A 144,179-nucleotide genomic window follows, 5' to 3' on the forward strand; every position below is an offset into this window, starting at 1 on the left:
TAATCAGTAGCTTAGAAGTATATGTGATGTCCTCATTCACAATAGAGTTTCCTTCTTTTAAAATTAGGATTTTCATGTCCCTTCTATCTAAAAAAACATGGTATGAAGTAGGAGAGATATATGGATTTACCTATCATTGGTAATCATTATTCCTTTGGTAGATATGGATGTGTCTACATGTTTAAAATAGGGTAGGTTGCAAGTGTCACCTTCATTTGTTTAGATAGGGGCTTTATAGAATGCTCTCACTAAAACATTAGTGTTGCAGAAGACTGCTTATTTCTGTTCACAAATGGCATCTTAAAGGACTTTCCTTATTTCAAAATATGGCCCACACACTTTCTAAGTGGTTCAGGGAAAAAATAAGAGCTCCTGTGCCCTCCATATAAAGAGCAATGTGGAAATGCTTCACCTTTTGATAGTTTTGCCATGATTTCATCAGTGTTGGTATCTTGTCATGATTCTTCTAGATTAGGAGCAAGAGTGACAGAAGGGTCATATTCTGTGGAGAATACAGAGAATGGCTCGGTATCAGCCTTCATAAGGTATGTTTTAAATGTTGTATTTCATATACAGTATAAAGCTAACTTAACATGTTTTTAAAGGGACACTTCATTGCCAATTTTGTTTCTTTCTCATGGTATCCTTTATTGAAGGAGCAGCAATGCACAACTGGGAGCTATCTGAACACATCAGTAAGCCAATGACAAGAGGCATATATGTCCAGCCACAAATCAGCAGCTAGCCCCACCTCCTGATCCTTCCTAGGTGTACTTTTGAACAAACAATACCAAGAGAACAAAGCAAATTAGATAATAGAAGTAAAATGGAAAGTTGTTTAAATTTGTATACAATATAATGAAGGAAAAATGTTGTGTTTCATGTCCCTCTGATGCAGATAGACAGTAGCTGATGTATAACTATTGCCAGAGCACTTGCTCTTGTAAGCTGAAAAAAGGTTGAGGTATAATATTTTCCTTTTTTACATAGCTGTTCAGGTGATATTTTTTTGTCAGTTTTATTACAGTTATGCTACATAAATTAAAATTGATATGAGTATTCTATCCCTTTACATAAACCTTATATTAGTCATATTATCTTTCTTCCTTATAATTTCCTATTTAATATTGCATCTATTTAAAGGTCCAATTTATGACTATCCAGAAAAACAAGGAACCAGGTTAGGAATACATCCGCCTGTTTTTGTGGGCACCAATGCAGTATCTGCTGTTGTTAAAGTAATTACCTGTCTAATCCCCCCCCCCCACCAGTGGCAGAGATGTTAGGAAGCAGTGGTCTTATGATTCCTGCTTCTTAACTTGATGTTGTAGACGCCACAAAGGCTCAGACGCTGCATAATATGCATATATTATGTGCATAATTAATAACAACTTTTAAATATTTTAAATATATTTTAATTGAAAGGGGATATGTTACAATGTGTATATGATTACTAGGTATCCAATGGCTTTCTTTAAAGCAAATATATATATATATATATATATATATATATATATATATATATATATATATATATATATATATATATATATATATATATATAAGTAGCACAGTCAGATGCACTCTCAGGTCTTTTCAATTGATTCTTTAAAGGAACGTTTTCGGGGTTCACAACCCCTTCAGCAGCATGCTGATGAAGGGGTTGTGAACCCCCAAAACGTTCCATTAAAGAATCAATTGAAAAGACCTGAGAGTGCATCTGACTGTGTTACTTATATTGCTTATATTTGCTCCCAGGCGGTTGCCTCTTGGTGGGCTGAGCTGGAAATTGCTTGAATATATATATATATATACATATATATATATATATTATATATATATATTAGAGAGAGAGATCATTCTAACAATGTTATTAGTTCACAGGAATCCGTTTCATCATGTCTGAAAAAGGTAGGCTTATTTAGCTAAGGAAATTCATTTTCCTTGGGTAGAACAAAGAAAACAGAGTACATTGTTTTTTTTAATGTTCTATAGCGTTAATTCTCAACCTGTGTTGGGACACCCTGGAATGTCAAAGGCTCCAGCTGAGGTTGTCACTGAGAATAATAGACTTGAATCTCACCCAATAAACTCCACAGAGATTTTATGTGCAATGAAGTATTCTGTCTAGATTTTTTGATGTATCTTTCTTTGAGCATAAATTGTTGTAATCTTGAAACTTTTACTGACAGCTTCCTCTACCAGCCTCAGTAAATCCTCAATTTCCTTGCCCAGTGAACATCTTGTGACAGAATCCAATGAAGTGAAAGTAATGTCTGCACCAATATAAAGGTCTAGATGTATCCTTATAAGGTTAAATTTAATTAGGTAGTTAATTGATATATAAGCAATTTGTTTTAAAGTCTCTGTTTTAATCATTGATGTAATCAAACTCAATTATGTCTAAAATGCATGAGCATTAACAGATGTTTGCTTATATTAAAAAAAGTGTTTAGCTTATTTTTCCTTAAGCCTTTTTTATGCCTCTTAAAGTAGATATCAATAGTCTCAAAGCCATTTTCCTCATTGACGTTCACTTTGTAATCAACCCATAACTTACAAAGCCCGAGGTAAATTACATGCTCATAAGCTGCTGAGCAAGGGCAATGAGATACCATGTTCATTGCTTCTCTTAGAGCCCAACAAAAAGCTGTCGGAATTAAAAAAACAAAAACATTTTAAATGTTATTTAAAAAACATAAACATGGGAATTTTGGTCAAGCAGAATTCAATTCTCAACATTATGAGAATAACACAAATACCATATATACATGAATGTCTAGAAATAAAATGGTTTAGAACAGTTCTTAAATGTAGCTTGTTGTGTTATTAACTAGTTATATAAAACAGTTTGTTTCTCTCTTAATTGTGCCTTCCTTTAAGGGATAGGTTTTTTTAAAAACTAATTTCCCATAGGCTTTTGTCTAATGAAGTATTTTTGTATGCCTGCTCAGTTTTACTACTTTTATATACTGTTTAAGCTGTTTATGATTTGCCGTTGCAGTTATTTTAAATATTTATGCATGTTTCATTTTCTCTGTCTTTATAATATAATTTTTTGCAGTGTTCAGCAACTTAAATCCAAAGAGACTGAGGGAGCCAACTGAGAAGTATATTTCCACACTATAGTAATCTATTATTTATCATGAGTTTATTAAATCTTTTTCATTTTTTTGAATTAGTAATAATATTGCTGGACAATGTGTAACAGACCAGAATAGTTTTTATGTATACAGTTTTTAAAATGTATTTAAGTACATGTATTTAAATATCAATTTCAAGCAACCAATTAAAATCAAACCTTAGTCAAGTTAATTCTTAAAATATTTCTATTATTTGCACAGTAAACCCTAACGTAACCTCAAGTTGTGTATTTACCAATTATGGGTTATATTACAATTGGAGTGCAAAATTATTAGTGCTATTATTTGGCTAGATTACGAGTTTTGCGTTATGAGTGAAAAAGCCTCATAACGCTGCTTTTTCATTACCGCTGCTATTACGAGACTTGTCAGAATATTTGTACCGCACACTTTTTTGGCCGTAATGCAACGTAACTACCGCACCTTTCAAAAAGTCCTTTTTCGATGGGACTTCCATAGCGCCGGTATTACGAGTTTTTCCTGGGAGGCCAAAAAGTGAGCGGTACAGCCTATACTAACAAGATTCATACCGCCATCTAAAGTCAGTAGTTATGAATTTTACGTTACAAATCTGTAGCATAAAACACATAACTAAAGTGTTACAAAGTACACTAACACCCATAAACTGCCTATTAACCCCTAAACCGAGGTCCTCCCGCATCGCAAACACTATAATAAAAATATTATCCTCTAATCTGCCGCTCCATACATCGCCGCCACTATAATAAACATTTTAACCCCAAAACTGCCACACTCCCGCATCGCAAACACTAGTTAAATATTATTAACCCCTAATCTGCTGCCCCTAAATCACCACCACCACTATACTAAAGTTATTAACCCCTAATCCTAAACCTAACCCTAAGTCTAACCCAAACACCCATAACTTTAATATAATTAAAATAAATCTAAATAAAAATTACTATCATTAACTAAATAATTCATATTTAAAACTAAATACTTACATATAAAATAAACCCTAAGCTAGCTACAATTTAACTAATAGTTACATTGTAGCTATCTTAGGTTATATTTTTATTTCACAGCTAAGTTTGTATTTATTTTAACTAGGTAGACTAGTTAGTAAATAGTTATTAACTAGTTACTAACTATCTAGTTAAAATAAATACAAATTTACCTGTAAAATAAAACCTAACCTGTCTTACACTAACACATAACATAACACTACAATTAAATAAAATACATTAATTAAAAACAATTAACTAAATTACAAAAAAATATACTAAATTACACAAAATAAAAAATAAATGATCAAATATTTAAACTAATTACACCTAATCTTATAGCCTTATCAAAATAAAAAAGCCCCCCCCCAATAAAAAAAAAATCCTAGCCTAAACTAAACTGCCAATATCCTTTAAAAGGGCCTTTTGCGGGGCATTGCCCCTAAGAAATTAGGTCTTTTACCTGTAAAAAAATATACAAACAACCCTGCAACAGTAAACCCACCACCCACACAACCAAACCTCCTAAATAAAATACTATTTAAATAAACCTAAGTTCCCCATTGCCTTGAAAAGGGCATTTGACTAGGCATTGCCCTTAAAAGGGCATTTAGCTCTTTTTCTGTGCCCAAAACCCTAATCTAAAAATAAAACCCACCCAATAAACCTTTAACAAAACCAAAAAGTCCTCAACGAAGCCGGGAGAAGTCTTCATCCAAGTGAGTAGAAGTCTTCAACGAAGCCGGGAGAAGTCTTCATACAAGTGGCAAGAAGTAGTCCTCCAGGTGGGCAGAAGTCTTCATCCAGACGGCATCTTCTATCTGCATCCTTCTGATGTGGAGCGGCTCCATCTTCAAGACAACCGGCACGGAGCATCCTCTTCATACGGTCCCAGCCGTACACTGAAGGTTCCTTAAAATGAAGTCATCCAAGATGGCATTCCTTGAATTCCGATTGGCTGATAGAATTCTATCAGCCAATCAGAATTAAAGGTGAAAAAATCCTATTGGCTGATGCAATCAGCCAATAGGATTGAGCTTTAATCCTATTGGCTGATCCAGTCAGCCAATAGGATTGAGCTCACATTCTATTGGCTGTTCCAATCAGCCAATAGAATGCAAGCTCAATCCTATTGGCTGATTGGATCAGCAATAGGATTGAAGCTCAATTTTGTATAAGCCAATAGGATTTTTTGACCTTTAATTCCGATGCATCAGCCAATCGGAATTCAAGGGATGCCATCTTGGATGATGTCATTTAATGGAACCTTCGGTGTATGGCTGGGACCGTATGAAGAGGATGCTCCACGGCGGATATCTTGAAGATGGAGCCGCTCCGCGTTGGAAGGATGAAGATAGAAGAAGATGCCGTCTGGATGAAGACTTCTGCCCGCTTGGATGAAGACTTCTCTCGGCTTGATGAGGATGGATGTCTGGTCTTCAAAAACTGTAAGTGGATCTTTGGGGGTTAGTGCTAGGTTTTTTTTAAGGGTTTATTGGGTGGGTTTTATTTTTAGATTAGGGTTTTGGGCACAGAAAATGAGCTAAATGCCCTTTTAAAGGCAATTCCCGTCCAAATACCCTTTTCAGGGCAATGGGGAGCTTAGGTATTTTTAGATAGGATTTTATTTGGGGGGTTTGGTTGTGTGGGTGGTGGGTTTTACTGTTGGGGCGTTTGTTTGTATTTCTTTTAACAGGTAAAATAGCTTATTTCTTTGGGACAATTCCCCGCAAAAGGTCGTTATAAGGGCTATTAGCAGTTTGGTTTAGGCTAGGGTTTTTTATTTTGGGGGGCTATTAGATTAGGTGTAATTAGTTTAAATATTTGATCATTTCTTTTTTATTTTGTGTAATGTAGTGTTTATTTTTTTGTAATTTAGTTAATTTTATTTAATTAATGTAATTTATTTAATTGTAGTGTAATGTTAGGTGTTAGTGTAACTCAGGTTAGGTTTTATTTTACAGGTAAATTTGTATTTATATTAACTAGATAGTTAGTAAATAGTTAATGCCTATTTACTAACTAGTCTACCTAGTTAAAATAAATACAAACTTAACTGTGAAATAAAAATAAAACCTAAGATAGCTACAATGTAACTATTAGTTATATTGTAGCTAGCTTAGGGTTTATCTTATATGTTAGTTTTTAGTTTTAAATAGGTATTAGTTAGATAATGATAGTAAATTTTATTTAGATTTATTTTAATTATATTAAAGTTAGGTTTAGGCTTAGACTTAGGGTTAGGTTTAGGGGTTAATATATTTATTTAGTGTTAGTGATGTGGGAGGCCAGAGGTTTAGGGGATAATAACTTTAGTATAGTGGCGGCTGCGACGTTGGGGGCAGCATATTAGTGGTTAATAAATGTATGTAGGTTGCAGCGACAATGGGGTCGGCAGATTAGGAGTTTATAAGTGTAGGTAGGTGGCTGCAACATTGGGGATGGCAGATTAGGGGTTAATAGGTATAATGTAGGTGTCGGCAATGTTGGGAGCAGCAGATTAGGGGTGTTTAGACTCAGGGTTTATGTTAGGGTGTTAGGTGTAAACATAACTTTTCTTTCCCCTTAGGAATCAATGGGGCTGCGTTATGGAGCTTTACGCTCCATTATTGCAGGTGTTAGGCTTTTTTTTTAGCCGGCTCTCCCCATTGATGTCTATGGGGAAATCATGCACAGGCACGAAAAACCAGCTCAAAGCAGCGCTGGTATTTGTGTGCGGTATGGAGCTCAACGCTGCCATATTGCCTGCTAATGCCGGGTTTTTAGCAGCGCTAATAAAGGTTAGCGGTTGAAATAACTTGCAAATTAGTACAGAGCCGCTTATAACGCAAAACTCGTAATCTGTCACACACTCTCACAGAGACATCCACAGAAAATGCACAGACATGCACACACACCATCATAGAGACATCCACAGAAAACACAGACATACATACACCCACCCACCCTCACTGAGAAATCCACAGAAAACACACAAAGACATACACACCCATCCTCACAGAGGCATCCAGAGAAAATACACAAAGACATACATACACACACACTCACAGAGACATTCATAGAAAAAGCACAGACATACGCACACACCCTCACAGACATCCACAGAAAATGCACAAAGACATACACACCCACCCTCACAGAAAGACCCACAGAAAAAAAAATACATACACACTCATAGAGACACAAACAAAAGCACCAAGACATAAACACAGACACCCACAGAAACACTCACAGGAGGTAACATTTCTGCACACATTGCAGAAATTAAGAGATCACTTTTTAAAGAATCATATTTGTAAATGTGCAAACAAAAATAATTCTGTGAATTAAAAATTGTACATTAATGATCTGGGTAGATGACTAGATGAAGAAAATTAGTTTTGAAAGGTTGACATATGTTTAGTTTTTTCCCCATTTTCCCCAAACAAGAGCACCACTTCAAATATGATGTAAAAATGTTCCCATCTGTCATCTGTACTTATGGATTTTGAAAATGCTGAACTCTATATGGTGTTGTTGGAACCATAAGCTGTGGTACTCAGTCTCATACTATTAGATCTGGTTAAATGCAGGATTTAGGCTTGTTTGTATGTATTTCAAAATTAAATCAGCTGTAGTGTAAACTGAACAGTGTTAAGTTAACCTGTCTCATTTCAAACGCTGAGCAATCTTAGTCTGAGAATATAACATTGTATGCAGATGTAAATATCTTGGATAAAATGCCTCCTTGCATCTGGAAAGTCCTTGCATAAATGGGCAGTAAACTGGAATGTAATTAAAATATATATATTAATAAAAATAAAAACTCATATCTGCCAAAAGGGCACCTACCATTTGTGTATTGAGAAGGAAACATTTATGCATGGTTTTATATATAGAATTTCTACAGCATTGTCAAATAATCATAAATACACTGCTGCATATTGCTAAAAAAAAGTGTTTTATGGACCCCTGGCCCCACCCTACAACTACTACCACACTGAAGTTATAATCCCAAATTGCACAAAGAAATAAAAAAACATTTACTAAGTAAGTCCTACCTCCTCTGCAAATGAAAGTGATCTGCCGTCTGACTCAGGCACACACTGTACAAACTTAAGTGCTAAGTCTGTTTCACACTGTGCATAGTGGTTTAGTGCACACTCAGAAATCCTCTCAAATGCTAATGCTTTACTCCTTATAATAACATTTCCCATGCTCAAAAGCACTCTGCTGTAGTACCCTCTGGTGGCTGCCAAAGTTAAATATATATATATATATATATTATTTTTTTTAAATAATAGTTGTTCTTGCCTCATGGTCCCCCCTGGCCCATTGGGCCCCTGATAGGAGTCACTCCTGTCATCCCCTGATGGTGGCCCTGCCCACACTCCCCTAAACATACACACACATATACACCTTTAAGCCCATCCCAGCCCAAACCCTTGTCATATACCATATCCGTTTAAATCACTATTAAAGCATTTATTAAGTTTTAATATGTATAAATATGAGTTAATTACTCTATTTGAATATATTATGTATATTTTGTTATGCACACTTTAATACATGTCTCCAAAGCAGAAAATTTCCCATTGCTATTATATATTTAGTGCAACCCTTGTAATATTAGAAATAATAGAACACACAGAAGTATTCATTCAATGTATAGGGGCGCTAAAATATCTCAGCTAAGTTAAGATTCTCTGGTAACCTTTTTATACCATCCATATTGTGCACTATTCATAGCACAGGGTCAGACTTAGGATAACACACTCTGCTCTATCCATTGTGCTACGCTTGTAACCTAGCCCAATGTGTTTTATTTAAAAGGACATAAAATTTGAAATTTAAATCCTTAGAAAATGCTTATTTATGAAATTTAAATCCTTAGAAAATGCTTATTTATGAGTAGCAATGAACTTTGCAGTGCATTTTTATTATATATACATTTCCATAATCCAATCATTTTAGTTTTTTCCACTACTACCTACAGAAAGATTGAAGTGTATTCTGCCATACTCAGATCCTTGCCCCTGTAGCATTCTACAAAGTAAGTGCTTGACCTGCAAAGTTATACTTTTGTATTTGTCATAATTAAGCCACAGCAGAGAAGATTAACCCAACAATGGCTTAGATTACAAGTGGAGTGACAAATTGTAATCGCTCATAAACTAACTGTCCTCAAGGAAAAACTGGTATTACAAGTTGAAAGTAAAAATTTGGAGCATGAGCGAAAGACTCAGGAGCGCTAACATCTGGACTGGATATCACGACTAAGCTAACTCTTCTATTGGGTGCACTAAATTAAGCCTTCTCATTTTATCGCTCTCACACTGTCCGAAGCTGTACTAGACCAACTTTGATATATATATAGTTTACTTCTGAATTACAGAAGGATGTTATTAACTTTCTTGACATCTCCTTAGAGGGGACTAGAGATGGGAAGGGAAAATTATCAGTAACATCTACAGGAAACCATCAGCAGGCAATACACTTCTGCATGCCAATAGTTGTCACCCTCGTCATGTCCCCTTTGCAGTAGCAAAGAGTCAGTTTGTTAAGGTCAAGCATAACTGTACCCTTGAGAAAACATTCCAGGAACAATCTATAGAGCTCAGTAATAGATTGAAAAAAAGGGGATACTAAAATCAAGTTATCCTTAAAGCCGAGAGACAAGTACAAAGTATCAATACAACTGATCTGGTTCATGACCGTTCAAAAGCACTACCCAACTCTAACACAAGTTTTCAAGGTGTAACTTTTGTTACAGAATTTAGTACTCAGTATGCAGAGATCTGCAAGATTGTTAAAAAGCATTTTAATTTTCTATCGGCAGATGATAAACTTGAAAAATGTGTTAATGAGGGTTACGCTATTCTTAGAGGAGGACAAGAACATTGGCTAATGTCTTGTCATCCTCTTCTTTACCAGCGCTGAACAAACCGATCAGCTCTTGGCTTACACAAAAGTGCCTCTATAAATGCAGACAAGTGTCGGGTGTGTGAGTATATCACAGTGTCTAATATGTTTAAATCTGAAATCACTGGGGAGATCTTCCCCATTATTAGTTGTCTGAAGGTCACTTTGACTTATGTTATCTTCCTACTCACCTGTACACTTTGTCACCTACAATATGTAGGCCTCACTACAAATGAGATCAAGGTTCGCATCCGAAACCATTTATCTTCAATACAAGCAGGAGAAGTCAGTACCCCTTTGGTTAGACATTTTGCTCGTTGTCATAATAAAAATGTCAATAGTCTGAGATGGTAGGCTATAGAAAGGGTAACATGTCCCCCGAGAGGAGGTGATCGTGAGAGGTTGCTGTGGAAGAGGGAGATGTATTGGATCTTTAAGCTTCAGACAAGGGTTCTGACCGTTCTGAATTCCAAATATGATTTAATTAACTTTTGGAAGTAGTGTAGCTGTCCTGTTCTGTGCATCTCCCTTTTCCGCAGCATACTGATCTTTATGGTCTTTATGATCTACATGATTGTTATGTACTTATCCATATACATATGCTATTTTGTATGTCCTTTAAAAGGGCCTAAGATGCCATGTTATTTAATTTTTTCTTAATCATTCTATACCTGCAGATTTGCATATTCTACTATGATTTTGTTTAAGATTAAGATTTATTCTGATTATTATCTTATCTTTTCAAATATTTAATTTATACTACTTGTATACTGTACTATTATTTTTGTGAGAAAATGTAGTAGCCTGCTTCATGTTGCTTTGTATAGTAGGTAGTGATCTTGGGAGAGAGAAGTGTAATCATAATGAATTACATGCATGTAAGGTGTCTGAATTACATAGATATTCAATTTTACTCCAAAGAGCGTATGTACATATATATATATCCATCTATGCCTTGTGTCCCCATATATACACATATATATGTCCCTGATTTAAGGCTCAATAGGATGTAATTTATAAGGTCTTAAGTTTACCTAATGGGGCATATGTATCAAGCTCCGTATGGAGCTTGATGTCCTGTGTTTCTGGTGAGCCTGCAGGCTCGCCAGAAACAGCAGTTATGAAGTACCGGTCACAAAGACCGCTATAGACTAAAACATGATAAAAATCCAGGTTGTCTCAGGGGTACTATTTTGGAGCATGTGGTGGTTGGAAAAAGAGGGGGTGATAGGGAAACTCTATTGAGACAGAGGGAAAACTTCTGGATTCATGCTTTTAATACGAGAACCCCTGCAGGGCTGAATATAGATATTGATATTGCAGCCTTTTTATAACACTGCTCCTATCCCCCTTATGTAGGGAATTAGTAAGATAGAAATAGTGTAAAATAACATACAAATACATAGACATTGAAATACTGGACTATAACAAAATTAAAGTCTATTCTGGCTTTGGAGCCCTATTTATTTTTAATGTGGGCAGGATGTCTTTGGAACTTTATGTGTATTCGAGTGTGGACATATTTTTAATATTGATCATATAAATCAGTTGGTATATATCACTATATATTTATATTTTTATGAATTTTAGGTGTTCCAATATATACACACATATTTTAATAGTAGTGCATTGATATTGAATATTCTTCTTTTCTTTTCCCTTTATCCTATATTATCTGGTAATATATCTCCTTATCAATTTTAAGCTTTTTAGGTTATATTGCTTTTATTTATGGGTGTATAGATTTGAGAATATATATATATATATATATATATATATATATATATATATATATATATATATATATATATATATATATACATACTTTTAGGAGAGTATAATGAGACCTATTGTTCTCGTTTTATTATGTATTATATATATATATATTTATTTTATTATTTGTGTCTAATGATGTCCCCAATAGAGGGGCTTTTTATGTTGAAATAGGTTTTAACTTATATTTTACATATTATCAAATAACAAATTTTCTAAGATGTATATATGAAAATTTTTATGCAATGTTAGCAATTTATTTTGTTCAGTCCTCGGTCTGACACGCAAGATCATATAGCCTCCTATTTGAATAATGGATGCTCGTGGATTACTAGAGGTTCCTATGACAACCGTCTGTGTAACAAGCTGAGCCTTTGAAGTTAGGTAGCGACGTTTTGCGCTTCACGGAAACAGGAAATACTATCTGCGTGTCAGACCGATGAACGTTTTAATGCATGTAGCATGAATTACAATATGGGCTATATAAGGTGAGTTAAGATTTTTGCTTATTACCTCTGATGAAGAAGGGAAATACTGTTTTAACCCTTTCGAAACGAGTAAGGAATATTTTAAGATAGACTGTATCTTCCTGTGTATACTGGATCGAGTGGTGCTTCTAGTTCCCTGGATTGAGCTGGATATACTCGGGTTCAGTAGTTGATCTATTTTGGATGCTGTGGATCATTTTTAACATGCTGTATTCATACCTCATGTGTTGAGGACTCTAAATGTGAGTGGAAATTTGTATGTTGTGCTTTTAAACTTTATCATTAAATGGTATCACACTATGCTCTGTTTTTCTGGCTTTTTCCATTTATATGGTCACCGGAGTTGAGAGTCTCCTGCCTACATATAAAAAAGCATTGGACCTTGGAGTATCCACACGGAGCTTGGTTATAATATCTGTGACAAGATTCTGCATATGACCAGAGATCTACTACACACCTGATCCATACTACAGGAGGCGCAGAACCCATTTGTGAATTCTGCTACATCCTTACCTCATTTGATTGAGGGTTTTAGAAGTAAGTGCACATCCATTAGGGGAGACAGCGATGAAGAACTGCTGAATTTTTTCCATTGTTTATATATATATATATATATATATATATATGTAATCACATATATATACATTTATTCTGACTTTAAATCATCTGGAACTGTGACACTTACTTGTTATTTGATTTATTTTAACCTCCTTAACCTTATTTTTCTCTTATATTTTGTGCTATTAATCTTCTCTTTCTTTTTTACTGTAGTGCTTAGAGTTACATTATTGGGGAAAAAATATATATTTTTCTCCTTTTTGGCAACTTTTAATGATATATGATTTTATATTGTATTGATGTATATATACTAGCTGATTTCTTGCGCCATCTCATATTCTTTGTTGTATTTGTTGTGTGTTGGAAGTGTTAAGGGACGCTTCTTTCTATCTGGGACCAGGCCGCTAGGTACCCTCAGCTAGTGCCAAGTATATAGGGGTCCTGCAGTAATTTCAGGGCGGTATTACATCTGTATAATTGCGCCATAGGGTGAATTGGGGACCTTTGTTCTCAACTCATATCTCTTTTTGTTTTATATATATATATATATATATATATATATATATATATGTATATATTTATATTTATTTATTTAGGGCTAGATTAGGAGTGGAGTGGTATGTTACGTTCCCGCTCATGCGTTAATTGCACTAGAAGTAAGCATTTACTACAGTTAAAAATAAAAAAGTTTTCGTATAAGAGAGCTATCCAGACACGCGCATAAAGCAGAATTTAGAATATTGTGCCCGCATTAATGTATTCCCTGATAGAGGTCAATGGAGCAAGAAAAGTGGAGAAAAAACACCTTAGTTGTGTGCAAACCTGATCGCATATTCTCAAGTGTGCTAACCCAACATGAAAATATGAATATTTCACATTCCAATGTTCTTCACATAGAAGAATATGTTCTATATATTTATAAACACATGGAACATATTCTGCTATGTGCAGGACAGTAAATATACACTATAACACTTTATTAAATATGAATATTGCATAAATATGCTTTTACATGTTTTCCTCTACTTGACTGCAAAGGGATCCAATGTACTTATATATATGTCTATATATGTATACATATGTATTTATGTGTTTATATGTGTATATATGTCTGTAAAAACATACACACACATATAAAAACATAAATACCTATGTACACACATATGAACATATATATAAGTGTATATATATATATATATATATATATATATATATATATAAGAACTATAAATATGCACTCGCTGGATTTAAAGCACAGCACTCTTTATTTAAGTTGTGATGTGTCGTGGCATTCACCCCTTCCTCAGACCACGTGAGGAAGGAGTGAATGCCCCGAAACGTCACAACTTAAATAAAGAGTGCTGTGCTTTAAATCCAGCGAGTGCATATTTATAGTGCTTTATTTGATGATTTATGCACCCTGGTCTTGGGACTTTGGCGAGTGAGAGTGCTTATATATATATATATATATATATATATATATATATATATATATATATATATATATATATATATATATATATATATATATATATATATTAATTGTATTGCTATGACACAGAAAAGTGGAGAAAAAAAGCCAAATCTGACAGATTCCACTCAAAACTCCAAAAATGGACTGCACAAAATTATTGGCACCTTCTCAAAATTATTCAAAATTATTCAAATGCATACACCTCAAAATTGTAAGAAATAATTTCATTCCAAGTTTGTGATGCCCCTGTAATTTGTAATTAAACTCACCTGTATCAATTAACAGGTGTTGACAATATAGAAATCTCACCTGCAACCAGTTAAAATTGTGAAAAATTGACTCCTTAACCTTTCTGTTGTGTGTCTCTGTGTGCCACACTGCGCATGGAGAAGAGAAAGAGCAGCAAATAATTGTCTGCAGATTTGAGAATTTTTTTTTAGAAAAGCATGGACAATCTCTAGGTTTCAAGTCCATTTCCAGAGATCTTAATGTTCCTGTATCCACTGTGCGCTACATTGTCAAGAAGTTTACAGCCCATGGCACTGTAGCTAATCTCCCTGGATGTGGACGAAAGAGAAAATTGATCAAAGATTGCAACAAAGGATTGTTCGAATGGTGGATAAAGAACCTCGATCAACTTCCATACAAATTCAAGTTGACCTCCAGGCACAGAGTTCAAATGTGTCAGCTCACACTATATGTAACTATATGAATGAAAAGGGACGCTATTGTAGCAGACCCAGGAGGACCCCACTGCTGACACAAAAGCATAAAAAAGCCAGACTGCAGTTTGCCAAAACATACCTTAGGAAGCCAAAATCCTTTTGGAAGAATGTGCTGTGGACAGACGAAGCAAAATTACAGCTTTTTGGAAAAGCCCATCATTCTACTGTTTTCAGAAAACAAAATGAGATGTTTAAAGTAAAGAATACAGTCCCTAAAGTCAAACATGGTGGAGGTTCACTGATGTTTCAGGGTTGCTTTGCTGCTTCAGGCACTGGATGTCTTGACTGTGTGCATGGCATTATGAAATCTGAAAACTACCAAATAATTCTGTTGTGCAATGTAGGGCCCAGTGTCAGAAAGTTGGGTCTCCGTCAGGTGTCATGGGTCTTACAGCAGGACAATAACCCAAAGCACACGTCAAAAAGCACCCAGAAATGGTTTAAGACAAAGCAATGGAGAGAACTGAACTGGCCAGCAATGAGTTCAGATCTCAATCTCATAGAGCACCTGTGGAGAGATCTCAAAACAGCATTTGGGAAAAGAGTGGTCCAAAATTCCAGTAGAAAAGGTTTAAGAAACTCATTGATGGTTACACAAAGTAATTGATTTCAGTTATGTTTTCCAAGTGGTGTGCTACCAAATATTAAATTGAGGGTGCCAATAATTTTGTCCAGTCCCTTTTTGGAGTTTTGTATGGAATATGTCAGATTTGGCTTTTTTTCTCTCCACTTTTTTATGTCATACCATTAAAAAAAAAACAACAACAATTTTCTGGGCTAAGTGGTGCATTATCTGACAGAAATGCAGGGGTGCCAATATTTTTCGCCATGACTGTATATATCAAAACATCAACCAATCAGACATTTACTTTTTGCATATAATTAAAGGTCTATTGCGTAGCATTGCGCATGCGCAATTTGATTTTATTCTGTAGCGCGTGCGTGATTGATCCTTCTGAATCCAAACTGACTAATATTCCAGAACCGATCTGAAGGGATTGACATATTCAATGATGTTGTGGTATATTGCGCATGCGCATATCGGTTAACGCTCGCCATCTTGGAACCTGGGTTCTCAGCACAGATTGGAAAAACGATAACAGCTAGCAACGGATTAGGTTTGGAAAGGATAAAAAATTTTGGGGCAAATATCTGATAAACGATAAGTATTTGAAACATGAAGGGCATTATAAATGTATTTATTTAGGTACTTATTATTATTGTATGATACATTTTTTAGACTACAGTGTCCCTTTAAGTAGATAAAAACATGTAAAAATATATCTATGCAATATTTATTTTTAATAAAGTGCTAAACTGTTTATTTACTGTAAATATTTCACATTCCAATGTTCTGAACATAGCAGACTATGTTATATGTACTATGTATATATATATTGTACCATATATATATATATATATATATATATATATATATATATATATATATATATATATAAATATGTATTTATGAATAAGCAGAGAAACATTGGAATGTAAAATATTCATATTTTTATGTCGGGTTAGTGCCCTTGAGAATATGGTATCAGGTTTGGGTGCAAGTAGGGTGTTTAGTTTTCCCCCCACTTTTTTGGCTCCATTAACTTCTATGGGGGAGTATGTTATTGCGTGCATGATATTATAAGTTCAAATTTTTACGCATGCCGGGTTAGCAAAAACTGTTTACTTTTATACTGTAATACATGAACTACCCGACATGCTCGAGCAGAAGCATTAAATAACGTTCCACCTTAAATCTGGCCCTTTGTTAGGTGGGATTTCAATGTGCAGACAAAAATGTTTAATACAGAAAATATTCCTAAAGGAGCAAATACCTATAGGTATTAAACTATGTAGCTTGTATAAGAAGTCAATGTAAACACATCAAGCATCACAGGCACTCCCCCCTGACATGATCCCATCATTGAAATCCCATGATCGCATGAAAAACCGCATGATTTTAATTTTTACTTATTTGTTAACAGAACTTTGTTCCGTTGTAGACAAAATAGGTCAGGGCGGAAAGGGATTAAGACATGACATTAGTGTGTTTTTTCTATGCCCAAAAGCGATGCTATTTGTAAAAGGTCTTGAAAAAGTGTGGAAAAAAAACCTGAGGACAGTTTTGTGGTTTCTGAAGACCTGTAAGAGTAGCTGCAATGTTTTTACCAGAGCTTTTCATTTTGGTTAGCATTTCCAACATTAATGTGTTTATTGCTTCAGTAAAAGGATTAAAAATTGAGATTTTATACGAGTGTGAGGTGGCAATATTTTTTTATGCGTGACTTGTAATACGGGTTGCAGAGGTAAAGTATTGCAAACTGTGTTTTGCAACTTGTAATCTTGGCTTTAATGTGTAAATTTAGCACACGTTTCAGAGAGATAAGAGAAGATTGATTATTTAAAAGTATCTAAGCAGTTAAAATAAATTATACTCTAAACAAAGAACAGCTACAAGAGTGCAGCAAGGCTTGTTGAAAGCTTCAAGTAAAAGCTGAACAAGTTGCTCAATATTTTGTTTTCTACCATTCTCCATAGATTTGCAATGAGGTAAAACCGAGGGAATATAAGATGACCTTGAATTCATCTGTAGGCTGGAGGATCCCTAAAAAGGAAACATAATAGAGAATACAGCATTTGCACTTTGTTAGATAAGATATATTGTATATAGTGCTCTGAAGATGTTTTCTGTCTTAATTTGTGCATGTGCACATTATTTTAGAGATCATTATGGTTTGATTGGTAACATTTAAATTTGGTGAGGAAGTTTCAAGCTAGCTCGTAAGGACATATAAGCCATAAAGAAAATATTTAGCATAATAAAAGAGACAAAGGTGTTAACCTAATAAACAAAATTTCCTCCCAATGGTAGATTTAACTCTCCAAAATAAGAGAGTGTATAACCCTCCATCTGTTTTTTTATGGGCTATATTATAAGTAGGGCAGTAGCTTGTGCTCCCACTCACGTGTTAACTTTGCTAAACGGAGACTTTTTGCGCATGTCAGGAAGCTTGTGTATTTCACACGAACGCTAAACCAGCACACGCAAAAAGCTAAGCTTTGAATATCGCAGCCACCAGCAGAGCAACTGAATGGTTGCATATTTCCAGATCTCCGGCTCTGAATATTTTAAACAATCTTACGACAACAATAAAAATGACCTAGACCTTCCAATATCAAGGGGCCACTTGATTAAGATTAATCAGCATTGTGAAAATACTCATTTCTGCCGTTGATGTACTAGATTTAGTTTTAAACCCTCGTGGGTTTACGATCGTCATGGAGAATACTCAACAGATGCTACTTGAAATTGGCAGACTCCTAACTTCATACTAATCTACATTCACCATTTATCTGAACAAAGCTCTTGGGCTTGGTGATGATGTTAGGACCTCATCATTACCTAACTCCAGCAGATGTGAATGGTATCAATGGTGACGATATGGGATCCCAGCATCGACTATATAATACTGATACCGTAAAGGCTGGAGGTGTGATATACTATGAAACCGAGGGGAGTGATGACAAGCTTCCATCAAGGAGTATCAATAATAGGGGCCTAGCTTGAGAGTATCCTATCCGAGTGGATCAATTTGGAAAGCTTGGAGGCCTTGGTTTCCAGACACCCTTAAAGAGGACAAATGCTACCAGTATTCTCCAGCAGCTCAGCGATTACAGTACTTTCCTTGTGGGACTAGGAACAGTGTTAGCACCGATACGAATCTCCTTTAAGTGGAGACAATCGACCGGACAGTTATGGAACATACACTCACTCTCTAGATCTGGTATAGGTTAAGATTTTAATGAAGAATTCACACACGGAATATTCAAGCTGTTTAGTATTTATTCAAATATACACATTTTCCTATGTTAATTTTGTGGGTTTGGAAAGCAAGTTTAAGCAGATATATTAGTTTGAATACTTAGGGCCGACAACACTTATATAGTGGTCCCGAACTGTTCGCCCGTGAACGGTTCACAGCGAACATAGCTTGTTCGCGTTCATGTTTGTGGGCGAACACATGGCGATGTTCGATCCGCCCCTATGTGTCATCATTGAGGAAACTTTGACCCTTTATGTCACAGCCGTCTGACACATTAGAGCCAATCAACATCAGACACTCCCTCACAGACACTCCCAGCTACTCGGAATCCACCATTTTAGACTCATAACGACCTTGCTTTCTTAATGAGAGGACGTGTTGTGTTTTTGCTCCTGACATTAATAGGAAAAACATAGCTAGGCTAGTGTATTTACAGTCCAGAAGGACTCCACTCATCTCTGCTGCAAGCACAGCACCCCAAAAAGCCCTTTTAGGGCTATATTTCATGTCGTTTTTTTTTTTTTCGTTTTTTTTTATTAGCATTTGCCTGGCTTTCAGGCTGTGTGTTTAAGGCTCACAGCATATGCTGTGATTACTGCCACCACTGATATCTCCCTAACAACATTAGTTTAAATTTAACTAAACAAAAAATTTAATTATTTTGCTAGTGTAATTTTTTTTCATTTTCTATCAGGTCTGTGTCACACAGCATATACTCTGGTTCATTGCTCTGTGCCAGCCACCAGTGTTAATATCCGTTTATAACATTATTTTAAATTTAAAAAAAAAAAAAAAAAATATTTTGCTAGTGTAATCTAAATACATTTACTATCAGGCCTGTGACTGTCAGGCTCACTCAGCATTAATATACCTCATTTTTTTCAGTCTTTTGGTTAATTGGTCTGTGCCAGGCAGCCACCCAGCACTCATATCTTCTTCACCTTAATTTAAATTTAAAAAAAAAAAGTTTAAATTTGTTTGATAGTGTAATCTAATATAATTTTCTATCAGGCCTGTGTGTTTTGCTTACATGCAGAGCCTACTGTGTTTACTTGCTGCCCTCCCTAGTCTATGAGCCACGACTCATATGTGTTTAACCTTTTTTTAATTCCCCCCCCCCCAAAAAATAATTTAAATCATTTTTCTAGTGTAATCTAATAGTATTTTCTATCAGGCATGTGTGTATCTGACTTACAGAGCCTACTGTTTTTAATAGCTGCCCTTCCAAGGCTATCAGCCACGACTCATATGTATGTGCTTAACCTTTTTCTTTAAATTCCCAAAAAAAAGTCTTTAAATCATTATGCTAGTGTAATATAATTTTATTTTCTATCAGGCCTGTGTCTAACTGTCTATCTGACTTACACAGCATACCGTTGTAAATTGCTGCCCTACGTAGCAGCCAGCCAGTGCGACCACTCATATGTGCATTGCACTTCTTAACATAATTTTAATATTAAAATCTAAAATTTTTAAATATTTTGCTAGTGTAATCTAACTGAATTTTCTATCAGGCCTGTGTTTTTGACACTTACATAGCATACTGTGTTAAATTTCTGCCCTACCTACCATCCACGACTCATATCTCCCAGCATGTGTGCCAGGCCCAACTAGCCAATTAGTGGCACCAATTATAATTCTTGTAACAGTATATAAAAAAATAAAAATCATAATTTTTTGGACTGCAAATATTCAGTCTCCTAGTGCCATTGAATTGCATTGACCTCCTGCATGCCAGCCTTTTGTGCCAGGCCGTCTAGCCAACTATTTACACCAATTATAATTGTTGTCACAGACAGTATAGTTACTAATTAAAATTAAAAAAAAAAATTGATTGTTGATCTTAATCCTCAGTTTGCTCGTGCCCTAGAATTGCACTTTTCTACTGCCTTCCAAGCCTGTGTGCCAGGCCTACTTGAAAAATATTTACACCAATCATAATTAAAATTTTTGGTAATAGTTGTTGTGAATCCTCAGTTTGCTGGTGCCATTGAATTGCACTTTCCTCCTGCCTTGCAGCCTGCTGTGTGCCAGGCCCACCTAGCCAATTATTACCAGCAATCATATTTCTTTTAACATTATTGCAAAAATTGTCAATCATCACTGTTTTGACTGTCAGTATTCAGTCTCCTAGTGTCCTTGAATTGCATTTACCTCCTGCCTGCCTTTTTGTGCCAGACTGTCTTGCCAACTATTTACACCAATCATAATTGTTGTCACAGTATAGTTACTAATTAAAATTAAAAAATTCTTGATTGTTAATCTTAATCCTCAGTTTGCTTGTGCCCTAGAATTGCACTTTTCTACTGCCTTCCAAGCCTGTGTGACTGGCCTACTTGAAAAATATTTACACCAATCATATTTGTTGTCACATTATTCTTAATAATTAAAAATTTAAATTTTTGGTAATAGTTGTTCTGAATCCTCAGTTTGCTGGTGCCATTGAATTGCACTTTCCTCCTGCCTTGCAGCCTGCTGTGTGCCAGGCCCACCTAGCCAATTATTGCCAGCAATCGTATTTCTTTTAACAGTATTGCAAAAATTGTCAATCATCACTGTTTTGACTGTCAGTATTCAGTCTCCTAGTGTCCTTCAATTGCATTTACCTCCTGCCTGCCAGCCTTTTGTGCCAGGCCGTCTTGCCAACTATTTACACCAATCATAATTGTTGTCACAGTATAGTTACTAATTAAAATTAAAAAATTCTTGATTGTTGATCTTAATCCTCAATTTGCTCGTGCCCTAGAATTGCACTTTTCTACTGCCTTCCAAGCCTGTGTGCCTGGCCTACTTGAAAAATATTTGCACCAATCATATTTGTTGTCACAGTATTCTTAATAATTAAAAATTAAAATTTTTGGTAATAGTTGTTGTGAATCCTCAGTTTGCTGGTGCCATTGAATGGCACTTTCCTCCTGCCTTGCAGCCTGCTGTGTGCCAGGCCCACCTAGCCAATTATTGCCAGCAATCATATTTCTTTTAATAACAGTATTGCAAAAATTGTCAATCCTCACTGTTTTGACTGTCAGTATTCAGTCTCCTAGTGTCCTTGAATTGCATTTACCTCCTGCCTGCCAGCCTTTTGTGCCAGGCCGTCTTGCCAACTATTTACACCAATCATAATTGTTGTCACAGTATAGTTACTAATTAAAATTAAAAAATTCTTGATTGTTGATTTTAATCCTTAGTTTGCTCGTGCCCTAGAATTGCACTTTTCTACTGCCTTCCAAGCCTGTGTGTCAGGCCTACTTGAAAAATATTTACACCAATCATATTTTTTGTCACAGTATTCTTAATAATTAAAAATTAAAATTTTTGGTAATAGTTGTTGTGAATCCTCAGTTTGCTGGTGCCATTGAATTGCACTTTCCTCCTGCCTTGCAGCCTGCTGTGTGCCAGGCCTACCTAGCCAATTATTACCAGCAATCATATTTCTTTTAACAGTATTAAAAAATTGTCAATCATCACTGTTTTGACTGTCAGTATTCAGTCTCCTAGTGTCCTTGAATTGCATTTACCTCCTGCCTGCCAGCCTTTTGTGCCAGACCGTCTTGCCAACTATTTACACCAATCATAATTGTTGTCACAGTATAGTTACTAATTAAAATTAAAAAATTCTTGATTGTTGATCTTAATCCTCAGTTTGCTTGTGCCCTAGAATTGCACTTTTCTACTGCCTTCCAAGCCTGTGTGCCAGGCCTACTTGAAAAATATTTACACCAATCATATTTGTTGTCACAGTATTCTTAATAATTAAAAATTAAAATTTTTGGTAATATTTGTTCTGAATCCTCAGTTTGCTGGTGCCATTGAATTGCACTTTCCTCCTGCCTTGCAGCCTGCTGTGTGCCAGGCCCACCTAGCCAATTATTGCCAGCAATCATATTTCTTTTAACAGTATTGCAAAAATTGTCAATCATCACTGTTTTGACTGTCAGTATTCAGTCTCCTAGTGTCCTTTAATTGCATTTACCTCCTGCCTGCCAGCCTTTTGTGCCAGGCCGTCTTGCCAACTATTTACACCAATCATAATTGTTGTCACAGTATAGTTACTAATTAAAATAAAAAAATTCTTGATTGTTGATCTTAATCCTCAATTTGCTCGTGCCCTAGAATTGCACTTTTCTACTGCCTTCCAAGCCTGTGTGACTGGCCTACTTGAAAAATATTTACACCAATCATATTTGTTGTCACAGTATTCTTAATAATTAAAAATTAAAATTTTTGGTAATAGTTGTTGTGAATCCTCAGTTTGCTGGTGCCATTGAATTGCACTTTCCTCCTGCCTTGCAGCCTGCTGTGTGCCAGGCCCACCTAGCCAATTATTGCCAGCAATCATATTTCTTTTAATAACAGTATTGCAAAAATTGTCAATCCTCACTGTTTTGACTGTCAGTATTCAGTCTCCTAGTGTCCTTGAATTGCATTTACCTCCTGCCTGCCAGCCTTTTGTGCCAGGCCGTCTTGCCAACTATTTACACCAATCATAATTGTTGTCACAGTATAGTTACTAATTAAAATTAAAAAATTCTTGATTGTTGATTTTAATCCTTAGTTTGCTCGTGCCCTAGAATTGCACTTTTCTACTGCCTTCCAAGCCTGTGTGCCAGGCCTACTTGAAAAATATTTACACCAATCATATTTGTTGTCACAGTATTCTTAATAATTAAAAATTTAAATTTTTGGTAATATTTGTTGTGAATCCTCAGTTTGCTGGTGCCATTGAATTGCACTTTCCTCCTGCCTTGCAGTCTGCTGTGTGCCAGGCCCACCTAGCCAATTATTGCCAGCAATCATATTTCTTTTAACAGTATTGCAAAAATTGTCAATCATCACTGTTTTGACTGTCAGTATTCAGTCTCCTAGTGTCCTTGAATTGCATTTACCTCCTGCCTGCCAGCCTTTTGTGCCAGGCCGTCTTGCCAACTATTTACACCAATCATAATTATTGTCACAGTATAGTTACTAATTAAAATTAAAAAATTCTTGATTGTTGATCTTAATCCTTAGTTTGCTTGTGTCTTAGAATTGCACTTTTCTACTGCCTTCCAAGCCTGTGTGACTGGCCTACTTGAAAAATATTTACACCAATCATATTTGTTGTCACAGTATTCTTAATAATTAAAAATTAAAATTTTTGGTAATAGTTGTTGTGAATCCTCAGTTTGCTGGTGCCATTGAATTGCACTTTCCTCCTGCCTTGCAGCCTGCTGTTTGCCAAGCCCACCTAGCCAATTATTGCCAGCAATCATATTTCTTTAAACAGTATTGCAAAAATTGTCAATCATCACTGTTTTGACTGTCAGTAATCAGTCTCCTAGTGTCCTTGAATTGCATCTACCTCCTGCCTGCCAGCCTTTTGTGCCAGGCTGTCTTGCCAACTATTTACACCAATCATAATTGTTGTCACAGTATAGTTACTTATTAAAATTAAAAAAAATCTTGATTGTTGATGTTCTTAATCCTCAGTTTGCTCGTGCCCTAGAATTGCACTTTTCTACAGCCTTCCAAGCCTGTGTGCCAGGCCTACTTGAAAAATATTTACACCAATCATATTTGTTGTCACAGTATTCTTAATAATTAAAAATTAAAATTTTTGGTAATAGTTGTTGTGAATCCTCAGTTTGCTGGTGCCATTGAATTTCACTTTCCTCCTGCCTTGCAGCCTGCTGTGTGCCAGGCCTACCTTGCCAATTATTGCCAGCAATCATATCTCTTTTAATAACAGTATTGCAAAAATTGTCAATCATCACTGTTTTGACTGTCAGTATTCAGTCTCCTAGTGTCCTTCAATTGCATTTACCTCCTGGCTGCCAGCCTTTTGTGACAGGCCGTCTTGCCAACTATTTACACCAATCATAATTGTTGTCACAGTATAGTTACTAATTAAAATTAAAAAAATCTTGATTGTTGATGATCTTAATCCTCAGTTTGCTCGTGCCCTAGAATTGCACTTTTCTACAGCCTTCCAAGCCTGTGTGCCAGGCCTACTTGAAAAATATTTACACCAATCATATTTGTTGTCACAGTATAGTTACTAATTAAAATAAAAAAATTCTTGATTGTTGATCTTAATCCTCAATTTGCTCGTGCCCTAGAATTGCACTTTTCTACTGCCTTCCAAGCCTGTGTGACTGGCCTACTTGAAAAATATTTACACCAATCATATTTGTTGTCACAGTATTCTTAATAATTAAAAATTAAAATTTTTGGTAATAGTTGTTGTGAATCCTCAGTTTGCTGGTGCCATTGAATTGCACTTTCCTCCTGCCTTGCAGCCTGCTGTGTGCCAGGCACACCTAGCCAATTATTGCCAGCAATCATATTTCTTTTAATAACAGTATTGCAAAAATTGTCAATCCTCACTGTTTTGACTGTCAGTATTCAGTCTCCTAGTGTCCTTGAATTACATTTACCTCCTGCCTGCCAGCCTTTTGTGCCAGGCCGTCTTGCCAACTATTTACACCAATCATAATTGTTGTCACAGTATAGTTACTAATTAAAATTAAAAAATTCTTGATTGTTGATTTTAATCCTTAGTTTGCTCGTGCCCTAGAATTGCACTTTTCTACTGCCTTCCAAGCCTGTGTGCCACGCCTACTTGAAAAATATTTACACCAATCATATTTGTTGTCACAGTATTCTTAATAATTAAAAATTTAAATTTTTGGTAATATTTGTTGTGAATCCTCAGTTTGCTGGTGCCATTGAATTGCACTTTCCTCCTGCCTTGCAGTCTGCTGTGTGCCAGGCCCACCTAGCCAATTATTGCCAGCAATCATATTTCTTTTAACAGTATTGCAAAAATTGTCAATCATCACTGTTTTGACTGTCAGTATTCAGTCTCCTAGTGTCCTTGAATTGCATTTACCTCCTGCCTGCCAGCCTTTTGTGCCAGGCCGTCTTGCCAACTATTTACACCAATCATAATTATTGTCACAGTATAGTTACTAATTAAAATTAAAAAAATCTTGATTGTTGATCTTAATCCTTAGTTTGCTTGTGTCTTAGAATTGCACTTTTCTACTGCCTTCCAAGCCTGTGTGACTGGCCTACTTGAAAAATATTTACACCAATCATATTTGTTGTCACAGTATTCTTAATAATTAAAAATTAAAATTTTTGGTAATAGTTGTTGTGAATCCTCAGTTTGCTGGTGCCATTGAATTGCACTTTCCTCCTGCCTTGCAGCCTGCTGTTTGCCAAGCCCACCTAGCCAATTATTGCCAGCAATCATATTTCTTTAAACAGTATTGCAAAAATTGTCAATCATCACTTTTTTGACTGTCAGTAATCAGTCTCCTAGTGTCCTTGAATTGCATCTACCTCCTGCCTGCCAGCCTTTTGTGCCAGGCTGTCTTGCCAACTATTTACACCAATCATAATTGTTGTCACAGTATAGTTACTAATTAAAATTAAAAAAATCTTGATTGTTGATGTTCTTAATCCTCAGTTTGCTCGTGCCCTAGAATTGCACTTTTCTACAGCCTTCCAAGCCTGTGTGCCAGGCCTACTTGAAAAATATTTACACCAATCATATTTGTTGTCACAGTATTCTTAATAATTAAAAATTAAAATTTTTGGTAATAGTTGTTGTGAATCCTCAGTTTGCTGGTGCCATTGAATTTCACTTTCTTCCTGCCTTGCAGCCTGCTGTGTGCCAGGCCTACCTTGCCAATTATTGCCAGCAATCATATCTCTTTTAATAACAGTATTGCAAAAATTGTCAATCATCACTGTTTTGACTGTCAGTATTCAGTCTCCTAGTGTCCTTCAATTGCATTTACCTCCTGCCTGCCAGCCTTTTGTGGCAGGCCGTCTTGCCAACTATTTACACCAATCATAATTGTTGTCACAGTATAGTTACTAATTAAAATTAAAAAAATCTTGATTGTTGATGATCTTAATCCTCAGTTTGCTCGTGCCCTAGAATTGCACTTTTCTACAGCCTTCCAAGCCTGTGTGCCAGGCCTACTTGAAAAATATTTACACCAATCATATTTGTTGTCACAGTATTCTTAATAATGAAAAATTAAAATTTTTGGTAATAGTTGTGAATCCTCAGTTTGCTGGTGCCATTGAATTTCACTTTCCTCCTGCCTTGCAGCCTGCTGTGTGCCAGGCCCACCTTGCCAATTATTACCAGCAATCATATTTCTTTTAACAGTATTGCAAAAATTGTCAATCATCACTGTTTTGACTGTCAGTATTCAGTCTCCTAGTGTCCTTGAATTGCATTTACCTCCTGCCTGCCAGCCTTCTGTGCCAGGCCGTCTTGCCAACTATTTACACCAATCACAATTGTTGTCACAGTATAGTTACTAATTAAAATTAAAAAAATCTTGATTGTTGATGATCTTAATCCTCAGTTTGCTCGTGCCATAGAATTGCACTTTTCTACTGCCTTCCAAGCCTGTGTGCCAGGCCTACTTGAAAAATATTTACACCAATCATATTTGTTGTCACAGTATTCTTAATAATTAAAAATTAAAATTTTTGGTAATAGTTGTTGTGAATCCTCAGTTTGCTGGTGCCATTGAATTGCACTTTCCTCCTGCCTTGCAGTCTGCTGTGTGCCAGGCCCACCTAGCCAATTATTGCCAGCAATCATATTTCTTTTAACAGTATTGCAAAAATTGTCAATCATCACTGTTTTGACTGTTAGTAATCAGTCTCCTAGTGTCCTTGAATTGCATCTACCTCCTGCCTGCCAGCCTTTTGTGCCAGGCCGTCTTGCCAACTATTTACACCAATCATAATTGTTGTCACAGTATAGTTACTAATTAAAATTAAAAAATTCTTTATTTTTGATGATCTTAATCCTCAGTTTGCTCGGACCATAGAATTGCACTTTTCTACTGCCTTCCAAACCTGTGTGCCAGGCCTACTTGAAAAATATTTACACCAATCATATTTGTTGTCACAGTATTCTTAATAATTAAAAATTAAAATTTTTGGTAATAGTTGTTGTGAATCCTCAGTTTGCTGGAGCCATTGAATTGCACTTTGCTCCTGTCTTGCAGCCTGCTGTGTGCCAGGCCCACCTAGCCAATTATTGCCAGCAATTATATTTCTTTTAACAGTATTGCAAAAATTGTCAATCATCACTGTTTTGACTGTCAGTAATCAGTCTCCTAGTGTCCTTGAATTGCATCTACCTCCTGCCTGCCAGCCTTTTGTGCCAGGCCATTTTGCCAACTATTTACACCAATCATAATTGTTGTCACAGTATAGTTACTAATTAAAATTAAAACAATTTTGATTGTTGATCTTAATCCTCAGTTTGCTCATGCCATTGAATTGCACTTTTCTACTGCCTGCCAGCCTGTGTGCCAGGCCCAACTATCCAATTAGTGCCAGCAATCATATTTCTTTTAACAGTATTGCTAAATTTGTCAATCATCACTGTTTTTACTGTCAATTTGCAGTTTACTAGTGCCCTTGAATTGCATTTTCCTCCTGCCTGCCTGCTTGTGTGCCAGTCCCAACTAGCCAATTAGTGCCACCAATCATATTTATTGTAACAGGATTGGAATTTTTGTTAATCATAACTGTTTTGACTGTGATTCTTCAGTCTCCTAGTGCCATTGAATTTCAGTTTCCTTTCTCCCAGCATGTGTGCCAGACAGGCCCATTTGCCAACTAGTGCCAAACAATCATATTTGTTGTCACAGTACTTGTAATATTTTAAAAAATTAACAATTTGTGATTTTTAAAACATCTGTCTTTTTTGTTGTTGTCAGTCTCACAGCGTATACTGTGCCCACTTTCACAGTGCCACCACTCAATTGGTGTAATAGTATTGTTAGTGTCCATTTAAAAAAAAATGACAGGCAGAGGCAGGCCACCCTGCAGGTTCCGTGGTCATGGTCATGGTGCTGTGATTCCTTTAGACCCTACAAATATTCACATTGTTCAGACGCCGGGTGTCAGGGGGGATGCGAAAACTTCTGAGGAGGACCTAGTTGAATGGCTAACACAGGACACCCAATCTTCTTCAGCTTCCGCTGCTAGTCCTCCTAACCTTGACGCACCATCTACATCCAGCTGTGCTTTGGGCAGGTCTCAAGTGACCAGTGCCACTCCCCCGCCTGTCGCCACCACCAACACTAGCACCCCAGCCACTTCACTTGATCTGTCACAGGAGTTATTGACACCTCATTTGGAAGAAATGAGTGATGCGCAACCATCATTGACAGAGGATGTAGATAATAGTGATCAGTCTCAGTCAGGCAGCATTACCGACATGGAGGTACGGTGTGATGATGATGATGATGTTGTACCCGCTGCTGCTTCCTTTCTTGATGTTTCAGATACAAGTGAAGTGGTTGATGATGATGTGTCAGTGGATGTCACGTGGGTGCCTGCTAGAAGAGAAGAAGAAGAGGGGGAAAGTTCAGATTGGGAGACAGAGAGGAGGAGGAGACGATTTGGAAGCATGGGGAGGTCATCTTAAGGAGCTAGTGGCACAGTCAGACAGCATGCATCGTCACCAGGGGTCAGCCAGACAGCACGCCGACGCCCATCAACGCATGCTGTTGCCACCACCAGAATGCCGTCATCGCAGAGCTCAGCAGTGTGGCATTTTTTTGTGTGTCTGCCTCTGACAACAGCTATACCATTTGCAACCTGTGCCAAAAGAAACTGAGTCGTGGGAAGTCCAACACCCACCTAGGTACAACTGCTTTGCGAAGGCACATGGTCTCCCATCACAAAATCCGATGGGAAGAACACATGAGTAGAAGCAGCACACAAAGTGAAAGCCGCCCTCCTCCTCCTGCTCCAGCATCTTCAGCCACGTCAACCAGTGCTGTCCTCCTTGCCCCCTCTCAACCATCCTCCACTGAGTCTCTCTTACGTAGCAGTTCCTGGTCATCTGCCCACAGTCAGGTGTCTGTCAAGGACATGTTTGAGCGTAAGAAGCCAATTTCTCAAAGTCACCCCCTTGCCCGGCGTCTGACAGTTGGCTTGTCTGAACTCTTAGCCCGCCAGCTTTTACCATACAAGCTGGTGGAGTCTGATGCTTTCAAAAAATTTGTTTCTATTGGGACACCGCAGTGGAAGGTACCTGGCAGAAATTTTTTTTCACAAAACTCAATCCCAAACCTGTACTCTGTTGTGAGAAAGGAAGTTATGGCATGTCTGGCACACAGCGTTGGGGCAAGGGTCCATATGACCACGGATAGCTGGTCTGCAAAGCATGGTCAGGGCAGGTATATCACCTAAACTGCGCATTGGGTAAACCTGCTGACTTCTGACAAGCATGGAATGCGTGGCTCTGCAGAAGAGTTGGTGACACCGCCACGACTTGCAGGCAGTCGTGGTGCTACCTCCTCTACTCCTCCTACTCCATTCTCTTCCATAACCTCTTCCTCGGCTGAGTCCTCTTCAACTTCTGCATCTTGCTCCACATCTATGGCACCCCCCAGCTCCCCAGGTACTATGCTACATCCCGGTTATAGCAGTGTCACGCCGTCTTGGGGTTGACTTGCCTGAAAGCGGAGAGTCACACCGCACCAGCACTCCTGACCGCCCTGAACGCACAGGTGGATCAGTGGCTGACTCCGCATCAACTGGAGATTTGCAAGGTTGTTTCTGACAATGGAAGTAATTTGGTGGCGACATTGAATTTGGGCAAGTTGACACATGTGCCGTGCATGGCACATGTGTGTAATCTAATTGTACAACGATTTGTCCATAAGTACTTAGGCTTACAGGACGTCCTGAAGCAGGCCAGGAAGGTGTGTGGCCATTTCAGGCGTTCCTACACGGCCATGGCGCACTTGTCCGATATCCAGCATCGAAACAACCTGCCAGTGAGGCGCTTGATTTGTGACAGCCCGACACTGTGGAATTCAACACTCCTAATGTTTGACCGCCTGCTCCAACAAGAAAAAGCTGTTAATGAGTATTTGTATGACCAGGGTGCTAGGCCAGCCTCTGGGGAGCTGGGGATATTTTTTCAAAATTACTGGACGCTCATGCGCAATGCCTGTAGGCTCATGCGTCCTTTTGAGGAGGTGACAAACCTTGTCAGTCACACCGAAGGCACCATCAGCGACATCATACGATTTGTTTTCTTCCTGGAGCGTGCCCTGAGAAGAGTGCTGGATCAGGCAGTAGATGAGTGTGAAGAGGAAGAGTTGTGGTGTCCATCACCCCCACAAACAGCCGAATCAGCATCGCTTGCTGGACCTGCGGCAATGCAGGAAGAAGATTGTGAGGAAGAGGAGTCAGAGGAGGAATGTGGCTTTGAGGAGGAGGAGGAGGAGGAGGAGGAGGAGGAGGAAGACCGAGCACAACAGGCATCCCAGAGTGCTCGTTGTTGTCACCTCTCTGGTACCCGTGGTGTTGTACGTGGCTGGGGGGAAGAAGATACCATCAGTGAGATCAGTGAGGAGGAGGAACGGGACATGATTAGCTTGGCATCCAACCTTGTTCAAATGGGCTCTTTCATGCTGTCGTGCCTGTTGAGGGACCCTCGTATAAAAAAGCTGAAGGAGAACGACCTGTACTGGGTGTCCACGCTCCTTGACCCCCGGTATAAGCATAAAGTGCCTGAAATGTTACCAAATTCCCGCAAGTCGGAAAGGATGGAGCATTTTAAGAATAAATTAAAAACTATGCTTTACACAGCGTATAAGGGTGATGTCACAGCACCACAGGAATGTAACAGGGGAAGAGATGAAATTAATCCTCCTCCTCCCACGACCACGGCAGCAAGGACAGGACACTTTCCTGACATCTTGTTGATGGAGGACATGCGTACCTTTTTAACTCCCATGCACCATCAGAGCCTTTTGGGATCCAGCCTTAAAGAAAGACTCAACCGACAGGTAGCAGACTACCTAGCTTTAACTGCGGATCTCGACACTCTCAGGAGCGATGGACCCCTTAACTACTGGGTGTGCAGGCTGGACTTGTGGCCTGAGCTATCACAATTTGCAATGGAACTTCTGGCCTGCCCCGCTTCAAGTGTCCTGTCCGAAAGGACTGTCAGTGCAGCAGGAGGTTTTGTCACTGAGAAGAGAAGTCGCCTAGGTCAAAAAAGCCTTGACTATCTCACTTTTATAAAAATGAATGAGGGCTGGATCCCGAAGGGACTGACATTGGGCGATACATTTGAATAAAAAAGGCCTGATGATGAGATGAGCTGGCTTGGGCTACAACTGGTACACAGGCTGGCCTTTTTTTTTTGTTATAAAGCCGGAGGACTTGCTTGACTTATCCGCCAACAACTCGTGTTCAAGCCACAAGCTTTTAGGGCACTTTATAAATGTTTTATAAACATCAATTTTTCTGGCCGCTGCTACAGCAGTTGCTACAACAATACCCAAATTTTTCAGTCATTTGTACATTCCTAATTTTTCTGGCCTCTGCTGCAGCTCTGTGGGTACAAAACTCAAATAAAAAAAATAAGGCACATAACACTAGTGATTAAACTGTTGCGAATAGTACAACTTAGCACACCACTCATATCTGGTGGACCATTAAATTGAATGCAAAATGCCACAAATTTGAAGGAGATGGACCGACCAAGCATCTTTATCCGTCTCTTGGTTGCTCTAAATTATCTCTTTGTTCCATCTATGCCATACCTGTAACCTATTGTGCAAAAGGGTGGCAAATGTGGTGTTTCATGCTGTTGTGCCTGTTGCGGGTCGTGGCCCATGGTATAAAAAGGCTGAAGGAGAACTACCTGTAATGGGTGCCCCATCAAATTTTTAGAAAAATGTTCCTGGTTCCTCTCAATTATCTCTGGGTTTCTAAAACGGATTCCATACCTGTACTCGCTTGTGCAAAAGGATGGCATATGTGGTGGTGTTTCCTGCAGTTGTTTCTGTTGAGGGTGCTGGACCCTCTTATAAAAAGGCTGAAGGAGAATGACCTGGAGTGGGAGTCCAAGCATGGTTTTTGGGGCTATTTCACTTTTCCAAACAATTATCTGTGGGTTTCTATAATCAATGTCGTACCAGTACTCTATTGTTCAAAAGGATGCCATATGTTCTCTTTCCTGTTGGTATTTTGTTTGAGGGTCCTGGACCCTCTTATAAAAAGGCCTAAGGAGAAAGAGGTGTACTGGGTGTCCACTCAATTTTTTTTTCTATTTCACATTTGACCAAAATTATCTCTGGGTTTGTAAAGTCAATGCTGTACCTGTACTCTATTGTTCAAAAGGATGCCATACGTCCTCTTACCTGCTGGTGTTTTTTTTTAGGGTCCTGGACCCTGTTATAAAAAAGGCCTATTGACAAAGAAGTGTACTGGGCGTCCATCGAATCATTTGTTTGATTCAAATTCCCGGTTGCAACAAATTATCTCCAGGTTTCTAAAATTAATGCCTTTCCTGTAATCTAGTTTTCAAAAGGATGCCATATGTCCTCTTTCCTGCTGCTGGTTTTGTTGAGGGTCCTGGAGCCTCTGCTAAAAAGACCTAAGGATAAATAAGTGTACTGGGTGTCTAATCAATGTTCTTTTAGATTTCCCAATTGCAACTAATTATCTCTGTGTTTCTAAAATCAATGCCTTTCCTGTAATCTATTATTCACAAGGATGCCATATGTCCTCTTTCATGCTGTTGTTTCTGTTGAGGCTCCGGGAACCTCTTATAAAAAGGCCTAAGGAGAAAGAAGTGTACTGGGTGTCCATCAAATCATTTGTTTGATTCAAATTCCCGGTTGCAACAAATTATCTCCGGGTTTCTAAAATCAATGTCTTTCCTGCAATCTAATTTTCAAAAGGATGCCATATGTCCTCTTTCCTGCTGCTGGTTTTGTTGAGGGTCCTGGAGCCTCTGCTAAAATGGCCTAAGGATAAATAAGTGTACTGGGTGTCTAATCAATGTTCTTTTAGATTTCCCGGTTGCAACTAATTATCCCCGGGTTTCTAAAATCAATGCCTTTCCTGTAATCTATTATTCAAAAGGATGACATATGTCCTCTTTCATGTTGTTGTTTCTGTTGAGGCTCCGGGAACCTCTTATAAAAAGGCCTAAGGAGAAAGAAGTGTACTGGGTGTCCATCAAATCATTTGTTTGATTCAAATTCCCGGTTGCAACAAATTATCTCCGGGTTTCTAAAATCAATGCCTTTCCTGTAATCTATTATTCACAAGGATGCCATATGTCTTCTTTCATGCTGTTGTTTCTGTTGAGGCTCCGGGAGCCTCTTATAAAAAGGCCTAAGGATAAAGAAGTGTACTGGGTGTCTAATCTATGGTTTTTTAGATTTCACGGTTGCAACAAATTATCCCCGGGTTTCTAAAATCAATGCCTTTCCTGTAATCTATTATTCAAAAGGATGACATATGTCCTCTTTCATGCTGTTGTTTCTGTTGAGGGTCCTGGTGCCTCTGCTAAAAAGGCCTAAGGATAAATATGTGTACTGGGTGTCTAATCAATGTTTTTTTAGATTTCCCGGTTGAAACAAATTATCCCTGGGTTTCTAAAATCAATGCCTTTCCAGAAATCTATTTTTCAAAAGGATGCCATATGTCCTCTTTCCTTTTTTTTTTTTTCTGTATTTTTGTTTATTTTTGTTGAGGGTCCTGGAGCCTCTGCTAAAAAGACCTAAGGATAAATAAGTGTACTGGGTGTCTAATCAATGTTCTTTTAGATTTCCCAATTGCAACTAATTATCTCTGTGTTTCTAAAATCAATGCCTTTCCTGTAATCTATTATTCACAAGGATGCCATATGTCCTCTTTCATGCTGTTGTTTCTGTTGAGGCTCCGGGAACCTCTTATAAAAAGGCCTAAGGAGAAAGAAGTGTACTGGGTGTCCATCAAATCATTTGTTTGATTCAAATTCCCGGTTGCAACAAATTATCTCCGGGTTTCTAAAATCAATGTCTTTCCTGCAATCTAATTTTCAAAAGGATGCCATATGTCCTCTTTCCTGCTGCTGGTTTTGTTGAGGGTCCTGGAGCCTCTGCTAATAAGGCCTAAGGATAAATAAGTGTACTGGGTGTCTAATCAAGGTTTTTTTAGGTTTCACGGTTGCAACAAATTATCTCTGGGTTTCTCAAATCAATGCCTTAAATGTAATCTATTCTTCAAAAGGATGCCATATGTCCTCTTTCCTTTTTTTTTCTGTATTTTTGTTTATTTTAGAAAATGTAATGCACTTATAGGTTCACTAAGATTATGACTTTGCCCACTGCCATTTTCCATGCAGCATTTTGACATGTCGTGTGATATGACTAGAAGAATGGTATGTTTTGAATCTGCTGAGCATAATAAAAAAATAAAAAAATTTAATTTAACTTGAGTTACTAACTGAAGCATGACTTCAGGAGTCAGGTGTGGTTCTAGGTAGTGGTTGTTAACAGATTCTTTTTAATGCAAATTGCAATTGCCACAGCGTGCATAAAATGTGCGTCACTAGTCTCCAAATCTTACCTTTTTAATGCCAATTGATATTGCCACAGCTGGAACAACAGTAAATAACATGTGCATCACCACAGTCTCCGAAGCTGTTGTCGGATGTATACAAAAACACTGATAAAGTATTCCTTTCGGGGCGCAAAGAGATGGCTACCGGAACACTCCAGGAACTTCCCAAGAGTCACTGTCTTGTGTTTCTGGTGATGTTGGAGACATCTGAGTAATGTACAGTGAGGCCCCAAATTGTCTCCATCTCTGTGCACCACAGGAGAGGATGTCCTTGTCATCCATAAGCACATGAAATTGCTGGCATTTTCCTTCCTTCAAGAAGTTCAGCTTTTGTGGTGATAGTACAGAATTAAATAAACTTTGGTTTCCTACCATACTCAAGACAATCTTGTAGTTCAAGCTTTGGACTTGCTGTGGGAAACAGTGGCCTGTCCATACCAGGAAGATGATTTAGACAGAAGTAACGAGCTCTGCTTGCAGGTGACACATGTTTATCGTCAATCATCAAAGGGGTTGCGTGCAGAATATGGCTGATGGCCCCTTATTCACATGTTTGTCCAGAGCCACAACATTTGCAAACAGCCAGAAGAAAGGTCGGTTCTCACCAGCCTTAAGTTGAGCTTCATTTACCAAATGCTGATATTCAAAAAATAGACAAACAGTGCCTTAAAAAACACATTTGCGATATGGATTCACCAGAGCAAGGTCATTGCAAGTACTTCCCACGATAACAAACTTAAAATGCCACAACTACGCAATCTTCCCCTTCACATTATTATTGTCACACTCCATTGTACTCCTATGCCCAGCTCCCTGCTCTTGTTTTTGTTGAGGGTCCTGGAGCCTCTGCTAAAAAGGCCTATGGATAAAGAAGTGTACTGGGTGTCTATTCAATGTTTTTTTAGATTTCCCGGTTGCAACTAATTATCTCTGTGTTTCTAAAATCAATGCCTTTCCTGTAATCTATTATTCAAAAGGATGCCATATGTCCTCTTTCATGCTGTTGTTTCGGTTGAGGCTCCGGGACCCTCTTATAAAAAGGCCTAAGGATAAAGAAGTGTACTGAGTGTCCAAAATATGTTTTTTTCTATTTCTCGGGTCATATAAATTATCTCTGGGATTCTAAAATCAATGCCTTTCCTGTAATCTATTATTCAAAAGGATGCCATATGTCCTCTTTCATGCTGTTGTTTCGGTTGAGGCTCCTGGACCCTCTTATAAAAAGGCCTAAGGATAAATAAGTGTACTAGTGTCTAATCAATGTTTTTTTCTATTTCCCGGTTGCAACTAATGATCTCTGGGTTTCTAAAATCAATGCCTTTCCTGTAATCTATTATTCAAAAGGATGCCATATGTCCTCTTTCATGCTGTTGTTTCGGTTGAGGCTCCGGGACCCTCTTATTAAAAAGGCCTAAGGATAAATAAGTGTACTGGGTGTCTAATCAATGTTTTTTTCTATTTCCTGGGTCATATAAATGATCTCTGGGATTCTAAAATCAATGACTTTCCTGTAATCTATTATTCAAAAGGATGACATATGTCCTCTTTCATGCTGTTGTTTCGGTTGAGGCTCCGGGACCCTCTTATTAAAAAGGCCTAAGGATAAATAAGTGTACTGGGTGTCTAATCAATGTTTTTTTCTATTTCCCGGGTCAAATAAATGATCTCTGGGATTCTAAAATCAATGCCTTAACTGTAATCTATTATTCAAAAGGATGACATATGTCCTATTTCATGCTGTTGTTTCGGTTGAGGCTCCGGGACCCTCTTATTAAAAAGGCCTAAGGATAAATAAGTGTACTGGGTGTCTAATCAATGTTTTTTTTCTATTTCCCGGTTGCAACTAATGATCTCTGGGTTTCTAAAATCAATGCCTTTCCTGTAATCTATTATTCAAAAGGATGACATATGTCCTCTTTCATGCTGTTGTTTCGGTTGAGGCTCCGGGACCCTCTTATTAAAAAGGCCTAAGGATAAATAAGTGTACTGGGTGTCTAATCAATGTTTTTTTCTATTTCCCGGTTGCAACTAATGATCTCTGGGTTTCTAAAATCAATGCCTTTCCTGTAATCTATTATTCAAAAGGATGCCATATGTCCTCTTTCATGCTGTTGTTTCGGTTGAGGCTCCGGGACCCTCTTATAAAAAGGCCTAAGGATAAAGAAGTGTACTGGGTGTCCAAAATATGTTTTTTTCTATTTCCCGGGTCATATAAATTATCTCTGGGATTCTAAAATCAATGCCTTTCCTGTAATCTATTATTCAAAAGGATGCCATATGTCCTCTTTCATGCTGTTGTTTCGGTTGAGGCTCCGGGACCCTCTTATAAAAAGGCCTAAGGATAAATAAGTGTACTAGTGTCTAATCAATGTTTTTTTCTATTTCCCGGTTGCAACTAATGATCTCTGGGTTTCTAAAATCAATGCCTTTCCTGTAATCTATTATTCAAAAGGATGCCATATGTCCTCTTTCATGCTGTTGTTTCGGTTGAGGCTCCGGGACCCTCTTATTAAAAAGGCCTAAGGATAAATAAGTGTACTGGGTGTCTAATCAATGTTTTTTTCTATTTCCCAGGTCATATAAATGATCTCTGGGATTCTAAAATCAATGCATTTCCTGTAATCTATTATTCAAAAGGATGACATATGTCCTCTTTCATGCTGTTGTTTCGGTTGAGGCTCCGGGACCCTCTTATTAAAAAGGCCTAAGGATAAATAAGTGTACTGGGTGTCTAATCAATGTTTTTTTCTATTTCCCGGTTGCAACTAATGATCTCTGGGTTTCTAAAATCAATGCCTTTCCTGTAATCTATTATTCAAAAGGATGACATATGTCCTCTTTCATGCTGTTGTTTCGGTTGAGGCTCCGGGACCCTCTTATTAAAAAGGCCTAAGGATAAATAAGTGTACTGGGTGTCTAATCAATGTTTTTTTCTATTTCCCGGGTCATATAAATGATCTCTGGGATTCTAAAATCAATGCCTTTCCTGTAATCTATTATTCAAAAGGATGACATATGTCCTCTTTCATGCTGTTGTTTTGGTTGAGGCTCCGGGACCCTCTTATTAAAAAGGCCTAAGGATAAATAAGTGTACTGGGTGTCTAATCAATGTTTTTTTCTATTTCCCGGTTGCAACTAATGATCTCTGGGTTTCTAAAATCAATGCCTTTCCTGTAATCTATTATTCAAAAGGATGACATATGTCCTCTTTCATGCTGTTGTTTCGGTTGAGGCTCCGGGACCCTCTTATTAAAAAGGCCTAAGGATAAATAAGTGTACTGGGTGTCTAATCAATGTTTTTTTCTATTTCCCGGTTGCAACTAATGATCTCTGGGTTTCTAAAATCAATGCCTTTCCTGTAATCTATTATTCAAAAGGATGCCATATGTCCTCTTTCATAATGTTTTTTCTCTTGAGGCTCCGGGACCCTCTTATAAAAAGGCCTAAGGATAAAGAAGTGTACTGGTTGTCCAATCAATGTTTTTTTCTATTTCCCGGGTCATATAAATGATCTCTGGGATTCTAAAATCAATGCCTTTCCTGTAATCTATTATTCAAAAGGATGACATATGTCCTCTTTCATGCTGTTGTTTCGGTTGAGGCTCCGGGACCCTCTTATTAAAAAGGCCTAAGGATAAATAAGTGTACTGGGTGTCTAATCAATGTTTTTTTCTATTTCCTGGTTGCAACTAATGATCTCTGGGTTTCTAAAATCAATGCCTTTCCTGTAATCTATTATTCAAAAGGATGACATATGTCCTCTTTCATGCTGTTTTTTCGGTTGAGGCTCCGGGACCCTCTTATTAAAAAGGCCTAAGGATAAATAAGTGTACTGGGTGTCTAATCAATGTTTTTTTCTATTTCCTGGGTCATATAAATGATCTCTGGGATTCTAAAATCAATGCCTTTCCTGTAATCTATTATTCAAAAGGATGACATATGTCCTCTTTCATGCTGTTGTTTCGGTTGAGGCTCCGGGACCCTCTTATTAAAAAGGCCTAAGGATAAATAAGTGTACTGGGTGTCTAATCAATGTTTTTTTCTATTTCCCGGGTCATATAAATGATCTCTGGGATTCTAAAATCAATGCCTTTCCTGTAATCTATTATTCAAAAGGATGACATATGTCCTCTTTCATGCTGTTGTTTCGGTTGAGGCTCCGGGACCCTCTTATTAAAAAGGCCTAAGGATAAATAAGTGTACTGGGTGTCTAATCAATGTTTTTTTCTATTTCCCGGTTGCAACTAATGATCTCTGGGATTCTAAAATCAATGCCTTTCCTGTAATCTATTATTCAAAAGGATGACATATGTCCTCTTTCATGCTGTTGTTTCGGTTGAGGCTCCGGGACCCTCTTATTAAAAAGGCCTAAGGATAAATAAGTGTACTGGGTGTCTAATCAATGTTTTTTTCTATTTCCCGGTTGCAACTAATGATCTCTGGGTTTCTAAAATCAATGCCTTTCCTGTAATCTATTATTCAAAAGGATGACATATGTGCTCTTTCATAATGTTTTTTCTGTTGAGGCTCCGGGACCCTCTTATAAAAAGGCCTAAGGATAAAGAAGTGTACTGGGTGTCCAATCAATGTTTTTTTCTATTTCCCGGGTCATATAAATGATCTCTGGGATTCTAAAATCAATGCCTTTCCTGTAATCTATTATTCAAAAGGATGACATATGTCCTCTTTCATGCTGTTGTTTCGGTTGAGGCTCCGGGACCCTCTTATTAAAAAGGCCTAAGGATAAATAAGTGTACTGGGTGTCTAATCAATGTTTTTTTCTATTTCCCGGTTGCAACTAATGATCTCTGGGTTTCTAAAATCAATGCCTTTCCTGTAATCTATTATTCAAAAGGATGACATATGTCCTCTTTCATGCTGTTGTTTCGGTTGAGGCTCCGGGACCCTCTTATTAAAAAGGCCTAAGGATAAATAAGTGTACTGGGTGTCTAATCAATGTTTTTTTCTATTTCCCGGGTCATATAAATGATCTCTGGGATTCTAAAATCAATGCCTTTCCTGTAATCTATTATTCAAAAGGATGACATATGTCCTCTTTCATGCTGTTGTTTTGGTTGAGGCTCCGGGACCCTCTTATTAAAAAGGCCTAAGGATAAATAAGTGTACTGGGTGTCTAATCAATGTTTTTTTCTATTTCCCGGTTGCAACTAATGATCTCTGGGTTTCTAAAATCAATGCCTTTCCTGTAATCTATTATTCAAAAGGATGACATATGTCCTCTTTCATGCTGTTGTTTCGGTTGAGGCTCCGGGACCCTCTTATTAAAAAGGCCTAAGGATAAATAAGTGTACTGGGTGTCTAATCAATGTTTTTTTCTATTTCCCGGTTGCAACTAATGATCTCTGGGTTTCTAAAATCAATGCCTTTCCTGTAATCTATTATTCAAAAGGATGCCATATGTCCTCTTTCATAATGTTTTTTCTCTTGAGGCTCCGGGACCCTCTTATAAAAAGGCCTAAGGATAAAGAAGTGTACTGGTTGTCCAATCAATGTTTTTTTCTATTTCCCGGGTCATATAAATGATCTCTGGGATTCTAAAATCAATGCCTTTCCTGTAATCTATTATTCAAAAGGATGACATATATCCTCTTTCATGCTGTTGTTTCGGTTGAGGCTCCGGGACCCTCTTATTAAAAAGGCCTAAGGATAAATAAGTGTACTGGGTGTCTAATCAATGTTTTTTTCTATTTCCTGGTTGCAACTAATGATCTCTGGGTTTCTAAAATCAATGCCTTTCCTGTAATCTATTATTCAAAAGGATGACATATGTCCTCTTTCATGCTGTTTTTTCGGTTGAGGCTCCGGGACCCTCTTATTAAAAAGGCCTAAGGATAAATAAGTGTACTGGGTGTCTAATCAATGTTTTTTTCTATTTCCTGGGTCATATAAATGATCTCTGGGATTCTAAAATCAATGCCTTTCCTGTAATCTATTATTCAAAAGGATGACATATGTCCTCTTTCATGCTGTTGTTTCGGTTGAGGCTCCGGGACCCTCTTATTAAAAAGGCCTAAGGATAAATAAGTGTACTGGGTGTCTAATCAATGTTTTTTTCTATTTCCCGGGTCATATAAATGATCTCTGGGATTCTAAAATCAATGCCTTTCCTGTAATCTATTATTCAAAAGGATGACATATGTCCTCTTTCATGCTGTTGTTTCGGTTGAGGCTCCGGGACCCTCTTATTAAAAAGGCCTAAGGATAAATAAGTGTACTGGGTGTCTAATCAATGTTTTTTTCTATTTCCCGGTTGCAACTAATGATCTCTGGGATTCTAAAATCAATGCCTTTCCTGTAATCTATTATTCAAAAGGATGACATATGTCCTCTTTCATGCTGTTGTTTCGGTTGAGGCTCCGGGACCCTCTTATTAAAAAGGCCTAAGGATAAATAAGTGTACTGGGTGTCTAATCAATGTTTTTTTCTATTTCCCGGTTGCAACTAATGATCTCTGGGTTTCTAAAATCAATGCCTTTCCTGTAATCTATTATTCAAAAGGATGACATATGTGCTCTTTCATAATGTTTTTTCTGTTGAGGCTCCGGGACCCTCTTATAAAAAGGCCTAAGGATAAAGAAGTGTACTGGGTGTCCAATCAATGTTTTTTTCTATTTCCCGGGTCATATAAATGATCTCTGAGATTCTAAAATCAATGCCTTAACTGTAATCAATTGTTCACAAGGATGCCATATGTCCTCTTTCATGCTGTTGTTTCTGTTGAGGCTCCGGGAGCCTCTTATATAAAGGCCTAAGGATAAAGAAGTGTGATGGGTGTCCAATCAATGTTTTTTTTTATTTCACAGTTGCAAAAAAATTATCTATGGCTTTCTAAAATCTATGCCTTACCTGTCATCTATTGTTCAAAAGGATGCGATATGTACTCTTTCGTGCTGTTGTTTTTGTTTGGGGTCCGGAACACTATTCTAAAAAGGCTGAAGGAGAACGACCTGTACTGTACTGGGTGTCCAATCATGTTTTTGTTTTCAATTTCACAGTTCATAATAAATATCGCTGTGTAACTAAAATCAATGCCATACCTGTACTCTGTTGTTCAAAAGGATGGCATATGTGGTGTTTCATTCTGTTGTGGTTGTTGAGGGTTGTGGCCGTGGGACAGCGTATAAAACGACTGAAGGAGAACAACCTGTACAGCCTTGCTCCTCTTTTTAGGCAGCCCAGCTCTTTGCATACATACCCACAGACTCTGTAACGCATGCCTCTTTTAGGGAGAGGTGCACCCATAATGCAGGGTCAGAACCTCTGCCTGCAACTGTTATACTCGATTTTGCGAAAGGAAGTAACCTTACCATGGTTCCCTGCACGCACGTATTGTTGTTATATTTTGGTGAGGGTAATCATGATGGCCATGTAGACCACCACTGAGAGTCCTGGAAGTAACAGGGATGAGATGAAAATGCTAAGAATAGTACAACTTGAAACAACAGAGTTAGCCATGGGTGTTAGTGCAAGACCCCTTGGCTTTTTTTGGCTTTGGGTGCGGCTAATCATGCAGGCCATATAGAGCTGCCACCATTCAGTGTTGTATCAGGTATTAAACTAATAAGAACAGTACTACCAAAATACAGCCAATGAAGGGCCTTATGAAGACTGAGCCAAGGTTGGATTGTAGTATTTGGTTAGGCTAATCATGATGGCCATGTAGACCACCACCGAGAGTCCTGGAAGTAACAGGGATGATGAGATGAAAGTGCTAAGAATAGTACTACTTGAAAAAACTGAGTTAGCCATGGGTGTTAATCCAAGACCGCTTGGATTTATTTTTGTTTTGGGTGCGGCTAATCATGCAGGCCATATAGAGCTGCCACCATTCGGTGTTGTATCAGCTATAAAAATAATAAGAACTGTACTATCAAAATACAGCCAATGAAGGGCCTATGAAGACTGAGCAAAGGTTGGATTGTAGTACTTTGTTCAGCTAATCATGATGGCCATGTAGACCACCCGTAACAGGGATGAAAGTTCTAAGAATAGTACTAATTGAAACAACTGAGTTTGCCATGGGTGTTAGTCTAAGACCACTCAGCTTTTTTTTGGGGTTGGGTGCAGCTAATCATGAAGGCCAGATAGACCTGCCACCATTTGGTGTTGTAACAGGTATTAAACTGCAAAGAACAGTACTACTTAACACAACCTACTTACCATGGGTCTCAGAGCATATGTTTGGTTATTATATTTTGTAAGGGTAATCATGCAGGCCATATAGACCTCCACCGATAGGGTGAGTATGAGTAACAGCTATTAAAATGCTAAGGACATTACTAATTAACACAACATAGTTACCTTGGGTCGCAGACCAAGAACAGATGTCTTATTATTATATTTTGTATAGGTAATCATCCAGGCTGTATAGACCTCACCAAATAGGGGGAGTTAAAGAGATTAAAGTGCTAAGAATGATAGTACTTAAAACACAACCTAGTTAAAATGGGTACCAGACCGCATGTCTTATTATTATATTTTTTCAGGGTGATCAGGCAGGCCATATAGACCACCCCCGATGGGGGGGGTAACAGGGATTAAAGTGCTAAGAAAAGTACTAATTAACACAAGCTAGTTATCATGGGTCCAACACCATGTGTCTTGATGTTATACATTGTCAGGGTAATCATGCAGGCCATATAGACGTCCCTTGATAGGGGGAGTAACAGGGATTACAGTTCTAAGAATAGTACTACTTAAACACAACCTAATTACCATGGGTCCAAGACCAGATGTTTTATTATTATACTTTGTCTGGCTAATCATGCAGGCCATATAGAGCTCCAACAAAAGGGGGGGTAAGAGGGATTCAAGTGATAAGAAAAGTTTTACTTAACACAACAAAATTACCATGGGTCCCAGCCGCGTGTCTTGTTGTTATACTTTGTCAGGGTAATCATAACCGCCATATAGACCTCCACCAATAGGGGGAGATACAGGGCTGAAAGTGCGAAGAATAGTACTACTTAACACAACCTAGTTGGGTCCAAGAACGCATATTTAATTATTAGACTTTATCAGGGTAATTATATATCGAACAAATCTATTAATTTCTCTTCTATCAATCTAACTATCAATCTATGTATATCTATCTATCTATCTATCTATCTATCTATCCTATCTATCAATCTATCTTCTGTCCGGGATGTTTTGAGACAGCCACTTGTGTTTCTGACAAATTTGAAGTAGGAGGACAGAACAATCATCTTCTTCCATCTCCCGTTTCCACAAATGAAGGCCATATAGACCTCATCTGATAGGGGGAGTAACAGTTTGTAGTAAAATGTTAAGAATATTACTACTTAACACACCACGGGTCACAGACCACATGTCTTATTGTTATACTCTGTCAGGGAAATTATATATATTTCAAATCCATTTATTTATATATCAAATCGATCGAACTATCAAAAGTATCGATCAAATGTAGATTGCATCTATTGATCAATGTAATTCGTATCTATAAAATGTATATTACATATTTTGGTTGATGTCATTCGTATCTATAAAATGTATATTGCATCTTTGATTCAATAACATTCGTATCTATCAAATGTATATTGCATCTATTGATCGATGTAATTTGTATCGATCGAATGTATATTGCATCTATTGAGCTATGTACAGTGTATCGATCATATGTATATTGCATTGATTGAGCTATGTTATCTATGTATCTATCTATCAAATCTATCTATCTATCTCGTGGTTGTGCAAGTGGACTGTTTGCGGTTGATTGCGGTGCGTAACACTTGGAGTTTGCTCTGTCACTGTGATGCGGCCATAACCCTTACACTACCTGATAGATACGACATCATAACTGATGTTTTAAAGCACGTTATTGCAAACAATTTGGGAATGTTAGTTGATTTTGGCCCATTATGGGTTAAAAGCAGACTCTGCATAAACTATGTAATTTTCCATGGGAGTTTTGCCAGAGATCCCCCTCCATCATGCCACAGTCCAGGTGTTAGTACCCTTGAAACAAATTTTCCATCACTATTGTGACCAGAAAGAGTCCTTGTAGGTTTTAAAGTTCGCCTGCCTATTGAATTCAATGGCGGTTCGCGCGGTTCGCGGGTTCGCGAACAATACAGGAAGTTCGAGTCCACCGAAAATTTTAGGTTCGCGACATCACTACACTTATATACCTGGGATGTGTGTGATTAAAGCATGATAAACCTTCCTCCAGCACATCACTCTCCTCAAATATTTACATCTATAAGCTGGCTATCTAACGTTTAGATCTTTAAAATAATCTACATACTATTATACACAACACTGAATTATGTGCTTACATTCCTAGTTAACTAGTATTAACCACAGGAGTAAATCGCTGCTTGCTGGTGTTACCTCAATATACTGTTAGTATCTAGTATCTAGTGATGGCAAATACGTTTTATACTAATGCTTAGTCTAAATTGAAGAGGGACCTGTAATATCTCTCTATGAAGATTAGTTTATTTGTGTACAGCTTTCCATCCTGCTACGTTCTGTTTTAATGTTGTGTGACATGTTTTAATGTATATACAGTTCTCTTAGACATTAATAACTTCATGGGTGGAGCCAAATATGTATGACCCTATTATATAGTGTACTTGGGACTAGTCGTAATTTACATAGTGAGACTGCTTTCTCCACACTGTGTTTACTTTTTATCCTCAATATATATGAACATGCCCTTGGCGATATCTTCCACCTCAATATATTAGCTTATTACATATTAGCATTTGCATGATGGTTATCAACACGTGCTCTTTAAAAAGTTGTGTATTATATGTATTATTTAAGTATTTTTTCTGTTGCCGGGTGTAGGGTTCATACTCAGGGAACAGGATTTACACCCATATTTTTACCTTGAGCTAATGTATACAACAATATATTTTATAAATTCAGAGGCAGACTCAGCTTTACAATCTATTTCGGGACCAATTCCTGTCTGATCCCAATCTTTTACACATTAGTGTCTAACCAGATACAATATTATAAGATCACTAGTTCTATCCTTGTTAATAGGCTTTATAAGATTATTTCTGCTCTGTTAACCAGCTGGTCTCCTACCCCCCCCCCCCCATATAGTACTCTGGCCCTTTTTGATTCAGACCAGAGACTAACCTCACGGTTTAACTCAATAAATACCACATTTATCAGTATTATACTTATATAAAAAACTATATACACCCAAGCTGCCCATTTATGTTTACAGCTGTTTCCTTAGTTTTTTATAGCACAGTGTCATTGGGCTATATAAGACATTTCTTTAAAATAAATACACATATGAAACAAAACTTTTCTGTATTCTTTGTTATAATGCATTTCTTGGAACAAGGACTTTCTTTCAAACCAGTTTCTATGTTTTACTATCACCCATATGGTACAGCATTGACCACCCGGAGGGTGCTTACTCCATTGAACACAGCAGAACAACTAATAATATGGACTAGATGGATGGACTCACAGCATAAATCATATCATTCCGTAAATATATCTAATTGCCTGTATTTATTGTTATGGTCATAAAAACAAGATATCTGTTTGAACCTTTGTACATGTGGAACACCCAATTGTATATCTTCCATGACAACTTTGTATTCTATATATGAAAAAGCCCAATAAAAAATATTTTAAAAAAAAGTATTCTCTCATAAACTTCAAATGAGCTCAAAAAGTGGAAAAAAACTAATACCCTTACTCGTGTGCTAACCCAAATGCACTAACCCAACATTAAATATTAATATTTCATATTTCAATAATCTTAACATTGCAGAATATGTTCTATTTATTCTTACATACATAAATATATATAAGGTTTTTTTTTTGGTAAAATATATATCTATACCTACAATGTCTATATGTATTCATAGGTCTGTAAGTACACAAATACACATATAAATACATAAATACACATCTACACACACACACATATATATATATATATATATATATATATATATATATATATATATAAAACACCAATTTCCAAAAACTTTGGACAGTATGGAAAACACAAAAAAACAAAAAACAGTCACCTAGATTACGAGTTTTGTCGGTAATGGTGTGTGGTGCTAACGAGCAGTTTATGCGCACCACTCACCTGCAGACAGCGCTGGTATTACGGGTATTTACAAACCCGGCGCTAGCTGCAGAAAAGTGAGCGGAGAGCAATATTTAGCTCCACATCTCACCTCAATACCAGCGCTGCTTACGTTCGCGGTGAGCTGGCTAAACGTGCTCAAGCACGATTTCCCCATAGAAATCAATGGGGCAGAGCCAGCTGAAAAAAGCAGCAAAAAAGCAGCGTAAAGCTCCTAACGCAGCCCCATTGATTCCTATGGGGAAATAAAAGTTACAGTATGTCTACACCTAACAACCTAACATGAACCCCGAGTCTAAACACCCCTAATATTACACTTATTAACCCCTAATCTGCCGCCCCCGATATCACAGACACCTGCATTATATTATTAACCCCTAATCTTCCACTCCAGACACCGCCGCCACCTACATTATACTTATGAACCCCTAATCTGCTGCCCCCAACATCACCGACACCTACATTTTATTTATTAATCCCTACTCTTCCGCCCCCAACCTACACTTATTAACCCCTAATCTGCCGCCCCCAATGTCGCCGCCACTATATTAAAGTTCTTAACCCCTAAACCTAAGTCTAACCCTAACCCCCCTAACTTAAATATAATTTAAATAAATCTAAATAAATATTACTATCATTAACTAAAGTATTCCTATTTAAAACTAAATACCTATAAAATAAAACCTAAGGTAGCTACAATATAACTAATAGTTACATTGTAGCTAGTTTAGGATTTATTTTTATTTTACAGGCAACTTTGTATTTATTTTAACTAGGTAGACTAGTTATTAAATCGTTATTAACTATTTAATAACTACCTAGTTAAAATAAAGACAAATTTACCTGTAAAATAAAACCTAACATAAGTTACAATTACACCTAACACTACACTATAATTAAATTAATTCCCTAAATTAACTACAATTAAATACAATTAAATACAATTATCTAAAGTACGAAAAAAAACCCACTAAATTACAGAAAATAATAAAATAATTACAAGTTTTTAAAACTAATTACACCTAATCGAATTCCCCTAATAAAATAAAAAAGCCCTCCAAAATAATAAAAAGCCCTACCCTATACTAAATTACAAATAGCCCTTAAAAGGGCCTTTTGCGGGGTATTGCCCCAAAGTAATCAGCTCTTTTACCTGTAAAAAAAAGTACAATACCCCCCATCATTAAAACCCACCAACCACACAACCAACCCTACTCTAAAACACACCCAATCCCCCCTTAATAAAACCTAACACTAACCCCTTGAAGATGACCCTACCTTGAGAAGTCTTCACCCAACTGGGCCGAAGTCTTCAGCGAAGCCGGGTGAAGTGGTCCTCCAGACTGGTAGAAGTCTTCATCCAAGCCGGGCAGAAGAGGTCCTCCAGACGGGCTTTAGTCTTCATCCAGATGGCATCTTCTATCTTCATCCATCCGGCGCAGAGCGGGTCCATTTTCAAGACATCCGACGCATAGCATCCTCTTCTTTCTTCATCCGACGACTGAATGAGGGTTCCTTTAAATGACGTCATCCAAGATGGCGTCCCTTCAATTCTGATTGGCTGATAGAATTCTATCAGCCAATCGGAATTAAGGTAGAAAAAATCCTATTGGCTAATGCAATCAGCCAATAGGATTGAACTTCAATCCTATTGGCTGATTGGAACAGCCAATAGAATGAGACCTCAATCCTATTGGCTGTTCCAATCAGCCAATAGGATTGATGTTCAATCCTGTTGGCTGATTGCAAGAGGATGCTCCGCGTCGGATGTCTTGAAGATGGACCCGCTCCGCACCGGATGGATGAAGATAGAAGATGCTGTCTGGATGAAGACTTCTGTCCGTCTGGATGAAGACTTCTGCCCGTCTGGAAGACCACTTCTCCTGGCTTCGTTGAGGACTTCGGCCTGGTTGGGTGAAGACTTCTCAATGTAAGTGATCTTCAAGGAGTTTGTGTTAGGTTTTATTAAGGGGGGATTGGGTGGGTTTTAGAGTAGGGTTGGTTGTGTGGGTGGTGGGTTTTAATGTTGGGGGGTATTGTACTTTTTTTTACAGGTTAAAGAGCTGATTACTTTGGGGCAATGCCCCGCAAAAGGCCCTTTTAAGGGCTATTTGTAATTTAGTATAGGGTAGGGCTTTTTATCATTTTGGGGGCTTTTTATTTTATTAGGGGGATTACATTAGGTGTAATTAGTTTAAAAAACTTGTAATTATTTTATTATTTTCTGTAATTTAGTGTTTTTTTCCGTACTTTAGATAATTGTATTTAATTGTATTTAATTGTAGTTAATTTAGGGAATTAATTTAATTATAGTGTAGTGTTAGGTGTAATTGTAACTTAGGTTAGGTTACAAAGTTGCCTGTAAAATAAAAATAAATCCTAAAATAGCTACAATGTAACTATTAGTTATATTGTAGCTATCTTAGGGTTTATTTTATAGGTAAGTATTTAGTTTTAAATAGGAATAATTTAGTTAATTGTAGTTATTTTATTTAGATTTATTTAAATTATATTTAAGTTAGGGGATTGTTAGACTTAGATTTAGGAGTTAATAACTTTAATATAGTGGCGGCGATGTTGGGGGCGGCAGATTAGGGGTTATTAAATGTAGGTAGGTGTTGGCGATGTTAGGGACGGCAGATTAGGGGTTGATAATATTTAACTAGTGTTTGTGATGCGGGAGTGTGGCAGTTTAGGGGTTAATAAATTTATTATAGTGGCGGCGATGTCCGGTTTGGCAGATCATGGGTTAAAAAATGTATTTTATTGTTTGCGATGTGGGGGGGGGCTCGGTTTAGGGGTTAATAGGTAGTTTATGGGTGTTAGTGAACTTTTTAGCACTTTAGTTAAGAGTTTTATGCTACGCCGTTAGACCATAAATCTGACTTTAAAATGCGGTACCAGGCTTGACAGGAGAGGGTCTACTGCTCACTTTTTAAAAGACTCGTAATACCAGCACTATGCAAGTCCCATTGAAAAAATAGGATACGCAATTGAGGTAAGTGGATTTGCGGTATTTTCGAGTCTGGCCGAAAAAATGAGCGGTACACCTGTACCTGCAAGACTTGTAATACCAGCGGGGGCATTAAAAAGCAGCGTTGGGACCTCTTAACGGTGCTTTTTAAGGCTAACACAAGACTCATAATCTAACAGAAAAAGAGTTATTTGAAAATACAGTTCACCCTGTGCTATATTGAACAAAGGTTAACAAAGCTTCAGTGCGAAACGTGCGTCAGGCACCTACAGGCAAGGTTTGGGCCTGATTGAGGATAACTATATACCTCCACCTATTTGATAATATATTTTTTTAAACAAATGTTATGTTTTTTTACCAAGGCTAGTATGGGAATACACAGCTTTCTTAAATAATTGCTATGCTAGTTACACGTGAGCTTAGCAGTTTAGCAGCTTAGCAGTTCACCATCCCATTATGCTCCTGACAGGAGGCTTATGAGTCACCAGTAGACCATAGAAAGTCCATGCAATCCACTTTTCTCCCGCTGATATTGCAAGTTGGGAGAAATCGCAATTGCGCTAATGCAATCACCTTTTCTCCTTACTGTGATCTAAAAGCTCTGGTAAACTGTTTTCCTATACTAAAAAGTTGCACAAAACACAACAAATATACCTTACAAAGTATACTTACACCCATAAACTACACTATTACCCCTTAATCACCATCCACCACATCACCAAACCTAAATAAAACTAAAAACCCCTAACTCGCCATTCCCTTACTTCGCAAACTACCTAAATAAACGATTAACCCCTAAACCAACATCCCCCAACAACACAAAGTTATAAACTAACATCTAAACCCTCTAACTTAATACCCCCTAACGTAACTCATAAATTAAATAAAGTATATACTAACTTCCTTAAAATAAAATAAAACTTAACAGAAAAATTAAATTAACACCTAAGCTTACCAAAAAAAACTATCATTACTTACTTTATCAAAAATAAAAAACATCACAAAAAAATAAATAACCTAAGATTTACAAAAAAAACTAACATTACAAAAAAATAACAAAACCTACTCTTACATAAAATAACAAACTAACGCCTAGATTTAGAGTTCTGCGTTAGCCGTCCAAACCAGCGTTAGGGGGTCCTAACGCTGGTTTTGACCGCCCGCTGGTATTTAGAGTCAGTCAGGAAAGGGTCTAACGCTCACTTTCCAGCCATGACTTTTCCATACCGCAGATCCCCTTACGTCAATTGTGTATCCTATCTTCTCAATGGGATCTTTCTAACGCTGGTATTTAGAGTCTTGGCGGAAGTGAGCGTTAGAACTCTAACGAAAAGATTCCAGGCGCAGAAAAAAGTCAGGAGTTAAGAGCTTTCTGGGCTAATGCCGGTTCATAAAGCTCTTAACTACTGTGCTCTAAAGTACACTTACACCCATAAACTACCTATGTACCCCTAAACCGAGGTCCCCCCACATCGCCCCCACTATAATTAAATGTTTTAACCCCTAATCTACCGACCGCACACCGCCACAACCTACATTATCCCTATGTACCCCTAATCTGCTGCCCCTAACATTGCCGACACCTACATAATATTTATTAACTCCTAATCTGTCCCCCCCAATGTCGCCGCTACCTACCTACACTTTTTAACCCCTAATCTGCCGACCGGACCTCGCCGCTACTATAATAAATGTATTAACCCCTAAAGCTAAGACTAACCCTAACCCTAACACCCCCTAATTTAAATATAATTTAAATCTAACAAAATAAAATAAATTTTATTGTATAAATTATTCCTATTTAAAGCTAAATACTTACCTGTAAAATAAACCCTAATATAGCTACAATATAACGAATAATTACATTGTTGCTAATTTAGGATTTATATTTATTTTACAGGCAAATTTGTATTTATTTTAACCAGGTACAATAGCTATTAAATAGTTAATAACTATTTAATTGCTACTTAGTAAAAATAATTACAAAATTACCAGTAAAATAAATCTTAACCTAAGTTACAATTAAACCTAACACTACACTATCAATAAATTAATTAAATAAACTACCTACAATTATCTACAATTAAATCAACTAAACTAAATTACAAAAAAACAAAACACTAAATTACAAAAAAAAATGCCATATCCTATTCTAAAATAAAAAGTTTACAGCTCTTTAACCTTACCAGCTCTTAAAAGGGCCTTTTGCGGGACATGCCCAAAGAAAACAGCTCTTTTGCCTGTAAAAAACATACATTACCCCCCTAACATTACAACCCACCAATCAGATTCAAGTTCAATCCGATTGAGCTTGCATTCTATTGGCTGATCGGAACAGCCAATAGAATGCAAGCTCAATCTGATTGGCTGATTGGATCAGCCAATCCGATTGAACTTGAATCTGATTGGCTGATTCAATCAGCCAATCAGATTTTTCCTACCTTAATTCCGATTGGCTGATAGAATCCTATCAGCCAATCGGAATTCGAGGGACGCCATCTTGGATGACATCCCTTAAAGGAACCTTCATTCGTCGTCTAGTCGTCGGGAGAAGAGGATGTTCCACGCCGGAGGTCTTGAAGATGGAGCCGCTCCTCGTCGGATGGATGAAGATAGAAGATGCCGCTTGGATGAAGATGTTTGCCGGTCCAGATGTCCTCTTCTTGCTGGATAGGATAAAGACTTTGGACCCTCTTCTGGACCTCTTCTTGCCAGATAGGATGAAGACTTCGAACCCTCTTCTGGACGGATCGGTGATACCCGGCGTGGTGAAGATAAGGTAGGGAGATCTTCAGGGGCTTAGTGTTAGGTTTTTTAAGGGGGGTATTGTATGTTTTTTACAGGCAAAAGAGCTGTTTTCTTTGGAGCATGCCCTGCAAAAGGCCCTTTTAAGGGCTGGTAAGGTAAAAGAGCTGTAAACTTTTTATTTTAGAATAGGGTATGGCATTTTTTTATTTTGGGGGGCTTTGTTATTTTTTTAGGGGGCTTAGAGTAGGTGTAATTAGTTTAAAATTCGTGTAATCTTTTTTTATTTTTTGTAATTTAGTGTTTGTTTGTTTTTGTAATTTAGTGTTTGTTTTTTTTGTAATTTAGTTTAGTTGATTTAATTGTAGATAATTGTAGGTAGTTTATTTAATTAATTTATTGATAGTGTAGTGTTAGGTTTAATGGTAACTTAGGTAACTTAGGTTAGGATTTATTTTACTAGTTATTTTCTAATTATTTTAACTAGGTAGCTATTAAATAGTTATTAATTATTTAATAGCTATTGTACCTGGTTAAAATAAATACAAAGTTGCCTGTAAAATAAATATTAATCCTAAAATAGCTACAATGTAATTATTAATTATATTTTAGCTATATTAGGGTTTATTTTACAGGTAAGTATTTAGCTTTAAATAAGATTAATTTATTTAATAAGATTTATTTTATTTCGTTAGATTTAAATTATATTTAACTTAGGGGGGTGTTAGGGTTAGGGTTAGACTTAGCTTTAGGGGTTAATACATTTATTATAGTAGCGGTGAGGTCCGGTCGGCAGATTAGGGGTTAATACTTGAAGTTAGGTGTCGGCGATGTTAGGGAGGGCATATTAGGGGTTAATACTATTTATTATAGGGTTTTTGAGGCTGGAGTGAGGCGGTTTAGGGGTTAATACATTTATTATAGTGGCGGCGAGGTCCGGTCGGCAGATTAGGGGTTAATAAGTGTAGGTAGGTAGCGGCGACGTGGGGGGGCAGATTAGGGGTTAATAAATATAATATAGGTGTCGGCGATGTTAGGGGCAGCAGATTAGGGATACATAGCTATAATGTAGGTTGCGGTGGTGTACGGAGCGGCAGATTAGGGGTTAATTGTGTAATGCAGGTGTCAGCGATAGCGGGGGCGGCAGGTTAGGGGTGTTTAGACTCGGGGTACATGTTAGGGTGTTAGGTGCAGACTTAGGAAGTGTTTCCCCATAGGAAACAATGGGGCTGCGTTAGGAGCTGAACGCTGCTTTTTTGCAGGTGTTAGGTTTTTTTTCAGCTCAAACTGCCCCATTGTTTCCTTTTGGGAATTGTGCACGAGCACGTTTTTGAAGCTAGTCGCGTCCGTAAGCAACGCTGTTATTGAGAGTTGAAGTGGAGGTAAATACGCCTGTACGCTCCCTTTTTGGAGCCTAACGCAGCCCTTCAGAGAACTCTAAATCCCAGCGTATATTACCACAAAATATATATATATATATATATATATATATTTCTATTCTAATACCACTTAAGAAAGAATAAAAGCCACCCCAAATTAATAAAAAAAATCTATTCTAAAAATGAACTACAAATAGCCCTTAACTTTACCAGGAGAGACTTCTATTGCTTCTTGCTTTCAAAATATATATTCAAAGCTGGCACTGGTAATATTTTTTATTTTCTTTAACCTGGCATTCACACTGCAGTAAGATGTACAATTTCTATCTATCTCCCGCTGTGGTTTTCCTGATGCGGGGAATGACTGCGAGGGCTTGTTCAGCCGATCAAAGTTGTCTGGCGAGGTGTAGAGGGTAAAGCGGTGGTTCATGTATTCGGGACCGATGTTGTGGAGGGCCTTGAATGTGTGGGTGAGAAGCTTGAAGGTTATTCTTTTTTTTTTTTTTTTTTAACACTGATTTTTATTAATTTCAAAGAGATATACATAGTGGAAGGCGCATAAGAGGAAAAGTATATAAAAGGAAGAAAAGAAGGAAAGAAGAGAAGGAAAAGATTAAGAAGAAGATGCCTGGTAAAACATTATGAGTTTATATATACACCCTAATTAGTAGAGATAAATGCAAGAGGGCAATCCTGTATTAAATTGTTCTTATGTATCACAATAATAGGCTTATTTTACTTCTTGAGGTAATGTTCCCAAAGGGATGTCATTTCAGCGTAAATCTCCATTTTGGCAAATTTAATATAGTAATATACCTCCAATTCTAGGAATTCAGAGACTCTGTTAATCCAATGTTTTAGGGAAGGGACCTCTTTGTTTTTCCAGTTTCTGGCTAGTAGATATCTAGCAATGTAAGTCATTATGTAGAAAAGTTTGAGATCGTGTTTAAGTTTAATTTTAGGGGGTCTGCTTAACAGCCAAATTGTGGGGTCTAGAGGGAGCTGAGTATTACGTATTTTTTCTATTTCTCCAATGATGTGTCTATAAAAATTTTGAACTGCATTACACCACCACCACATATGGGCCAGATTTCCAAATCCATGGCCACATCTCCAGCAGCATTTAGAATTATTACGGTATAGGCAATTTAGTTTAACTGTAGAGAGGTACCATCTGTGTAGTAATTTTAGATTGATCTCCTGCATAGAGAGTGAGATTGACATTTTTGTGATATTTTGGAAGATTGAGGTACTAGTTTGTGGCAGTATTATTATAGATAAGAAAAAATAAAAAGAAGTGACTTACTTACACCCTATGAGCTGTTTAACAGAATAGTCTCGCAAGTATTCTAAAGTTGAATATAAGAAAGAAGAAAATAAACATAAGAAAGAAGAAAATAAACATAAGAAAGAAGAAAATAAACATAAGAAAGAAGAAAATAAACAGCGCTTTGCCCATATCTAGATATAGGGTAGCTAGGGATGTGGATCAATTAAGTAAAATTATAATAATATTCAAGTTGATGTGTGAAGAGGATATATAAACTTGAGATATGTTGCAGATAAAATATAATATAATTCATTACATATACGGAGCAGACAGATTTATCTGAAAATACATATATCTAAAATAAGCGTACTATGCTGATCAAGTTAAAACATTAAACATTTGAACATTTAGAAAATCATATCAATTGAAAATATCAATCAAAAAATGAGGGGAGGATGTCTGCTCCTCCTCTATTTTTAAATATCTGAATCACTATCACTTCGGCTGTTCAAGTTAACCACCTATGAACAATTACTACCGGTAGTTGATAACAGTCCAAATACCACAGATTTATAACTAACATAAATACCCTTTGATTTTTTATCCTTAGATTTTTATTTTAGAGTTCAAAGAATATCAGAGAATGTTGTGATCAACCTATAATTGTTGTAATCCACCTATAAATGTTGCAATTTGCCCTTACATGTGGGTTACGATGAAAAGTTGCAATTTAAACAATCATATACTTTTTTAGAAATTGTCCCAATTCGAAAAAACAACAATGTCTTTCGTAGGAAACTAGGCAATGATTTGTTTAAATGCCAAAGGTAGAATACTTGCAATTGGTGGCGGGTTAAAAAAGAGTGAAGAGATAAAACTTAACTGACATATATATTCAGAAGCCATTCAGCTTACCAAAAGCATTCAGATGCGATCCGAAATTTCCGTAGTAACTCTGCGCAGAGTATTATTGCTAGCTGGGTTGATGGCCAGCACAGCTGATCGCTGTAATAAATGTTTCTCTTCTTTACTTGCTCCTCAAATACACGTCTATGCATTTCACCTCAGTCTAGGCTTTATCAAGACTGATCTTTCAAGGAGCTAGTTGTGGGATTTAAATACCCCGCCTTCAATCTCTATTGGTTGTAAGTTTTTCTTCGTTGAATGAATCTTTAAGGTGGTGATAAATCTTTAAGGTGGTAATGAGAACTAAAGGTTTTATTTGTGCTTGTCATCCGACTTATACTAGAATAAATCACTAATTGTTCTTACTTATTCTCTGAAATGGTGTATCATTTAAATAAACAACATTCTCTGAAATATAGACATAGTGCTCTATTGGTTGCAGTTTTTTCTTCATTAAATGAATCTTTAAGGTGGTAATGAAAGAGGTGGAATTCGTGCTTGTCATCCGACTTATAACAAGATAAATGTTCTTACTTGATTCTCTAAAATGGTATATCGTTTAAACAAACCACACTCTCTAAAATGTAAACATAACAAAAAATATTTTCAAATAAATCTAAAACTATATAATCATAAAAAGTTCAAATATGTACAAAGTTCCTTAGATAAAATTCCATATTATATATTGTATTCTGCATATTGCATAAAGTTAACACATACAAAATTCAAAAATACCATGAAAATCCATAAAAAATCCATAAAAAATACAAAAATATTTAAACGTTTATAATAAATGTTTAAATGTATATAGAAAATAAACTAAATAATCGGAAAGAAGGGGTATGTGTATATATATATATATATATATATATATATATATATATATATATATATATATATATATATATATATAAAAAGATTCTTTATCTAAAAAATTCTTTATCTAAACAAAAAAAAATTCCTAAAAAATTCCCCTAGGTATCGGACACTAATACCAAGGAATACACTCTTGTGCAGTTTGTATTCACTTAATAGCATGTGCTTCTTAATCTATTATGAATGGGTTCAGATCTAATTCGGAATTAAGACCTTTTGGGTATAGATTACCCATATTATAGATATATTCTGCCTCCTTCTTCAATATAAGTTTCTCAAAATTACCCCCTCTCCAGGGTTTCTGGACTTTTTTAATACCCCAATATAATAAGCCTTTGGTACTGTTGTTGGGCACTGACCTAAAATGTTCATATAGATGTGTATCCTGATGACCCTTCTCTATGTTCCATAGATGTTCTCAATAATTTTACTTAATTGATCCACATCTCTAACTACCCTATATCTAGATAGCGGCAGTATTATTATACCCAGTTCCACTTCCCATTTTTCGAGGAAGGGAGGTATGTGGCCGGGAGGATTATATGTCAGTATTTGGTATATTGATAAAAGAGTATGCGATAAGGGGGGAGTTTGAACACAGAGGTGTTCAAAGTTGGTTAGAGGTCTGACCATGTTATTGGAATATTTATGGGTTTTAACGAAGTGGTGAACACAAGTGTTTAAATACCAGTTTTGGAAGATGGCATAACCCTTGTCCAGTAAGTCTGGTTGGGGTAGTATTTTTTCATTAATAAGAAATGTAAAGGTATGTCTCTGTAGAAAGAATTTGGGGCGTATTTGGGAAATTGTATCCCTAGTGATAATTGTCCATTGTCTATAATTGAGGTAAGTGGAGAGGGTTTAGACGAGATGAAGGCATGTGGCGCTATGGTATTATCCCACATTCTGTATGTTTCCGCTATCACTGGTGAGTTGAGATCTAGTGTAGGCTTCAAATGGTCTAGTCTCCAGCATATCCTTCCTAGGTGTGGTGTTTTGGACATGGAGTGTTCTAATTGAACCCATCATTTATGTTCCTAATGTATGTACCAATTTATGATCCTTTGTAGAAATATGGCTTGGCAATATTTTGTTAAATTATGTATGCCTAACCCCCCCCCTGAGTTTTTGGGGTTTGCATTATGTGTTTATTTATCCTAGGGGGCGTCTGCGCCAGACAAAGTTGCTAAATGCTTTCTGAATAGTAAAAATTTAATTTTTGGGGATTGGAATTGGTAAGGCTTGTAATATGTACAGGAGTCTGGGGAAGACGTTCATTTTTAGGATGTTTATTTTGCCCATCCATGAAAGTTTCTTGGAGAGCCATGAAGATAAGTCCCTTATGATTGTATTTTGAATTGGGAGGTAATTTAGCTTGAAAATGTGTTCTATAGAGGTGGATAATTCGATCCCAAGATAGCTTAACGAGTGGGGGCACCATGTAAATGGCATTAGGGCTTTAGCTCTTTCCATAGCAGGGATATCTAGATTGATATTTAAGACTTCAGACTTAGAGGCATTTATTGCAAAGTTGGAGAGGGTTTGGAAATCATGAAATTCTTACATGAGATTAGGAATTGAGATATCGGGATTCGTAATGGACAACAAAATGTCATCCATGAATAGGGACATAACGTACGTTTGTGTGCCTACTTGGATACTGCTAATCAATGGATTCTGTCTGATTCTGGTTGCCAGCGTTTCTATAAAGCATGCAAACAATAAGGGTGATAGGGGGCAACCCTGACATGTGCCATTAGATATGGTAAATGTGTTGGAAAGTGCGCCATTAATGAGTAATTTTGCATTAGGATGTGAGTATAGGGAGAAAATTCTGTTCAGGATTTTTGGTCCAAGGCCCATTTTAAATAGAGTGGCTTTGAGGAAGTCCCATCCAACACGGTCGAAGGCCTTCTCTGCGCCTATTGATAGTAGAATTCCGGGAATTTCTCTATTTTACATATATTGAATTAAATGGAGGGCCCTTTTAGGGACGAAGCCCACCTGGTCCTGGTAGATTAGATCTGGAAGAATTAGGTTTAATCTGCTAATATTTTTGCATAAATCTTCACGTCTGAATTTATTAGTGATATGGGTGAGTTAGGGATTTTTTTGGCTTGGGAAGGAGAATAATATGGGCTTCAAGTGAGCTGGGGGAGAATTGTTTAGATTCATCAATATGGTTAAAGAATGTGGTGATCTGGGGGAGTAGGTCTTCTTGGAGAGTCTTGTAATATCTGTTACTAAAGCCGTCTGGGCCTGGTGATTTCCCAGATGGGAGATCTTTAATAGCTAATTGAATTTCCTCAGCTGATATTGGGTCTTCCAACTGATTTTGTTGGTTAGTTGTGAGGGACGGTAGTTTAAGTGACGAAAGGTATGTATTGATGTTGGTTAATTTTCTGTTGTGTGAATATGTTTTAGGGTCAAGGTTGGGATGAAGGTTGTAGAGGTTTTGGAAGTATGTTCTGAAGGTTTGAGTGATAGCTTGTGTTGATGAGTGGGTCTTATTGTTATTGTCTTTAATATGTAGAATATAGTTTTTCTGTTGATTTATTCTTAGAAGTCGTGCTAGGGATCGACCGGCTTTATTACGCCCTTCGTAATTCAATTGTTGTAGGCGAAGAGCTTGTCGTTTGTGTTCCTTGTTTAAGTAGGAGGCCAATTTATGTTTTGCAGCTTGGATAGTGGCAAGTAGAGTGTGGTTATTAGGGTACTGTTTGTGTTGGGCTTCTAGTTTTTCTATTTCAGTTAATTGACTTGTTAGGAATGTGTGTCTCTGTTTGTTAATCGAGGCTTTAATAGCCATAAGTTCACCACGAATCACACACTTGTGAGCTTCCCAAATATTTATCGGGATACATCTGGTGTGTTATTGTTAGCAAAATAATCTGTGATAGATTTGGATATTTGTTGGGTAATAGAGGGGTCAGATAGGATTTATTCATCCAGTTTCCATATGTAGTCGTGTATGGGTTTTGAAGGCCATGTGAGAGTCCCAAGAACAGACGCATGGTCTGACCATGTTATGGGAGTGATGTGAGTGGAGGTGAAGAGCGAGATGCCCGTTACATCTGTGAAAATATCATCAATTCTGGAATATTGTTTGTGCAGGTACGAGAAAAATGTATAGTCTTCTCTTGCTGGGTATTGGGATCTCCACAAGTCTTGTACTGTTATTTTTTTCAAGTATATGATTGTACGGGTTATTTGGGATAAAGGAACTGAGGTGGTGGTGGAGGAACAATTCAGTAGTGGGTTAAGGGGCATATTTTGGTCACCACATATTATGAGAGTACCTTTTTGATGTTCTAGAATGAGGTTGGACACGGTTTTAATAAAGGAAGCTTGTTTAGTGTTAGGAGTATATATGGAGACTAACGTAACCGGCCTAACATAGAGTAAGCCTTTTAATATGATATACCTGCCTGCATTGTCCCTGATGGTTTTAATTACTTGAAAAGGAATGTTTTTCCGTATTAAGATGCCCACACCATGTTTTTTAGATTTGGAATGGGAGGCATAGTAGCAATTACCAAATTTGAGGGTAAATGTAAGTGGTTCTCTTCCTTTTAGGAAGTGTGATTCTTGGATGAAAACCAAGTCCGATTTAAATCTACTGAAGTCACGTAAGGCCTGAGTTCTTTTTGAAGGGATATTTAATCCTTTTGAATTAATGGATTGGATCCATAGTGAGTTCATAGGTTTTTTCCTATGGAAATGTTCAGCCATTGGGGTATAACATAGAGCTTATAGGGTGTAGTACAAGGGACCAGAGATGGTCACTGTCTGCACAAGCGAAAGTAAAATATAGTGAAATGCATTGTGAGAATAGCGGCATTTGAAGAATACAGATAGAGTAAGAATTGTAAAAAAACTAATTTAACTTAAACAATAACATTCTTACAAGGATTAAATTGTTGAGGGTGCGTTTCTCCCTCCATGGCTTTAATATAAGGTACATACATATTAAACATTGTGCTATAACATTTTTAACTAATATTTTTTTTTTTTTTTTAATTAATTATGTATTATTATTAAAAGTAAGTAAGTTGCATAAATACCCCATTTGGTATCGTAGGGTTACAAGTTAAACTGTTAGGTTAAGCTGATATCTTAAATTTAGATAGCCAAGGCAATTTTCTCAAACGTCGAGCAGACACATTTTATAATAAACAATTTACAGAGATAAAGGTTCACGTATACTTAACAGGTATACATGTTTTAGAAATAGTTACCTGATTACTCTTACAACTAAGGGTATCAAGAATATTGAAGAGATTTCCTCAGTTTGACTAAGTGAGGGCTATTTCTCATATTAGAAAAACTACATAGTTTGTCTAGTAGACAGACATACAACCTGATTTTCACGTGGCTCAGTCTCTGGAGCTGGTAAATTCTGTTGTTAGGACTGAAGGATGTTCATTTGGGAACAGAGTCCTTCTTGTGTCTTCTTGACACTCTAGACCACAAAGGTTTTTGAGGTCTAGGAGGTTGATCGTGAACACTGTCTCCTTTTGAGATCTCCTGTGGCTCAGGTGCAGGGAAAGTGATATTAAGGCTTTTAGATAGGGATTCTAGGTCCTCTAGGCCATTGTATATTATAGATTTGCCTTCCTTGTGCACCAGGAGGCTGAAGGGGAAGCCCCAACAATATTTTATCTTGTGCTCCTGTAGGGTGGATTCGATGAAGTGTAGAGATCTCTGTTTTTCAATAGTAGCAGGGCAGATGTCTTGGTAAACTTTTTTTACCCTGAAATGAGATTGACTGTTGACTTTGTGCCTGTTTCCAAATGGCTTCTTTTATTTGGAAGTGGGTAAATTTCATGATCACATCCCTAGGCGGGCTAGACACAGCGGGTTCCGGTCTAAGGGCTCTGTGCGCCCTTTCCAGTGATGTTTCAGATAGCTCTAGAGAAGGATCCAGGTGTTTGAAGAATTGTAGCAAGTAAGTGGTTAAGGTGTCCTGGGTGATATCTTCGGGTATTCCTCGAATTCGCAGATTACTATGGCGGCTGGGGTTATCTAGGTCTTAGACCTTTAATTGTAGAGATTGTATGATTGAGTCTTGGCAGTTTAGGTGTTGTATGTTGTCACTGACTTGTGATTCAAGATGCTCCTGACCTTCTTCCAAGTACTCAAGTTTAGAGTTCATGTCAGACATGTCTTTCCTCAATGAGGATATTTTGCTTTTAATAAACGTTTTCAGGTCCGCTATGTCGCTTTTGGAAGGGAGAGAAGCGATGGTGTTTTGGCTCTGAGTTAGCTGTTCCAATGATTGTGAGGCCATGGTAGCAGCTGGAGGAGACTCCATTTTGTGTGTTTGTACAGTTAGGTCTGACTTAGTAGGGAGAGCTATATTTGTAGGCTTGAAGAAGGAGCTCACTGAGTTAGGTTTTATATCCGTTGGTTTTTTGCTTGATCTAGACGATCTCCTTGTTGCCATGAACAAAGAGGTTAGGGATTCGAGAAACAAACTTTAGTTACTGTCCCCCGCAGTGCACGTATCATTGGAAGAAGTTTGCTGCTTATGTTATGTCTGAGGGATTAAAAAGTCTTAATGTGGTCTTACTTCTGGGCGTGAAGTGTTAAAAGTCTCTTTTTATTCCTCAGCAACAGCTATTACACTATCTTTGAAGCTGAGTTATTAGTAGCGTGAGGAACTTCCTGTGTATGACTTTAGGATTTTGGGGGTAATATGTTTTGTATGGTGGTAATCCCCCTATTTGACAGCTTAACTCACTTATTAAGGGTTAATGGAGATGTATGGTTAGTCAGACCCCTGTTTAGGCTTCCTTCCGCTCTCATCGGAAGATCAGCATGGCTATATTTAGTGCTTAGGGCATTGGGCTCAGCGTGTGACTTCGGTCGGGTAAGAGTAAAAATAATTCCGGAGTTCTACACACTCCGTCCTGTCTCACCCTGCTTGTGTGCCAGTAGACCTCTGGAACTGATGAGCTGGATATAAAATGCGGCTGATGTTAGTTTAGGACTTGTGGCTGAGCAGACGTGTTGGTTCAATCCGGCAGTATGGTGCCTATCTGTGTCTCGAGTCCTTTATTCTTGAAGGTTTTAATTGATCTGTTGGGTGAATCTATTCTCACTGGAGAGTTGCCAGTGGTCCGGTATGTGGCTACACTGTTTTTATGTGCAGGATGTTAAATCAATAGTACTTTAGGTGCCATTTAGGGAAGAAAGGCTACAGAGCTTTTCTACAGTGCAGCCATGTTCCTGCACGGCTACACCCTGCCTCCCCGCTTGAAGGTTATTCTTTTGTTGATGGAGAGCCAGTGCAGGTCCTGCAGGTGTTTGGTGATGTGGCAATGGCAAGGGATGTCGAGGATGAGTCCGGCCAAAGTGTTCTGGATGGCATGGAGTCTCTTTTGGAGCTTGATGGTGGAGCTGGCATAGAGTGCATTGCCATAGTCCAGTCGGCTGCTGATGAGGGACAGTCTTCCTGGTCTCGGTTGGGATCCATTTTAAGATCTTTCGCAGCAGGTGGAGTGTGTGGAAGCATGCAGAGGAGACAGCGTTGATTTGTTGGTCCAAGGAGAGCAAAGAGTTCAGGATGATGCCTAGATTTCGTGCATAGTCGGTGGGGGTTGGAGGGTGTCCGAGGGCTGTGGACCACCAGTAGTTATTCCAGACAGATGTGGTGTGACTGAGGAGGAGGACTTTGGTCTTTTCTGCTTTCAGCTTTAGTCAGTTGTTTCTCATGCAGGTGGCAACTGCTGTCAGCCCTTCATGGACGTTTCTTTTGGCGGTGGTGGGGTCACTGGTGAGTGAGATGATTAGCTGGGTGTCGTCAGCATAGGAGATGATGTTGAGGTTGTGTCGTCGTGTGATGGCGGTGAGAGGGGCCATGTAGATGTTGAATAGGGAGGGGCTCAGTGAAGAGTCTTGGGGTACACCACAGCTGATCTCTGTGGGCTTGGAGGTGAAGGGTGGGAGTCTAACTTTCTGGGTTCTGCCAGTGAGGAAGTAGGTGATCCATTCCAGGGCTTTGTCACGTATGCCGGCGTTGTGTAGGAAGGTGTGGAGGGTGAGGTGGGAGACAGTGTTGAATAGTATTCTAGAGTCAAATGTGAGGCCATCTGTCTGACAAATAAAGCTTGGTTGAAATTTAGTCACGCAACAGGACAATGATCCCAAGCAAACCATCAGATCTACAACAAAATGTCTGGAAAAAGAAAATAATCAAGATGTTGCAATGGCCTGGTCAAAGTCCAGAACTCAACCTGATTTAAATGCTGTGGCAGAAACTTAAAAAAGCTGTGCATAAACAAATGCCAGCAAACCTCAATAAACTGAAGCAACGTTGTAAAGAAGAGGGAATCATAAGGGGCATTAAGTTTTTCATATATGCTTATCCATTTTGTTTTTATTTTAGTTAATTAAATCATGACACAGTGTAATATGTCAATGTTGTTGTTCATCTGAGGCTATATTTACTTAATTTGAAGACCTGCTAAGGACCAGATGATTGTTATTATGTCCTGATACATAAAACCATACATATACACATGTATACATACATATATATATATATATATATATATATATATATGTATACATACACACATATTTAGACATGTATATCTAAGTATATATATATATATATATATATATATATATATATATATATATAAATAAATATATATTATTGCCCTTCCCAATTAGATATGCCATAAAATTTTATATTTATGTGAATAATTTCTATTAGATAGTGTATATGTGAGTGCAACACTTTATTTTAATGTATTTTTGTTTTGTTTAATGCAATTACTTTCTTAAGCCCTAACCCTTTTTGCAAGGTCTTCAGTTGTGCTAACCCAATGAGCGCAAATTAAGTCTACTCTCGTGTGGTAACATTTACATTCAACTGTATTATTGTCATTTTTAATTTAGCCCTTGTAAAACATGAATTACCAGCATTTCCCATGCATTATAGGAGTCAAAGGTACTCAAATGTATGAAATCAGGACAATGATCCCAAGCAAACCAGCAAATCTACAACAAAATGTTTGAAAAAGAAAATAATCAAGATGTTGCAATAGCCTGGTCAAAGTCCAGTACTCAACCTGATTGAAATGCTGTGGTAGAAACTTAAGAAAGCTGCGCATAAACAAATGCCAGCAAACCTCAATAAACTGAAGCAACGTAAGTTTTTCATATATGGCTTATCCATTTTGGCTTTATTTTTGTTAATTAAATAATGACACGGTGTAATATGTCAATGTTATGTGTTGTTGTACATCTGAGGTTATATTTACTTAATTTGAAGACCTGCTAAGGACCAGATGATTGTTATTATGTCCTGATATGTAAAACCATATACACATGTATTCATATATATATATATATATATATAATAATGGAAATCCAGCGAACCATCTTGAAAGCATAAACTCATTTATTGGACATCAGGTACAAAATCAATATAACGACATAAAAAAAGATAAAAATAGCTAGTGCCATCAGATCAAGCCGTAGCCGGTATATATATATATATATATATATATATATATATATATATATATAAATAAACACATATATATATATATATATATATATATATATATATATATATATATATATTTAGACATGTAAATCTAAGTATATATATATATATATATATATATATATATATATATATAAATACAGTATATTATTGCCCTTCCCATTCAGATACCTTGTTATATGCCATACAATTTTATATTTATGTGAATAATTTCTATTAAATAGTGTATATATGAGTACAACACTTTATTTTAATGTATTTATGTTTTGTTTAATGCAATTACTTTTTTAAGCCCTAAGCCTTTTTGCAAGGTCTTCAGTTGTGCTAACCCAATGAGCGCAAATTAAGTCTACTCTTGTGTGGTAACATTTACATTCAACTTGTAATATGCATGCAAGTTAACGCCAGTGTGATATTTTAATATTGTGCGCTATTGTTAAAACATGAATTACCAGCATTTCCCATGCATTATAGGAGTCAAAGGTACTCAAATGCATGATATTTTTGGTGGCCATGTTGGAACTGGGAAAATTGTACTATACAATCACACTTTACAAATTAATGATGGCCAAGGATTAACATTGTGTAGTACCCACCTCTTTTTAAATATACAGTATATATTCAAACACACACACACATATATATATATATATATATATATATATATATATATATATATATATATATATATATATATATATATATATGTATGTATGTATGTATGTGTATATATATATATATATATAAAAAAATAATGAAAAAGAAAGCGCACAAAGGCACCTACATAGTGCAAATCAATTTAATTTAAACAATAATACAAGTGTGCATTAAAACAGCTCCCCCGTAGGGTATCTACTCACAGGAGTCAACCTCAAACTTGTGAGGTATGTTTTAGCATGTAGTTTGAAAATTTCGCTCAGAACCGCTTGCTATGAAAGTGCTTAGTCAAAAAAGAGTCAGGACAAGTCCAACCTGATTGCCGGGTGTCACTGTCTGCAACTCGAGCTCTGGACAAGTAATTCTCCCGGCCTCTTGTTCCACTCACTTCCCTTTTGGTAGGAGTTCTTTTTGGAGCACAATCTTTCTTTGGCAAAATGGTCCGTGCAGATACAAACACAGCTGATCGCTGTTCCACAAAGACAGACGCACATTTTACCCACTCTCCCTTTTTGTAAAGTCCCTATGAACATAAAATTTGCATAAGCTTGCTCTTTGTGCCATTCTTATTCAAGGTATAAATGTGCAAGCAATCCAGTTTGTTGATTTCTTCTAATGTAACCAAATTATTTACATACAATGAAACAGCAGTATTGTTGTTTATTTGGAAAAATCTAAAGTATGTCTAAGTTTCCATCATTATTGAATATACCTTATGTCTGCATAATGCATCAGTTTAAAACAACCAAATCTGGCATTTTGTATTATCTGGAGTGTTTATTAATCAATGTGGCATTCATTTGAGAGTGTCAGACTTATATCCTTGTAGCTTGGAATTTCAAGATAAGTAATTTACAGTAATCCTTTGGGAAAAGGTTTTAATTATTAGATTTCAAAGTAATGATCACATACTTCTGAAGTCTAAGACACTTTTCAATGCATTAGGAAAAACAGTTAAGCTTATCTGAGTCAGAAGCTAATAATATTCGCACAGAATCAAATTTAGCACTGAAATATTATGATTCCTATTTAGCAAGTCTGATTCAATAGACCGAGGAAAGAACAAATTTATATTGTAAAAATGATGGTATTTTTATCTGCATGGTAGCATTTATCTCAGAAAGAAACAGCTTCCAATGTCTAGGCGACTGGTAACTTTCATATTTCATGCTGAAATTATGACTTGATGGTCTCAGTGCATATTACCTTTGTCAAATATTCCCATCACAGAAAATACTGGACCAGGATGATTGACAGACAAAGATCAATAGAATTAATATATCATGCATATAAACTTTCTTTCTACCTTAAGTGCATGTTCAAAGATAATGAAGTCATGTTGAGAAATTCAGAACATTCATTATTTTAATTCTGTGAAGTTGTAACAATGAAATACCATAGGGATTATCTTGTTTGCACTCATCTTAATAAACATTCTGGAATTAATCACCATTGAAGAGAAACAAACTTTAAAAACAAATAAAAAGGTCATTCTTTTCCACGTTATCCTAAAAGCTTTGGGAATTAATAGCAACAGACTGATGACACAAAGAGTATTTGCAATTTGTTTTCAAAGATGGTAAATTGTTAATTACTGAATCAAAGTGTTAATATCTTCTTGTTTTTTTTTAATAGATAAATACTTTGCACAGAGAATTTATGTTGGTAAATTGTTTTAAAGAAGTATCATAATCCAATAATAACATCATCTAATGCATTATTGTTTTTTTTTTTATTATTGAACAAATATTTGCATATAACTAAGCATTTAAAGGGACAATAAAGACAAAATTAAACTTAAATAATTCAGACTGAGCCAGCAATTTAAAAAATATATCATTTTTTTGTTATCTAATTTGTTTCAGTCTCTTATTGTCATTTGATGAAACGTATACCTAGGTAGGCTAAGCAGCAGTAATGCACTATTGGTAGTTAAACAGCTGATTGGTGGCTACAAATATACAGTATGCCTATTGTCATTGGTTCACTCAATGTGTTCAGTTAGCTCCCAATAGTGCAATATTGTTCCTTCAACAAAAGATACAAGGGAAATAAAGCACATTTGATTATATTAGTAAATTTGAATGTTGTTTAAACATGTATGATCTTTCTGAATCATATAAGAAAACAGTTGGGTTTCATGCTTCTTTAAACCTAGCAAAAGGGTTAAAATCTGCTTTAGAAGCTGTGATATACCAACACTCCTGAGCAGGACATAGCTAGTGACCCAAACACGTGCAACCAACAATCATTGGCTTGGCTGTGGACGAATATGTATTTACCTCTTATAAGGGTTAAACACCTAGACACAAACTATTTTATGATTGTATTATTATCCTATGAATATTTAAATATTGCTTTCAGTCTGTTCCATGAGCACCATTTGCTTGTTTATGATTGTTTAATTAGTAGTCAGCAGAAGATAAATCATTTTCCTTGGTCATTTTCAAATGAAAACTAGAAAATAAACGAAATAATCAAATACTGAAATATATTTTATTAAGAAGATGTGCATTATTATTTTTTGAGGAATGTAATAATTTAAAAGTTTTTGTTATGTTTTACATTTGTCAGAAATACAATAAACAAGTGGACTTTTTAATAAGTCACTAAACAAACAAATGATGGTGACAATATTATTTTGTTGTTCATGCAGTGAAAAACCTGTAAGTCTAAAGGTGAAAACTGCTTTTCTACAGGCAGGGAAGGCTCAACTATTCAGTACAAATCCAGCAATGTTCTTCCCAGGTGATTAATTCATGTGTCAGCTAATACATTTGAAAGTTTCACTCTTGTTCTTGGCCAATCCTAATCCAATTAGGGGGTGGCTCAAAAACATTAGAAAGGTTCTTGTCAGTTTTTATTCACTTAACGCCTGGTCAGCTTGCTATGTGTTGCCTTGCTAATGTCATTGTACACAGAGACAGAGCAAGAGAGAGAGAGAGAGAGAGTTGCTAGAAAGAGATAGGAGAGAGGGAATAAAATAGAGGTAAAAGAATGGAAATAAAAGGGAAAGGTGAGGCGAGATAAAGAAAGACAGAAAAGTAAAACAAGATATTTTGTGCTGCTGCTGACTTGTAGCAACAGCAGTATCAACTAATGATTTACATTATATTTAAATTAGATTTTTGTCTTATTGACAATTAATTTGAAAAAACACAAGGTTAAAGGGACACTAAAGTCAAAATTTAAAAGGATAGTCTAGTTAAAATTAAACTTTCATGACTCTGATAGAGCATGCAATTTTAAGCAACTTTCTAATTTACTCCAATTTTTCTTCATTCTCTTGGTATCATTATTTGTAAAGGCAAGAATGTAAGCTTAGGAGCAGGCCCATTTTTGGTTCAGCACCTGGGTAGAGCTTGTTGATTGTTTAAATTTGCATGCTCTATCTATCTGAATCATGAAAGTTTTATTTTGACTAGACTATCCCTTTAACTTTCATGATTCAGATAGGGCATGCAGAGATTTTCCAATTTACTTCTATTATCAAATTTTGCATATTATTTTTATATATAAACACTTTTCAGAGGCACCAGCTACTGAGCATGTGCATGAGTTCACAAGTTTTACGTATAATAGTCTGTGATTGGCTAATGGCTGTCACATGATACAGGGGGCTGGCAAATGGGGGGAAAATTAAATGAATTTTCAGAAAAAAAAATTCTGCTTCTGCTTATTTTAAATTAAGAGTTATTGCATTGTCTTTTTATGGCTCATTTGTAAATTATGCAATTCTACTGTATTAAGTGGTCGTCTAACTTGACATATATGCATTGAAATCTTAAAAGGAAATTAAAGTATTTTTCTTTGCAAATTATTAAAAGCGATATTACAGCTTTTTTTTGGTTTTTAGGAAAATAGACATCCTGAATGTAAATTACTTTTGTTTTTATGCTTTGGGAAGTGTGTCACTGTCCATCAACATAGTATGTCCATCAGCCAATGAGCACTTGATACTTGAGTATGAGTTGTGTACAAGCATGCACTACCTGAAATTTCAATATGAACTTAACTTTATTTTTTATTTTTTTCATATTATGATATTTTTATCTGCATGGAAGCATTTATCTCAGAAAGAAACAGCTTCCCTAAAGCAGTACAACTGAATAGTATGGCATACCTATACCCCTTTTTTACCTACCCTGATGGGGTAACAACTTCGGAAGCTATCCTAATACCGGAGTAAGCATCAAGGAACGGAGACCCTCTATAGAAAGACTGCATAGCTGGAAAAGACGCACGTAATAACGGAGTGGCCATTTTCAGGCCTTTTACACTGGGCCCTCTGTGCCGAGCTGTGAGCGCGAAGTCCACTTATCATCAAGTGAGCAGTGAAATACTGAGGAGCTTGGAAACTCATTGCTTTGAGCAGGTGCAGCAACTGATCATGGATTTGAGCAGATAACGGCAAGATAACGACAAGGGTAACTATAAAAAATACAGCAACAACATTATCCAAACACGTTGTGTCCACTGAACTAACTAGCACGACACAAAGTGCACAGCACTCTAATTATAATAATCGCTGCCAGCAGACCGCAAAAAACTCACTTCTGAGAACAGCGCCTTTTCTGCTTCCACCTACGCAGCTCAAATATAGTGAGGGCTGCATCTAACAGCTATTTGACTAGCCTGTGATAAAAACATACCCATATCTTGCCAAAAAAGCAGCTTGAGGATACGCTGAGTTGAGATAGACCAGAGCCAGATGGTGGAAATCCTGGTGGTGCTTAGAGTCACAAAGTGACACTGGCAAGAAAGGGAATATTTAAACCGGCAATAAACCCACCACCTGACCTATATGTAGCCTGCACACAACATATGGGAATTTGCTTCATAGGATACATAATACATACAAAATCATAGGTAGAGGAATCCTGTACATATATATAAGCAATAAAGCCACCTAAACCAAGTTCCTCAACTGTCTAAGGGTGCCTATCAACCTTCCGAAAGTATACTTGAAACACTGGCAGCATACACTGGAAAATATGAGCAAAGTACCTGCAGGCTATAAAAGATAAGGCAATACGGTGCAAGCTACATAAACAGTGTATTTTAATATCAACTGTATCTCAAACTGGATCCTGATTCAAGATCAAGTGGGATTGCAATGTGATGCCTTGAAAAAAACAGAATAAAACAAAGAAGAGTGCATCTACACGACCACTCAGCAAATTCCTAAAACAAGTGGAGCAACCTAGTACCTCAATAATAGAAGAAATGGTGGGCCGACAGCACACAACCTCAACACAGCCTCACTTGCCCGATATGCAGACACAACATCTTATTATTAAAGAGGACTTACAGCTTCTCTCTTCCAAGGAAGACATTAAAAGTGTGATGCAGGAAATGCAAGGCCTTTTTAAAGACCTAAGAAAAGATATCACGGCCTTAGACACAAGAGTTACACAAGTTGAAACAGCACAAGCTACGAATACAGCTTCCCTACAACAAACATCCACAGATCTCCAATATCAATTAGAAACAATACAACAGCTCACGGACATGGTGGAAGACCTTGATAATAGAGGTCGAAGAAATAACCTTAGGGTCAGGGGGGTTTCTGAGACCATACATTCTCCAGCATTAGAGGGTTATTTGCAAAGCCTTTTCCTTACAGTGAAAGGGACTCCATCATCTCCTGACATTGTATTGGAACAGGCACATAGGGCCCTAAGGCCAAGACCACCACCAAAGGTCTCGCCTAGGGATATTATTGTCCGGTTCTTGAGCTTCAAAGATAAGAAACCCTTGCAAGGGCAAAACATCCAATACAACAGGCTAGAGAGAAGACATACAACTGCTCTCAGATCTCTCACCAACCACTCTACAAAAAAGAAGAGAGCTTACTCCCATTACGGCTAAGCTGAGATCCAGCAAAATTCAATATCGTTGGGGCTTTCCGGTGTCTTTGATTGCCACTAACAACAATAAGACTGCTGTATTTAGGCCCTGAGCTGATCTACAGGCCATCTATTCAGAACTATCCGTTGACGATACTCCCCAACTACCTGAAAACAATATAGATGCCAGGACCATTACAACATGTAATATACCCTAATAAGAGGTTAGAACCAAAGGAAGAAGGAATGACAATGTTTGCTCCATGAGTGGAGAGACATAATATCCTTTTAAATATACCTATAAGCCTTGACTATTGTTTTGCAGATACTTATACCAGGACACTATTTAGGAAATGTTTAATGCAAATTAAAATTTAAAGTAATACTGTACTGTTTTTATGATACTGTGTTTACAAGTTTCTATTGTGACTGATATACTTGCTGCACTGCTACCCAATAAGAGTATGTTCTTACGGTATGTGGGGTTGGATCTTTCTGCAAACAAACCTACACACTACAAGACATTAAGTATAACCAAATAAACAAGATATAGACTCCCTACACAAAACCCGACGATACCTGACAGGTAAGATGGGGAAGATATGGTCTCTAGTTCTAGTAAGAATATACTCTGAAAGATGTATCACACTACCTTTTAATCAACACTTCATTTTAACCTCCATAAAACTCCATAACAGACACTTTTCCCCTAAATGCAATTATAGTGTCAACCCTAAAAGCACATTCCAAACATGACCTTACTACCTGGGAGAAGTAACATTCATTAGGTCAAGTCTGTCATACTATTAAGAACAAGAGTCAATAGATGTTGTGAATAGAAAACAAAATCATTTTTCTACCCCAACCCTTTTTCCCCTTCCCCTTTCCCCCTCCATAATAATCATCCCATACGCCATACCCACATTACCACCCAGGACTGTGAAAACACATCCCCTGGATGTAATATATCTTACCAAGTTATATTTGCTTAAGGGTTACTACCCCTACTAAATTTGTTTATTGTTAAATGGTTGTCTTGCACTTAGACAATTTTTGACTGTTACATTAATAGAGATAGCCGATAGTCTAACGTTATATTTGCTACCTACTCCGTGTGTCAGGCAATTTACTTACTAAAATATCAGACGTTCTAATCTTCCTCTTTTATTCAGAGTACCTAATACATCTATTCCTTGCTCTCTCTTCATTCTTTACCCTTATAACCTTACTACTTATTTTCCTCCCTTCTTCACCATCCCCCCTTTTTTTTTATATATTTTCTCCCCTCAGAATGGACAGACGAGCCAGCAAGTTTGGAACACATGGTTTGACCTTCACCACTATCAATGCAAAAGGCCTCAACAACCCAGGTAAGAGGTCCATTGCCTTTAGAGAACTCAAAAATTTGCACAGCCACATTATATTTCTCCAGAAAACGCACTTTCCAAAGGGGAGGGATCCAAAATTGTATAATACACATTATCCCAGGGCATACTTTGCCTCCGGGGCATCCAAAAAGTGCGGGGTTGGAATACTCATCAGTTGGCTCCTCTAAAGACAGCACACATAGAAAAAGACCCAGAAGGTAGATACCTCGTTTTAACGGGCACACTCTATGACCACCCCATAACATTAGCAATGATCTACACCCAAAACACTGACCAGCATCAGTTCATGAAGCGAATTTCAAAAACTTTGTTAGATCATGAGAAGGGCTCAGTATTTCTCACTGGTGATCTTAACTTACCTTTAGATGCCCAAGTAGATACCTCTAATGGTGCGGTCAATATTTCAAACAGAACAATTAAATCTGTTAAAACAACTCTTTGAGTGTCACGCTCAGCTGCTGGGAAGCTCTGCAGTCCTCTCTGTGTGCTTGATTGACAGGTGTCTGAGCCACCCCTTTCTGATGATGTCACAACCAGGCTTTTTATTCTGGCTTCCTGTTTCTCCTGTGTCCGTTTGTTTGTTAACTTTGAGGCTTCTGTTAGGATTTTGCTGAGGAATCTCTCTAACTGCTGCTTTTCTGTTGCCAATCTCTTTAAGGACTTACTATGCTGGATTAACCTTCAACCTCCTGAATACCTGTCTCCAAACAATGCAAGTACTGTTTGTTTTGTGAAACTTTCAAACTTCCTGTTTACCTGCTGCAAACCCTGCATATTCAGACTACTCTGTGTAGTGCAAACTATTCAAATACTGTTATTTCTGTGAATCCTTCAATCTGCATGTTTACCTGTTTCCAAACTCTGCAAATACTATTATTCAGTGTAAACCTTCAAACTGCTGGATATCCTGTTGCCAATCTCCACAAGTACTGATTATCTGTGTTAACCTTCAAACTACCAGCTTACCTGTTGCTATCACTGCAAGTTCTGACAACACAGTGTTAACCTTCAAACTACCTGATTACATGTTATTAATTCTGCAAGTTCTGACTACACAGTGTTTACCCTCAAACTGCCTGATTACCTGTTGCATACTCTGCAAAGACTGTCTACACAGTGTTAACTCTCAAACTGCCTGATTACCTGTTGCATACTCTGCAAAGACTGTCTACACAGTGTTAACTCTCACACTGCCTGATTACCTGTTGCATACTCTGCAAAGACTGTCTACTCAGTGTTAACCCTCAAACTGCCTGATTACCTGTTGCATATTCTACAAAGACTGTCTACACAGTGTTAACCTTCAGACTGCCTGATAACAAATAACCTACTCCTGCATTATTAACTGTTTCCTGTTTTACCCTTCTTCTGTCTGAGTATAAGTGACTATCCCTGCTCTCCTGATTCTGTGGAAGGCATTTCCTGAAACCAGTTCCTTATTCAGAAGTCTATCTGGCTGATATCATTAATTACTTTGGCACAGGCTAACCCTGCTCCATATCGTGAGTACTTTGTTTTTTGGAGGTTGTCGTGGGGTCACGTCCTGGATTAAACTCAGAGTGCAAGGGTGTTGTTTAAGTTCGCCCTTGCATTTGGGTCTACTTCTGGATATTTCCTAACCTGACAGTACAAACGGACCATAATATGGACCCTGACGAGTTATCCAGGGCTGTGGCTCTACAAGGGCAACTTCTAGGAAATCATTCTGCTCATTTGCAATCTTTGGATTCCAAGCTTGACCAGATTACTGCTCTGCTACATAACCTCTCCGCTCCTTCTCAAGTGACGGTGACTCCTGCTGCCACTGCTACTAGCACCAATGCTGTCTTTAATCCACCTCAAACTGTTGGACAGAATATACCACGAATCCCACTTCCAGATAAATATGACGGTAATCCTGAAGAATGCTGTGGATTCCTTAATCAGTGTCGTTTACACTTCAGAAACAATCCTCAAGTTTTTTCCAATTCTACTTCCAAAATTACCTTTATTATTTCTCTCTTGAAGGGTAAGGCTCTAGCCTGGGTGTCCCCTCTTTTAGAGAAGAATGCTCCGTTACTACAGGATGTGGAATTATTTGTGTCCTTTTTTTCTTCTGTTTTTGACAAGCCTTTGAGGTCTGCAGCTGCTGAGGCAGGATTGTTGGATCTGAGACAGGGATCCCTTTCGGTAGCTCAATATGCTATTGAATTCAGGACTTTAGCCGCAGAAACTGATTGGAACCATTGAGCCTTACGGGCAGCCTTTCGCAAAGGACTTTGCGAACGCCTTAAGGATGAACTAGTATTTCGGGAACTCCCCGATTCATTGGAGGGTCTTATCAATTTATGTATTACTCTTGACGCCCGGCATTCTGAACATCTTCAGGAGAGAGATAGTAATCGGAGATCCTTTGTTAAATCTTCATTTCATCCTCCTATTCGAACCTCAAGTCTTTCTAATAATAATTCCCAATCTCCTGAGTCTGTGGAACCCATGGAAGTAGGAGCTATTAAATTGTCAGAAGCTGAATGCCATAGAAGGCGTACTCTTGGGTTATGTCTGTATTGTGGTACCAAAGGACATTTACTGAAGGACTGTCCTATCCGGCCAGTAAAAGCCAAGGCTTAACTTTTGATAGAGGGACAGAGTTAAGCCAGAATCCCATGTCTTCCCTCAATCCTAAACTTTTTGTTCCTGTAACTATCTCTTTTGGGGACCTCCCTCTGGGTGGGCGGAGCTAGCGGCTGGCAGCAGGAGTGAAGAGCTCCGTGAATCTGCCTAACCTAAATGACATTTACTGCTGCCGGCCGGCTTATCCCACGGTATTGCCTTGCTGGGTAGCCCCCTAAGATACCCCAGCTGGCCGAAGTAGCATCGTGTAGGGCAGAAAGATCGCCCTTGCCCTGGAAGGCTAAGGTAATTGACCCACGTGGCGCGCACACAAGCGCAGGTCGGCGCCATCTTGCCGGAGCCCTCCCCGACTCCTCTGTGTTATAGCTCAGTCGGAGCCCTTAGAAGGACATCGGCCTTCAGAACTGCTGCCGGGAGGAGTGGATGAGAAGTGGGGACGTCGCAGCAGATTGGATTGACGGTTGGCATCGCTGCACCCCAGGTTGTGTCATTCCGGAGCCCGGATAAAAGGTACCCCAAGGGACACTTCCCCCCACACTCATGAGAGACTTTTAACCACTTTGGTCACGCATAAGGAGTGATATAATACAGACACAAGTACACCCATTTTTCACTTCAACTAGCTCCAGCTTATTACCAATAATTCAAGCCATCACATCTTCATTTTGAGACTCAAACCGCTAGCAGTTGTATTCTCCCCAGGGCTACATCAGCTATCACTTTCTCCTGGTGCCCCTGTGACTGCTGGGGGGTGATTTACATTAACAAGTGCATATTCAGTGTCTGGACTCTATGTAGTGCACTAACCTATGCTACAGCTATATTTCAAACTATCTGAGTATTTCAAATCTTGCAGCTGTTGTAGTGCAAGCTTTCAAGATCATAATTGGGATTCTTTGGCTGTGAGTGTGAGATCTGCTAGAGGGTGAGGAAGCAATACAATTTTCTTTTTTTTAAGTGCATATTCAGTGTCCGAACCCTAAGCAGCGCAATAACCTGTGCTCCAACTATATCACATACTATCCGAGTAATTCAAATTTTGCAGCTGGTATAGCTCAATTTTTTCAGGATCATAATTGGGATCCCTTAGCTACGAGTGAGAAATCTGTTTGAAGGAGAGGGAAGCAACACAATCTACATAGCTGGTATAGCTAAATTGTTGTCATTTCACTTCTCCAGCCTGGGATGTGATATCTGCAATCATCTTATTTGTGTTTACTTTTTCTTCTATACTCCATTCCCCCTCCATCTCTTCCACTTATTTGCAGCAGTACACAGCTCAACAACGCCACCTGGTGGATTCTTCACAATATTACAATATTTTCAGACTTTTCTGCATTTTGTTCTATGAAAGTAGACGAGTATTTCCACAGGCTGCCCTCGCCTTTAAGTAGCACCATGAGCCACCGATCAAAAAACCTGGAAAAAAGACAAAAGACTCTATCAGAAACACAGGCCAACCCTCCATTTGCAGATACTGAAGGCAACTCCTCAGGAGACCATTCCTCACTCCTGCAGGACCTTAAGGCATTTTTTTTACCAAAAATGGATAGCTTGCAGACGGGTGTTGACACCTTGACCAGCGAAGTGAGGCTTTTCTCTGCACGCATGTCAGCTGCGGAACAAAGAATCTCGGGGGTCGAAGACAGACAGCATGAATCAGACATCTCTCTAAAACGCCTACTGAAACAAAATCAGCAACTAATGGATAAAGTGGAGGACTTGTAAAATCGTAGCAGACGAAATAACCTCCGAATCATAGGAGTCCCTGAATCCATTAAAGATAAGGATCTGCTAGAATTTGCTGCTATGACCCTTCCAAAAATCTTAGGCCTGCCTCAGGACTGTCTGCCTCTAGACATAGAAAGATCACATCGCATAGGCCCCAACAGGCATTTGGAAAATTCCAGAGAGAGGCCACGACAGGTGATTTTTAAATGCTTGAATTTCCAGGATAAGCTGGCGATCCTACGAGCCTACAGAGCGACCAAGGAAGTTATCTTTGAGGACCACCGCATCTTGCTTTTTCAAGACTTTTCAGTCGAGGTTACCAAGAGACGCAAAGACTTTGCTTCCATTTGCTCCACTCTGCATGACCAGGGACGTAAATTTGCGCTCATGTTTCCAGCCACTCTAAAAATCCAGAGCATGTCAGGCCCCAAAACCTTCCATTCGCCTGCGGCAGCACAGGCATACCTGGCATCGGAACGGAAACAAGACAATGGATGAAGAGACTCTAATAAGTATCAATGTTCACAGTTTCTTTAATTGCACATCATGTTTCTTATAATGTGTATCTTGCTCTTGCGGGGTCTGTGGTTCTGCTTGTATTCTCCAGTTTCGTGTGAGACCGGATACACGACCCCGCAAATGACAATTTGCTATTTTTGCTGTTGCACTGTTTATGCAGGTTTGTGTTCTTTTGCACATAGAATTATTATGGTTGGGAAACAATATTTAGTGTACTTTAATCCTGTTTTCTGTATGGGTTCTATCAAGATAATTCTTAGTTATTGCTGGTTTCTCCTACGCCTCCTTAAGTGCTTTAACCCCGCCTCGCCCCTTGTAGACCTTTGTGGGGACCTTATGTTCGCCACATGCCTTCTGACACTAGTGGCCGTTGATGTCGCAGTACTGTTTTGGGCCTGCCATATCGATACCAAGCACAAATCCCTTCAATACTCGCCGCCACCTCCGCCACCGCCCCTACCTCAGTGTCTACAATCTATTCCCTGGCACATATTGTGTGCACAAAACATTGGTATGATTATTCTCTCTAAAGCTTTACTATATACCTTAAGGTTTAACATGGCTTTGTCACCCTATTCCCACCTTCCCATGGGCCGGCTCCTAGAGCTGAGATGTCATAATATCTGCTGTGGTTATGTGTTCTTATTACTCCTCTGGTTTCCTTATAAACAGATTATCTCTAGGACAGGAAGCCTAGACATGGGCGCAGCCGTGATTATGTACCTCTACCTCATATGTATCATTAACGCAATCATGTTTTCTCATTTCTTAGAGATTTCCTGGTTTACTATAGACAATGTTATGTATAATCTTACTGAAATTTCATTACAATTACCCATGTTATGTACCAAACATTCTGATCTGTTAATTCACATGGTTGCCTCATTTGATAATATCTTGCATCTCAAAAAGTGCCTGCTTATAATTATGTTTTCTTTTTGGATCCGTCCTCAGATCATTTCTGGAGCGCTTGTGGTCTCTCCCCCCATGGGCACGAATTCAGAGAACATTGCCCCTATTCCTTTCTTACTGGTGAGTCAATCTCTTGGGTTCCAACTTTTTGGATCTCCATTTAAATTCCACACACATGGTTTTCATCTCACGTGGAGGGCCTTTGACCTAATATGTCCCAGACTAGTCGTCCAAGAGCAAAGACACACACCGCGCAGCTCACTTTTTGCACTAGCCCACTTTTACCTTATACTAATACCATATGGCCATAAACCTTAGGCTAACTTCCTGGAATGTTGGGGGCATTACGTCCCCCGCAAAGAGGAGTATGATCCTACAACAGCTTAAAAAAATCCATACTGATATAGCTCTGCTCCAGGAGACCAAATTGACTTCTGAAGAACATGAAAAACTGAAAGTTAGATGGGTAGGTCATATCCTATATTCCCCTACTGAAAGTAGGAAAAGAGGGGTGGCCATCCTAGTAAGAAAGGGACTCCAGGTATCTTTTTCACAAGTAGAGATAGATAAGGACGGTAGATATATAATTGCAATTCTAAAAGCAGGGAATCTGGAATATACTATATGTAATGTTTACGGTCCTAATGAATTCTGCCCCTTCTTTTGGTCCTCTCTAATAGCTAAATTGGCCACTTACGCTGCTCCTATCATTTTGGGGGGGGATTACAACTTGGTCCAGGCCCTCCCTTTGGACAGGTTTAGGGACCCGGCATCAGCTAGCTCCTCAGGTTTCTCACACTCAAGATATAAGAGGGAGGTCTCATTGATAAATAACTTAAAGACTACTTTGAATCTTGTAGATGTATGGAGAATACTAAACCCATTGGAGAGAGATTATACTTGTCTGTCTAAGACACACAACACCCTTTCACGAATAGATTATTTCCTCACCTCCTCTGTTATCACACCTCAAATCCAGCATCCGACCATAGAACACATAACGATTTCAGACCATGCCCCAATTCATTTCTTACTCCAGCCAACACCCATGAGACCCCCAAGTAGATCCTGGAGATTCCCTTCTTATCTATATGACGACATGAATTTTCGTCAACATCTGAAAAGTGCGTGGGTAAATTATGCCTCAGATAACGACCAGCACAAAGAGGACCCCAACTTGTTTTGGCACGCCTCCAAGCCCGTTATGAGGGGCTCTATCACCTCCTTCGCTGCACATCACAATAAAAGTATTAAAAAAATTGATGAGACATTTTTAGCAAACCTTACTGAGGCATATAATGAGTACCTCTCTAACCCCACTCCTGGATCTAGAAAACTATATTATGAGCTTAAGATGGCTAGAGACACATACTTAGCTCAGCAGAATATCAATTTTGATATACACAGACAGGGACGGTACTTTCGGCATGGCAACAAGTCGGGTAAGTTGCTAGCAAATTTAGTCAAACTTTATACGCCTAAATCACACATACTGGCCATAAAATCTAAATCACATCTAACTTCAAACAACAAAGAAATCATGTCAGAATTTATTAAATATTACTCCTCTTTATATACCAGCCAAGAGATTAGCTTAGAGGCTAAGCAAAGCTTCTGGGATGCTACACATATCCCGGCTCTCTCAGAAGAGCATAACTCACTACTTAGCGCCAGCATTCTACCCCAGGAAGTAGTTAAAGCTGTAAATAGAGCCAAACTCGGAAAAGCGGCAGGCCCTGATGGGCTACCTGTAGAGTACTATAGACTTCTTGTGAATGAGATGGCCCCAACTCTTGCCTCCCTATATACCGCATACTTGGAGGGTTCCTCTCAAATAGATGCCAGATTCACGGAGGCAAACATCTGTCTCATCCCTAAGCCTGATAAAGATCCCACAGATACCTCCTCATATCGCCCAATTTCGCTGTTAAACAGCGATTATAAACTACTGACCAAAATTTTAGCTGACCGGTTGGCCCAGATTCTTCCCTCAATCATACACACAGATCAGACCGGGTTTGTAAAAGGTAGATCATCAGTGATCAATATCAGGAAAACATTGGCAATTACCTCCTATTATTGGTATAACACCCATTCCTCTAATTCTGTAGATCTACAAGACGCCTGTCTCCTCGCCCTTGACGCGGAGAAGGCGTTCGACAGGATTGAATGGGATCATTTGCATACGTCACTAGAAAAATTCGGCATTTCAGGCAACTTTACAGCTTTTCTCCAACGGCTGTATACAGCCCCTAAAGCATCTTTGATAGTTAATGGGGAGCTTTCCCCCTCATTTGTATTGCAGAGGGGTACCAGACAGGGATGCCCTTTGTCCCCTTTGCTCTTCGACCTAGCCATAGAACCCCTTGCATGTCACATCCGACAAAAATGTGCGGGATTAGACGTCTTAGACCATAAGCAACATCTGTCGCTATATGCAGATGACTTGTTGTTATTTATAGGCAATCCTGCTACCAACTTGAATCCCCTCTTAGAGGTAATTAAGACTTTTGGAACTTTCACAGGTTACAAAATTAATGTCAACAAATCTGAAGTCACGTGGCTGCAAAATAAGCAAAACACCACTTTGACAAACACCACTCTTAAAATGACAGATGGCTCATTTAAGTATTTAGGCATTCATATACATTTGAATCCCAATAAATTATACCAGTTAAATCTGTCAAATACTATAAGCAACATAAAACTTTTACTCTCGGGTTGGTGTAGTTTACCCCTATCTCTTATGGGCCGAATTCACTTGTTTAAAATGGTGGCGTTGCCCAAACTCTTATATCCTCTGCAGATGTTACCTCTCCTTCTTACCAAACAAGACACTAAGTCAATACAATCCGCTCTGGGGCAGTTTATCTGGAGGGGCAAGAAACATAGGATAGGACAAAATTACTTAGCGATGCCCCTGGAAAGAGGAGGACTTCGTCTCCCGAACATTTTATGGTATAACTGGGCCACTCTGACTAAACTCATACTAGATTGGCTTGTAGATGACAATCGATTCACTGTCCCTGCCTTAGAAAATAGTTTGGTTAAACCAATAAGCTTGGCCTTCCTGCCCCATGCAAGCTTCACTTCACTACCCTCACACATACAGTCTCACGTATTATATAGGGACCCGCTTAGGGCTTGGGCCAAGTTGTGCAGGTTGTGGGGGGTAGACAAATCAGTGAGTAAGTTCTTGCCGATTCAGGGTAACCTAAATTTTCTCCCTGGATACACCACAAAAGCATTTCAGGAGTGGCGTGATCAAAAGCTCACAAAGATTAAACAGCTTATCAATCCTTTGACTCTGGAAATTGCCCCTTTTCAGGATTTAAGGGATGTGTTTGGTCTCCCAAGCTCCCATCGCTTCGCATACTTTCAGTGCAGACATTATATCACTAAGTTAAAAACAGAGGGGCGCCTTCTCAGGGAGCCTACCCAGGTTGATAACCTATGTGCGCTAGCAAGGCAGGGTTCATATAAAATCACACACACATACAATTTAATCTTAAAACATTTTGAAAACTCAGCTATGTGCGGGCTTATATCTAAATGGGACGGTTTTACTGATTTATTAGTTAATGAAGAGCTTATTCACACAAGTCTGAGAAAAATACAGTCAGTCACCATTTCTGCCAAGTTGAGGGAGTCACATCTAAAATTCATGCATCAGGCCTACATAACCCCGCACCTACGCTCTAGATGGGTTCCTGGAGCTAGTGATACTTGCCCTAAGTGCAGTTTGGCTTCACCAGACTGGCTGCATTTGCTTTGGAATTGCCCCAAGCTACAGAGCTTCTGGCTCAAGATATCATACTGGCTCACAAAAGCGACAAACACCCAGATAGCTCTCTCACCTCAACGTATTATTTTCCTAACCCTTAATGATAACCCACCCTCTTATGACAGCTTAGTATCCACAGTAATAGTTTTGGCGAAACAAGTGATCTTGGAGGGTTGGGCTAGTAATAAAACCCCCCCTCTCCAAAAGCTTCTTAGAAATATACATACGCAAATGCTAATAGAACAGGCAGATGTGAAGGGTGATCCGGAAAAACGAATAAAACGTTTCATACTGAAATGGGGAACCTACCTTCTATATTTACCGGAAGCAGTTAGGGAAAGGGTCATTTACCCATTTAGAAACAGTCTTTTTATCTTAAATGAAAACCTTAAAGGAAATTGGTCTTTCCCGGCCCCCCAGAATTAACCAGTAATACTGCATTGGTGGTGCACAAACTTACCTACCCTGACGCCTTTTTTCATGGTGTCACTATTATTACCACTTCTCTCTCCCTTTCCTGCTCCTATTGCGTGTCCATGGGGGGTGAACCAGACCGGAGTGCTCAGGTATGTTATTATGTGTTTGTATTATGCGTCTGTGTTACCTTTTGTTTGTTTATATTTCTGTTTGTTTTTTTTTTTTTTTTTTTTTTTTTTTTTTGTTGTTATTTTACTTATAAGAAAATGTGAACCCATACCTCTACATGGTGGAGTCATACGGGTCGTTGATTATGTGATTGTATGAAGGATCTTGCAATGTAGTGCTTCATGTACTTTTCTATTGGACTCTTTATGCCCTACTGCCATGTATGTATTGGATTCCGATAATAAATAAAGTTATTAAAAAAAAAAAAAACTATCTCTTTTGGGAACACCAAGTTTCGAGCTCAAGCTCTCATCGATTCTGGAGCTGCTGGAGTATTCATTGATTCAAACTTTGCTGACTCTCTCAGGATTCCTCTTCAAGCCAAGAAACAGTTAATTAAGGTAACTACTGTCAGTGAACAGCCTCTAGGTACTGGTATCATAAAACATTCTACCATTCCTCTTCTTTTGACTGTGGGCATACTTCATTCTGAAATTATTCGTTTTGATGTCATCTCTTCTCCCCACATACCATTGATTCTGGGGTTACCTTGGTTGCAGCTTCATGATCCAGTTTTCTCATGGTCTAAAGGAGAACTTATTTCCTGGGGAACTACCTGTTTCAAACATTGCCTGCAAAATCCCTCTAAACCATCCTGTCCTGTCGTAGCTATGGTGGAAGTTCCTGAATCATTGCCCAATTACTATCATGCCTTTAGTGATGTGTTTTCTAAAAAAGAGGCTGAGACGTTACCTCCACACCGGATATTTGACTGTCCTATCGAATTGTATTCAGGGGCTCCTCTACCTAAGGGAAGGACCTATCCCCTCTCTCGTCAAGAAAATGTCTCTCTTGAGGAATACATAAAGGACAACTTAGCCAGAGGATTCATTCGTCCTTCCTCTTCACCTGTGGGTGCAGGTTTTTTCTTCATTGGGAAAAAAGATGGAGGCCTTCGTCCCTGTATTGATTATCGAGCCTTGAATCAGATTACTGTCAAAAACAGCTATCCTTTGCCGCTCATTTCTGAGTTATTCAATCGTCTTCAAGGTGCTTCTATTTTTTCCAAGTTAGATCTCCGTGGGGCCTACAATCTGGTCAGAATCCGTAAAGGAGACGAATGGAAGACGGCATTTAACACTAGATTTGGTCACTATGAGTATCTAGTAATGCCATTTGGATTGTGCAATTCACCAGCAGTATTTCAGCACTTTGTTAAAGAAATCTTCAGAGATTATCTAAATCAATTTGTTATCATTTACCTCGATGACATTCTAATCTATTCAAAAACATTACAGGAACATGTACATCATGTAAGACTGGTTCTTCAGAGGTTACGAGACAATTCCCTGTTCGCTAAATTGGAGAAATGCTCTTTTCATCAGAGTTCCATCCCCTTTTTGGGGTATATCATTTCTAAATCAGGTTTTGAGATAGATCCTGCTAAACTGTCGGCTATCAAGGACTGGCCCAGACCAACTACTCTCAAATCCCTGCAGAGGTTTCTTGGCTTTGCCAATTACTATAGAAAGTTTATAAAGAACTTTGCTGACATCACGTCTCCACTCACTTCTCTTACTAAGAAAGGGCAAAATTGTAAGAACTGGTCCTCTTTGGCAGTACAGGCTTTTGAAACGCTAAAATCAGCATTTTCTTCTGCACCTCTTCTCAGTCATCCAATTCCTGATTTCCAGTTTATTTTGGAGGTTGACGCTTCCTCTATAGCAGCTGGAGCTGTTCTCTCCCAACATGATCTGACTACCAGCAAGATACATCCTGTGGCGTTCTTTTCGAAAAAATTCAATCCTGCCGAGTTAAATTATGATGTGGGCAATAAGGAGCTTTTGGCTATAAAATTAGCTTTGGATGAATGGAGGCATTGGTTAGAGGGTACCAGTCAACCTTTTTTCATTCTGACAGATCACAAGAATCTTTTATACCTCCAAACAGCTACACGTCTCAATCCTCGTCAGGCTCGGTGGGCCTTGTTCTTCTCCAGGTTTAATTTTGTACTTTCCTATGTTCCTGGTTCAAAAAATTCCAAGGCAGATGCTTTATCTAGGCAGTTCCAATCTTCTGAACCTTCTCCATTGGATTCAGAACCTATACTACCGCCAGTCAAAGTTTTGGCTCAAGTATCCTCTTTTCCAGTACAGGCTTTACATGCTGCTCAAGTCCGGGTACCATCTTCTTGCAAACTACCTTCTGGTATCCTGTATGTACCCAAAGGATTACGTCATAAGCTTCTACATTGGGCTCATGACAACATTTCAGCAGGTCATCCGGGAATAACCAATACATTGTGGAAACTGAAGCAGCATGTTTGGTGGTCCACTATGAGGAGGGATGTTAAGGATTATATTGCTGCTTGTAGTTCTTGTGCTTCGAACAAACAATCTTCTCATCGAATGTTTGGTCTATTACACCCTCTTCCTATTCCTCATTACCCTTGGTCTCACTTATCCATGGACTTTGTTACAGATCTTCCTGTTTCTGCTGGAAATACGACCATTTGGGTAGTGGTGGATCGGTTCTCCAAGTCTGCTCACTTCATACCTCTTCCAGGCTTGCCTACAGCTCAAAGACTTTCTGAACTCTTTGTTCTACATATATCTCGTTTACATGGTTTTCCCACTGACATAGTCTCAGATCGTGGAGTCCAATTTGTTTCCAAATTTTGGAGATCTTTTTGTAAACACTTCAGAATCAACATATCACTTTCTACTGCACACCATCCTCAATCCAACGGACAGACTGAGCGTGTAAATCAAGCCTTGGAATCTTTTCTAAGACATTATGTAGACCATCACCACTCCAACTGGTCTCAGTTATTGCCTTTGGCGGAATTAGCTCACAACTCACGTTATAACGCCTCATTACAGACCTCTCCCTTTAAGGCAGCTTATGGATTTGAACCTAGAACCTTTCCTATGATTACCAGTTCTACTGAAGTCCCTGGAGCAGATCGTATAGTGAAAAATCTCAGTAATCACTGGCAACTCATTCGTCAAAATCTACTCTTTTCTTCCTTAAGACATAAGAAATATGCTGATCGCAGAAGGTGCAAGGCTCCTTTACTTCGTACTGGAGACAGAGTATTTTTATCCACCAGATTCATACGTCTAAAACAACCTTGTACCAAGTTGGGTCCTAAGTACATTGGACCGTTTCGAATTGTTTCCAGAGTTTGTTCTTCTGCATACCGCCTGGCCTTACCCAAGACTCTCAAGATCCATCCAGTGTTTCATGTCTCCCTATTCAAGCCAGTCATCTACAATCGGTACTCTATCAAGAGTAAACCACCTCCTCCACTTTCCGTAGAGGGAACTTCTGAGTTTGAAGTCAGCCAGATTCTCGATTCCAAGCTACGGGGCAATCGGCTGTACTACCTGGTCCATTGGAAGGGTTATCCTATCTCTGAACGATCTTGGGAACCGGCCTCTCATGTTCATGCTCCAGCTCTTGTCAAGTCTTTTCACAAGAAATACCCTGCCAGGCCCGGTCGGGTCCCCCGGAGGGGTCCTTGATGAGGGGGCACTGTCACGCTCAGCTGCTGGGAAGCTCTGCAGTCCTCTCTGTGTGCTTGATTGACAGGTGTCTGAGCCACCCCTTCCTGATGATGTCACAACCAGGCTTTTTATTCTGGCTTCCTGTTTCTCTAGTGTCCGTTTGTTTGTTAACTTTGAGGCTTCTGTTAGGATTTCACTGAGGAATCTCTCTAACTGCTGCTTTTCTGTTGCCAATCTCTTTAAGGACTTACTATGCTGGATTAACCTTCAACCTCCTGAATACCTGTCTCCAAACAATGCAAGTACTGTTTGTTTTGTGAAACTTTCAAACTTCCTGTTTACCTGCTGCAAACCCTGCATATTCAGACTACTCTGTGTAGTGCAAACTATTCAAATACTGTTATTTCTGTGAATCCTTCAATCTGCATGTTTACCTGTTTCCAAACTCTGCAAATACTATTATTCAGTGTAAACCTTCAAACTGCTGGATATCCTGTTGCCAATCTCCACAAGTACTGATTATCTGTGTTAACCTGCAAACTACCAGCTTACCTGTTGCTATCACTGCAAGTTCTGACAACACAGTGTTAACCTTCAAACTACCTGATTACATGTTATTAATTCTGCAAGTTCTGACTACACAGTGTTTACCCTCAATCTGCCTGATTACCTGTTGCACACTCTGCAAAGACTGTCTACACAGTGTTAAATCTCAAACTGCCTGATTACCTGTTGCATACTCTGCAAAGACTGTCTACACAGTGTTAACTCTCACACTGAATGATTACCTGTTGCATACTCTGCAAAGACTGTCTACTCAGTGTTAACCCTCAAACTGCCTGATTACTTGTTGCATATTCTACAAAGACTGTCTACACAGTGTTAACCTTCAGACTGCCTGATAACAAATGACCTACTCCTGCATTATTAACTGTTTCCTGTTTTACCCTTCTTCTGTCTGAGTATAAGTGACTATCCCTGCTCTCCTGATTCTGTGGAAGGCATTTCCTGAAACCAGTTCCTTATTCAGAAGTCTATCTGGCTGATATCATGTATTACTTTGGCACAGGCTAACCCTGCTCCATATCATGAGTACTTTGTTTTTTGGAGGTTGTCGTGGGGTCACGTCCTGGATTAAACTCAGAGTGCAAGGGTATTGTTTAAGTTCGCCCTTGCATTTGGGTCTACTTCTGGATATTTCCTAACCTGACATTCAGATCTTGTTTTACACGATGTTTGGAGAACAATGAATCCAACAAGCAAAGATTTCACTTATTATTCACCTCCTCACAACAAATATTCACAAATTGATTATATATTTACAGACACAGTGGATCTAGATATGGTCACTTCACATAGCATTGGCCCGATCACATGGTCTGACCACGCCCCTGTTACTTGTGCAGTTCAATGGCCTGATGTACCCCCTACAACATACATATGGAAACTTGATTACTCACTATGAGATAAACCTCTTATAAAGATAGAATTACAAAACTCTTTTGATGACTACCTCTCTCATACATACATCATTGACAAATATGTGGGAGGCACACAAATGTGAGATGCAAGGATAATTCCTTAAGGATAAGGCACGGATACTCAAACAATATAGGGAAAAACACTCACAATTGTTAAATACTATTTCAACTCTGGAAATAAAACACAAACAGAACCCACTTGATGAAGACACTAGAAAAACACTCACTCACATGAGGACTGAACTCAAACAACTCCTGATGGAAGCATATCACCGTAAATCATTAATAATCAAACAGCAATATTATGAGGGAGGCAACAAGCCTGGCAAATTATTTGCTAGGTCTAGATGCAGAAAACAACTTAAAACCCATATATATCACTTAAAGGCAGCTAATGGCTCGTTGTTAAGGGGTTGTAAACAAATAGCGCAAACTTTCCATTCTTACTATAATGCCCTATACAATATTACTTAATCAGCCGAAACAAAAACACATATTGAAGAAACGCCCTCAAAGCAGCAAGCTATAGCAACATATTTATCCTCATTAGACCTACCTCAGTTAGGCCAAAAGGACATAGATAGCCTTGATGCACCTATCTCGCTAGAAGAACTAACCCAAGCGATTAAAGACTTGCCAAGTAGGAAAAGTCCTGGCCCAGATGGGTTTACTCCAAGATATTCTAAAACATTCATTAAGTCCATAGCCCCCGTATTGATCCAACTTCTTAACAACTTGAGCAATAACTCCCATCTCTCTAGCTCAATGTTGGAAGCCCATAATGCAATTTGTACTCGGCTCCAAATGCCAGGGTTAGAGTAATTTGAATTCTATCGGACACATTTTACATAACGAATGTCACAAAACAGGGATGTCCCCTATCTCCCCTACTATTCTCTCTCCCTCTCAATATAAGCATTGGCGCATAAAGCTAGGAATAATTCCAAAATCATGGTGGTAAAAATCAGTGACGTAGAGCATAAACAAGTTCTTTACACAGACAATATACTTTACGCACTCAAAAATATAGACACCTCCATCCCAGAACTCCTAAAGGAAATAGAAACATATGGCTTACTTTCTAACTTTCATCTAAATCTAGCAAAATCTGAGATCCTTAACATCAGTGCACCCAGTGTACATACTGTATACAACACATACAGACAAACTACAAAGTTACTATAGCCACACAATAGTTGAAATATTTGGGCATTTATCTCTCCACAAACCCCCAAGATTTGTACAAAAACAATTACCTAAAACTAAAGGGGGAGGTAATTAGAGATCTCTCCTCATGGAAAAATAAACCACTTTCATGGCTTAGAAAAATTGGAGTAATCAAAATGAATATTTTGCCACGTATTCTGTATATATTTCGAACTGTCCAAATCCCCCTCCCAAGAGACTTCTTGCATCAACTATAAAAAATCATAGAACAGTTTGTATGGACAGGAACAAAACCAATGGTCCCCAGAAAAAACAACGTATCTTCCCAGAGACAGAGGAGGGCTGGGATTCCCAGTCTTAGCTAGTTACAGGCAAGCAATATTATTACAAAGACTAACTGAATGGTCACACAACATGACACACAAATCATTGGTCCGTCTAGATGGCCAAATACTCAACTTACGTAATGTGGGTACATTGGCATGGATTCCATCAACATTGCACCCCAAAACACTGCGAAAATACCACATGCCCGTAGAGATCTTACATGAATGGGATAAATTGATAGCCAAAAGCACACACATATCTCCCAAACAGGTGCCATTATTACCCATCATAGAGAATCCCAAATTACCATATTAAAGGCTGGGAACACGTTGATCAAACCCTATAGCTTAAGGGTAGGTACACTGCTTATGCGACTGAAAATGGGCGATTATGCACACAACAACATATGACAGAAATATATGGGGACATCTTCTCTTCTTGGATGCGATACAACCAGCTATCCCATTACCTAACACATCACATGCACAAAGATAACTTCACAAGAGAGCTCACTCCATTTGAACTTCTATGCACATCAACTAACCCTACAGCTACGAGACATCTGATCTCTCATGTTTACAAGATACTACTTCTACCTCCAGACACGCAACTACCAACATATACCATAGCTTGGGACAGAGATCTTAATAATAATATAGCCAATGAGGCCTGGCTTAAATCATTTGCACTAGCAAAATATTCTTCAATTTCAGCCACTGTCCAAGAAATACAACTCAAACTTACAAGCAGGTGGTATCTTACTCCTGTAAGACTCCATAGATACTTTCCAACATCAAGTCCTTTATGTTGGAGAGGCTGTGGCGAGCTTGGCTCGCTTATCTACATTTGGTGGTCGTGTCCGAGTCTTCGGGGTTTCTGGATGGAGGTGATTGGCCTAATTTCTGACAAACTACAAATAACAATACCAAACTCACCAGAAGCAATCCTCTTCCTCCATCTTCCTAAAGTCAAAGAAAGACATATGTGAGCCCTTCTCTTGATAATGCTTACAGGAGCTAAAAAGCTAATTCCCAAAAAATAGAAGGCAAAAGAGTTACCAACTACTGAGGAATGGATGTCCTCAGTTGATGACTTGTTACTCTTAGAAAGATTGCATTACCACAAAATACACCAAACTGGCACCCATGAAATGATGCTGGCCACCTGGAAAGGTACCCCCCTTTAAATAAATAAAACCTATATATAAAATCAATAAAGGGGCTATGGACCTCACACAACCTGATCCCCTTCCTCCTCTTTTTTTTTCTTCTCCTTTTCCCTCTTCTTGCATTCTTGGATTCTCTTATTCTCTATTAATAGTAATACCTGACAAATGGTTTAAGACATATATTTTTTATTAAACCAATATCTGTTTAAGGAAAATAGAAAAAAAGGCAAGCTTAAAAATGGAAACGTGAGTTTTGTCTCTTAATTGTACCAGTTTGTTTGTTCGAACAATTTGAGAATATGTTATAATGTTAGGTTTCTTAATTAACCAAAATGATAGCTTTCTCATTGTTACGAATGCTGATATTGTAGACACCAGACTGCTGGTGGAAAATTGTACACATAGCAATGCCTTTTCAATAAAGCTTGTTTAAATGTGTATATATATATATATATATATATATATATATATATATATATATATATAAATGTTTAGGTATTTCTACCTAAAAATTTGCATTGTATTTTTATTTAAATATTCTATAGCATAACTGTACATATTTACACATTGCAATAAAATAAATTAACTGATAATTAAAAAAAAAAATACTTAAAGTCAGTTTATTCATTAATTTTATTTATAAACTTTGTTGCCCAATGCTGCGTGGCTTACCCTCTTCACTGCGCTAGGTTCTGTGCCATGTCTATTGGTATCAGAATGAGGCTCCCATTGGAGCCTATGGAAGCATGCTCTCATGAGCGCAAAGCTGCCATGCAATGTGAATGTGAGGCTGTGTTCATATTGCGCCTAACTTCTAACACCAGGGCACATTTGCATGCACTGGTGTTACGAGTGGAGTGTAAATATTGCGCTTGCGAAAGCACAACTTTGCACTCCGTTTGTAATGTGACCCATTGTGTTTATAAATTGGGGCTCTTGCTTGCTTTGCAGCTTTTTCAGTTTTGAAACCAAAGCAGAGTGTAAAATTTTGAACCAAAATGTTTTCTAGATTTTCAGGCTAAAAGGAACATTCTAATAGAAAATTATAGGTTCTAATGTATTAAAGCATGTTATTTTGTATTACTCAAGTTACATAACAATCAGCTAGATTACAAGTTTGTGCGTTCGTCTTTTAACGCTGAAAATATGGTATTTTCAGTATTAAAACAGCACCGCAGCCATTACAAGTCTTGTCGGTATAGGTGTACCGCAAACCTTTTAGTCTTTAACGCAACATCAGTACCGCACTTGTAAAAATGACATTTTTTAATATAATTTCCATAGGGCTGGTATTACAAGTTTTGTGGTGAGGCTAAAAAGCGAACGTTACACTCTAAAATGACAAGATCCGTAACGCCATCTAAAGTCAGTAGCTATGAGTTTTACGCTACAAAGCTGTAACATAAAACTCATAACTAATGTGTTAAAAAGTACACTAACACCCATAAACTACCTATTAACCCTTAAAACCGAGGCCCTCCCGCATTGCAAGTACTATAATAAAGTATTAACCCCTAATCTGCCGCTCCTGATATCGCCGCCACTCTAAAAAAATATTAACCCCTATTCCGCTGCTCCCTGACATTGTCACCACTATAATAAACTTATTAACCCCTAAACCGCTGCCCTCCCACATCACAAACACTATTTATATATTATTAACCCCTTATCTGCCGTCCGCCCACATTGCCCCCACAATACTAAAGTTATTAAACTCTACACTATAATAAACCTATTAACCCTAAACCGAAAGCCCCCGCAACAAAATATACTAAACTAAACTATTAACCCCTAAACCGAAAGCCCCCACATCGCAATAAACTAAATTAAACTAGTAATCTCTAAACCTAACCATAACCCTAACGTAACCCGAACATCCCCTAACTTTATATTAAAATTACAATTTCCCTAGTTTAAATTAAATTAAAATTTACCTGTCAAATTAAAAAAACTAAGTTTAAACTAACAATTAAACTAATATTATTATTAAACTAAAATTAAACTAACTACTAATTAAATTAAACGAAACGACACATTAAAAAAAATCCTAACACTACTATAAAAATTACAAAGTATCTAATTACAAAAAAAAGACTAAATTACAAAAAATAAACACTAAAGTACGAAAAATAACAAACGAAATTATCAAAAATAAAAAAGAATTAAACCTAATCTAATAACCCTATCAAAATAAATAAGGCCACCCAAAATGAAAAAAAAACCTTAGCTTACAATAAACTACAAATGGCCCTTAAAAGGGCCTTTTGTAGGGCATTGCTCTAAGTTAAACAGCTCTTTTACTTTAAAAAAAAAAAAAAATACAAAGACCCCCCTAACAGTGAAACCCACCACCCAATCATCCCCCCAAAATAATAAAGCTAACACTAACCCCAAGACGATCCACTTACAGTTTTTGAAGTCCCGCTTGAACGATCTTCATCCCGGCAGTGAAGTCCTCATCCAGGCAGTGAGAAGTATTCATCCAGATGGCCTCTTCAATCTTTATCCTGGTGGTGAAGTGCTTATCCAAGTGGCGAGAAGTCTTCATCCAGACGGCCTCTTCAATCTTTATCCAGTGGGTCCATCCTCCTAATATGGTCGCCGCCATACACTGAATCTTCAATGCAAGGTATGCAATCCAAGATGACATTCCTATTTTCTGAAAAATTTGAATCAGCCAATAGGAATTAGGGCTGGTAAAATCCTATTGGCTGTTAAAAATCCTATTGGCTGTTAAAAACATATGTAAACTCCTGTTCAGGAACTACAAGCATTGCTACTATCATACAGAACAAAGCTGGGGACCCAATCAAGAGTAGCAGTAGCAAAACCCAGCAGTTACTTGCCATGTTCTGCTTAGTATCTGTAATTTTTGCAGGAGTTTAACACATAAGGCCCATTTATCACTGTCTAGGTGGACACGATTCCCAATGAGGGATTGCAGCAATGGGGTAGCATCTGCTACCCACTTTTATCATTACACAAGCAAACACTTGTGCAACGAGGCTCTCTGCTCTTGCTTAGATAATCAAATGACAGCAGGGGCTTTCAATCACCCTAGCTCAATCAGTCCAGGGTGATTTTAATTTGCCACCTCTGAGGTTGCACAGCGTTCAGCTGTCTTAACACTAATCACCAGTTGCAGGCTTGCTTGTGTGAGCCTGCACTGGACCAGTTTAGTGCTTCCACCGCCTTATAAATTGAGGCCATATTTAGGGTAAGTAATGCACAAATAACAGTCTGAGAACAGGATTGTTAGGAACTGAAAAAGGTAACCTTTTTTTGTGGTAGTTGAACATGAGGTAAACTTATATATATTATTCTACCTTACACAAGTTGCAGATTTTTTGGCTTTAGTCTTATAATATTGTAAGAAAGAAAGAGCTTTGAGATGACCTAAGATGATAAACACATATGTATGTAAATTTTAGAAATTGATTTAGTGGTGGCTTTAGAGAATGTTTTTTGTTTGGGGAATCCTTTTTTTCCAGAAAGTAGAATAACTCTGCATAATAGTGATATTGTGCATAAAATATACAGATTGAACAATTGTCATGGGTTGGTAGCTCTGCCTGCTAGGTTGGTAGCTCTGCCTGCTATCCCCCTCTCCTGATTCTTCTTCCATCAGAGCAAGTGTCCTAGTTTCCAGGGACTTCCCACATCTTTGACTCCACCCAGCACCACTTATGTTTTTTTTAGTTCCGTTATATTATTATGCCCCTTCTGTTGCAGCTCCGACCACAAGGCCCTCCCCCTCACTTCACTGTGTGCAGCCATAAAAAGTCACCTATAATGGATCATTTAAAGATTTTAATGTTGATATGTTTATTGGTTTATTTATCAAACCATTCGGAAATAAGCTTTTACTGCTTCACCCTTGGACTTCAGTAAAACCTTACCCATTATCAACAACAACTAATCTTACCCATTATCAACAACTCTGCTATCATACCAGCTTACAATGTCAGGTTGTCTTTACCTTTCACCTTAACTTGCTTAACAATGAATTCTCTATTTTATTATAGGAAATCATCCAACATTATTTTTATTATTTTATAGGAAACACAGTAAAAATTCCAGAGTCTTCTGCTAATCATGCAACTTGTTTACCACTGCAACATTTTCTACCTGTATAGAATTTTTTCATTTGGTCCTGTAACAATTCAGCTAAACCAACTTTCATTTGTTGATTTTCTCAGTCAGCTTCTACAACGTCTCCAACCTAGAGGTCTACTGCAATTTGTTAGAAGAGATGTTTACAAGAACTGATGCAGTGCTATAAGATGTTTTCAAATAAAATTCCAACCCAAAATTATAACTTCTCTTTAATGGTTTCCAAATAACTTTACACAAAGTTAACTTGTCAGATGCATTGAAAAACACCTTACCAAATTATTATTATTACTAGTCCTAAAGCCCCTTCCCACGGGTCATTTTTTGCAGTACATCGGTCACACACCTTGTGCTCTCTCCCTCCCCCTCTCTTTTGCTCTCTCTCCCCCTCTCTTTTGCGCTCTCTCTCTCCCCTCTCTTTTTGTGCTCTCTCCCCTCTCTCTTTTGCGCTCTCTCTCCCCCCTCTTTTTTGCGCTCTCTCCCCCTCTTTTGCGCTCTCTCTCTCCCCTCTCTTTTGCGCTCACTCTCCCCCCTCTCTTTTGCGCTCTCCCCCTCTCTTTTGTGCTCTTTCCTCCCTCTCTATTGCGTTCTCTCTCCCCCATCTCTTTTGCTCTCTCTCTCTCCCCCATCTTTTTTGCTCTCTCTCTCCCTCTCTCTATTGCTCTCTCTCCCCCCTCTCTTTTGCTCTCTCTCCCCTCTCTCTCTCCCCCTCTCTCCCTCTCTCTCTCTCTCTCTCTCTCCCTCTCTCCCTCTCCCCCCTATCTACCCCCTCTCTCTATCCCCCCTACCTCCCTCTCTCTCCCCCTCCCCCTCTCTATTCCCACCTCTCTCCCCCATCTCTCCTTCCTCTCTCTCCCCCCCTCTCTCTCTCCCTCCCCCCTCTCTCTCCCTCCCCTTCTCTCTCTCCCCCTCTCTCTCTCCCCCACGCTCTCTCTCCCCCCTGCTCTCTCCCCCCTGCTCTCTCCCCCCTCTCTCTCCCCCCTCTCTCCCCCCTCTCTCTCTCCCCTCTCTGTCTCCACCCTCTCATTCTCCCCCTCCCCTTCTCTCTCTCCCCCCATCTCCCCCTCCTCTCTCCCCCCTCCATCTCTCCCCCTCTCTCTCTCCTCTCTCCCCTCTCTCCCCCTCTCTCCCCCTCTCCCCCCTCTCCCCCTCTCTCCCTCCTCTCTCCCCCCTCTCTCTCCCCCTCTCTATCTCCCCCCTCTCTCTCTCCCCCCCTCTCCCTCCACCCTCTCTCTCTCCCCCTCTCTCCCCCCTCTCCCCCCTCTCTCTCTCCCCCCTCACTCCCCCTCTCTCCCTCCCTCTATCCCCCCTCTCTTTCTCTCTTATCCCTCTCTTCCCCCCTCTCTATTTCCCCCTCTCTCTCCTCCCCCTCTCCCCCTCTCTCTCCTCCCCCTCTCCCCCCTCTCTCTCCCCCCTTTCACTCCCCCTCTCTCTCTCCCCCTTCTTTCTCTCCCCCTCTTCTTTTGCTCTCTCTCCACTTTTTCTTTTGCTCTCTCTCTTCCCCTCTCTTTTTCTCTCTCTCTTTCCCCCTCTTATTTTCTCTCTCCCCATCTCTTTTGCTCTCTCTCTCTCCCATCTATTTTGCTCTCTCTCTCTCCCCCCTCTCTTTTGCTCTCTCTCTCCCCTCTCTTTTGCTCTCTCTCTCCATCCCTCTTTTTTGCTCTCTCTCTCCCTCTCTCTATTGCTCTCTCTCCCCCCTCTCTTTTGCTCTCTCTCCCCTCTCTCTCTCCCCCTCTCTCTCTCTCCCCCATATCTACCCCCTCTCTCTATCCCCCCTACCTCCCTCTCTCTCCCCCCTACCCCTCTCTATTCCTACCTCTCTCCCCCCATCTCTCCCTCCTCTCTCTCCCCCCTCTCTCTCTCCCTCCTCCTCTCTCTCCCTCCCTCCCCATCTCTCTCTCCCCCTCTCTCTCCCCCCCGCTCTCTCTCCCCCCTGCACTCTCCCCCCTCTCTATCTCCCCCCTCTCTCCCCCCCTCTCTCCCCCTCTCTCTCTCCCCTCTCTGTCTCCACCCTCTCATTCTCCCCTCCCCTTCTCTCTCTCCCCCCATCTCCCCCCTCCTCTCTCCCCCCTCCATCTCTCCCCCTCTCTCTCTCCTCTCTCCCCTCTTTCTCTCCCCTCTCTCCCCCTCTCTCCCCCCTCTCTCCCCCCTCTCCCCCCTCTCTCCCTCCTCTCTCCCTCCTCTCTCTCCCCCTCTCTATCCCCCCCTCTCTCTCTCCCCCCTCTCCCTTCACCCTCTCTCTCTCTCCCCCCCCTCTCCCCCCTCTCCCCCCTCTCCCCCCTCTCTCTCTCCCCCCTCTCTCCCCCTCTCTCCCTCCCTCTATCCCCCCTCTCTTTCTCTCTTATCCCTCTCTTCCCCCTCTCTCTCTCCCCCCTCTCTCTCCTCCTCCTCTCCCCCTCTCTTTCCCCCCTTTCTCTCCCCTCTCTCTCTCCCCCTTCTTTCTCTCCCCCTCTTCTTTTGCTCTCTCTCCACTTTTTCTTTTGCTCTCTCTCTTTTCCCTCTCTTTTTCTCTCTCTCTTTCCCCCTCTTATTTTCTCTCTCCCCCTCTGTTTTGCTCTCTCTCCCCCTCTCTTACTCTTTCCCCTCTCTTATCCTATCTTTAGCTCTTTCCCATCTCTTTTCTTCTCTCCCCCTCTTTCTATCTCTCCCCCCTCTCTATCTCTCTCCCCTCTATCTCGCATGCGCTACTGCACCCGCCCCCGCCCCCTTCATGTCCGGCCCTGCCCTCTCTCTATCCCCCCTCTCTCCCCCCCATCTCTCCCCCTTTCTCTCTCCCTCCCCCCTCTCTCTCCCTCCCCCTCTCTCTATCCCCCCCGCTCTCTCTCCCCCCTGCTCTCTCCCCCCCCCTCTCTCTCCCCCTCTCTCTCTCCCCCTCTCTCTCTCCCCCTCTCTCTCTTCCCCTCTCTCTCTCTCCCCCTCTCTCCCCCCTCTCTCCCCCTCTCTCTCTCCCCACTCTCCCCCCTCCTCTCTCCCCTCTCCATCTCTCCCCCCTCTCTCTCCCCCTTTTTTTTGCTCTCTCTCTTCCCCTCTCTTTTCTCTCTCTCTTTCCCCCTCTTATTTTCTCTCTCCCCTTCTGTTTTGCTCTCTCTCCCCCTCTCTTGCTCTTTCCCCTCTCTTATCCTATCTTTAGCTCTTTCCATCTCTTTTGTTCTCTCCCCCTCTTTCTATCTCTCCCCATCTCTATCTCTTTCCACTCTATCTCGCATGCGCTACTGTGCCTGGCCCCGCCCCCTTCATGCCCAGCCCGCCCCCTCCATGCCAGCCATGCCCCCCCTCATGCCCCCCCTCACTTTTGTTGGTTTCTTTTGTATTTGTTTATAATGTATTTATACACATTCATTGAATAAATTAGAAGGAGGTATTTGGAAAATTATCTATCCTCCTCCAGTTAACAGATGTATTAACAAGTATTGATGTGACTTTTGATTATATTACAAATACTAGGATTCATTTTCCAATAAGTGTTTAGCTTATTTCATTAATATACGGTTGATTGTTTAAGTTTAGAATTCACAAATGATTGTATCTATCATATTTTTGAAATGGGACAAATGTTATCCTGTTGTATTTAACATGAGAAGAGCTGGATCTAGCTTCACTTCAGGTATGGTTTTAATCATTTTTAACCAATCAGGTAACAGGAACCAGTATATAGGGCTGGTGCTCACCTGAGACTGCAGCTACGATTACGGCTTAATTGCCGAAACATGTCAGCAGATAGTCACTGAAGTGAAGCTATCTCCATCTACTGCACAGCTTGAGAATCCTATATCCCTGTTGGGACAAAGATTTTTAATTGCAATAAAGAAACTTGAACTTACCACCGGCTGCCTGTGCACCTCATTTGTTTTTGCTGAATTCCCCCTCATGCCGGGTCATGCCCACTTCTGCCGGCACTGCAGATCAGGTAGGGACTCTAAGGCAGGTGTGTTTGTCCTCGTGCTGTCTCTGCTGTGCATGACAGCTTCGGACAAACACATTTGCCCCTTTATTTCAGTTAATTTGACAGACTTGCATTTTAGCCAATCAGTGCTTACTCCTAGGTAACTGTGCGTGAGCTCAATGTTATCTACAGTTTATGACACACATGAACTAATGCCCTCTAGTGGTGAAAAACTGTCAAAATGCATTCACTTAAAGGGACACTGAACCCAATTTTTTCTTTTGTGATTCAGATAGAGCATGCAATTTTAAGCAACTTTCTAATTTACTCCTATTATCATTTTTTCTTTGTTCTCTTGCTATCTTTATTTGAAAAAGAAGGCATCTAAGCTTTTTTTTGGATCAGTACTCTGGACAGCACTTTTTTTTAATTGGTGGATGAATTTGTCCACCTATCAGCAAGGACAACCCAGGTTGTTCACCAGCATCTAAACTTACATTCTAGCATTTTAAATAAAGATACCAAGAGAATGAAGAAAAGTTGATAATAAGAGTAAATTAGAATGCTCTATCTGAATCACAAAATAAAAAATTTGGTTACAGTGTCCCTTTAAGAGGCGGCCTTCAAGGTCTAAGAAATTAGCATTCAGCCAATAGGATTGAGCTTGCATTCTATTGGCTGATTGGAACAGCCAATAGGATTTTTCCTACCTTAATTCCGATTGGCTGATAGAATCCTATCAGCCAATTGGAATTCAATGGACGCCATCTTAGATGATGTCATTTAAAGGAACCTTCATTCTTCGCTTGGACTTCATTTGAAGAGGATGGCTCTGCATTGGCTGGATTGAAGATGGACCCGCTCCGGATGGATGAAGATAGAAGATGCCGTCTGGATGAAGACTTCTGCAGCTTGGAGGATCGGATGAAGACTTCTGCCCCTCTGGAGGTCCACTTGTGCCCAGCTGGGTGAAGACGTCTCAAGGTAGGGTGATCTTCAAGGGGTTAGTGTTAGGTTTTTTTTAAGGGGGGATTGGGTGGATTTTAGAGTAGGGTAGGGTGGTGGGTTATTGTCTTTTTTTTCAGGTAAAAGAGCTGATTACTTTGGCGCAATGCCCCACAAAGGCCCTTTTAAGGGCTATTTGTAATTTAGTATAGGGTAGGGAATGTTATTATTTTGGGGGGCTTTTTTATTTTATTAGGGGGATTAGAGTAGGTGTAATTAGTTTAAAAAAATTGTAATTCTTTTTTATTTTCTGTAATTTAGTGTTTGTTTTTTTTGTACTTTAGTTTATTGAATTTAATTGTAATTAATTGTAGGTAGTTTAGGTAATTTATTTAATGATAGTGTAGTGTTAGGTGTAATTGTAACTTAGGTTAGGATTTATTTTACAGGTATATTTGTCTTTATTTTAACTAGGAAGTTATTAAATAGTTAATAACTATTTAATAACTATTCTACCTAGTTGAAATAAATACAAATTTGCCTGTAAAACAAATATAAATCCTAAGATAGCTACAATGTAACTATTAGTTATATTGTAGCTATCTTAGGGTTTATTTTATCGGTAACGGTAAATATTTAGTTTTAAATAGGATTAATTTATTTAACTATGGTAAATTTATTTAGTTTAATTTAAATTATATTTTAGTTAGGGGGTGTTAGGGTTAGGGTTAGACTTAGGTTTAGGGGTTAATAAATTTATAATAGTGGTGGCGACGTTGGCGGCGGCAGATTAGGGGTTAATAAATGTAATATAGTTGCGGCGATGTTGGGGGGGCAGATTAGGGGTTAATAAATAAAATGTAGGTGGCGGCGATGTTGGGGGCAGTAGATTAGGGGTTCATAAGTATAATGTAGGTGGCGGTGGTGTCCGGAGCGGCAGATTAGGGGTTAATAATATAATGTAGGTTTCAGCGATAGCGGGGGCAGCAGATTAGGGGTTAATAAGTGTAATATTAGGAGTGTTTAGATTCAGGGTTCATGTTAGGGTGTTAAGTGCAGACATAAAATGAATTTCCCCATAGAAAACAATGGGGCTGCGTTAGGAGCTGAACGCTGCTTTGTTGCAGGTGTTAGGTTTTTTTTTCAGCCAGCTCAGCCCCATTGTTTCCTATGCACAAGCACGTTTAGCCAGCTCACTGCTGACTTAAGCAACGCTGGTATTGAGGTGAGATGTGGAGCTAAATTTTGCTCTACGCTCACCTTTTTGCGGCTAACGCCAGGTTTAAAAAAACCTGTAATACCAGCGCTGTCTTAAGGGAGCGGTGGGAAAAAAAGGCTCGTTAGCACCGCACCCCTGTTACCGCAAAACTAGTAATCTCTGTTTAAAGATGGAACAAATCAAACTTTTTAACTCAACAGTCATGCATCCCTATAATACAATATTTTCATAATGATTGATAGAACAGACGCCTGTCAAAAGAGGCATGGGACCTCAGAGATAGACTTTCGCCTATATTATGAGTTGTGCGGTAATAGGGGTGCGTTGCTAACTTGCAGTTTATTCTCACCGCTCACTTACCTGCAGCGCTGGTATTACAGGTTTTTATAAACCCGGCGTTAACAGGCAAGAAGTGAGCGTAGAGCAAAATTGCGCTCCCCACTGCACTCCAATACCAGCGCTGCGTAAGTTAGCGGTGAGCTGGTTATACGTGCTCATGCACGATTTCCCCATAGACATCAATGGGGAGAGCCAGCTGAGAAAAAGTCTAACACCTGCAAAAAGCAGCGTAAAGCTCAATAACGCAGCCCCATTAATTCCTATGGGGAAACACATTTTGGGCGCGATCCGATAAAGATCGTAGTTTGCGGTGCAAGTGAGGGAACCCCCGCCGCCCGCAGTTTCAGCTCGCAACTTGAGCTATCCTATATACGGCGCCGTCAGAGGCTAAAGTGCCGTAAGTCTCACAAACCTGCGATGTCCAGAAATCTGCGTAAGTAAAAAATTCTGGAGTCGCCAGTGACTTACGGCACTTTAGAAACTGCCGGCGCCTACAAAACCGGGCTAAAGTTATAAAATCACCCGTACTGTCTAACACACCTCCCAAACATAGCCCGACACGTCTAACCCTCTATCCGCTATCCCCCTCACTATCCTAACAATAAAATATGTATTAACCCCTAAACCGCCGCTCCTGGACCTCACCGCCACCTAATAAAGTTATTAACCCCTAAACCGCCGCTCCCGGACCCCGCCGCCAGCTATATTAAATCTATAACCCCCTAATGTGAGCCCCTACCCCGCTGCCATCTATCTTACCTACCCCCTAAAGTGAGCCACTACCCCGCCGCCATCTCCGTTACCTACCCCCTAAAGTGAGCCCCCTACCCTGCCACCATCTATCTTACCTACCCCCTAAAGTGAGCCCCCTACCCCAACGTCATCTATCTTACCTACCCCCTAAAGTGAGCCCATACCCCGCCACCATCTATCTTACCTACCCGCTAAAGTGAGACCCCTACCCCGCAACCATCTATCTTACCTATCCCCTAAAGTGAGCCCCTACCCCGCCGCCATCTACCTTACCTACCCCCTAAAGTGAGCCCTAAAGTGAACCACTACCCTGCCGCCATCTATCTTACCTACCCCCTAAAGTGAGCCCCTTACATCGCCGCCATCTATTTTAAAAATATTAACCCCTAATTTAATCCCCCTACATCGCCGCCTAATTATATTAGGGTTAATATAGTTAATATAGTTATTATATTATATATATTAACTATATTAACCCTAATTATATTAGGGCTAATATAGGCCTAGATTTGGAGTTTTGTCTGTAACGACCCACGTAGCTAACGCCGGCTTTTTTCTGGCCGCACCATAAAAATAACTCTGGTATTGAGAGTCCACATAAAGGCTGCGTTAGGCTCCAAAAAAGGAGCGTAGAGCATTTTTAACGCAGCTTCAACTCTCGATACCAGAGTTGCTTACTTACGCAAGCGGCCAGCCTCAAAAACGTGCTCGTGCACGATTCTCCCATAGAAAACAATGGGGCTGTTTGAGTTGAAAAAAAACCTAACACCTGCAAAAAAGCCGCGTTCAGCTCCTAACGCAGCCGCATTGTTTGCTATGGGGAAACACTTCCTACGTCTGCACCTAACACCCTAACATGTACCCCGAGTCTAAACACCCCTAACCTTACACTTATTAACCCCTAATCTGCCGCCCCCGCTATCGCTGACCCCTGCATATTATTATTAACCCTTAATCTGCCGCTCTGTAAACCGCCGCTACTTACATTATCCCTATGTACCCCTAATCTGCTGCCCTAACATCGCCAACCCCTATATTATATTTATTAACCCCTAATCTGCCCCCCACAACGTCGCCTCCACCTGCCTACACTTATTAACCCCTAATCTTCCGACCGGACCTGAGCGCTACTATAATAAAGTTATTAACCCCTAATCCGCCTCACTAAACCTATAATAAATAGTATTAACCCCTAATCTGCCCTCCCTAACATCGCCGACACCTAAATTCAATTATTAACCCCTAATCTTCCGACTGGAGCTCACCGCTATTCTAATAAATGTATTAACCCCTAAAGCTAAGTCTAACCCTAACACTAACACCCCCCTAAGTTAAATATAATTTACATCTAACGAAATTAATTATCTCTTATTAAATAAATTATTCCTATTTAAAGCTAAATACTTACCTGTAAAATAAATCCTAATATAGCTACAATATAAATTATAATTATATTATAGCTATTTTAGGATTAATATTTATTTGACAGGCAACTTTGTAATTATTTTAACCAGGTACAATAGCTATTAAATAGTTAAGAACTATTTAATAGCTACCTAGTTAAAATAATTACAAAATTACCTATAAAATAAATCCTAACCTAAGTTACAATTAAACCTAACACTATACTATCATTAAATTAATTAAATAAAATACCTACAATTACCTACAATTAAACCTAACACTACACTATCAATAAATAAATTAAATACAATTCCTACAAATAACTACAATGAAATAAACTAACTAAAGTACAAAAAATAAAAAAGAACTAAGTTACAAAAAATAAAAAAATATTTACAAACATAAGAAAAATATTACAACAATTTTAAACTAATTACACCTACTCTAAGCCCCCTAATAAAATAACAAAGACCCCCAAAATAAAAAATGCCCTACCCTATTCTAAATTACTAAAGTTCAAAGCTCTTTTACCTTACCAGCCCTGAACAGGGCCCTTTGCGGGGCATGCCCCAAGAAGTTCAGCTCTTTTGCCTGTAAAAAAAAAAACATACAATACCTCCCCCCCCAACATTACAACCCACCACCCACATACCCCTAATCTAACCCAAACCCCCTTTAAATAAACCTAACACTAAGCCCCTGAAGATCTTCCTACCTTATCTTCACCATACCAGGTTCACCGATCTGTCCTGAAGAGCTCCTCCGATGTCCTGATCCAAGCCCAAGCGGGGGGCTGAAGAGGTCCATGATCCGGCTGAAGTCTTCATCCAAGCGGGAGCTGAAGAGGTCCATGATCCGGATGAAGTCTTCATCCAAGCGGGAGCTGAACAGGTCCATGATCCGGATGAAGTCTTCTATCAACGGCATCTTCAATCTTCTTTCTTCGGGAGCCATCATCTTCCATCCGACGCGGAACATCCTCTTCTCCAGACGCCTACTAGCCGAATGACGGTTCCTTTAAGGGACGTCATCCAAGATGGCGTCCCTTGAATTCCGATTGGCTGATAGGATTCTATCAGCTAATCGGAATTAAGGTAGGAATATTCTGATTGGCTGATGGAATCAGCCAATCAGAATCAAGTTCAATCCGATTGGCTGATCCAATCAGCCAATCAGATTGAGCTTGCATTCTATTGGCTGTTCCGATCAGCCAATAGAATGCGAGCTCAATCTGGTTGGCTGATTGGATCAGCCAATCGGATTGAACTTGATTCTGATTGGCTGATTCCATCAGCCAATCAGAATATTCCTACCTTAATTCCGATTGGCTGATAGAATCCTATCAGCCAATCGGAATTCGAGGGACGCCATCTTGGATGACGTCCCTTAAAGGAACCGTCATTCGGCTAGTAGGCTTCGGGAGAAGAGGATGTTCCGCTTCGGATGGAAGATGATGGCTCCCGAAGAAAGAAGATTGAAGATGCCGTTGATAGAAGACTTCATCCGGATCATGGACCTCTTCAGCTCCCGCTTGGATGAAGACTTCATCCGGATCATGGACCTCTTCAGCTCCCGCTTGGATGAAGACTTCAGCCGGATCATGGACCTCTTCAGCCCCCCGCTTGGGCTTGGATCAGGACATCAGAGGAGCTCTTCAGGACGGATCGGTGAACCTGGTATGGTGAAGATAAGGTAGGAAGATCTTCAGGGGCTTAGTGTTAGGTTTATTTAAAGGGGGTTTGGGTTAGATTAGTGGTATGTGGGTGGTGGGTTGTAATGTTGGGGGGGTATTGTATGTTTTTTTTTTTACAGGCAAAAGAGCTGAACTTCTTGGGGCATGCCCCGCAAAGGGCCCTGTTCAGGGCTGGTAAGGTAAAAGAGCTTTGAACTTTAGTAATTTAGAATAGGGTAGGGCATTTTTTATTTTGGGGGTCTTTGTTATTTTATTAGGGGGCTTAGAGTAGGTGTAATTAGTTTAAAATTGTTGTAATATTTTTCTTATGTTTGTAAATATTTTTTTATTTTTTGTAACTTAGTTCTTTTTTTATTTTTTGTACTTTAGTTAGTTTATTTCATTGTAGTTATTTGTAGGAATTGTATTTAATTTATTTATTGATAGTGTAGTGTTAGGTTTAATTGTAGGTAATTGTAGGTATTTTATTTAATTAATTTATTGATAGTATAGTGTTAGGTTTAATTGTAACTTAGGTTAGGATTTATTTTACAGGTAATTTTGTAATTATTTTAACTAGGTAGCTATTAAATAGTTCTTAACTATTTAATAGCTATTGTACCTGGTTAAAATAATTACAAAGTTGCCTGTCAAATAAATATTAATCCTAAAATAGCTGCAATGTAATTATAATTTATATTGTAGCTATATAAGGATTTATTTTACAGGTAAGTATTTATCTTTAAATAGGAATCATTTATTTAATAAGAGTTAATTAATTTCGTTAGATTAAAATTATATTTAACTTAGGGGGGTGTTAGTGTTAGACTTAGCTTTAGGGGTTAATACATTTATTAGAATAGCGGTGAGCTCCGGTCGGCAGATTAGGGGTTAATAAGTGTAGGCAGGTGGAGGCGACGTTGAGGGGGGCAGATTAGGGGTTAATAAATATAATATAGGGGTCGGCGGTGTTAGTGGCAGCAGATTAGGGGTACATAAGGATAACGTAGGTGGCGGTCGGCAGATTAGGGGTTAAAAAAATTTAATTGAGTGGCGGCGATGTGGGGGGACCTCGGTTTAGGGGTACATAGGTAGTTTATGGGTGTTAGTGTACTTTAGAGCACAGTAGTTAAGAGCTTTATAAACCGGCGTTAGCCCAGAAAGCTCTTAACTACTGACTTTTTTCCTGCGGCTGGAGTTTTGTCGTTAGAGTTCTAACGCTCACTTCAGCCAAGACTCTAAATACCGGAGTTAGAAAGATCCCATTGAAAAGATAGGATACGCAATTTACGTAAGGGGATCTGCGGTATGGAAAAGTTGCGGCTGAAAAGTGAGCGTTAGACCCTATTTTGAGTGACTCCAAATACCGGAGGTAGCCTAAAACCAGCGTTAGGAGCCTCTAACGCTGGTTTTCACGGCTAACGCCAAACTCCAAATCTAGGCCATAGTTAATATCGTTATTATATTATATATATATTAAGTATAATAACCCTATCTAACTCTAACATCCCTAACTAAATTTTTATTAAAATAAATATAATTAATATTAATATTATTAATTAAAATATTCCTATTTAAATCTAAATACTTACCTATAAAATAAACCCTAAGATAGCTACAATATAATTAATAATTATATTGTAGCTATTTTAGGGTTTATATTTATTTTACAGGTATTTTGGTATTTATTTTAACTAGGTACAATAGCTATTAAATAGTTAATAACTATTTAATAGCTAACTAATTAAAATAATTACCAATTTACCTGTAAAATAAATCCTAACCTAAGTTACAAATACACCTACACTATCAATAAATTAAATAAACTACAAATATGTAAACTAAAATACAATAAAATAATCTACACTAAATTACAAAAAATAAAAAAAAGATTACAAGATTTTTAAGCTAATTACACCTATTCTAAGCCCCCTAATAAAATAATAAAGCCCCCAAAATAAAAAAAATCCCTACCCTATTCTAAATTAAAAAAGTTCAAAGCTCTTTTACCTTACTAGCCCTTAAAAGGGCCTTTTGCGGGGCATGCCCCAAAGAATTCTGCTCTTTTGCCTGTAAAAGAAAAACACAATACCACCCCCCAACATTATAACCCACCACCCACATACCCCTATTCTAAACCCACCCAAACCCCCCTTAAAAAACCTAACACTACCCCCCTGATGATCTCCCTACCTTGTCTTCACCCAGCCGGGCCAAACTCTTTATCCGATCCGGGGGATGTCCAATCAAGCGGCAGTGAAGTCTTCTTCCATCCGGGTGATGTCTTCATGCAAAGCGGCATCTTCAATCTTCTTTCTTCGCTCCTCCGCCGTGGAGCATCCATCTGGCACGACGACTTCCCGACGAATGAGGTACCTTTAAATGACGTCATCCAAGATGGTGTCCGTCGAATTCCGATTGGCTGATAGGATTCTATCAGCCAATCGGAATTAAGGTAGAAAAATCTGATTGGCTGATTGAATCAGCCAATCAGATTCAAGTTCAATCCGATTGGCTGATTGGTAGATGCCCCTGGCTTTGGAAGCCTTTTAAAAAGCTTGGCCGCGATGGAGGCCTTGAGCGGCTGGGGACTGGCAGTGGCGCAGCTCCTTCATGATCATTTCGTCAGATTGGAGATCACGCTACACGAGAGCTGCGCTGAAGTTATTGAATCTGCACATGTCGCCCTTGGCTGGATTAAGGCTGACAATACCTTGGATCACAGCAGTGATACTGAAAACCCAACCCCCAGGACCTTACACTGTCCGTCCGACCTCCTGTAGCAGGGTGAACAGTCTGCCTACAGCTTTAGTGAACATACTTATCGTGACACATACTCATTCACAGCGGTGGTAGAAGGGGAATGCCCTGACGGACACCCTGGACCGAGGCTGCCTGGCGAGACACCGCTCCTTGGAATAAAGCATGCCTCATTCCCAAACCTACCCACGGCTGCAGGTTGCACAGCATCTACTGATCGCAGACATGTTTGGTGCGCTCTTCCTCTACTCCGTAGTGCTGACACTGCGGTGACTGAATCTATGCCTAACGCTCCCACTACTGGACATGTCTTGAGAGATAAACCTGCAGAATGCTCCAGGTTTCCTCACGCCTATTTCTTGGGCCGCGGTTGTGCTAAGTTTGAAGCCCCCTTATTTTTGAGCCTGATGGTGCAGGAGAAAGTGGGTGTGGGTTAACTTAGTGGCTCATCCGTGAGCCTAAACACTCATTCAGTTGATATCTGGAATTACCCTTGTTATCTGGACACTATTTTATATCTCTATGGGAACTGTGCCATAAATGGACATTTAAAATGAGAATTCTATGGTCTAGCCTCTAATACAGAAGGAGCAGTTTGAATTGACCTGCAGAAAGGACATTTTGAATGCTGACTATTTTTTGTCTTTCTTTTTTGTGCTCATAAGTGACGAAGGGGGAAGGATATGGTATATGATAATCTGCATGTAATATAGCAGGATCAGTCCTGATATCCCATATATACCTTATTTTGGCGTACAAGTGTTAAGACCAGGGTTGTCCTAGTTTTCAATGTTTAATTCATCGTTGCAATGTTTAGTTTATTAGTGCAATCTTTATATACCATACAACTCCTAAATACTATAGACATGTTGAGAATCTGGTAACTGCCTACATGTTGTATATGCAGGACAGAGACAATTAACTTGTGTACACTGTTTTACGTTGTGGTAGACTTCTACTTTTTGACACACTAGCCCGTGGTTGGATATAGGGCCTGTATCCAACTAGCAAGGTTGTTAAAATATGTCACTACCACAATAGCTGATCTTTGCCCCTACTCCACATTCTCATAGGCGCAGTGGTGCTGCAGTTGCACTTTAGTTTACACTGTATGTATGCAGCTATATTTCCCTAATGCCAAGCACTATCTTAAAGTTTTAGAACGATTTAAACAACCTTTAGCTTCCTCGCTAAGATTAACCTCTCATTATAAGCTCCGTTAGACTGGCTCCCAGACCTAAAAATTCTCAGCGTTATTTACTTCTGCTCCACAACAACAGCAACTTTGATCCCCCTAAAGTTTATTGATGTCTATATTTAGCGTCATTGATCAACCATCTATCAATAGCACAGTCTCCCTAGTAAACCCTTTTTACCCTAAATATAAAAGAATTCTTATAACCTATCGCCCTCACAAACCATAAGCTTCCCCCCCATAACAGAATGAATCTTCTGGATCAGGAGGGCGACGTGTGTGGTTCTTCTTGGTCATACCGCAATCCATCTACTCTCTCAGTATTTACCCTTAATACCATAGTACTGACTTTACCTACACTATTTAGGTCAGCAGGACTGATCAATAACAATACCAACCAGCTAAGTCTATAACCCTTGGCCACACCTTGTCTTCTTTACAGCTCCACTTGCTCTCCTTCTCAACATAACAACATTATATAATGGATGCCCTATATTTTGAACGCTCCCTTTGGCAAATAGTCTACTCACTGTACTTATCTGACCACCTCCTCCCCCCCCCTCTCTATAATATGTCTCCTAGTTTAAGGAGAACTAAATAAGCGGTTTCTCTCACCTTTGCCGCATCTCCTATTACTCCCTTAGTATTTCTTCCTACCTCACATAGTCCCATAATGCGAATCCCACCTATTCTACTCAGACTAATAGGTCTGCTTAAACAGTTCCTACTAAGTCTTTCTTCCTAAAACATGTTTCAGAGGCCTTTCTTTTTCAAGACTACTGGGACCAGATCAAAAGCAGCAAATAACTTAATATATTAGGCGGAAGGCTCTAATGTGGATCCTACTTATTATTAGGGGAGTTCAGATTATGCTATAATACATTGAATATAAGTTTATTTCCTAGAATTATAAAAAAATAGGTTGATTTCATGTTACCCTACTGTATGTGCTTTGTTACATTTAGAATATTTTACATTGTCATGCATCACAATGATTTTTTTTTTTTTTATTGTTACCATTTGCCCTATACTGGCTGCATTTGTGGCATTTGTAGTGTGTATTCATTTTATCTTCCTCAATAAAAATTTAATTCAAAAAAGAATAGGGGTATGTGGGTGGTGGGTTGTAATGTTGGGGGGTGGTATTGTGTTTTTCTTTTACAGGCAAAAGATCAGAATTCTTTGGGGCATGCCCCGCAAAAGGCCCTTTTAAGGGCTGGTAAGGTAAAAGAGCTTTGAACTTTTTTAATTTAGAATAGGGTAGGGAATTTTTTTTTATTTTGGGGGGCTTTATTATTTTATTAGGGGTGCTTAGAATAGGTGTAATTAGCTTAAAAATCTTGTAATCTTTTTTTTATTTTTTGTAATTTAGTGTTTGTTTGTTTTTTTGTAATTTAGTTTAGATTATCTTATTGTATTTTAGTTTAGATATTTGTAGTTTATTTAATTTATTGATAGTGTAGGTGTATTTGTAACTTAGGTTAGGATTTATTTTACTGGTAAATTGGTAATTATTTTAACTAGGTAGCTATTAAATAGTTATTAACTATTTAATAGCTATTGTACCTAGTTAAAATAAATACCAAGTTACCTGTAAAATAAATATAAACCCTAAAATAGCTACAATGTAATTATTAATTATATTGTAGCTATCTTAGGGTTTATTTTATAGGTAAGTATTTAGATTTAAATAGGAATATTTTAATTAATAATATTAATATTAATTAGATTTATTTTAATAAGAATTTAGTTAGGGATGTTAGAGTTAGATAGGGTTATTATTAGGCTGATCATATTTCCTTGTGACAAAAACGGGACATTGAGCGGTCAAAAACGGGACGGGGTTAATATTCTTTATTTATATGAAATAAAGTAAGATATTAACAAAAGTTAACTTTTATGACATGAATTTAAACTATTGAGCCAACATTTATCCTTCAGTGACAGAAGAACTCATACAAAATTTTTAGGTAGACGTAGAGCTAGAGGGGGTCTGTATTTCATCATGATTGTACCATGAATATTTGTCTGATGAAACAAATTTACACAGCAAATTTCGGTCTTTCAACACCATATAAAAAAACTTCTCACACTCCATGGGCTGATGTATCATGTATATGAAATTATTTTTACTTAAAGTTTGATGCACACAGAAAATTGGCAAATATATATAAAAATAAAGCACAAATGTTCTGACTTATAAAGACACCCTATAAAATGCTTTTTATTATAACTGTTGTTAAGGGAAATAAAATTACTTATCCAATAACCATTCTAAAGACGAAGGTTCCCTCCATTAGATCACATCCATCATGACCCCCCCCCCCCCAATATTCATTAATATTAATATATATTATGGAACTTGTCTCAGACTCATTGTCACTTTTAAACAGATGGATAGCCAAGCCAAATTTGTTGTTTAAACAAAGAAAATCAAAGAGAACATGCTTATATAATAAGAAGAGCTGATTCTGAAGCTTGTGAACAAAAGTATTGCAATTTAATTTATCATACAAACAACAAACATGCTTTAAAAAAGTGAGATTATCCTATGTTGTTAAGGCAAATTCCCCCATATTAACTGATTTTAAAGGATAAAAGCCTCTGAACTTGCGTTTGGTTTGAATATCTGGATAGTAGTTGTAGATTTTTTTTTAGATGAGTTGCCCAAAATCATTGTTGCACATGTAAATGGTGGAAGAACTGATAAAAATGTGGAACTACATAGTTACTTGATAATAACCATTATTTTATAACGCCTGTACTACAACCAGCACTGCAGCAGCATAATAATAATAAGCATATGATATAATAAATGACAATTAATTTAATTTAATTTAATTGATTGCCAGGCACAGACACTGGTCTTACCTTGGCGGTGCACAATTCTTGCAGAAGCTGAAGTTCAGAACATAGACTGTAGACAGTTGAATCGATCTACTTCCAGACCCTAGTTTGTATGTTCACTTCACACGTCTGTGACACAAACAAGAAGAAGATGGCAACAAGAATGATCTCTCTGGTGTCTGGTGACACCAGCAGCGGCTAAAGGCAGATGATTGATCATCACATCAGATCCAGATGATGACTGACTGAATCTCAGATATTTTTAGTCCGACTCCTGCCGACCCCTGTGCTGAGCCTGTCCTGAGTGTAAGTTACTAGTAAAGTATTGGCACTACTGCAGCTGAGCTAGCTAGTAATCTAACTTCCCTCACGCTGACCAGTGACCAGTCTCCCTCCTAGGCTCAGTACTGACCTACTGTCACTGACTCTTTATAGGCACCTATCAATGACATGCCCCTAATTTTGAAGAGCACGGGCGGCATAGACTGCTAAGACTGCATGAAGACTGCATGCTGTGGATCATGTGGGAACGGCCACCCAACCGCAACCCAGCTGCAGTTAAAAAAAAAAGTTTTTAAAAAAACTGCCCTCCCCGCCGGCGGGGAGTTCAAAAAAAATTTAAGTGGTGTGTGTGCAATAAAAATATCACTTGCGCTGCCCGCACGGTCTGATAACCCTCAAAACGGGACAAAATGACTATTAATAAAGAAAAGACATAAAATAACGGTACTGTCCCTTTCAAAACGGGACATATGGTCAGCCTAGTTATTATACTTAATATATATATAATATAATAACGATAGTAACTATATTAGCCCTAATATAATTAGGGTTAATATAGTTAATATATATAAAATAATAACTATATTAACTATATTAACCCTAATATAATTAGGGTTAATATAGTTAATATAGCTGGCGGCGGTGTAGTGGGATTAAATTAGGGGTTAATATTTTTAAAATAGATGGCGGCGGTGTAAGGGGCTCACTTCAGGGGGTAGGTAAGATAGATGGCGGCAGGGTAGGGGCTCACTTTAGGGGGTAGGTAAGGTAGATTGCGGCAGGGTAGGGGCTCACTTTAGGGGGTTGGTAAGATAGATGGCGGCGGTGTAAGGGACTCACATTAGGGGGTATGTAATGTAGCTTTCGATGGTGTAGGGGAATCACATTAGGGGGTTATACTTTTATTGTAGGTGGCGGCAGGGTCCGTGTGCGGCGGTTTAGGGGTTAAATACTTTATTAAGGATTGCGGCGGGGGATCGCGGTTGACAGGTAGATAGACATTGCGCATGCGTTAGGTGTTAGGTTTTATTTAGCAGATCGCGGTTGACAGGTAGATAGTCATTGCGCATGTGTTAGGTTTAAGGTTTTATTTAGCAGGTAGTTTAGGGAGTTACGAGGCTCCAATAGACAGCGTAAGGCTTACTACAGCTGCATTTTGTGGCGAGGTGAAAATGGAGTAAGATTTCTCAATTTTTGCCACGTAAGTCCTTACGCTGTATATTGGATACCAAACTGCGCTGGTTTGGTATTCCTGCCCATGGCCCAAAAAACTACGGGCGATGGCAGAAATATACAAGCATAACTTCTAGGTTACGCCGTATATAGGATACCAAACCAGCGCAAATTTCAGCGTCGCCGGCTTTTGCGGGCAACGCTGCATATCGGATTGGGCCCTTTATGTTTACACCTAACACCCTAACATGAACCCCGAGTCTAAACACCCCTAATTTTACACTTATTAACCCCTAATCTGCCGCCCCCTACATCGCCAACACCTACATTATATTTATTAACCCCTAAACTGCCGCCCCGACATCACTGCCACCTACATTATACTTATTAACCCCTAATCTGCTGCCCCCAACATCTCCAACACCTACATTATATTTATTAAACCATAATTTGCTGCTCACAACATCACGACACCTACATAATGATATTAACCCCTAATCTGCCACCCCTAACATTGTTGCAGCCACTATAATATACATATTAACCCCTAAACCGCCATACTCCTGCATCGCAAACACTAGTTAAATATTATTAACCCCTAATCTGAAGCCCCTAACATCGCTGCCACCTACCTACATTTATTAACCCCTAATCTGCCGCCCCCAACGTCGCCGCCATTATATTATATTTATTAACCCCTAAATCTAAGTCTAACCGAACCCTAACACCCCCTAACTTAAATATAATTAAAATAAATATAAAGAAAATTCCTATCATTAACTACATAATTCCTATTTAAAACTAAATACTTACCTATAAAATAAACACTAAGCTAGCTACAATATAACTAATAGTTACATTGTATCTAGCTTAGGGTTTATTTTTATTTTTTTTACAGACAAGTTTGTATTTATTTTAACTAGGTAGAATAGTTACTAAATAGTTCTTAACTATTTAATAACTACCTAGATAAAATAAATACAAATTTACCTGTAAAATAAAACATAACCTAAGTTACACTAACACATAACACTACACTACAATTAAATAAATTCCCTACAGTAAATACAATTAAATAAATTAAATAAAATTAGCTAAATTACCAAAAAACAAACACTAAATTACAGAAAATAAAAAACAAATTACATGATCTTAAAAAATAAATTATCAGATATTTAAACTAATTACACCTAATCTAATTGCCTTATCAAAATAAAAAAAGCTCACCCAAAATAAAAAAACTAGCATAAACTAAACTACCAATAGCCCTTAAAAGGGCCTTTTGAGGGGCGTTGCCCCAAAGAGATCAGCTCTTTTACCTGTAAACAAAATACAAACAACCCTAACAGTAAAACCCACCACCCACACAACCAACACCCCAAATAAAATCCTAACTAAAAAAACCTAAGCTCCCCATTGCCCTGAAAAGGGCATTTGGATGGGCATTGCCCTTAAAAGGGCATTTGGCTCTATTGCTGCCCAAAGTCCTAACCTAAAAAATAAACCCACCCAATTCACCCTTAAAAAATCCTAACACTAACCTCCGAAGACTCACTTAACGGGAGAAGTCTTCATCCAAGCAGGGGTCTTCATCCGAGCAGCAAGATGTCCTCAACAAAGCCGGAAGAAGATGTCCTCCAGACGGGCAGATGTGGTCCTCCAGATTGGCAGAATTCTTCATCCAGACAGCATCTTCTATCTTCATCCATCCAACGTGGAGCGGCTCCATCTTCAAGGAGCATCCTCTTCTTTCTATGGCTAAAGACAAATGAAGGTTCCTTTAAATGACGTCATCCAAGATGGTGTCCATTAGATTCCGATTGGCTGATAGAATTCTAGAATGCAATCAGCCAATAGGATTGAGCTTGCATTCTATTGGCTGATTGGAACAGTCAATAGAATGCGAGCTCAATCCTATTGGCTGATTGTATCAGCCAATAGGATTTTTTCAACCTTAATTCCGATTGGCTTATAGAATTCTATCAGCCATTCAGAATCTAAGGGACGCCATCTTGGATGACGTCATTTAAAGGAACCTTCATTCGTCGTTAGCCATCGAAAGAATAGGATGCTACGCGCCGGATGTCTTGAAGATGGAGCTGCTCCTCATCGGAAGGATGAAGATTTCTGCCCGTCTGGAAGACAACTTCTGCCGTCTGGAGGACCACTTCTTCATTGAGGACATCTTGCCGCTTGGATGAAGACTTCACCCGGTAAGTGAATAGGATTTTTTAAGGGTGTATTGGGTGGGTTTATATTTTAGGTTAGGGCTTTGGGCTGCAATAGAGCTAAATGCACTTTTAAGGGCAATGTCCATCCAAATGCCCTTTTCAGGGCAATGGGGAGCTTAGGTTTTTTTTAGTTAGGTTTTTATTTGGGGGTTGATTGTGTGGGTGGTGGGTTTTACTGTTGGGGGGTTGTTTGTATTTTTTTACAGGTAAAAGAGCAGATTTCTTTGGAGCAATTACCCACAGAAGGCCCTTTTAAGGGCTGTTCGTAGTTTAGTTTAGGCTAGGTTTTTTTTATTTTGGGTGGGCTTTTTTTATTTTGATAGGGCTATTAGATTAGGTATAATTAGTTTAAAGATCTTGTAATAGTTTTTTTTATTTTCTCTAATTTAGTGTTTATTTTTTGGTAATTTAGCTAATTTTAGTTAATTTATTTAATTGTATTTAATGTAGGGAATTTATTTAATTGTAGTGTAGTGTTATTGTAACTTAGGTTAGGTTTTATTTTACAGGTACATTTGTATTTATTTTAGCTAGGTAGTTATTAAATAGTTAATAACTATTTAGTAACTATTCTACCTAGTTAAAATAAATACAAACTTGCCTGTAAAATAAAAATAAACCCTAAGCTAGCTACAATGTAACTATTAGTTATATTGTTGCTAGCTTAGGATTTATTTTATAGGTAATTATTTAGTTTTAAATAGGAATAATTTAGGTAATGATAGTAATTTGTATTTAGATTTATTTGAATTATATTTAAGTTAGGGGTGTTAGGGTTATGATTAGACTTAGGTTTAAAGGGTTAATAAATTTAGAAAAGTTGCGGTGACATTGGGGATGGCAGATTAGAGGTTAATAATATTTAACTAGTGTTTGCGAGGCGGGAGTGCGGCTGTTTAGGGGTTAATATGTTTATTCTACTGGCGGCGATTTTCTTTTAGTGTTTGCGATGCGGGAGGGCCTCGGTTTAGGGGTTAATAGGTAGTTTATGGGTGTTAGTTTACTTTTTAGCACTTTAGTTATGAGTTTTATGATACAGCTTTGTAGCGTAAAACTCATAACTACTGACTTTAAAATGCATTAGGAATCTTGGCGGTAGAGGCTGTACCGCTCACTTTTTGGCCTCCCAGGAAAAACTCGTAATATCAGCGCTATGGAAGTCCCATAGAAAAAAGCCTTTACGAAATTTACGTAAGTTGATTTGCGGTAAGGCCAAAAGAGTGTGCGGTACACCTAAACCTGCAAGACTCGTAATAGCAGCGGGCGTAAAAAAGCTTTTTTACCTTAACCCACAACTCGTAATCTAGCCATTTGTTTTTCAAATCTTAATAGAAACTGATAGATTACATTAAGAAATTGTTTACACTTTTATTTACCTTTAAATGTTCTCTAAAACTCTGAATATCCTGAGAAACTTATCGATTATCTACCTAAATTCTGACACCTTGATTTATAAGTGAGAACATCTCTACTAACATGCCTTTAACTATCCTTGAGATAATGATTTTTTTGGTGGTAAACTCTAACCTACAATTTAATCTTCATCAATCAATCAATTCTTTAAGCTGTTCATGTTCACTAATCACAATTTTTTTTTAATTAAAGCTGTCATGTGGGATTTTTTTTGTATAGCTCAGTACATATACATATATACAGTATATATATATATATATATATATATATATATATATATATATATATATATAGTATTCAAATAGGATAAGCACTCACTGGACTTCAGCCGTCTGTGTAATAAACAATTTTATTGGTGACGTTTCGGGTGAGCACCAATAAAATTGTTTATTACACAGACGGCTGAAGTCCAGTGAGTGCTTATCCTATTTGAATACTATTGAAATACCCATAGAGCACCCTGGCGGTTGATGACAGATAGTGAGAGTGCACACACCTACAACAGAAAATCCTTATATATATATATATATATATATATATATATATATATATATATATATATAATATTTGTATGCAAATATGTAGAGTGTGTTTTTGCATATTATAGTTCAAGTATGAAGTGGTAATAATTCTAATGGTAATAATGTTTTATATTTTACACACCCTAGCTATATTTTATTATATTGTCTAGCCTATTAGGCATATTTGACAAACCATACTAATCTCCATTTGTTTGCTTTAGTGGTACCTTTAACATTATTAAAGGGACGTTTAACTGATGGACACATTTTAACACAATAGTTGTGTCTTATAATTATATTTTTCCCCTATTCCTACAGATCTATATAGGAGCTAGGAGCTAGGTGGGGAAGCTTTGTACTTTCATACTAGGAACATCCATCTTGGGGTTCAGGTATTCTTGCACATTGGGACAAAAGTGGTGTACATTCACAGAAAAGTCATTTGAATAGCTTTTTCACAGATATACTGCATTCTTCCATTTAAAGGGATATGAAACCCATTTGTTTTCTTTTGTGTTTCAGATTAAGGGCTCCATGTATGAAGCAGCGAAAGCTGCTCCGGAACCTTTGCGGGGCAGGTTCGCATATGCGAGCCTGCTTCCCGCAATGTAAGAAGCAGCAGTCATTAGACCGCTGCTTCCTACACCCTACGCCGCCTCTTAGGTGGTGAAGTAAAATCACCCAGAGCTCGCTCGCTCTCGGTGATTGACAGCCCCTTCAGTCGCGTGATTGGTCGCGCGACTGAAGGGGCGGGCATTACACACTCCGCTGAGTGTGTAATGATACATACGGGCAAGCGGATCAATAGATCCACTGCCCGTGTGTAGCGGAGGCGGGCGGACAGCTTCGCGAGTTAAGAAGCTGTCCGCCCGCCTCTTAGTACATGGAGCCCAGAGAATACAATTTTATACAACTTTCTAATTTACTTCTATCATCTAATTTGCTTTGTGCTCTTGATATAATTTGCTGAAAAGCATATCTATATAGGTTCAGGAGCTGCTGATTGGTGGCTGCACATAGATGCCTCGTGTGAGCACCCATGTGCATTGCTATTTCTTCAACAAAGAATATCTAAAGAATGAAGCAAATTAGATAATAGAAGTAAATTGGAAAAGTTGTTTAAAATTGTATTCTCTAACTGTATCATTAAAGACAATGTTTGGGTTTAGTGTCCCTTTAACACACACAATACAGAGTGGGTGGTTTACATTTTTTAAGTTTGTATACACAGTTAAATAGTTACATAACATACAGAAAAAAGGACACATAAATAATTATGCAGCCACTGCAAAAAATGTAAAGCTCTAGCTTTGTATCATAAACACTAACCTAAAGTGCACAATAGATTCAGACAGCTGGTGCCCTGCTTCTATCATCGAGTGCAAGAATACAAAAGCTTCAAGATGGAGGTACCTTGTATAAAGATAGGATTATTTTTTTTGAGTGAAAGATTAAAATAAGAAAATGGCTTTGAAGAAAGCTGCTGGCACAGACAGAAAAACAATAGAATGGGGAGTAGTAAATACAGTACTGTAGTTGTGAGCAAGAGATTATTCTCCCTTTAGGAGGAACAGACTCAAAACACATAGCAGTGTCTCGTTCTAGTCAGTCACATGCTGCCCATGCTGTGCTACGCTTGGCTCAAAAGGTGACAACATTTTTATTGAAAACATTGTATGGTCACTGATAATATGTTAATTGATTGTAATGCAATGTGATTTGATATTTTATTTTAGTAGGCTCATTTTTGTGTGCTTAGTACTAGAATGAGCTGTTCATTTTAGCCCTGTACACATGCTGCTCATTGATCTTGTTTAGCTAGGTATCTTCATGGTTATGTAGTTCTGTCATGTTTACGTTTACAATGACATGGATTTACATCTAATTTTTGGAGCATCATGGCCTTGTTTTTACTGAAACTAGCCCTGAATCTAGATAGTGACTTGACTTTGGCTGTGGCCACTTGCCACGATGTTAAAACAATGTAATGTAATTTATCTGTCAACACTAACTATAAAGCTATAAGCTAGACTTCCTGGTATGGTTTTGGAATTTTAGATTAAGAATTGTTTGGATCATATCCCCATTTTTAAGCCCAGAGGTAATTACAGCAATCCTGCCAAACATGACTGCCTCCTACTTCAAAACAGTGTCCTGAAATTGCTGATTGCTGTTATTTGTTACAATTAGTAGCACTTCTCTGTAAGAAATAAGTACAAGCCATATAATATTCACTTGTTATGGTACAAAGTCCTGAAACATTTAAGATAGTTGAAAACAAGAAAATAAGTAGAAGAACATTAATAAATTAATGAATACAGTGCACTGAAAATGTTTGTGTGTGTATTTATTTATTATTTTAAAAGCAAGCACAGGAGATTGTCTTTAAATGAATATGGTAAAAAAATATACAAAAATATGGCAAAACATCTTCCCATCCAAAGTAAGTTGGCAAGATTACAAATGGAGCACAAAAATGCAAGTGAAAAGGAACAATAATATTTCTGGAGCTCAATTAATTTTTGCTGCTTTTATTACAAATCCATGGTTTATATTTATTGTGTGATCACTAGAATGGTTCATGCTACAGTATTCATGTCAGGTAACACAGGTCACAATTTCCCTTAGAAAATACACTTATGTGAGAGCCTGTGCTAAAATTCATATTGGATTATACTGGAGCATAATAATGTTGCTTAAGTAGTTGAGTTTATGGTTAAATTCTTTGCTCTACACCTTCCATGTTTTTTAATGCAAAATAGCAAATGATAATACTCAAACCCAAGCAAAAGTGCTGAAATAGAAAGCAACATTTTGGATTGCGTGCAGTGCAAGGGCTACACTTACTTAATGACTTTTTGCCACTGAAGGTATAGGTCATATTAAGTAGTGGGTGCTTTAGTTAAACATTTTTCACAATTCTTGAAAAAGCAGATGTAATAGGTGAAATGTACATCAAATAATTGGCATGTCACCAGATAAATTACTGTTTTTTTAATGAGATACAGCATTTTATAAGGTTATACTTGTCACATTGTGGGCCAGATTGCAAGTGGAGTGCAATATATCACTTTTGCTGAACCAATATTTGCGCTCCAATTTGTAATACCAGTGGACGCTAATGTGTGCTGGTATTAAAAGTCAGGTGCAATGCAAACGTGACCTTGTGTTCCCATTGCACAGAAGCATTTCGCTCACAAGAGCGGCTTCTATAGGCTCCAATGGGAGCCTCGTTCTGATGCCGTCAGAGACAGCATCAGAACATTGCACAGCGAAGGGGTAAGTAGTGCAGTAATAGCACTATATATTTAAATATATTTGTATATGACTATATACATATATAGAGTATTAATGTGTTAATATCTGTATATACACATATAAACACATGACATAAATATATACGTATATATTTACTGGGAACACACAGTTCCCATAAACTGCTGGGAACACACAGTTCCCAGTGCCGTTTTTTTCTAACACCCCAATCCCAGCAACTTTAGACCCCAAAAACTTCCTAGTGTAGTTGTTTTTTATTTATTTTTTTATTTTTTTACATAAAACTATAATGCCCTCTATTTTAAGGGCATTTGGGGCACTTTTAGAAAATTATCCAGAGATCGGATCTCTGGTTAATTTTCTCAGCCACTTGTAATCTAGCCCTGTATCTCTTGTATGCTTTATTTGGTAAATAAGAATTGTGACACCCAGAGTGAATTTTTATATACTTTATTGTTTTTATTTGATACAAGGGTTTTACAAATAGACTGTTTGGAATTGTTTCAATTATACTGTAATTATTTGTTTTGGACTTGATACTGTATTACAGGTAAAAACTACTTGGCAGTAGCTGTATTTTAAATTTTGTTTATACAGAATCATGCTATGGCTTCTCCTACTATTTAAGATGCATTATTAGAGGACTTCATTTTAAGATGCATTATTAGAGGACTTTATTTTAACTCCTGAATATTATCCCTTATTTTAGAAGGCTCAATTAACCTACTCCTTATACTTTTGAAGTTCCTGTTTAATTATGGGACGATATTGTTGCTCAGTTTTACCTATTTTAACCTTTTAACGCCGTTATGCCGTTCTATTCCGTCATATTTACACTGGGCTTTAAAGCCGTTATGACGGAATAGAACGTCATATCAAACGGCTGTCCTGAAGCCTTCTGCGCTTCAAGGACTTGATCGCGGTCTGGAGGGCGTTCCTAGGGTTGTAGGGACGCCCCCCAGATGCGATCCAATAATTGAAATCTCGCGATCGTATGCACGATTGCGTAGTTTCAATTTGTCTACATCGGAACAGGTGTTCCGATGTAGACACTTTAACCCTGTCACGAAAGGGTTAATTTTTTTGTTCTTTTGTTGTTGTTGTTGTTGAATACAAACATAATAGTATTGCTTAAACCACACCTGAGTGCAAGAATGAAAAATGCAAAACAAAACACTGTGCAACTAAAGTCACTGTAGGGTCGATCCCAATCTATCGGACAATTTGTTTTATTCTGCAGGTTTTTGGTCAAAAAAGGGCACTTACTGTATCATTGTGGTGCGCTCATAATAGTTTCTCACTGCCTAAAATGCATTTTTTGCTAATATCTTGGAATGACATATAGAAATAAGTTTCTTTAAATGTTAGTTTCCCACTTGCATTGTTATAATTATCATTTTAAGTACAGGCATCTTTCTAAATGATTTCAAATGAAATGTCCTTAAACAGGATCTGTCTTCCAAGGGTAACATATTTAAGTATGCTTTAAAGAACACATTTATTACACTTTAAAAACGTTTGAGCAAACCCAATTATTTAGGCTTTGATCAAAGTTGTCATAACAGGCGCTTGGCTAGGAGAGGGATTTCCGTTCCTTAATAGTAACGCATACTGTACTTTTAAGGAGGCCTAGAAGATCAATTAGGCCCTAATTGTATTAGTCTTTACACGATCTGTGTTTTTAGCATGGTGTTGCTTGTGTATTGAGTTATTACCTCTTACTCTAGCAGTTACTATTTGGATATACTGGTTTGAGTTCTGCTTCCCCTGACTATGCTTTGTATTTTGTTTTGGACTGATTTAGTATTTGACTTTAGCTTGTTTGTGTACTCTACATTTGTTTTATGATTTTGTGCTGCTTTTTGCTGTGAGGCCTTGACCAGGACTGTTTGACTTTAGATAACCTTTTCCCTGGATTCCTATGCTATTAGGAGATCTGTATTTGAGTAACTTATGCACATTTGTATTAGTCTGGATAGTGAGACTAAACTTGACCTGAACTGTCTGTCATTAGATTACCTTTTCCCTGGCTTCCTCTGCTATCATGAGATCTGCATTTGAGTAACTTATGCAAATTTGTCTTCATTTGGATAGTAAAACTAAACGTTTATAAAGGTATGTTTTTATTTGTTATTTGAATTTACAAAACTTAGAGTTACTTCCAAGTCTTTGATGGTTGGATTGTTTTGTAGGAGCTGATTAAAGTACTAGAGAGTTCAGCTACTAAGTTTAGTCTCATTGTTCTCTTACCCCTGGCCTTTGTTTGGAAACTGCATTTACTTACAGTGAGCCAGTAAAGGTTTGTAGTGAGCTGGGCCTCACAGCCATTGATTCCAGCTTAGTTTATTCTGAAACAGTACTCCATCTGACGCTGGAAAAGACACATACCTGGCAAGGAAAAAGCAGTATATTAGTATTTTTTTTTTTTAAATTAGTGTTTAATATATTACCTTAATTTCTGACACATGGAGACTGGTCAATATAATTTGCCTTGTTTATGTATATTTTATGTATTTTTTTTTAGCTATTTATAATTTGCTGTGAACATTGTGCTGACATATAATAAATAAATAATAATAATACATAATAATATAATCTTTTACTAATATTTATATTATTGAATATAAGTTGAACATATTTCCATGATTGTAGCAACCATAAGAACAGTATTTGCAGTTCTCAAAAGCTACATCAAAAAAACCCAGACTTACCTTTTTTTAGCTAAAAAATGTATAAAGTAAATTGAAGTAAGAAAAGTGTTTATTTGTATTAGTGTATAGAAATATGTATTTTCATTAAAAAAAAATTATATATATATATATATATATATATATATATATTACCCATCTCCATTGTGCTGAAGTTATGTCTCTATCAAGTGTAAATTTCCTGTCTGTTTGTATTTTTATGTAGCAGATCTCCCATTACAGAATGCTCGCTTTAAATTTGTTTCATTTTTCTTTTACAATATTCTGTCAAAAGGTGTACTGTTCTAATTTGTTTTTTAGTTTCCAGCATAATCTAAATGTCATAGACAATTGCAATGTGTTTTCCACAAACAGCTTAAATAGTTTTTAGCTGCAGAATGCAACATAAAACCATACTACAAAACCTATGGCATCTATTATTAAATTTGTTTTTGGATACACCTTTCAAAAAATTGTGGTGTAGAAAGCTGTAGATATAAATTGGAAAGACACAGTCATTGTTTAAAGTGTAAGAATGGGAGTATGAGGGATAAAGAGGTTTTATGAATATATAGCACATATTCATTTTGGAGGCATCACTTTAATAATTTAATTTAGATTTAATAAAAACAAACACTAAAACCAACTCTTTATAGTTAACAATTGCACAATAAATGATAGAAAATGTTTGAAAATTAAAAGACAGTTTCTTGGATTGAGTTAATCATACCTTTCTTACATTTTCTCTATCTTCCTCTCATTTATCTCTTAATCTATCCCTGTTGCCCTTCTATGGGCTAGATTATAAGTAGCCACACTAATTTATGTACGTAATCCAGGTTTAAAGCTAACTGGTGTACATAAGCGCAAACAAAATTTGCACTTATTGGGTTAGTGTGAGTGCAAACCTTGCATAAAGTGTAAAGATTAAAAAAATGTGCTCCAAACACAATATAAATAAATTAAAATAAAGTGTAACACTCATTTATACACTTTCTAATACAAAAATATGAATTTGCATATTTCTAAAAAAAATATTTTGTAAGGGTTAAAAATGGTATATGACAAGTTGTTTAACTGGGGATAGCTCTAATGTATTTATATTTATAAATATGTGAATGGGTGTATATATATATATATATATATATATATATATATATATATATATATATATATATATATATATATATATATATATATATAAATATATACAGTATGCAGTACATGTGTATTTATGTGTTTATATATATATATATATATATATATATATAAATATATACAGTATGCAGTACATGTGTATTTATGTGTTTATATATATATATATATATATATGTATAGACATAAATATATACTCATATAAACACATATATGCACATGGATATACATATGTAGGCATATATATACATTTTGGAGCCATTTTTAATTAAATACCTCAAAAACTCAAAAAATCATTCTTAATCAATTTTAATATTTTATAATGTTTTTTAATACATATATAATGTACATATTTTACATTTCAATTTTTTCACTTCGCAGAAAATATTCTTAGTATTTTTAAATATATTTCTATTTATTTCTAAAATATCTATTTAAAGTGAAGAAGTGTAGAACACAGGAATGTAAAATATTTATAACCATCTTTCGCGGAGATTACAATTCCTTTAATAATATAAGGATTGGTGAGGCTAGCGAGGCTGGAGACGCTCGAGGGAGCCTAAAGAAAAAACATATTGCACGCACACTGAAGTCAGCACGCAACTTGTAATCTAGCCATTTAGGTTTAGTGCTGTAGGTCTTATGCAGTGTTGGGTTAGCATGCAAACATTTTACTTTCAACTTGTAATACACGCGCTAATCTGACTGCATTAAAAGTTTACTTAGTTACCTGAGTGAAAAAATCTGATAGGGCTCCACTGGAAATCTGGCCCTATGTTGACAGTGTTCAAATCAAAAGTACCATGTTAGGCACATCAATAAGAATGCTTAAAGTGCAGGGAGAGAAAGTCCACGGCATCACCTTAATGCCAGGATGAATCAAACAGGAGCCAAAAGACAAAAAACTTGCCAAAGAGCTTCCAATAAAAAGTTGCAATTTATTGAGGTGTGCAGTTAATACCCAAAGGGTAACTAGTGTGGAGATTGAAAATCCACTGCGCCTCTTTATAACTGAGTGTGTATTCTCTATCACCCCCCACCTGGGTGGTGGTACATGATCAATGGCTTGTATGGACAAAAGAGAGGCATTTGCCTAGTGCCTGTTTTTAAAGTGTCTAGCAACCGGAGTGAAAATATCCAGATTTTCTATGTCCCTAATGTGCTCCAAAGCTCTGTCCTTCAGAAAACGTTTTGTTTTTCTAACATATTGTATATTGCACCCACTACAGGTAAGGAGATATACTACATGATTGGAACTGCAATTTAAATTATATCTCATTGTGTAAGTTTTGCTTGTTTCAGTAGAACAAAAAGTTCCTACCCGCTAACCAAGCCCTAACATTTTTTGCAGGAAGGTAAGAAGGTGCAACCATGTTGCCAATAGTTCTCGCTTTTCTTGCCACAAAGCTGCATCCTGTAGATGCAATGTTTTCCAAGGCTGGATCCATGGTAAGGATAGGCAAAAAATCCCTTATTAGATCACAAATCTTACACCTAGATTACAAGTTTTGCGTTCGTGTTTTAACACTGAATAAAATAGCCATTTTAGCATTAAAACAGTAACGCAGGCATTACGAGTCTTGTCGGTACAGCTGTACCGCAAGCATTTTAGCCTGTAACGCAATGTCAGTCACGCACTTTTGCATGGGATTTCTATAGCACTGCCATTACAAGTTTTGTGGTGAGGCTAAAAATCTTGCATTCCAGCCTACACCAACACGATCCGTACCGAAATCTGAGATCAGTAGTTATGAGTTTTACGCAACAACACTGTTACACAAAACTCATAACTAAAGTGTTACAAAGTACACTAACACCCATAAACTACCTATTAACCCTTATTTCTCAGCCCTCCCTCATTGCAAACACTACAATAAAGTTAGTAACCCCTAATCTGCCGCTCCCGACATCATCACCACTATTGACATTTATTAACCCCTATTCCGCAGCTCCCCAACATCGCTGCCACTATAATAAAGTTATTAACCCCTATTCTAACGCACACCAACATCACCCACACTATAATAAAGATATTAACCCCTATTAAGCCGCTCCCCGACATCGCTAGCCACTAAATAAAATTATTAACCCCTAAATCTCTGGCCTCCCACATCACTGCCACTAAATAAACCTATTAACCCCTAAACCGATAGCCCCCCACATCGCAAAAAAATAAATTAAACTATTAACCCCTAAACCTAACAACCCCTTAACTTTAAATTAAAATTACAACATCCTTATCTTAAAATAAATAAAAACTTACCTGTGAAATTAAAAAAACCTAAGTTTAAATTATATATTAAACTAACATAGTATACTATTTTACTGTCAGTGTATCTGTGAAGATTATTAAATAGTATATATATATATATATATATATATATATATTTATATTATTTAATATACAATATATATGGTTGTTAAGACCACATGATTCATTATATATGAACATTGGTTACAGCAGTTGTATTTACTCTGTCAAATGATTCTTGGCTGTTTAAACCAAACCCCCTCTCATTCATCAATTAAATTGTTTGCATAATTATTTCAGAAAGAACAAAGGCTTAGACTGTTGTATAAATAAAAACCAGTGTGCTACTTTAAAGTAAATATTAGCATTTTGAAACCCTCAGATATGTAGGTCCATACATGGAGTTTCCTGCCCAGAATGGATAATAGATTTACAGACTCACTGCTCAATACAGAGGGAGCCTAAAATTCTGAATAAATCAGATAAGCAAACACTAAGGCCCAGGAAATAGCCTTAGCATATAGGTGATAAATTGTCCCTGCTGAGATCTAAATATACATAAGGCATCTGAACTCAAGTTACCTACAGCACATGGGAAACTAAATCTCAGATAAAGAAACTACAGTATATATCTATATAATGTTCATGTAGTTAAGATACTCAAATGAATATATATATATATATATATATATATATATATATATATATGCAGACAACATATTAAATATGAACACATAAAAATCTGGGAGATTGTCTATAAGAAGAGTAATATTGGAAGCTTAAAATCTAAGAAACAGTGACTAATAGTAACATATTGGATAAATATTTGCTGAGCTTGATAAATACTGCAAATAGATGTATAAATGTTTGACATTTTTACAACATTGTTTCTATATTTTACAGACAAGAAGATGCCCTATGAATATTAGCCATAAACATGGATATCTTCTATTTTATCATAGAAATGGATCAAATACTGGTGTTTGGCATCAAATTGTACATTTGCTGTTATGCTGTTATGAAATATAAATGCTGACAAGAGAGGTTTATTAATGCTAAAAGTTATAGTATGTTAAATAATCACTTTATATGGATGTATTAAATTGTTAGCAATATTGATGATGAGATCTGCATTTGTGGTTGTTTGCTGCCCCCTAGGGAATTAAAACTGGTATGACAGACAAACAAATTGACTGTTTAAAACACATGCAAATCCAAATAGCCAATCAAATGTTTCAGATCCAAGAGCGAATCAGGGACAAGCTCTGCATGGGCAAATCACAGACAAGCTTCCGAAGGCCTATCATCCTAATTTCACTAATGATTAGAATAAAAAGGGGTGGGATAATATCATGATATATAACCCGAGGCAAGAGAGAAAAAGAGGCTGCTGCTACTGAATTTTTGGCTGACAAAATACTGTCTTGGAATCTAGTCTATTATAAGGCAACCTGGGCCTAATTTTTATCCATCTTACAAAAATTAACTCTTTTAATTTATGAAGTGAAATTGGATTTATCAGAGGAACCCTGGAATTATTAAATTGCTTATTTGGTGATGTATGACTGTTCTATAAGTTTAATATTTAAATCAAAGGTATTTGGTAACTATAACTAAATTGCAGTTAGTAATTTTAAAATTACACTTTGTATTTTAAGCTCATATTCACAGTCCTGTATAGTTTTAAGCTTGTCTTTTGTATGCTAAGTAATTTATCTTTGCATATATATATATATATATATATATATATATATATATATATATATATATATATATATATATATATATATAATAATAATAATATATATATTATAGAATTTGAGGCCTAGTTATCAACGTGTCTACTTACCTGCCTTCACCGGCCCAAAACGCTCGCCTAAGCTCGCCTACCATCACCGCCGCGGACCTGAATACACTCTCCAAAGTTATCAATAAAGCTGTCAAAAAGCTGCGCACCAAGTACGGGGCGATGAGCAGCGGACTGTGATAGTTAATAATCATCCGATCTCGCTGCTCTTCGGCTTTTTTACAGCTTTATTGACAAGCTGTCACTAAGCACCCACACTAACTACACTGTTCTACCCTCTATACTGGCGCCCCCGGAGCCCCCCGCAACTAAATAAAGTTATTAACCCCTAAACAGCCGCACCCGGACACCGCTGCAACTATAATAAATGTATTAACCCCTAAACCGCCGCTCCCGGAGCCCACCGCCACCTACATAATACCTAGTAACCCCTATCCTGCCTCCCCATACCGCCACCACCTATAATAAATTTATTAACCCCTATCCTGCCGATCCCAGACCCCGCCGCAACTAAATAAATTGTTTAACCCCTAAACCGCCGCTCCCGGACCCCGCCACCACCTATATTAAACTTATTAACCCCTATCCTGCCCCCCCTACACCGTCGCCACCTATAATAAATGTATTAACCCCTATCCTGCCCCTCCTATACGCCGCAACCTATAATACATTTATTAACCCCTATCCTGCCCACCCTATACCGCCGCAACCTATAATACATTTATTAACCCCTATCCTGCCCCCCCTACACCGCCGCCACTATAATAAAATTATTAACCCCTAAACCTAAGTCTAACCCTAACCCTAAAACCCCCCTAACTTAAATATTAATTAAATACAACTAAATAAATTTAACTCTTATTAAATTAATTATTCCTATTTAAAACTAAATACTTACCTTTAAAATAAACCCTAATATAGCTACAATATAAATAATAATTATATTGTAGCTATCTTAGGATTTATTTTTATTTTACAGGCAACTTTCAATTTATTTTAACTAGGTACAATAGCTATTAAATAGTTATTAACTATTTAATAGCTATCTAGTTAAAATAAAGAGAAATTAACCTGTAAAATAAAAACTAACCTAAGTTACAATTACACCTAACACTAAACTATACTTAACTAAATTATTCCTATTTAAAACTAAATACTTACTTGTAAAATAAACCCTAAGATAGCTACAATGTAATTAATAATTACATTGTAGCTATTTTAGGATTTATATTTATTTTACAGGTAACTTTGTATTTATTTTAGCTAGTTAGAATAGTTATTAAATAGTTATTAACTATTTAATAACTACTTAGCTAAAAGAAATACAAAATTACCTGTAAAATAAATCCTAACCTAAGTTACAATTAAACCTAACACTACACTATCATTCAATTAAATAAATTACCTACAAATAACTACAACTAAACACAATTAAATAAACTAACTAAAGTACAAAAAATAAAAAAAGCTAAGTTACAAAAAATAAAAAAAAATAAGTTACAAACATTTCAAAAATATTACAACAATTTTAAGCTACTTACACCTAATCTAAGCCCCCTAATAAAATAACAACCTCCCCCCCCCAAAAAATGCCCTACCCTATTCTACATTAAAAAGTTAACAGCTCTATTACCTTACCAGCCCTTAAAAGGGCCTTTTGTGGGGCATGCCCCAAAGAAAACAGCTCTTTTGCCTGTAAAATAAAAATACACCCCCCCCAACATTAAAACCCACCACCCACACACCCCTACTCTAACCCAAACCCCCCTTAAATAAACCTAACACTACCCCCCTGAAGATCATCCTACCTTTAGCTGTCTTCAGCCAGCCGACCACAGATGGAACCGAAGAGGAGAACCGGAGTGGCAGAAGTCATCATCCAAGGGGCGCTGAAGAAGTCTTCCATCCGATTGAAGTCATCATCCATGTGGCGTCTTCAATCTTCATCCATCCAGAGCGGAGCGGAGCCATATTCAGACGAGCCTACGCGGAGCCATCTTCTTCCACCGACGACTGAACGACGAATGATGAAAATCCAAGATGGCGTCCCTCGAATTCCGATTGGCTGATAGGATTCTATCAGCGAATCGGAATTAAGGTAGGAAAAATCTGATTGGCTGATCCAATCAGCCAATCAGATTGAAGTTCAATCCGATTGGCTGATCCAATCAGCCAATCAGATTGAGCTTGCATTCTATTGGCTGTCCCGATCAGCTAATAGAATGCGAGCTCAATCTGATTGGCTGATCGGATCAGCCAATTAGATTTTTCCTACCTTAATTCTGATTGGCTGATAGAATCCTATCAGCCAATCGGAATTCGAGGGATGCCATCTTGGATGATGTCACTTAAAGGAACCGGCATTCGTCGTTCAGTCATCGATGGAAGAAGATGGCTCCGCGTAGGCTCGTCTGAAGATGGCTCTGCTCTGGATGGATGAAGATTGAAGACGCCGCCTGGATGATGACTTCAATCGGATGGAAGACTTCTTCAGCGCCCCTTGGATGATGACTTCTGCCGCTCCGGATCTCCTCTTCGGTTCCATCGGTGGTCGCTGGCTGAAGACGGCTAAAGGTAGGATGATCTTCAGGGGGGTAGTGTTAGGTTTATTTAATGGGGGTTTGGGTTAGAGTAGGGGTGTGTGGGTGGTGGGTTTTAATGTTGGGGGGGTTGTATTTTTATTTTACAGGCAAAAGAGCTGTTTTCTTTGGGGCATGCCCCGCAAAAGGACATTTTAAGGGCTGGTAAGTTCATAGAGCTGTTAACTTTTTTAATGTAGAATAGGGTAGGGCATTTTTTTTTATTTTGGGGGGATTTGTTATTTTATTAGGGGGCTTAGATTAGGTGTAAGTAGCTTAAAATTGTTGTAATATTTTTGAAATGTTTGTAACTTATTTTTTTATTTTTTGTAACTTAGCTTTTTTAATTTTGTACTTTAGATAGTTTATTTAATTGTATTTAATTGTAGTTATTTGTAGGTCATTTATTTAATTAATTTAATGATAGTGTAGTAATTGTAACTTTGGTTAGGATTTATTTTACAGGTAATTTTGTATTTCTTTTAGCTAGGTAGTTATTAAATAGTTAATAACTATTTAATAACTATTCTAACTAGCTAAAATAAATACAAAGTTACCTGTAAAATAAAAATAAATCCTAAGATAGCTACAATATAATTATTATTTATATTGTAGCTATCTTAGGGTTTATTTTAAAGGTTAGTATTTAGTTTTAAATAGGATTAATTTAGTTAATAAGAGTTATAATATTTAGATTTATTTAATTAATATTTAAGTTAGGGGGTGTTAGGGTTAGACTTAGGTTTAGGGGTTAATAATTTTATTATAGTTGCGGTGGTATAGGCGGGGCAGGATAGGGGTTAATAAATTTATTATAGGTGGTGACGGTGTAGGGGGGGCAGGATAGGGGTTAATAAATGTATTATAGGTGGCGATGGTGTAGGGGGAGCAGATTAGGGGTTAATAAGTTTAATATAGGTGGCGGCTCGGTCCGGGAGCGGCGGTTTAGGGGGTAATACATTTATTATAGTTGCGGCGGTGTCCGGGAGTGCCGGTTTAGGGGTTAATAACTTTATTTAGTTGCGGCGCTGTAGGGGGGGGGACAGATTGGGGGTTAATATGTATAATGTAGCTTGCGGTGGGCTCCGGGAGCAGCGGTTTAGGGGGTAATAAATTTATTTTAGTTGCGGCGGTGTAGGGGGGACAGATTAGGGGTGTTTAGACCGGGGTACATGTTAGGGTGTTAGGTGTAGACAGCTCCCATAGGAATCAATGGGATGTCGGGCAGCAGCGAACTTTCGCTATGGTCAGACTCCCATTGATTCCTATGGGATCTGCCGCCTCCAGGGCGGCGGATTGAAAACCAGGTACGCTGGGCCGGAAAAGTGCCGAGCGTACCTGCTAGTTTTTTGATAACTAGCAAAAGTAGTCAGATTGTGCCGAACTTGTGTGCGGAACATCTGGAGTGACGTAAGATTCGATCTGTGTCGGACTGAGTCCGGCGGATCGAAGTTTACGTCACTATATTCTACTTTCGCCAGGCAGCAGGGCTTGATAACTAAGGTGAATCAGCCTCGCCACAAATACGTTGCGGAATTCCAGCATATTTGAGGTTGACGGCTTGATAACTAGGGGCCTTTGTCTTAATTGTAGATAATTAAGAATTAATTTTTAGCTTAGATAAATTGGCATATAAACTGGCTGTTTAGATTAAAGAATATATAAGACTTCTGGTGTTTTAATTAGAGTTGTATAGAATCATTTGTGGGCTAAATAGCTTAAGTATATTTGTCTGGGAGTTAACAAACCATACCTTGGCATCTCATTGTGATATTTAAATACAACTCTAATTTGGGAGATTATTGTGAATAAGGTAATCTTTATGATCTTTGTACAGCATAAACATGTATAGTTTGATTCATAACCTGTTTCCTATAAATATAATTCAATGTGTCTATGAATTTAACTAATATAAAGAATTTAGGAATTTACATTAATTTTAATTGTTTTGTATATACATTTTATTGGGGGTTTGTTTAAAGAATAATTATTACATTTATTGTATTATAACCTGGCCATATACTGACAATACAAAAATTTAAATAACTATCAATTAAAAAAATTAAATTACACATAAAATACCTAACACTACTAAAAAAAAATCTACAATTACAAAAAATAAAAAATACTAAATTACAAAAAATAAAAAAATACTAAAGTACAAAAAATAACAAACAAAATTATTCAAAATAAAAACAATTACACCTAATCTAATAGCCCTATAAAAATAAAAAAGCCCCCCCCCCAAATAAAAAAACCCTAGCCTACAATGAACTACTAATAGCCCTTAAAAGGGCCTTTTGTAGGGCATTGTCCTAAAGAAATCAGCTATTTTACCTGAAAAAAATACAAAGAACCCCCTAACAGTAAAACCCACCACCCAACCAACCCCCCAAAATAAAAATCCTAACTAACAAAAACCTAAGCTACCCATTGCCCTTAAAAGAGCATTCAGCTCTTTTTCTTGCCCTGAATAGGGCATTTAGCTCTTTTAAGAAAAGCCAAAACCCTAATCTAAAAAAAAAAAAATCACCCCAAAAAAGTTTAACAAAACCTTACACTAATCCCCGACGATCCACTTACAGTTTCTGAAGTCCGGACATTAACCCCTATTCCTCCACCCTCCCGCATTGCAAACACTACAATAAAGTTATTTACCCCTAATCTGCCGCTCCCGACATCGCTGCCACTAATAAAATGTATTAAACCCTATTCCGCCACTCCCCAACATCACCTCCACTATAATAAAGTTATTAACCCCTATTCCCCTGCACCCCAACATCATCCACACTATAATAAAAATATTAAACCTTATTCAGCTGCTCCCTGACATCGCCTGCCACTAAATAAAGTTATTAACCCCTAATCCTCTGGCCTCCCACATCACTGCCACTAAAAAATCTATTAACCCCTAAACCAACAGCCCCCCACATCGCAAAAAAATAAATTAAACCATTAACCCCTAAACCTAACAACCTCTAACTTTAAGTTAAAATTACAACATTCCTATCTTAAATAAATAAAAACTTACCTATGAAATTAAAAAAAACTAAGTTTAAACTATATATTAAACTAACATTACTATTATACTAAAATTAAAATAACTATCAATTAAATAAATTAAATTACACATTAAAAAACCTAACACTACTAAAAAAATAATTATCTACTATTACAAAAAAAAAATACTAAATTACAAAAAATAAAAAAATACTAAAGTACAAAAAATAACAAACACTTAATTATGAAAAATAGCAAACAAAATTATCCAAAATAAAAACAATTACACCTAATCTAATAGCCCTATAAAAATAAAAAGCCTACAATAAACTACCAATAGCCCTTAAAAATTAGCTCTTTTACCTGAAAAAAATACAAATAACCCCCCCAACAGTAAAAACCACCACCCAACTAACCCCCCAAAATAAAAAACCTAACTAACAAAAACCTAGGCTACCCATTGCCCTGAAAAGGGCATTTGTATGGGCATTCAGCTCCTTTTCTTGCCCTGAAAAGGGCATTTAGCTCTTTAAATAAAAGTCCAAACCATAAAGGGACACTGAACCCAATTTTTTTCTTTTTTGATTCAGATAGAGCATTTAATTTTAAGCAACTTTCTAATTTACTCCTATTTGCAATTTTTCTTTGTTCTCTTGCTGTCTTTATTTGAAAAAGAAGGCATCTAAGTTTTTTGTTTGTTTCAGTACTCTGGACAGCACTTTTTTATTGGTGGATGAATTTATCCACCAATCAGCAAGGACAACACAAATTGTTCACCAAAAATGGGCCGGCATCTAAACTTACATTCTTGCAGTTCAAATAAAGATACCAAGAGAATGAAGAAAATTTGATAATAGGAGTAAATTAGAAAGTTGCTTAAAATGTCGTGCTCTATCTGAATCACAAAAATAAATAATTTGGGTAAAGTGTTCCTTTAAGCTAAAAAAAAAAAACACCCCAAAAAAGTTCAAAAAAACTTAACACTAACCCCCGATGATCCACTTACAGTTTCTGAAGTTCGGACATCCATGCGGCGAAGTCTGCATCTAGGCTGCGGCTTCTATCTTCATCAAGGTGGCATCTTCTATCTTCATCCCAGAGCGGGTCCATCCTTCAAGACATCCGGCGTGGAGCATCCTCTTCATATGGTCGCCGCCGTATACTGAATCTTCAATGCAAGGGAGCCTTTTCACAATGGCGTCCCTTGCATTCCTATTGGCTGATTTGATTTTTGAAATTTAAATCAGCGAATAGGATGAGAGCTACTGAAATCCTAGTGGCTGTTCAAATCAGCCATTAGAATAAGAGCTACTGAAATTCTATTAGCTGATTTGAATAGTCAATATAATTTCAGTAGCTCTCATCCTATTGGCTGATTTGAACAGCCAATTGGATTTCAGTAGCTCTCATCCTATTGTCTGATTTGAATCTCAAAAATCAAATCAGCCATTAGGAATGCAAGGAACGCCATTTTGAAAAGGTTTCCTTGCATTGAAGATTCAGTATACGGCGGCGACCGCATGAAGAGAATGCTCTGCGTCAGATGTCTTCAGGAAGGACCCGCCGGGATGAAGATAGATGATGTCACCTGGATGAAGATAGAAGACGCTGCTTGGATGAAGACTTCGCCGCCTGGATGTCCAGACTTCAGAAACTGTAAGTGGATCGTTGGGGGTTAGTGTTAGGTTTTCTTTAAACATTTTTAAACTTTTTTTGGGTGGCCTTTTCTTTTAGATAAGGGTTTGGGCTTTTCTTAAAAGAGCTAAATGCCCTTTTCAGGGCATTGAAAAAGAGCAGAATGACCTTTTAAGGGCAATGCCCATACAAATGCCCCTTTCAGGGCAATGGGTAGCTTAGGTTTTTGTTTGTTAAGTTTTTTATTTTGGTGGGTTTTACTGTTGGGGCGGTCTTTGTATTTTTTTTCAGGTAAAAGCTGATTTATTTAGGGCAATTCCCTACAAAAGGCCCTTTTAAGGGCTATTGGTAGTTTATTGTAGGCTAGGTTTTTTTATTTTGGGGGGGCTTTTTTATTTTTATAGGGCTATTAGATTAGGTGTGATTGTTTTTATTTTGGATAATTTCGTTTATTTTTCATAATTTAGTGTTTGTTATTTTTTGTAATGTAGTATTTTTTATTTTTTGTAATTTAGTAATTTTTTATTTTTGTAGTAGTGTTAGTTTTTTTTAATGTGTAATATAGTTTATTTAATTGATAGTTATTTTAATTTTAGTATAAAAGTAATGATAGTTTAATTTCTAGTTAAACTTAGTTTTTTTTAATTTCACAGGTAAAGTTTTTATTTATTTTAAGATAGGGATCTTGTAATTTTAATTTAAAGTTAGGGGGTTATTAGGTTTAGGGGTTAATAGTTTCATTTAGTTTTTTGCAATGTGTGGGGCTGTTGGTTTAGGGGTTAATATGTTTATTTAGTGGCAGTGATGTGGGAGGCCAGAGGTTTAGGGGTTAATAACATTATTTAGTAGCGGTGATGTTGGGGAGCGATGGAATAGGGTTAAATAGCTTTATTATATTGTGGGCGATGTTGGGTTGCGGGGGAACAGAAGTTAATAACTTTATTATAGTGGCGGCGATATCGGGCAGATTAGGGGTTAATAAATTTATTTTGGTGGTGGTGATGTCTGGAGCGGCAGATTAGGGGTTAATAACTTTATGTAGGTGTCAGCAATGTTGGGGGCAGCTGATTAAGGGTGTTTAGACGTGGGGTTTATGTCAGAGTGTTAGGTTTAAACGTAACTTTTTTTTCCTATAGACATCAATGGGGTTGCGTTATTGAGCTTTTCATTCCGCGATTGCAGGTGTTAGTTTTTTTTCAAACACTCTCTTCCCATTGATGTATATTGGGAAAGTGTGCACAAGCACATCAAAGCAGCGCTTGGATTTTGTGCGGTATGGAGCTAATCGCCACCATATCGCATGCACAAGGCAGCTTTATAAAAAGTTGTAATGGCAGCGCTATGGAGGGTGAAATAACGCAACTTTTATTGTGTTCGTTTTGTACCCTCTATAGCGCAAAACTTGTAATCTAGGTGTTATTAAATTTTAGACTGTATGGGGTACTAAAAATCAATTTGCCACTGGAGTTAGATTGGTTTGGGTTTTTACCCTCCATTCTTGGTTTTCTATATTGTAATAGAGAATCATGTGGCATCTGATCCACCAATGTCTTATCCAATAAAGTATCCAGATAACCCCTCTCTCTGAATCTGTACTGTAATACATTACATTGCTCAATATATGCAGAGTTAGTGGATCAATTTCTCCTAGTTCTGATATACTGGCTTTTGGGTATTCCCCTTAATACATGTTTTGGATGACAGGAATATATATTATGTCCATAATAAATAATATGCTTCTTGAAGGGGTTAGTGTCTCCATAGACGTGGAACAGCTCCCACCATCCCATAAAGAGATTAGCATAGGAGGGGGCAAATTTCGCCCCATTGCTGTTCCACATCTCTGGAGATAAGAAACCCCCTCAAACAAAAATAAATTATGTGTTAATAAAAACTCAATAGCAGTAATCAAAAAAGGTTTTACATCCTCAGAATAATTAGAAAAATTATTAAGAAAAAATGAAATAGCCTGTAGACCCTGCTGTTGCGGGATGGAGGTGTAGAGCAATGACATATCCATGGTAATAAACCTGTAGGAATTTTTCCATTCTAAGTTCTGTACTACTCTCAGTAATTGTGTGGTATCCTTGATGTAACTCATTAATTCACTAACCAAAGGCTTTAAATAGGAGTCTACTAATTCAGAGAGTGACTCCAAAAGGGACCCCACCGCCGAGATTATAGGTCTCCCTGGAGAGTTAAAACTGTCCTTGTGCAACTTAGATAGAAAATAAAAAATCGGAGTAAAGGGCGATGGTGGTAAAATTCAAGAAATACACCGCTTTGTAACCCTAATGTTAGAATATCTTTTAGTTGAAGTGTGAACTTGTGAGTTGGGTTGAAACAAAGTCTGGAGTATATTTCCTGATTGTCTAATTGCCTAAGGGACTCAGAAATGTAGAAGTCATGATCCATGACCACCACGTTCCCATTCTTGTCCGATTCCTTTATAACAATATCAGGATTAGATATTAGAGTTTTCAGTTCCTGATTTTGTGCAAAAGTAAGATTGTAGTTGTACTTAGAACCCTTTTTGTGTGTGATCTCATCTGATAAAGTTTTTAGCGTGTGTTCTACTGTTCTTTGGAAGACCTCTATACATTTGGATCTACTTTGAACAGGGTAAAAGTGTTTTTTTATGCTAGGTTTAAAGGGGGTAGGGTGTCTCTGTCAGTTTGAGGGATATTATCGTTAATAATGAAGTGTGGTCCATAACAGTACACTGCTCTGTAAAATTCAGAGAGTCCTTATTGGAGGGGGTCTCAACAGTTTCATCTGTAACTCCAGTCTGTCCAGTACCATCCATACTATTGGAGAAATTATTTTTAAGAGTTAGCTTGCCCACAAACATCTTCACATCATGAATGGTGCTGAACAGACTAAAATGTGTAGTTGGGGTGAACCCCAAATCTAAGCTTAAAAGCTCTTTTTCTGGTAAGGTCAGTTCTGTCCTAGAAAGGTTTACAACATTATTTACACATAGTTTCTTATTTGAGTTCTTGTTATAAGATTAAAGGGACACTGAATCCAAATTTTTTCTTCCGTGATTCAGATAGAGCATGACATTTTAAGCAACTTTCTAATTTACTCCTATTATCAAATTTTCTTCATTCTCTTGGTATCTTTATTTGAAATGCAAGAATGTAAGTTTAGATGCCGGCCCATTTTTGGTGAACAACCTGGGTTGTTCTTGCTGATTGGTGGATAAATTAATCCACCAATAAAAAGTGCGGTCCAGAGTACTGAACCAAAAAAAAAAAAAAAAAAAAAGCTTAGATGCATTCTTTTTCAAATAATGATAGCAAGAGAACCAAGAAAAATGGATAATAGAAGTAAATTAGAAAGTTACTTAAAATTGCATGCTCTATCTGAATCACCAAAGAAAAAAAAATTGGTTCAGTGTCCCTTTAACCTGCTCTCATAAATGTATGTCACTAAGTTTTCAGTAGCCTAAGTTTATCATGGTTCTTTCATTGGTCAGATTTTCTGTATGTGATGTACATTAAAAAAACATGTTGTTGAAATTCCTAGGTAAAGTAGCATTTTTTGTCTTTTTTTAAGCCAAAAGTTAGTTGTCAATTCTGACTTTGCAAGGCAGTTAAAGGGACATAACTTTTTTTCATAAATGATTCAGATAGAGCATGCAATTTTAGGTACATTTCCACTGTACTACTATTATCAAATATGCTTCATTTCTTTGGTATCTTTAGTTGAACGAGCAACACTGAACTGTTGGGAGTTAGATTAACACATCAGGTGAGCCAGTGACTAGAGACTTATATTTTCAGCCAACAATTAGCAACTAACACCCTAGGTATGCTTTTTAGCAACTCATTCCAAGAGAACAAAGTAAATTAAATAGTAGAAATAAATTGTAAATTTGTTTAAAATTGCATTTTGCATCTATATCATGAAATAATATCGACCAGTAGGACTATCTCACCAACAAATTTGTGTCCCTTTTTGTACACAGCACTGCCATGTCTATCATGCTTCACACTGACTAGATACTGTCCACCTTTTAGATTCAGTGCAATGTATAAATAATGCTTTAAAGGGACATTATAAACTAGATTTTTTTTTGCATAAATGTTTTGTAGATGATCCATTTATATAGGCCATACAGTTTCTTTTTTTTAAATGAATAGTTTTGATTATTTTTAAATAACATTGCTGTAATGTTCAGACTCCTAACCAAGCCCCGAGTGTTTAGGAGAATACCGACGTATACCTACTCCAGCTTGCTCCTGTTTGTTTAAAGGGTCTTTTCATATGCAAAGAAAGGGGAAGGGGGAGGGTCTGATATTTACCACTTGCGGTGGGCATTCCAGTAACAGAGCTAAACTGTAAGCTTCTAAGTAAGTTTTCAAACAGATTTATATCTGTGTGAAAATTGGTGTATACTGTCCCTTTAAGTTTTTTATGTTTAGCCAAAACTAAGAAAATTCCTCTTATTTTTCTTTGTTTATCTCTGAAGCTTTTTTTTTTTTTGTTTAAATAATTTTTATTGATTTTTTGGGAAAAAACATGGACATATAATGAACAACAAACATAAACCAATAATTGTTTTTCAATTACAGTAAGGTATTATAATATCTTAGTGATCATTTCTTTCCCTTATTTGAGGAAAGCAAAAAGCAAATTAAAAATAAGTTCTTTGGGTAATAGGGAGAGAGGTGGACAGAGGACGGGTATGGAGAGGGTTAGGGCAGATAATAATAGGGATTAGTAAAAAGTAAAAAGGTATGTAACAAGAGGGGGGGGGATATAGGGGACGAGAGGGAGAGAGGATGGTTAAGGAGGGATATGGAAAGGGTTAGAGCGTGCAGCAATAGAAATCAGTCGGGTGATAAACAGCAAAAATAAAAGAATACAGATATACAAGGGTACATAATGTCATGGTAAAATACAATATAACGTAATTTCCTTGCGCTTGTCTTTTTTTTTTAGGTGTAACCTGGATAAATAATTAGACAGCAAAAATCAGCGAACATTCTCCAGCTACCTTGAGTCTTTGTCGTGTCTTAAAGTGAGAAGGGGGAAGGAGGTCTGAGGGGGAGTAGGAGAGGGGTTCGGGCAGGTGACGGTAAGGGATAGGAGGAAGTAGACAAACATAAAAATATGTAAAGATAAATTATAGAATAATATAGTATATTATAGTGTGGTTCCATGTAAATCCTTTGCAATTAATCCTTGCAAAGAATGAAATACATACTTCGAAGAATTATGGAGCCTGTGGTATTTAGCAGTGAAGAAGGGTCGGTTTTGTAGAGTCATGGTGTTCTTTGTTCCCATAGGAAAATTATATCCAGTATAAAATCTCTCTTTCCTATAAAACAATAATGTCTCTTCTCTAAAGCTAGTATGTGTGTGACTTCTGATACCCAGTGTTCATAAGTAGGGGGATGAGCTTGTTTCCAATACCGAGGGACAACGCGCCTAGCGCAAGTTAACATCAGTTGAAGGAGTTTCCTTCGGTAGACACATTCCAATCTAGGGATTTGGTTTAGTAAGATCATGGTTGCCGAAAGGGATATCTGTGTGTTTAATGTAAGATTGATGCTACGCTCGATTTGAGCCCAGTAAGTGGACATTTTATTACAGGACCACCATATGTGGGAAAGTGTGCCCACTTCCCCACATCGTCTCCAGCAGCTCGAGTTAGCTCCTGGATATATTTCATTCAATTTTTGAGGTGTAAGATACCAGCGCGAGATGATCTTATAAGTAAGTTCGGTCAGAATGAGTGAGGAGGAGGAGGAGTGGACTGTGTTAAAACATTTTAGCCAGGTGTCTTTTGGGAGCTGAACTCGAAGTTCAGTTTCCCATTTGGTGGTATATGAGGGTAGTTTGACTGTGTGTATAGCTCTTAAGAGTTTATGTGCGAGAGAGAGAAGGGATTTCTGAGTGTCTTTTGTATTGCATAGCTTCTCAAATGGGGTAAGCGGACGGAGGAAATCATTTTTATGAGGGTTATCCATAATTGCTTGGCGTATTTGGAGGTAGGGAAACCAACAGTGGAAGGGAGAGCCTATTGATTCCCTTAAGGCAATTCTATCCCTTATTTGGGAGTTTTCTGTGAGTAAAAATATAGGCATATTTTTCAGGGAAGAATCTTCTGGTTCAAATTTGAACTGGTGTTGGGATAAAAAAAGGGTGTTATTTAACAGAGGAGTCATTGGAGAGATTGGGGTAGAGAGAGTGTTTGGATTTCGAATAAGAGAGTCCCATATGGTTAAGGTAGTTTTTATGCATTCATTAGCCTTAGTTATGGGGGGTCTGGATGATTTAGGGAGCCAACAAAGATCTCGCATCCCGCTTAAGCCAAGGGAGGCAGCTTCCATTTGGATCCATAGTTTGGAGGAGGGGTTGCGAGACCATGAGACTATTCGTGTTAAATGTGTCGCTTTGTGATACTGAAATAAATTTGGGACATTTAGGCCACCTTCCTCCTTGCTTAAATACATAGAATTCTTTGACACCCTTGGTTTTTTGTAAGCCCAAATAAAAGAATCTAGCATCTTTTGTTGCGTACGAAGGTAGTGTCTCGGTAATGATATTGGTAGAGCTTGGAATATGTATAGATATTTAGGGAGTATCATCATCTTTATTGTGTTTATGCGGCCTATCCAGGAAAGGTGCCCTTGTTTATGCCATGTATGTAATAGGGAGAAGACATGAGTTTGAAGTGTAATATAGTTCTCTTGGAATAAATTTTTAGGGTTCTTTGGTATATTTAGTCCTAGGTATCTAAGGGTATTTACGACAGGGAAGGGAGTTTTATGTAAAATATAGTCCATTTCCATTGAGTTTATGTGGATGGGGATAATGCTCGACTTATTCATGTTAATTGAATAGTTGGAAAATTGTTTATAACTCTCCAGATCTCTTATCAGGGCTGGAATGGAAGTTAGTGGTGCCTGCAGAGTGAAGATGATGTCGTCTGCAAACAGGAGACATGTTTGTTGAATGTTACCTACCTTAATTCCCAAAATATTTGGATTGTTTCTGATTTGAATAGCTAAGATTTCTACTGTGAGAGCGAATAGAAGAGGGGATAACGGACAACCCTGCCTAGTGCCATTAGAGATAGGGAAGGATTGAGATATTATGTCATTAACCTTAATAGTGGCTCGAGGGTTGTGATATAAGGCTTGTACTCTGGACAAGAATATGTCTGAGAGGCCGAATTTCGACAGGACCGACCACATAAAATGCCAGTCGACCCTGTCGAAGGCCTTCTCAGCATCAGTAGACAGCAGCACTAGGGGGCTTGTTTGTTCGTGTGAGGTTAATAATGTATGTAGGAGTCTAGTGGTA

The sequence above is a fragment of the Bombina bombina genome, chromosome 3, assembly GCF_027579735.1.
Source record: "Bombina bombina isolate aBomBom1 chromosome 3, aBomBom1.pri, whole genome shotgun sequence".
Classification (NCBI taxonomy): domain Eukaryota; kingdom Metazoa; phylum Chordata; class Amphibia; order Anura; family Bombinatoridae; genus Bombina; species Bombina bombina.